At 35.8% G+C, this 144,179-nt stretch overlaps 8 protein-coding genes across 8 annotated transcripts; 4 read left to right on the top strand and 4 right to left on the bottom strand.

Moving 5' to 3' along the window:
* Positions 1-10,335: 10,335 nt before the first annotated feature.
* LOC144445712 (uncharacterized) lies at positions 10,336-22,781 on the bottom strand. Its single transcript, XM_078135355.1, has 13 exons — positions 22,733-22,781; positions 21,072-21,262; positions 18,849-19,358; positions 18,476-18,562; positions 17,115-17,345; positions 16,629-16,718; positions 15,925-16,006; positions 14,663-14,810; positions 13,936-13,985; positions 13,338-13,472; positions 12,900-13,014; positions 12,249-12,315; positions 10,336-11,228 (listed from the first exon to the last, which is right to left on the bottom strand). Exons 2-13 carry the CDS (start codon positions 21,244-21,246, stop codon positions 11,137-11,139), a joined length of 1,782 nt encoding a protein of 593 aa, XP_077991481.1. The 5' UTR covers positions 21,247-21,262; positions 22,733-22,781; the 3' UTR covers positions 10,336-11,136.
* Positions 22,782-23,046: 265 nt separating this feature from the next.
* Positions 23,047-33,369, top strand: LOC144445872 (peroxisomal biogenesis factor 3-like). The gene is made up of 13 exons (XM_078135513.1): positions 23,047-23,135; positions 24,398-24,529; positions 25,419-25,550; positions 26,560-26,641; positions 27,359-27,402; positions 27,705-27,826; positions 28,083-28,155; positions 28,441-28,495; positions 29,123-29,217; positions 30,121-30,229; positions 30,946-31,053; positions 31,640-31,736; positions 32,628-33,369. Exons 2-13 carry the CDS (start codon positions 24,457-24,459, stop codon positions 32,718-32,720), a joined length of 1,083 nt encoding a protein of 360 aa, XP_077991639.1. The 5' UTR covers positions 23,047-23,135; positions 24,398-24,456; the 3' UTR covers positions 32,721-33,369.
* Positions 33,370-36,805: 3,436 nt separating this feature from the next.
* LOC144446060 (uncharacterized) lies at positions 36,806-38,289 on the bottom strand. Its single transcript, XM_078135752.1, has 3 exons — positions 38,179-38,289; positions 37,881-37,994; positions 36,806-37,304 (listed from the first exon to the last, which is right to left on the bottom strand). Exons 1-3 carry the CDS (start codon positions 38,287-38,289, stop codon positions 37,278-37,280), a joined length of 252 nt encoding a protein of 83 aa, XP_077991878.1. The 3' UTR covers positions 36,806-37,277.
* Positions 38,290-38,670: 381 nt separating this feature from the next.
* LOC144445480 (uncharacterized) lies at positions 38,671-51,456 on the top strand. The gene is made up of 14 exons (XM_078135044.1): positions 38,671-38,807; positions 39,213-39,309; positions 39,922-40,016; positions 40,539-40,672; positions 40,904-41,002; positions 41,842-41,994; positions 42,449-42,607; positions 43,707-43,820; positions 44,811-45,044; positions 46,711-46,869; positions 47,447-47,548; positions 47,874-48,387; positions 49,346-49,635; positions 50,644-51,456. The coding sequence occupies exons 1-14, from the start codon at positions 38,747-38,749 to the stop codon at positions 50,743-50,745; spliced, it is 2,313 nt and encodes a 770-aa protein (XP_077991170.1). The 5' UTR covers positions 38,671-38,746; the 3' UTR covers positions 50,746-51,456.
* A 1,985-nt stretch (positions 51,457-53,441) lies between these two features.
* Positions 53,442-57,608, bottom strand: LOC144445728 (hematopoietic prostaglandin D synthase-like). The gene is made up of 5 exons (XM_078135371.1): positions 57,452-57,608; positions 55,864-55,956; positions 54,797-54,915; positions 54,229-54,339; positions 53,442-53,864 (listed from the first exon to the last, which is right to left on the bottom strand). Exons 1-5 carry the CDS (start codon positions 57,600-57,602, stop codon positions 53,697-53,699), a joined length of 642 nt encoding a protein of 213 aa, XP_077991497.1. The 5' UTR covers positions 57,603-57,608; the 3' UTR covers positions 53,442-53,696.
* Positions 57,609-60,540: 2,932 nt separating this feature from the next.
* LOC144445745 (uncharacterized) lies at positions 60,541-65,074 on the top strand. The gene is made up of 2 exons (XM_078135388.1): positions 60,541-61,130; positions 63,503-65,074. The coding sequence occupies exons 1-2, from the start codon at positions 60,846-60,848 to the stop codon at positions 63,812-63,814; spliced, it is 597 nt and encodes a 198-aa protein (XP_077991514.1). The 5' UTR covers positions 60,541-60,845; the 3' UTR covers positions 63,815-65,074.
* Positions 65,075-67,046: 1,972 nt separating this feature from the next.
* LOC144445268 (adenosine 3'-phospho 5'-phosphosulfate transporter 2-like) lies at positions 67,047-76,236 on the bottom strand. Its single transcript, XM_078134811.1, has 9 exons — positions 75,943-76,236; positions 73,818-73,939; positions 72,159-72,313; positions 71,147-71,254; positions 70,498-70,595; positions 69,372-69,464; positions 68,813-68,924; positions 67,857-67,926; positions 67,047-67,588 (listed from the first exon to the last, which is right to left on the bottom strand). Exons 1-9 carry the CDS (start codon positions 76,234-76,236, stop codon positions 67,426-67,428), a joined length of 1,215 nt encoding a protein of 404 aa, XP_077990937.1. The 3' UTR covers positions 67,047-67,425.
* Positions 76,237-76,788: 552 nt separating this feature from the next.
* Positions 76,789-91,879, top strand: LOC144445624 (THO complex subunit 1-like). Its single transcript, XM_078135243.1, has 17 exons — positions 76,789-76,836; positions 78,638-78,711; positions 79,505-79,565; positions 79,982-80,167; positions 80,977-81,025; positions 81,682-81,854; positions 82,368-82,535; positions 83,447-83,575; positions 84,618-84,718; positions 85,581-85,698; positions 86,550-86,620; positions 87,017-87,055; positions 87,481-87,615; positions 88,628-88,711; positions 89,799-89,958; positions 90,312-90,390; positions 91,123-91,879. The coding sequence occupies exons 1-17, from the start codon at positions 76,789-76,791 to the stop codon at positions 91,413-91,415; spliced, it is 1,968 nt and encodes a 655-aa protein (XP_077991369.1). The 3' UTR covers positions 91,416-91,879.
* The last annotated feature ends 52,300 nt before the right edge of the window (positions 91,880-144,179 follow it).

Below are 144,179 nucleotides of genomic sequence, written 5' to 3' on the forward strand. Positions count from 1 at the left end.
GTGTCAAAAAATAACTATGGCCGTCTTTTAATCCCTCAGAATCACTAATATGTAAAATGTCTGCGTATATATATATATAAATATATTGCTTGAATTGAATTCCATAGAATGGAACTCTAAAACGTTGTTTGATCGAGACGACCTTTTGGAACAACTGAACCGTCCTACCGTCCTATCGAAATGGCAAATACAGTTATTCTGAAGAGAATTACCTAAGGATATTAAATTTGGAATTAGAGTTTGTTCTTTGTGATTGGTTACTATATACATACAGCAAGCCTTGTCAAGTTGTTCACTGACTCTGTATGATGCAGTTAAACTTGCACAGAGACCATAAGAAACTGAACATTCTACACGTTAAGATCATAGCAATGTCTTAATACATGTAGTCTGAATGAAATGAAGTCATAGGAAAATACTGCAACAGTCACCACCGACAACAAATAAAGGCTAGCAAGATACCACCACATATAAGTGCCCCATGTATATTGAGGTGAGGGGTTTGCACGTGGTACTTGGTGAGGTGGTTGTCACCTGACCGTACCCTAGTTTCACCCTTAAAATCCCTCTCTGCCGTTGATGGCGTTTAATCTTTATTCTATATTATAATAAAACCACTCGTGATCAGACATGTCAGCATGTGTCTTTGTATCATTTTCTGATGAAAATTTTATTTCAAACATCATAAAGACAAAACAAGACCAAATGTAACGACATAAGCGAGGTTCTCCCGCGCGATGCATCTTGGAACCGGAAAACCGACCATTACTGATTACTCAGGTCAAATCGTACCCACCTTTTGACTAAGTTATCAATGGAATGGCCGCTTGTAGTCATAAAGCTTAGGAGATCTCCAGGTCCGTAATTGTTAAATTCTTCGGGAATAATATTTTCCGAGTCTGAGGAAAGGGACTCACCATCCAACGGAAAGATAGCACTTAGATATGGAATCATGAATTGGACAGTCGTCGCTGAACCGCCATACACTTCCATAAGGCCTGAATACCTGGAAATGAAGATAAAAGAAAAAAGAACATGCATTATGAGCCTTGCGCCAAGTGCGCCACCAACGATGAGATTGCAATTTATATAATATAATCACAAATTACTGTGTTCTCTTGAGTAAAAGTTTAAATTTCCAAAGCACGTTCTACGTTCAAAAGTAGAGGGGGCGATCAGGATAAAAAACGTAAACATGTACCACGAAGGTCAATTCAGGCAAAATAACGAAGATAAAATAGCAATGAACGATTAGGCGATCACCTTTTAATCAGATTGCGTCATGTTGGTAGGTGACGTCAACATGAACCGTAAAAAAAAAACTTACCTGAATAAATTGTTGTTACAAATTGTTATTGCGGGAAAATCAGGTTTCTCTGTTGGATGGGTATACTTTATATTAACGTTGATGGGCATATCTAAGAATGAATTGATCAATCGTGAAATCTGATAAAGTAGTCCTCCCAGTGCACCCAGTACTATAAGTAACCATAACAATCTGAAATGAAAAATGAAATGAATTAGCAAATACAGAAACAATAACATTTTTATATTCACACAGTATGCCCTGGTCACAAGAATAGCTAGGATAAGACTGGGGTCGGATTTAAGGTGGGGGACATACAAAAAATGCGGGTCAGGGGAGGGGTCATGACAATTGTGATGGTCTGAAAGAGGGGGGGGGCGAAATTTTCTCTGGCTCTGTCTGTCTCTGACTCTGTGTGTGTGTGTGTGTGTGTGTGTGTGTGTGTGTCTCTCTCTCTCTCTCTCTCTCTCTCTCGGGCACACTCACTTTCTGTCTCTGTCTGTCTCTATCTGTCTATCTCTCTCTCTCTCTCAAACAAACAAACAAACAAACAAACCCGTGTTATTTTACCACTTTCACATATTTATTGGCTAAATATTGTATTCTGAAAAATATCTTGAGTCACAAGTGTCTGTGTACGTCCGACGTCATTTATATTCAAAGTAGAGATTGCGTTTAATTTGTAGTAAACTGAACAAAGTAGTTACAAATGCCTTTCAATGTGTCATGGATAATTACTGGTATGCGCTGTTCATCCCTTCCCCAGTAGGAGAGTTAGTTAGATTTTCGATAGAATTTGTTCTTTTGATTTATACTGTAGAGATAATCATAACGCGTATAGGACTAGATATACCACTATTCAGGTAGTATACTTCATTGCCATGTTCGATTCGACAAAGTACTACCAAACCAGAGTGACTACAGACTTTTAATTAGGCAGCACAATTTAATGGTTTTTCTCGTCTCTCACACAACAGTTTTTGTTATAAATTAGATTACATTAAAAAAAGTGCAAAATACAGACACTGATGGCGGGCTAGCATATAAACAATACACTATATCTTACAGTGAACACCGACCAACATCACTGTCGGGTGAAAACAATGAAGTTTCAAGCACAAAGCTATTTGCTTGTGTTTACCATGAGATATAACTATAAACGTGTTTTAAGACTGTGTGTTAACAGTACCAGTTTGTTTTTTGCGTGTGTAATTCGTAACAAAAAGCGGTGTGTGATATGTAAATAAAAAGCATCATACCGCCTACTTGAAACTCTATAGTCTTTCAAATTAGTAGTAAAAGTTATTGTTGTTGTATTCGTTTAGAATTCCAGTGTCACTTTTATCATTTTAGAACCCTGATGAAGACTATCTGCGAATAGTTGCTGTTGTTGTTGTTGTTGTTGTTGCTGTTGTTGTTGTCGTCGTCGTCGTCGTCGTCGTTGTTGTTGTTGTTGTTGTTGTTGTTGTTATGTTATTGAAGAGTTTATTTATTTGAACCAGCTATCTCCGCCATTGGCAAATTCCCTTCATTATACTTTATTCAAGACTTTATTCAAGAATTTCCACTTCTCTCGGTCGCCTGTTTATTTATCAAACTCAATCATCTCGAAAATGACGGACAATGACTTTTCATTGATGTGTGTGTGTGGGTGTGTGTGTGTGTGTGTGTGTGTGTGCGTGTGTGTGTGTGTGTGTGTGTGTACTCGATTACCATGTTACAATGACTAAGTACATAGCACTACGATCTCGACAATGACAATGTCTTTTCTATTGTCCGAACAAAATATGTCATGTACAAGTGTACTCGATCACACCGTTCTACTTAGAGAAAATAACATTACACAAATGTAGTAAATTTGTCTCAGAAATGACGGCTTACAGATGTTTGAATTTCTAAATGTGTCTATCGACAACAATGTGCAGACAATACCATCATAGTACCCCTATCATTACCTACTTTACTGTGAGAGTTCACGTGCGTGACGCAATTAAATAAGCATATCGGACAAAGACGGACTTGGTTTCTTGTACACCTTTTAGTACACAGGCTCACAGACGTAGACAAACTCATTTACGTGTGTACACGATTGCAATGTTATATTGACAAAGTAAATACTAGTAGTTCAACGTCAACCATCTCGAAAATGACAATACATTTTCCATTATCTAAAATAAGGGTTACATGTTGTTGTTGTTGTTGTTGTTGTTGTTGCTGTTGTTGATGATGATGATGATGGTGTTGTTGTTGTTGTTGTTGTTGTTGTTGTTGTTGTTGTTGTTGTTGTTGTTGTTTTGCGTACTTTTGCGTACTCGATCAGGCCTACAAAAAAATTGTTTCGTGTCGGTTACCCGACCCCACCTAGTTTTTCACGCCGACCCTAAATTGTTTCTTACGTATTCGAGAAAAAAAAATAACATCGCGAGAACTGTGTGAAGTCTCGCAAGAAATAGTGGATGCGGAAACTAACATTAACTTGAAAAAGATGATATAAAATGGTTCTTCCAATCTGTAATGGCTGTACATCTGATGAGAAGAAACCAATAACACCGAGACCATATGGAAAACAACGGAAAACGTAACTACCTGAAGTAGACACACATACCTACCCCACCTATTCTAAAATTGAGCATAATCAAAAAATTGATCGGAACCACACAATTTTTTTTGTTAGGCCTCATGAATCACAACATTCTACTGATAAATGTAGTACTGTAACAACACCCATTTTGTTGATGCTTGAATTTCTAAATGACAGGAATTAAAAAAAGGTAAATAGTCTAACTATATTTCTGTGTTAGAATTTGATCAATTTGATATATAAAGACTTTGGTAAGCTAATAAGCATATGACATGCAGGCTCTATGGGATGTTTTGCCATGCCTAAAGTAAAGTTTACGCGTTCGATACTAATAGCCTAAAGAAACTAAACACGATAATCATATTTGTTCAATTTGAGTTTGTTCAAACATGTCCGCTAAAATCTTCTCAGTAATGAGATTAAAACATCAACAATTTTTAGTAATTCTTAATCTTTTAATTGTTAACTAAATTATGATGACGTCGATATTTAACTTGCTAATTATATATGCCGAGTCTTATGACTTTGTCATAATGTAAAATATTAACAATTGTTGTCATGGAGTCAACCTTGGAGGAGAATCCATCCTTAGTCAGGACAACGAGAAGGAAGATAGTAGATTCGATCTGTAGCAGTTTTTTCTCTGACAATCGCATTAATTTTGCTGTAGATGAGCTTACCTCGGATAAACCCCCAATGAAAATTGGGAGGCCATTATTTGTTAAACACAAACAATAAGCCCAGCATACGTAAAATAAATAAATTGTATTATATGTACATAAAGCTTACAATGGATCTATTGTTTCCTTCTCCAGAGTCTAAGCAGTTCGCTATAACCCGAGCAGAAACCAGCTCTCATTTAAATATCATATGTATGCATGCATGTATGTATGTATGTATGTACATGTATGTATGTATGTATGTATGTATCATGTATGTATGTATGTATGTATGTATGTACGTATGTATCATGTATGTATGTATGTATGTATGTATGTATGTATGTATGTATGTATGTATGTATGTATGTATGTATGTATGTATGTATGTACGTGGTGTGTGTACGTGTGTGTGTGTGTGTGTGTGTCCCAGTCATGGTTCATTGTTTTGACACATCAATAGCTGTCACATTCTCTTCGTATTCAAATTCAAATTCAATATTTGACAAAGAAAGCCATAAAAATTCCCAGTAATCGATTCTGTTATTATATTAAAACATTTCTTATTTTATTAAAAAATATCCTACAATCAACAAAGTCAATACGATTTCATAGATCAATCTTGCACTAAATTATCAAATGCTTTCAATATTCCGACGACTGACAGCCATCTTTGTCCGAAATGACGTCATAACCTCAAACACTATTGGAAGTCTCTGATATTTTGATTGCACTGTACTGTGATTTATGAAATTAATATTTGTCGAGGATTATACACAGTGAACGAACTTATTTCTCCAAGATATTAAACGATGAACTCTGTCACTCATATTACGTGCTTGTGTGATATACAGTAAAACCCCTTCTCGTTTCATTCTTCGAGATTTTGGTATGAGGTGGATGATATTTGTCCTCTTTATGAAGAACTCGGAGAAAAGTCTATACAGCAAAGCCACTATCTGATTTTTAAAAATTGAGCTTTATGGACAATCAAAATCCTACTGTCATCAGAAACTGTGCAAGATAATTTGTTTTATGTTTTTTGCAGAAAGAGCATTCTTTCTACAAGACGAGGAATAAGTCCAGAATTATCCTATTGTTAACTTTTACATTATACTTTTTGGATTCCTTAAATCATGTTTTATACTATGTATGTGTTGTACCTTTGACCCTTGACCTTTGACGTTATTTTGACCTTTTTTTAGATTGTACAGTGGGCCAGTGGCCAGAAGTACTTATTAATTAATAAACATAAAGCAATGAAATAGAGTGATCACTGATAAATAAATATCAGATTCATAGCATGCAATACTATATGTATATATTTTGTAGGTTTATCGTAGCCGTTAGATTCAATGCAGTGACTGCGCTATTTTAGTTTAATACAATATATTACATTAAGTCATGATTCATACTGTTAATAGGTTGGTGTCAAGTGTTTACACATGATATGAGGCAAACGTCAAACGAAAATTAAAAGCTTATACCATGTAGAAGACAAACAACAACTGATCTGAGTCTCAAACCACTTAAATCACTCGATGCCTGATTTCGCTGTATAACAACAGTATATGGTAAAACAAAAAAGAGCTTCGTAAGCCCAGAGCCTTGTCGCTGGTTGTCTAGTCTCACGATCACAGATGTTACATCACAACTGAATAAGAAAACCTAAGACAAAGACCTGATGAATGTGCGAGAATGTTACTCTCAGAAGAACGGTGATATAACAGACTCGGTAACTGCAAACAATGGATTTCAATGGTCGTGAATCTGAGCGGTTTTTATAGGCTCGATGTGCGTTCTAAAAACTTTGTTACGCAAATGTCGCTTGTGGTAATCCATCCCAGAGGAGATTTAATTCAATGGGTACCCTTGGCGGTGTACTTAATATACAGTTAGAAACACCAACTTACTTCAAGTAGTCAATGTCGTTGCAGTGGAGAAATACATAAGGTGAAATAAGGGACATTAATACGACATGTTTAAATTGGTTTCTTACTGGTCTGTGGTTGTATACCATTTTCTGACAGTTTTGTTTCATGCATAACAGGTTGAATCCCAAGGTGGTTGTTTAGTCAACACCTTCTACACCATAACCGTCAAGAAGGGGGTGACACAGATCACATTTCACGGACATGGTGAATGTATATATGCCAGGGCGAACGGCTTGCTTCTTCGTGTTATTGCGTTTGTTTTTATTCGTTAGTTAATGCGTGTTTGTTTATGTTGCCTTTTTTCAACTTGAAACAAAGGTGCTGTCAGAGCCACTACAAGTCCAACTTCATAGCGATGACTTCTAATATATCATTTCTATACTGTGATATAAATTTGATCAATGTTGCAACAGATACATAAAAAATTATTCAATATAATTGTTGTCAAGAGCAATTTTTACTCATTTGACTAATTACTCAATCGTTAATCAAACAAGGGTAACTAGTGCGTTGATACCACACGGTCTTACTGTATTTAAATAGTATAAAACATATCGGTGTCGAGAAGAGGAAATGTTTTTGTAATAAACTATTCCTCTACGGAACAGAAGTATAATACCATCCCTCCATGATATGCGTAAGTGCATAATGTTTTCGGATTAACTTTTCAGCTTTAGTCCTCCATGTTTCTTCTCAAAAAAAAGTATTAAATAAATGAGGAAATTCTTTGCCATCGAATCGTTTCCAACTCGATTTTTTTTGCGTTGCGTTCCTATAGAAAAACACGTGGCAGTTAGGTAACCTGTTTTTTGAATGGCCACAGCCGTCAATTACAAAGTTGTAGATTTGGTTTCTACACTCATTAAAATGGCCATGTTCAATAGGTTTTCTTATAGCCAACGGCAACTTGAAAGTTTGCATGACAATTGTCTTGGATTTTGCTTTCGTTCATTACCAGCCGTGATGACCGTTAGCTCATCAAAGCCTACAGTGAAAGTTCGCACGCTAAGTTGACAATATACACGTATTGACTTTGAACTGGAGACGTGAATACTGTGTAATTACAAGAACGTAAATGGAACACTGTCCTGGGTGTTTGCAATCTAGTAAATGACAAATATTTGGAGGACCCAGTGTTTTACATCCTCTATTGTTGAGACAATAAGTCCTGCATTGTTAACATCAAGTCAGTGGAACAACGTCGTATGTCCACGAATAATACGTCATGATGCAAACACGGAGAGCTGGGGCATATATGCGACGATTTACATATGTTTTTGACAAGCTTAATGTTCGATACTATAAATGCTGAAAATGATTTATTCTCAAAGTTTGTCTTTAGGTGTTATCAGCTGGTTTCACTCATTGTACACATAAGGTGTAAAAAAATTCCCAGCCACAATTTGCGCCCTCGTGTAAATACTTAACATCAACTTTCTACTAAATAACACCATGTATTAGGAGGGGGGAACCCTCCTTGATTACGTAATTGACGTATCACCCGCGTGGATGATATTTCCATGATTACATTCACCATTCATATAAACCTTTATTGACAATAAAAATACTCAAACACATATATCTAAATCGCACATATACCTCCAGTTCCCATTGGTTACAAATGCATGTATGTATGTTGACGAATGTTACGGAATATACGTCATCAGGCGTGAACCAACTGAAAGTCCAATGACAATGACGTCAGATGTCGCTAACCCTTTTGTAAAGAACAGTTAGTAATTCCATTTGACAATATGCCCCATGACTTGTTTGGAATAGAACGCTTTTCTTAAGTTTTGTCAGGATAAGAAAAAGAGCAGAGAATGCAAACCATACATACATTTAAAAGCTTCCTTCCGGCTATCGATTTGTTAATGAGCTACAAACAGGTTTATGATCTGAAATATCGGCGTCATTGTCCCGTCCGATAATACGAAAAACGCGATAGGTTACTTACCGTCTAATTTTGAGAGATTTGCCGTCTCCGATAAACCTTACACCAGTAAGACCAGCAGTCTGCGTGAAGGCCAGCATCATTTCTGGCCAGGACACTTCCTTATTTTCACCATCCGAGTCGTTTTTAGACGAATCATTCCGATCTCGTACATCCAGTTCTTCACTCGATATCCCATTTTCCAACCCGGAAAAATCAGTCAAAGGAAAAACTTTCGTGTTTTCATAGGTACTCATTTTGCCGACTTGTGTTCACTAATTCTTTACTGTAGTCCGTCCTGATCAACAAGGCGTAATGTCGTAATGAATGGGTTGGAGCTTTCCTGCCATACGGACCACGTGACAGACATCGCCAAGGTAGCTACTAAACAATGGACTTATATAAGTGGTCACGTGATAGAAAAGTAAAGTAAAGAGAATGACAACACGGTTAGGGTGACTAGGAACTTTCTAAATGCATAGGTGACCTAAATTGATTGTTAACCCCGTCTTTGCTAAATGTGCAGCTTGGTGGGCAGGAGTCAAAGAATGGAAATATCACCTTGTCGCACAAAAGGTGACCCGTGGCACGTAAAAAAAAGTCGAGCTGAAATGTTTTGTCATTTACTGTATTTCAGAAAGGCTCGAACACAGTGTGTAGCTATACAATGAAATTAAATATAATACAAAACTTATATATAATCTTAATGCGGTAAAACATCTTATAAGCTATCAAATCATACAATGGAAACGATACCAGAACTTTGAAAAGTTGATACCGGCACAATCTCACTTATAAAGAGTCTGACACCAGCTGCAGAATCACTCATTTGACATTGATACAAGGTGAAGCTTATTTAAACTAGATGTGTTTTGACTCTGATGAAAATATTTGCAGAAAACGTTGATTTCAAATGCTAATGCAATATTTCTGGTACTGTTAGCGCATCTGATGGTGTAATTAAGAGCGGGTCCATTTTTCTAGTTAGTATATGAATCAGTGTAAGGAAAATTATGTTATCGAATCATTCATATATTAATTATGTATAAATAACAGATTTGAAGTTCTGCTAAGAGAGAAAGTGATGCTTCATTACACAGAATACAACACATAATATTATAACGTGCACCAAAAGTTACCCCGAAATACTATTATTTTGACCTCCGATCTTGATCGTCAAAGTATTAAATGGAAGGGTACGATATCTTACACGTTGGTAGACATTTTGAACAAAATCTGTGTATTCTAGTACTGGACAAACTGTATAAATTATGGATCTCCATAACAAATATGGCTGCTACAATATGGCTGCCACCCTTGTGCCAAGTTTGGATGGAACTGGCTGATGTATGTCAGAGATATGCCTATACATGCACAGAAGCACGGACGGATCTTATTCCTATAACCAGGCAATAACCTAATCTACTTCCTATACGACGCATTACGATGACTACCATCATCTCTACTGACATGTATATGGAAAGTCATTATTCTAACTCAGAAATCTGTGATACCCTACTGTATTCATATAAACATGATGACGTTATCGTATCCCAACATGATTTTAGTTTCAGACTGGAAAAGGGGAGTTCGGTTAATGAGCAAGTGCCTAAGGAACTAACCAGTTGCAGCTGCCTGTCAATTTGTGATGGATTACTACTGACATATGCATCGTTTACCTTTCGCCCAGTTGGGGTAGCACAGATTTCTGTGTTAGAATAAGGACCTTCCCTATAGTGGAGATGATAGTAGTAATCGTAATGCATCGTATAGGAACTAGACTAGACATAACCAGGCCCCCATACATCCAAGTCCCTCTCAAACCACCAACTATTTTGTCTGTTGGTGCTAACAAATCAAAAAGTACTAAAATCAAGTTGAAAATTTTCTTTATTTCTTTGAAAATAATACGATTATGCGACCCCTGAAACTATGTCTCTGTGTTTGTACTTACAATCAATGTACATATACTAAGTAAACTGGTAAGCAGAAAAATGAGTACTAAGTGAAATAACGTTGTCTTGATACAGCTCTGTTAACATATTTAGTACATAACAAAATGAATCGAGAACAGTTACATGTTGATGACACAAAGAAATCCTGATCATTTTCTCCAGATGAAAAACATGATTGCAAAAATCTATACACCTTTCTCACCATAAAAGCAGACATAACATGTAATGAAAATTTAATCTCAATATTGGTGTTTGTGTATTTAGATCGAGATGTTATCATCTACCCTCCTCACATTAGGTAGAATACCATCAGATACTTATATCCAAATGTCCATAACAGGTCAGTACTATATATCATATATACTGGGATATGTTTTTGATTCATGTATGCCAGTCATAGGTGTCCACTCCCCTGACATGCTGAAACAAATACCTCCATGTACTAAATACTTCATACTTGAGGTTGGTTATGGAAAGGCGTTAGAAAATGGCAGAATCCTGTATTTTAGAGAATATGGTAGAGTCCTGTAGAAGATGACAGAGTCTTGTATTCTAGAGAACACGGCTGAGTCCTGTATTCCAGAGAACATGACAGAGTCCTGTATACTAGAGAACACGGCTGAGGCCTGTATTCCAGAGAACATGGCAAAGTCCTGTATTCTAGAGAACATGGCAGAGTCCATTATTCTATGGAAAATGGCAGAGTCCTGTATAATTCTATGTAATGTTCTTTAGACGAGTCATCTGTTTTAAGTGAAATGTTGTCAATTATTCAAATGCAAGATGAAAACTTCTTTCTTGTTGTTTTCTGACGACTTCGTTTTGTTTTGCAACTTCATCCACTTTCCGCTGTAGCATGGCTGTAATTGTAAAATTAATCAAAATATTAATATCTTTATTTGACATGTTTAATTACCACTTTATCAATTGCTAACATGCATACTTGTGCCAATAGTGCTAAAGGTGAAACATGTAAAAGAATTTAGGGCTCAAAATAAATTCGCTTTACTAGTTCCACACAAGTGATTTGAAGCACTGGGCAAGTGATTTTAGAAATGACTTGTCCCAATGGACAAGTAGAATTTCTCATGGTTTTTGATTTTAAAACCTCAGCTCACTCATTCTCATATACATAAAACTTTCCTGTACCTATGGAAACTTCCATTGATATTTCAACATTTGAATGGGGGCATACAAATGATTAGTCTGTTTAGATTTCCTGGGTTTACTCAAACTGGAAGTAATATTATGGCAACTTGTTTGGTTACAAAAACTTATTAAAAGGGATATCAAATAAAAAATCCCAATAAAATTTACAAAAATCCATGAATACTTTCTGATTTGGACAAGTGTTTTTTTAATTTCTACTTGTCCAGTGGGCAAGAAAATATTTCTCGTTATTTCAAGCCATGTTTTTAAGAAACCATAGGAGAAAGAACCTAAAGGTTTTAACCCTACAAGACTAGTCATCCACATCTGAGACAGAGCTATACCCCAATTACATATATAACTCACAAAGAAATGTAGTAAAGTGTTCCTGGGCTGAGGTGTGAATAGATTAAAAGATTTAAATTGTTGTTCTGCACATTCCTGTAATTACTTGTCGCAACTAGCTGTGTTAGGTAAACGAAAGAACCATTATGTCCGTCTTTCAGTCCACTTTGTCACCAACAACCCATTATCAGAGGATTTAAAAAGTTTTGTGAGAATAAGCATTCATAAACTCTTGCTTCAAAGTGGAAATTTCTACTGATGCATTCAAAGCATTTTATGGAAGTGAATCCCAAACATTTGCTTATGTCTCAATGGTATCGTCAGGCGGATACCACAGTGGGTACAATACAATTTTTTTTTTCTTCATAAATCACTTCACTACTTACCTGTGTTTTGATCAACCCATTGAAGTGAGTCCATGTGTGCATTCAATATTTTGGCAACTTGCTGGATCTAAGGTAATAAGAACAAAAATGTGTTCAAAGCTACTGTTTACACATCCCTTTACTTTAACATTTAAACTGCAACATTTATCATTCGAGGCCCACCATTTGTTTCTGAATGGCTAAAGTCCTTGAGCAAGATTTGAACCATGACTGCGCCTCAGTCAACCCAGCTGTATAATTAGGGACCTGGTAGGATAGAGGTTGCAATGTTAATGCTTTAATCCTATGCACTTATAGAGGCTGCAATGGAATGTATGCTCCCTAGGGAATTGAAGTATAAAGGTCGTTGTGCCACTATTGATCTGTACCAGGGATAATAATTGTAAAGCATTTTGAGCACAGAGTAGAAAAGCACTATATAAAAACCAACATTATTATTATCATTATTATTAGAACACTGTGGGATCTCTAGACATTTTCTTTGATATTTCTCCAACTTCGCAATTAAGAAAACAATATGTATGATTCTTCCATGGTAATAAACAAGTCAACCCTGTAACCATAATATCTGCCAAACTATACATTGTTCCATCTTCAAATATGCAAATGATGCTACGGTAACACAATTTCATTTGCGGTTGTTGTACTTACAGGATCGTCAGCATCTTGTGATGACACATTCATATTATTCACATGTTCTATGATTTCTTTCAAATCTTGTGACATCCTTTTTAATTGTGAATCTATGTTTTCTGCCATTTGATAGCTAAATAGAAAAAAAGAAAACAGATATTGAAAAAAAATGTCAATCAATCAATTTGGTAAAACACACATTTTAAGCCCCCTAACACAAACAATATGAAGAGATTTTCATCAGGCCATATGTATTTAGATTGTGCTATATGCTGTTCTCCAAATTTGCTGTCATTTTCACTGAAGAGTTTCACACAAGGGCGCACCAAGATAAAGCAAAATTTGTTCTTGTGGTTCACCGAGAAAATACCTTTAAATTGGATGAAAAGTACAAAAGAAAATAAAACAATGATTTCTCTGGGACAAAAAGTTGCTGACAACTGTTCAAGTACTCACGTGTGTTCTCTTTCAAGATCTGCATGTTGGGCATAGACTGAGCTTTGTTGTGATTTGACCGAGTCTTCTAATGGTTTCAACATATCTTCTAACTCCCTTTGCTGACTGAGAATAAAGTCTAATTCGTGTTCTAACCTGTAAGACATGATTAATGAAAAATTATTGACTTTCTGAGAATTACAAAGATCTGTTATCAGAACCAACCAAACCCATCAATTGCTTCCTGTCCTTCATAATTTTGACTGACATATTATCAAACACGCCCATAGTTTTGACTGACATGTTTTCAAACCACACCCTTAGTTTTGACTGACGTGTTATCAAACACACCCATAATTTTGACTGACATGTTATCAAACCACACCCATAATTTTGACTGACATGTTATCAAACCACACCCAGTTTTGACTGACATGTTATCAAACCACACAAATAGTTTTGACATGTTATCAAACCACACCCATAGTTTTGACTGACATGTTATCAAACCACACCCATAGTTTTGACTGATGTTATCAAACCACACCCATGGTTTTGATTGACACATTATCAGAGCCATACCCATAGTTTTGATTGACATCCATGATTTCATACTCACCTCTGTTGATCAACTTTGACCTTTTCAACATCAGTATGTAAAGTTTTGATCTACAAATGGAACAGAAAATTATCCTTTAGTGTAATTCAAGTCACAGATTATTGTCTGCCATTTGTCACTCAATATATGTATATGTGCATGTATGTACATTCAAGTTATGTTCTTTAATAAGTACATGTTTTTTTGTGAATGTACATTGTGTGTGTGTGTTTGTGTATGCATGTATGTATGTATGTATGTATGTATGTATGTATGTATGTATGCATGTATGTATGTATGTACCTGTCTATATATCTATGTATGCATGTATGTGTGTGTTTGTGTGTGTGTGTGTGTGTGTGTGTGTGTGTGTGTGTGTGTGTGTGTGTGTGTGCGTGCAGGCGTGTGTGTGCATGTGAGTGTTAACACTCTTGTCATCACTTGTCCTGCTTATATCATTACGTTCTGTAAAATCATGGAGAATTTTACATTAGACTAGGACTAAATGGCTTAAAAGGCAATGTCAGGTTCTTACATTAGTGTTATCTTAAACTTAACAGTGGGGGGGGGGGGGAATAAAAATTAGACAAGATTATGCTTTCATTTTGCACCAACACTTTCTATAGCTCTGATAGCTTTGACGTAGACTTTAATACATAAATTTACCCAATATGCTCCATTCATTACTGTATTGAATTCTGAAAACTTAGCAAAGACGTGTATACACAAGCATTTCCTATTTCGTTACCTTTTCACCATTTTCAATAAGTAATCTATCCCATGCATTGACTTGTGTGGCTTGACTTAAAAATACTTTTTCTTGGTCTTCCAACTCTACAGTCCACTTGTTGATGGCTTCCTCTAGTTGTCTGTATGTCATTGTAGGACCAGTTGTCCTGAGGGTACAAACAAAAGTATATGTATATGTATATGTCAGACAGACAGTCTGAATGGATAAAACTGCACAAAGAGAAATCTAAGTTCCCTCAAAATCACATGTTAAACACAATATGCAGACCTATTTTATTGGCTGAGAATAGGCCTTTCCAAAATTTTCCACGGAGATACCCCAATTTGAGCGAGGGCGCTGTATTCTCAATTTCCTGTTTGTCGTCCAGAATGGCCTATACATGTACCATCAACCTTGGCAACAAAATGGTTGGAGTTGTTCAAAGGAGGTATACCGTAGTCATCTACTGTGGCCCTCACTTCCTTGTTTTCAAAGTGCACTCCTAGTGGCCAAAGTATAAAATCTTTTGTCTTTTTCATAAAGGGTATATTGTATTGTTGACTAAAGTATATTTCATATCTAACAAGCACATTGCATAAGTACTGTCAAAACTGCAAAAAATATTATTACTGATGCTTGACAAAGAGTTAAGACAGTTTTAAAAAGAATCAATTTAAGGCCTCGAAGTCAATTTTTTTTAATGTGAGATCTGTTTTTGTTTAGGGTTATATTCAAAACTGTTAAATTTCAAGATGCAAGACCCTTGACACAATAAAACATTTGTAACTCTTTAGGTAGAGTATTTTTAAAAAGTACTTCTGTGGAATTGGAGCTTTTAGCTTACTACTGAAGACGGACACAAACTAAAAATATTGTTGTCTGATGTGATAGATTACAGGAGTGAGTGATACTCAGAGCAGTGCCTCAGTTGTGCGGATATAAATCACCCTGTAATCTATAATTCAGATAGCATGAACATTGAAAGTCCCTATTTAGCAGATAAACAGGGGGTGTCGTTCAAATTGTGGTACAAGCATAAAACTTGGCGCAAATGTTCTTACTGAGGTATGTTTTAAACTCATCCAATTGGACATGTAAAAATTCAAATCTACCACAAAAAGTATATTTTTAAATTGATCAGAGTGATCAGAACCCCCCCCCCCCCACCCCCGTAATAACATCCATTCAATAGCTTATATCAAAATGCCGCATTAGATTTAGTTTGTGTCTATCTTAGTTAGTTAGCTGAAAGCTCTGTTTCCACTGTTGTAGCTTCCTACCCTGTTGTTGTCGTAGTTGTAGTTGTTGTGGAAGTAGCTGTAGCTGGTGTTGCAGTGGTGGATTTCAACCCTAACCCCAGACCTGAAACAATACAATGAACAAAAAAATGAGTATGACAGTAGGAATGACAAAGCCCTGTAGTCTACATAATATTTTATTTGCACTAATGGTTTGAACAAATATGTACACAATTGAGTTAGTTGTCATGAGCAGTAAGAAAGTAAACTTTTGCTCAAGTTTTAAACCTGACTGTCACTTCCCCTGGCTTTTCTTTTAATTACTTCAACATACTTTATTGGCATTTTTATACTCTATAAATTTAACCAGAATAATCCCTGCTCTGTCGCTCTGGGAAAGCTGTGCATTATAACAGTGAACTTTGACAAGAAAAAATATTCCTTATTGAACAATACACAGGCACAGATATCTTCTTTTATAACACTGGCCACCTTCAACATGTTGACGATTTTGCCAATTATAACATGTCTATAAACACACTGTCACCTCACATATGCTATTGTAGATTTTGTCATCTTAACTCTAAACCCAGCTACTTTCTTTTCTAGAAAATTCTACCACTGTTCCAAAAGACAAGATGTAATACAGTTTGAACTGTGTACTGGTACTGAAATATAGACACATGTTTCTGTAACACTATATATATAATCTGGTACTCTCCTCACACAATTGGATCGTATCATACCTAATGACAGTCCCGATGAAGCTGTTGATGTGGTAGCTGTTGAAGCCGATGTCTTCAGTCCTAGACTTAGACCTAAACCAGCACTGGAAGCTGTGGAAAACAAAAAAATGAAATGGCAATATTTAAATTACTTGTATTTTTCTCACCGTGTGTGTGTGTGTGTGTGTGTGTGTGTGTGTGTTTGTGTGTGCGTTTGTGTGTGCATACGTGCGTGCGTGCATGTGTGTGTGTGTGTGTGTGTGTGTGTGTGTGTGTGTGTGTGTGTGCACATGCATGTGTCTGTTCATCTGCCTGTCTCTTGTCCTTTGCCCACCTTTTTTTAAGATCATTCTCCCTTTCCCTCCATCAGTTTCATTCCTGAACTGACTGAGGTTATATTTTCATCCACCTGCCTCCCTCTCTGATTCTCTGTACCTCAACTTTTGTAACTTTTCCAGACTTTGTTGCACAATAAAGAATGAAAAAATTATGTTTTTTTTCACTTACTTGTGGCTGCTGTTCCTCCTAATGAGAGTCCTCCTGCACCAGTAGTTGTGGTTGTGCCACCTAGGGACAGTCCTCCCGCTGCTGTGTTTGCTGTACCTAAGCCAAACCTTGCAGTACTGGCTGTAGAAGCTGGAGCAGTGGCACCTAAAGAAAGACCTGTACCCCCTAATGAGGTAGTACCAGTAGGAGCTGTAGTTGTTGCTCCCAATGAGAGCCCTCCAGACAGTCCAGCTGAAACAGAGAGTTGTAAGTTAGGTACCTTGGAAATACATGTAGTATTACTGGTTATCAGAAAAACAAAAGATTTCATGGTCTGGCCACTAGGAGTGCTGTTTGCAAGCTATCTCAAGACCAGAATGAGGTCAATAGTAGTTTTGGATACCAAAGGCAGTAAACATAAAGTTACTATTCATTTACCACGTTGTTCAAGCTGTCCATTTTATTAGCAGCTACTAGCATAATCACCACACTGTAAGGCTCTTTTAAGAACACACAGTTCTATCACACATTAATTCGATCACTGGCCATGACAAAAAGTTTAGCCCTCACTTTGCCAAATCTGGGGCGCCCCCTTGTGGTGATTACCAGAGAAATGGCTAGAACTTTGTTAACTGGGGCGCGTTCGGTAGACAAAGCGCCTGCGAACGTTTCAAAACATTTTGTTCCCGAACGACTAATTGTCATAGTTTTTCGCGGGCGACCTGGGACGAAGGAAGGTGGAAGAGTGAGGTGACTCGTCAAAAGCCAAGATGGCGACCACGAATTCTCACTTCATCGGCGAACTTGAGTTTTTGTGTAGGATTACTTAGTGCACATTAGTTTTGATTCAGCACTGCAAAAAAGTTCATGGAATTGGTAATTTACAATTGGCAACGGTATTTAGAAATACGAATACCCGTCGGGATAATGGTACGGTCGATTTGACGTACATTGGGCGATGCAAGATAAACTTGGGGTCAGGTCACAGGTCAAAGATCACTTCGTTAGTGTAAAAATAGTGTATGCATAAATAACAGACCTTTTTTAGGCATTCTAGCATCCTGACAGTACTGCAAAGGTGTGATTTAAGTATGCGCATTGTCTTTTCAGTGATGAGTGCTGAATGTACACAAAATGCGACAATCTTCTGTTTGAATGTGCCGCCATCTTTTGTTTTTCACGCGCAACATGCAAGATACAGTTCGGCGCAGGGCCAGGGCGCCCTGGCCAAACAATAACAAAACGTTTTGACAACCGAACGTGCCCCTGGAGTATGCCATGGCATAGTACATGTATTTTGGAAGTTTTAGTGAATCCTTTAATTTGTTTGCCTCTAAAAAATGAAGAAGTACAGATGAGTAAAAAGTATATTGTTTACTTACAAGTGCCTAGTTTGGATGCAAGACCAGATGTGGATGTGGTTGTTGCCTGGGGTGCAACCAATGATGACAATCCAAACCCAGTACTACCTGTGAATAGACGGAAAGATAACATTATATTTGCTCAGTACGAAGACAGTCTTTATTCCATATACACTAACTTCCTGGAACTTTCATTGCTGAACTTCAAACTTCTCCAATAAATTGACAATTTACCTACATATGCAATGTTTCAGCAATGCTGTTTTTATTGCTAGATTCAAGGTATTCACTTTAATATATTTTTTAATCTATACAAGATTTTCCCTCACTTTATTTTAATATACCATGGAGATATGTCAACTATAGAGGGATACAATGTATCCGAAATATTTACCTGTACTAGCTAGGGATGATGCTGTTGTTTTCGCGGCTGTTGGTGCTGCCATAGTACTCCCAAGAGTCTTTCCCAGTGCAAGTCCCCCTGCAGTAGGTGCTGTGGTTGTACTCCCCAACATCCCTCCAAGTGGAAGTCCCCCTGCTGTTGGTGCTGTTGCAGTACCCCCCAAAGTTCCTCCCAATGCAAGTCCCCCTGCAGTAGGTGCTGCTGTTGTACCCCCAAACATCCCTCCAGGTGCAAGTCCCCCTGCAGTAGGTGCTGCTGTTGTACCCCCCAAAGTCCCTCCAAGTGCAAGTCCCCCTGTTGTTGGTGCAGCAGCAGTACTTCCCAAAGTCCCTCCCAATGTACCTCCTGAGAAGAGACCACTTGCTGCTGTAGTAGGGTTGATTGCAGCAGTTGATGAAGCAGCCAACGTTGTATTCGCCACAGGTGCAGCCCCTGATGTTGCTGTTGTTCCAAATCCAAAGCCACCACTTGTTGAACTCGGAGCACCAAACGAAAAGCCACCTGGGCATACAAAAATAATATGTAAATAAAATGACTCAATGTGTATGACTATGAATCTCTTTTGTCAGAGCCTAACAGTACTTTTCTCTGATAAACAGGATTAACTTTCACAAATTACTTGCTGCTTTCAAAAACTAAATAAGCAAAATAAATTTCAATAATATTATGGTTTGCTACCTTAACTATTTCAAAAATCACAACAAAAAGATCAACTCTGATTCACTTTTAATTTATTTATTTATTTATTTATTTATTTATTTATTTAATGGAAGACCAATGAAAGCGAGTCCCATTTACAGACTCCTATCATTTTTAACAAGGACTAGGTGGATTGCTTTCTGGTCTGTGCTGGTTACATGTGACAGTCTGTCTACTAATAATTTAGTTGCTGATAAGATAAGATAATTAGAAATATCGGATAAACATTGGACTTTAAATTAATACTACACCAGTTGCAACAGGAATGCTTTTTTGAAAGCTGTTTTGCCAGTTATAACTGACTTACTAATAATTTTGTACACCCTGGACAGTATTAAATTAGTCTTGCTGCTAGACCCATCATGCTTTTCTGCTCACTGTGAAGGCAACCAACATTACTACTAGCCCTCAAGCTCGATTGCACCTTTCAGAAGAAAGCCTGAGGTTTAGTAGTCTAGTCCCTATATCATTTGTATCATTACAATTTACCTTAGTTAGAGACAGTGTGCCCTCGAGTGATAGCTAAATTTTGTTGTTGTGAGTCAAAATGATAAAAACTGGCATTTCTTGTGAGTCACCACATAGTAAGAGATAGGGGAACACCAAATTTTGGTGTGTCACTAGAAATTGTGTGTGTCAGTGGCATGTCAAATTGGCTTAGAGGGCACACTGGTCACCACATAGTAAGAGATAGGTGAACACAAAATTTTGGTGTGTCACTAGAAATTGTGTGTGTGAGTGGCATGTCAAATTGGCTTAGAGGGCACACTGGTTAGAGACCATGTTGGCATCCAGACTAGAGGTTTAACAGCTGGACTAGTATATAAATCACCTGTGGGTAAATGATTTTATGTAGCTGTATACATAGTATGGAACAATGAATCCTAGCTATAAAATCAACGGCCCAACCCGATCATGATTTCAACTGAAAATTATACTACTTGTGGATAAAGTCACTATCATGTACACTGTCCAATCATTGTTGTGGCAATTTTCACTGAATATATTGTTGGTTGTCAGATTGAGAAAATAATACTCCAGTTACACATAGTTAGTGCAGCTTTAAAATGCAAAACAATCATCACATGACAACAACCATAGACAGTGGAAAAATTCTTCGCAACTGTCTATGCTAAAAGTTAACAACTACAACTGCCGACATCAGACCATGGACGAACTGAACCTGTTGCAAACAGTGAAAGTAAGCGACTGAATTGGATTAATAACACTTGGCACAGCATGTTGGAAGTACAGAGAAGTATACAGTATTAGTTTTGATAAGAACAATTGTATGGCCTCTTTACAATATAGTTCATGTTGACAAACAAATTTTTACTTCCCTGGCATTTCATGTACATATAAAGAGGCCATATGTTCTTATCAAATCATGAAATGTAGTACAAGTCTCTGCTGTTCCAACATGCTGGGTCAAGTGTTATTAATCCAATTAATTTATTTACTTTCCTTGTTTGTATAAGGTTCTGTTTGTCTACGGTTTAGTGTCGGTAGTTGTACCTTGAGGATTACTTGGCTGTGCAAACAAACCAGCACCGGCTGGAGCTGCACCAGTTGTCCCACTTGTTGCAGTAGTTGACCCAGCAAATGAAAACAAACCACTTCCACCACCTGGTGCTGTACCAGATGTACTTGCTGGTTGACCAGCAGTACCAGCTGCACCAAACTGAAACATCTTGTTTGTACGTAAGCTTTCAGTAGAAAGATAAAACAATATTAATTAATGTTAGTAATCATTATCATTAAGGTGACTACACTGTATGCATGAGGATTTTGTAATTATTTTAGATTTTAAATTTACAAAACATTTTTATCATGGCTTCCTATTTGAAAATTCACTGTGAAAAAACATTGACTAAGTCTTTCACTCAATACCTTGCAAAAAGCTATTTAAAAATGTGTAAAACATGTGTCATCGTATACAATTTCAATAACAAAGATTTTACACAGTTATTACTCTTTTGCACTGTATTAAGTTACAAGTGACTTTGCATATGTTGCCCCACATTGATTTGCAAGTAGGAAGCCATGACAAAATTTTCAAAATAACCACCAAAATAAACAGTTTACCCAATTCTCAAGCATATGGCCACTTTTTAATAAAGAGAATGATTTTCCCATGCATATGTAAAAGAAATTGATAAATATGTCACTAAATATAAATTATCAAATTTTGTACACTTTTTGTATATAATAAATGTATATGTAAATATATATATATATATATATATATATATATATATATATATATATATATATATATATATATATATATATATATATATATATATATATATATATATATATATATATATATATATATATATATATATATATATATATATATATATATATATATATATATATATATATATATATAGGAAGTCAGTGGTAAGATTTGTCCGTAGTACAGTGCTCGATACGTCTGCACGCAGAGCGGAGTATATGTTGAGGGTAGAAGAAAATCAAGTCGGGTTTTTCGTCTCTACAAGCCTGTTTCGTGAGTAAATCACTCGTCAGGAGATGTTGATATATATATATATATATATATATATATATATATATATATATATATATATATATATATATATATATATATATATATATATATATATATATACATTTCGTAAATTTAGCTTATTTTGGCATAAATGTGAAAGCTGGATTTTCATTTACATAATTTATACTTTACACTTTATTTCCTTCATAAAGTCTACTACCCATTGTCATTTCCTTACCAATTCCATTTCATAACAAAACAATAATGTTTCTCTTTGGGTTCCTACTGAAACTTACATATTATACTACAAAATCGTGATATTTTCTGTAGCAATTACACAGGTAACATCATTACTACTGGAAATGAACATGGATCTAAAATACCTTTTTTTCTCTTAATTCGTGTATATAAATAAATCAACGAATCACAGGACGGGCAATACTATTAATGGCATGGTGGATGCATACTCGAGTTTGACACCATAACAGTTCTTGCACTGCTGACTGATGACGACACAACGTCTTTGTAGTTTGCAAGATGTTGCAATATTACATGTAAAATGGCATGCTGGATATTTGATGGCAGAGATAGAAAGTTACAGCCTAGTTAACAGAATTAACTGAAAATAACTAATAATATATCTCACATCAAAGCAACTTACCACTCAAATGGATATTAAATCGTGATGCTCAACTCACGTTGCGCCAATATTAGTACTAGGAGAACAGTAATACCGAACAAACGTCCACAAAACAAAGGTCAAAGGTGATCACAAAAATAAAAAGTGTTATTCATTCTACATTTAAAGATCTTTTTTAAGAATTTCCTGATTCCGATGTACACTTCAGATGGTTCAACACCCATTTGGTGAGATAAAAATGCTTCGTAAGGTCTTAAATTTGTAATACAAATAAATACATATTGTGCATTGGTGAATAGAAACAACAAACAAACTTGAGTTCAAAGGTCGACAAACTTTCACACGAAGGTAAACAGACGGGAACAAAGTCAACGAGGAGACTACATGCTTGCTCAACTGCATTGACGTAGTTTCTGCATATTCTGTAAGTCTGACTTATTTCCAAGTTTATTGTCGCCATCTCTTCGTGAGATTTTCATTGCTTAGAACCATTTGTAGGTGCTAGAACAGAGATTAATGAAACATGAACACTTACCTGTGGTGACTGATAACGTTATCTAGTAGTAGTAACGACTACTACTACTACTAATACGTTATCATGTGTGTACCGTGTACAGTAATGTGTGTGGTAACATGCAAAACCTCAGCAATTGTAATAATTGCAGAAGTTACAAAGATATATAGTACCAGTATGGTGGAATACATATATATATATATATATATATATATATATATATATATATATATATATATATATATATATATATATATATATATATATATATATATATATATATATATATATATATATATATATATATATATATAGTTTTGGTAGTAGTAGTACTGGAACTCTTTCTTGGTTGTAACTCGGAGTTTCACGCATAGTGCGATCGTCAGACAACTCAAATAATAGTTGTCTGACGATCGCACTATGCGTGAAACTCCGAGTTACAACCAAGAAAGTGTTCCAGTACTACCAAAACTATTACACTCTGCCACTGCGGTATAGAGCACTGTCTTAGCAGATTGATACTCACCGAGTTATATATATATATATATATATATATATATATATATATATATAAATGTGGTATTATATTTCACTTTACATACTTTATATATACGTATGAATATGAGTGTCTCACTGGAGAGAACAGTGTTCGATGCAAATATTAGTAGCAGAGCATTATAGACTTAACATCGTTACTCACAGTTACAAATGTGTAACTCTGAGTAACGACTCATTCCATCCTAATTCTTTTGAATTAAGTCTATATATATATACACACACACATACATACATACATACATACATACATACATACATACATACATACATACATACATACATACATACATACATACATATATAATATAAATGTGGTATTATATTTCACTTTACATACTTTACATTTTCTGTTTATCTGTTTATTCCTATTACCCTATTAGAATTCTAACAATTACTGTATATGACTCAGTATGTTTTATCAGTTTAAATAATGTAAAAAATATTATATCATTCAAAAATATGAAACAAAGCTAATACCAGGAATAGTAAGTGAAAGACCCATAATTGAATTTCAACAGTTATATATACACAATGTAGTATACTTTGTTTTTAGATCATTTTGGTATTGTGTTTAGTTGTCTGTCATTACATCAACTAATATATTCTGTTGGTAGATTTTGTTTTGGAAGATGGTGTAAGAATCATACAAACTATTTGATACCAAACCATCAAGATGTTTGAATGGCTGAAAAGATTTTGGCATCGTCACCGAACAAAGTTGTTAGTCACTGGAGCAGTAGTGGGAGGTAAAGTAGTACTAGTAACAGATCCTGTAGAAACAAATAATATTGAGGTGTTAGAAAATAAATTCCTAAATTGTACATCTTGTGATCTGGGAATTATTTTACAATTTTACATAACATTTATGTATAACAGTAAGCATAAAGTCTGCCATTTTACCTCCTGTACTGTACTGTTTTTAGCATACATGTACTTCTAACCACTACATTCGTTTATGTGAATTCAAAACAGATCACTCCAGCATTCGTGATCAAACAAATATGACATTAATGTTATGACAAAAACTCACCATAGCATGACATGAGAGTGCAACTGTGGCAGTATGCGCTCATGAAAGCGCAGTAGAAAACACTAGAGGTGAATTCAAAACAGATCACTCCAGCACTCGTGATCAAACATATGTTATGACAAAACCCCATCATAGCATGACACGAGAGTGCAACTGCGGCAGTATGTGCTCGTGAAAGCACAGTAGAAAACACTGCAAGCAAGAGTGCAAATACGCTGGCACCCCAAGTGACATGAGGTTCTGTTATTATCATGTTTAACCAAAACAACAAATTTCCATAAAAATGACACTATGCGACCACATGCTTTTGTGTGGAATGAACAATCATGTCCTCATTTGCATATAATTTGCATGCAGGTATGCAATAATGTTTTCAATATTGCACTGCAGTGCATATACCACTGGTATGTGTGTGTGTATGTGTGTATATGTGTGTGTGTATGTGTGTGAGTGTGTGTGTGTGTGTGCATGTGTGTGTGTGTGTGTGTGTGTGTGTGTGTGTGTGTGTGTGTGTGTGTGTGTGTGTGTGTGTGTGTGTGTGTGTGTGTGTGCGTGCACCAGTGCAAGTAATCATTGATGCATAATAATTTCCAATATACCTCTAGGTGCTGTACTACTTGGTAAATATGCAAGTTGGAAATTGAATGAACTGAGAGACAAAGAAGCCATTGAATACTTGGCTTTGACAAGAAGACAACACCATTTTGATAGCAATCAAAGAACATGTAATATGACTGGTAAGTTACTCATAGTAACTAATCGAGAATATTCTACAAACCGATAACTTAAAGAAAAGAATGTTATCTCTCTCAAAATTGTTTTTACGAATCCATATCCAAAATAACTTTTTCTGTAATCATCTTTGTAGAAACGTGAGTGCAGCAGTTTCACTTACAATGTACATGTAGGTTATTGTATAGACTGTACATGTAAGATATGTTGTGGTGTTACACCCTCATTGGCCAATCGCCATGTGAAAGGTGTTGACTGATGTGTGAGGGCGCACAATCACAGTGCACCATACAGACTAATTCTTGTAGGGAGAAAAACAAATTTCACTCCTTTATTATCAGGGTAACATACATGAACAAGTGCTTTTCAAGTGAATTTAATAGTCAAATACCTGTACACGTTCCATCTTTTAACTACCTACTGCTTTATAGCAAAAATGACGAATATACTTTGTTTTCTTGCTGAAATGGTCAATATATACATTTTTTGTAAACGTTGATATTTATATCTCATGTTAAGTGCAATGAAGTTCTGAGATAAAATTTCAAATTCAACAGAAGCCACCCACACAGTCATCAACATCATGTCTTTGTTAATCAATCACAAAATTCTAACCAATAACACAGTCCCTCATAAAGTTAGTGTTTATTGAGGAAGTTATGTAATGTCTAAATATGGTATATTTGTCAGTTCAGGATGCTACTTATAGTTATACATTGCTTACATCATTCTAACAGTTGGGGGTTTACTTCATTTGCATGAACATCTTTTGGTTCATGATTTCTCATTGAGCTAGACAGGATGAAGAGAGGTTAAGAGATTTGGAGCCATGGATAACTTCTAGACTAAATTATTACAGTTGAGTCCATCGTTCTTTACAGTTGACAAAATGTAATTTCTAGAGTTACAACGTATAGAGAAGAGTTAATGTTCTCGTGACACGTTGAGGGCGCTCTTGTAGAGAAGAGTTTGGTTTTTAGTTTTCAGTCATACAAAGAATTATTTTGTTTACAGTAATGTCAATGATTCCCAGTGTCAGGGAGAAGTTGATGGAGTTGTTGAATTCAGAAGCTCTTACTGCTCAACTGAAAACAAAGTAAGTTACAATTTAACCTACAGAGGGCAGGTAACTACCTCTGACTGGTCAGTTTTAGGAGAGTTTCTCATTTTGTAAGATTTTTATTGGTAATTGTTTACATACATAATTGTCAGCAGTGTACCCTGTAAGTGTAATGGCAGCCACATTTTGTTGTTGTGAGTCAAAATGAGAAAAACTGGAATTTCTTGTGAGTCACTGGCATAAGAGATAGGGGAACACCACATTTTGGTGTGTCACTAGGTGTTGTGTACATCAGTGGTGCATCAAATTCGCTTAGAGGGCATGCTGATTGTCAGTTTATCTAATATACATTAGCCAAATGAATCTCTTTTTGGCCCTGAAAGGGTAATGCCACCCAAGGAATGAAAGGTATTTTCTTGGGTTCTGGAGAGTCATTTCATGATTTCATATAACGTAACTGTGATTATTTATCTCAAGGGAATAACCTCTTAGAAGTCATGAATATTCAGTGTGCATCTAATAAATATTCATGTTTGCTAAGAGCAGTGATGTTCCACTGAAAAGAACAGTAGAGGTGACAAGAATTTCAGTTTGATGTTTCGTGGCAACAAAGCAACATTTATGTGATGTGAAATCATTATATGACTCTCCAGAACCCAAAGTTGATGAAAATCCCTTGTATTTCCTGGAGTTAGGGTCCCTTTAAAGTGTTTTCTAAGTAACTTAACAGAATGCTGTACAATTTTATTGCAGACCAAACAATAAACTGGACATTTGGGATCAGTTGAAAATTGTCAGTAAGTACTACCCACTGTTTTTGACTGTTACTTAGCAACACAAATTTATATCATGTATACCAAAATGTTTATCAGCGTGGTAGATCAAATTAGTTCTGTCACTGATAGCTACTACAGCTCAGATAGTTTGGGTAATTAGTATTCATAAGCAAGAGCCTGTAATGGCAAGAGTCTAGGAAACCAAGATTAAAAAGCGTTCCCAGATCTTTGTTTTACCATTTGAAATCTTTGTAACATATATCTCATTGACACAATGCTGTATTTTAACCATATTTTTGTCAACTTTCCACTATTTGCCGTAGGTTTCACCAGGACCATAGTTGCTGTGTACAGTAGCTGTATGTTGGTTGTTATGCTAAGAATCCAACTCAATATTATTGGTGGTTATATGTATTTAGATAGCCTACAAGCTCACAGTAGTAATGTAAGTTTAGATGATTCATCTTTTTTCCCCCAACTTGTAAATTTTGTGTACAAAGAAATACCATGACCACCCCCTTCAATAGGAGGTCATCTGACCAATCAGCATAACAACATCATTACACTAATGTTGTTTGAGTGATTCCAATGAAAGCTACGTAGTCACTTCAAAATTAGATTCCAAAAAGTTATTAACATATTATTATCACACTTATGCTAATCTATGATTTCTGTCATTTCTCTATCGACATCAAATACAGGCTGATAAACAGAGAGCTCCTCAAGAAGTACAACAGCGTTACCTAGCAACTATTCAACACTTGCTGGAAAAAGGTAATTCACTGGCACCAATCTCATTTTAAGTACTAGTAGCAGTGATCACTTTCTTTTTATTTTGGGGAAAAAACTAACAAATCTAACAAATAAAAAACAAAAGGAGACCACCATGAAATGCCTTTGACAACAAATCATGACCAGGGTTAAAGCAAAGCACTGAACCATCCTTTGAAACTTTGATTTGATATACAATCAATCAATCAATCAATCAATCAATCAAAAAATGTGTGTAGTGCTAAAATCTAATCTATCATAATGTTTATGTTATTTTGCATATTTCAGGTTTACAAGATTTGATCAGATGTGTGAGAACTTCAGTTGAAGCAGTCTTAAACTGGTATGTATACTGTATATCAAATTTACCGTTCTCAGGCCTATTTTACCATATCTTTTACATCAATGTCTTGTGATAACATATCTACTGTTGGTGTTATGTCGGTTGATATTAGTGATCATGACCTTATCTATTGTGACGTCCACAAAGGTCATGTACCTAAGAACCACCTCCTAAAATTATCCACACAAGAAAGTGGAAAAAGTTTGATAATGTATTTTTTTAAACAAGAACTCAGATACTTTCCATGGTGTGTATTAGAAGTTTTTGACCAAATAGATGACTCCTGGGAATGTTTTCAGAACATTATATGTAGTATTTTTGATAAGCATGCCCCGAAAATAACTGAAGTGGTAATGCTATGCCTTGGGTCACTGATGAAATCAGAACACTGATTTTATCAGAGGAACTACTTCCACAAAAAAGGCAGGTAGAAAAAAATAATTACTACTCAGGGAAAAATATGAATACTATAGATATCAAGTCAATATATCTATAAGAAATACCATGATAATTTTTGCTTTCATAATTACATAGTTGTATGTATATAACCCTTTCTTTTAAATATTCTTCATGGGCAGTACAAATTGTGTTTGATGTATAACTCCACCAACCATTGATCTATTCTAGTGTATCTTTAAAGCAATGTATTACACTACAAGAAGTAGAAGCAACTATTGGTAGAATTCGTAGTTTGGTAGAAAGTGAGAAAGCATCAGAATTTGGTAAGTACAAGGTGATGAAAATGAGGTTTAGGTATTGGAAATAGTAGAACAATCATAATAATGTAGATATTCGAACTCTAATCATGTCAGTAAGGAAAGAGTTATATAAACATTTCATCACAGTATATATAGAAATCATTAACATTAAAACAGAGGGTTATATTTATTTTATTCACAAATCGTGTCCAACTGGCCTAGCCCAATAACAGGATAAGTATTTAGGGTTAATGCTGGAGGAAACTGGAATATCTAGGAAAACCTTTTGGCAGAGTAGAACATAATAACGCTTCATTTCAGCTTGGCAAACTCTAACTCCAGCCACAGTGGTAAGAGGCAAGTCATGTAACGAATCAGCCACTACCAACCCCCAAAAATGCATTAGAAATCTGTTGGTAGTAATCCATCTAGTACAGAATCTAAAGCCATTTGGTATTAAGTTATGTAAATTATATCTAGTGTGAAGTCTATAAATGTAACTTATGTTAACAACTGTCGTTGTGGTATTCAAATTAAATGAAAATCACATGTTGAGTCATCACTAGCTGTAAACAGTTTCAAGGGTTGTGAGACAAACAAATAGTCAAACAAATAGGCCTTTCCAAAATTTGACATGATGGCGCTCTACTTCCTGTCTGTGTGTACCTTGGGGGTATACATGGCATAGGTAACATAGAGCACTGCTTCCTTCCTTGATGTCTGAACAATATGAAAAACATGCCTGATTTACACTTCTACAGAATACCAAGGGACAAAGCTCTTAAGAATAGGTACTATGAGGTGATTATACCCTCCAATATGAGCGAGGGCGCTGTATTTTCAATTTCCTGTTTGCAGTCTGGAATGGCCTATTGTTTCAGATTTCTTAAAGTCACAATTAACGATAATGAACTTCTCTTGCCATAGATGATATGCACAGTCTTTGTAAGTACATGCTGCCAACTGAAGATACTGACATGGAAGGAAACCCAATGTTAAGACAGTTATATCTAGAAACAAAGGATATGTTAGAAAGGTAACTTACACATTCTAAGACTTCCTCCCACTTTTCAAACTTTTTTATGTCAACTTTGACAGATTGTATGTTCTCAGTGTCATGCAGAATACAAATCTTCATTCTCTACAAAGTACATGTATCAGCATACAGCATATAATAGCTAGTCAGTAACAATAAAGAAATGCAACAATGATTTAAACCATGATCTCAATGCTTCTTACAAAAAGCTACCCCCCACACCGCCACCACCACCCCCTCCCCTCCTCCTCCAGGGATGCCATGATTATGCTTGGAAATGCAATCAACTTAGGGACAATCACAAAATATCACACAAGCTCGGCAAAACCCCCTCCCCCTACCCCGAAATGAACTTTCACACATGCGACATTGGCACATTTATATGTGATGTACAACCATGGTGACAATTGTAGTGGTAACGCCACTACAATTGATAATACTGGTATATAAAAACATGATCACCACATCAAAATACTAACTGGAAACCTAACGCTGTATATCACATTGACAATAAATTTATCAATATCTCAATATTGAATACAGAACCGGTTATCATTGAAGATGTGAAAGAGTTCAAACATTTTTTTAGAAATGTGATTTCTTTTATTCGAGTACAATAAAAATGAAATAATTGTTTAAAAGGCAGGAGTCACCGTGAGTCCCTTTGAGTTCATAAGTTATTATTTTCTTGATATGTTTCCCTTTTTGTCTTTCAGTCAAGATTGCCATAAAGTACTAAGTTTATGTCTGGATACAGGATTCAGTCGACTGAGTGATAGCATTGCAGAATTCTATAAACCAGCGGACAGTAGTAACGGTATCAAGTAAGTTCTGATATCACTAGTAGAAGCACAAATGTAGAACAGTAGACTGAGTGTACAGTAAACAGTTATCAGTATTCTAACTAGGGAGTTAGTGTTATGGTTATTTCCTCCTGCATTAACACTGATCCCATAAGGGATGGCCCTCACTGGACTTCTTGGGAGACTTAAAGAACTTTCCAGTATAAATAAAGATTGTTATTTTGTTGTGATGTTTTGTAATGAAGGTTTTTGGTTGAATTTGACTTCTTTCTAGTCTTGTAGTGAGAGTCAGACCTTGAATCTGTACTTTGTGGGTTTGCTGGATAAAGCTCAAAGGTAATGAGTAGCTCTGTTTGGGTGCTAGCGCCCTCAGTGGCAACCAACCAGTTTGAGGTATGGCCTAGGTTGTCTTGTAGTAAGACCTTGGATCTGTATTTTGGGGGTTGCTGAATAAAGGCTAAAGCTCAAAGGTAATGAGTACCTCTGTCTAGGTAGCGCCCTCAGTGGCAATCTTCAGTCACTTTTAGAAGAAGCAGAATAGCCTGAGGGGGATCTATCAGCTAGACTAACTTCTTATCACTTATACATATTATATTGTTTGTTTCAGCTTTCATCATGTAACACTACCATTAGCAAAGGTGATTCCAGTCATGAATGGTCAAATACACTCAATATGCAGTGATGCCCCTAATCACTTTATACAGGTAATTAATATTCCGAAATCTATGCTCATGGGATATGTTGATTGATGTAGCCACAGTCCCTCTATATAAAGGACTGTGATGTAGCACATTTAATGCAACTGTAGTCTTGGTTACCCAGCCTCTTACCACTGGAGGTTCTGCCTACAAGACCACCCCAAACGAGAGTCTTGGGAAAATGAGATTTCAACTCGCCCGCGCAGGAAGTAGCCTCTGAAGCAATGCATCATGGGGAGTACTTCAGTCCAATATTCCAGGCTGAATGATTTGGGTACCTTCACTACAGATTATCACTTCTCCAGTGACTAATATATATTAATTACCACAGACAGACCTCGTAAGCCCATTTTTATGCCTGGAAGAAATGTACTCTGTGACTCCCACCGCAGGGTAGTTGGAACATGGTTTTCCCAGACTCTCGTTTGGGGAGGTTGACGATACCTAATATTCATAATTCCATATCATGTTTTCAACCTTCAAAAGACTTTTAAGATGTACAGGTGTAACAATTGTATCAAAAGTAATTCTTATACAATCTTAGACTGTAATTACGTCATGTCACTCCGCCTTACCAGCCTGAAAGAGGTAATCCAATGTGTGAGGGCGCCACATCAGGGCATACTGAACAGACTAGTCAATGTGTGAGGACACCCCATCACATCAGGGCGTACCTAACAGACTAGTCAATGTGTGAGGGCACCACATCAGGACATACCTAAAAGACTACAGTCAGTGTGTGAGGGCGCCACATCAGGGCATACCTAACAGACTACGCTATAATACCAACTGTGATTATGATGTGTTATTGCTTGTCTATGCTTGATCTCAGTAGTCACCAAATTTCAATACCCTGCATACAACTAATTTGTGATCGTCAAATTTTCATGATTTCAGGATTTGCTGTTGATGCAACGAGTCAAGGACTTTGCAGCCAATGTATATGAAGCTTTCAGCCAGGAAGAGGCAAATCCTGTTATGGCACCATAAACCAACAGACTTTCACTCTCCCATATACTATACCTATCCATAGATACAGTACCTTAGGAGACTTAAATATAGTAGTTGATGGCAAGCCGATAATGTACACTTAAAGCATCACCAAATAACTGAACTTTAGTCTAGAGTATCAGTGTTCGTAGATGTCACCTAAGATAACAAAAAATCTGCATAGACGTTGCAAGTTAAAAATCAATATGCATGAGTGTGGCAGCAGCTGCATCATACACTAAAACTTTGTGCTTGGATTCAAACGTTTTGTTGGTTTGTTACATCTGTCAGCTACATATGTTGTACTTTAGAGCAGGTGTTCACAATTCTGTGGAATATCTCATTTGTGATGTCATTACGGAGATCCATATTATTGGTGTACAAATGTTGCTGAATTGCCCCTTCACCCATACACAGCTAAATTCTCACACCTCTGCAGCAGTGACAGGGCTGGTACAGGGATCTTACAAGCAGTCTGTACCAGCCCTGCCATCAACAAGACTGCTACAGGGGTGTTGGTAATATCTCTGCTGCAGTGATGTTACCAGCAGCCTGTACCGGCCTTGTCATTAGCAGGGGTGTTGGTAATATCTCTGATGCAGGGATGTTACCAGCAGCCTGTACCGGCCTGGTCATTAGCAGGACTGCTGCAAGGGGGTGTTGGTAATATCTCTGCCACAGGATTGTCACACATGTGCCTGTTGCAGAGGTGTCAACATCCTGTACCAGCCCTGTCTGCTACAGGGCCAGTAGCACGAATGTTGAAAAAGATCTCCTGTGTGTCACAGAAAAGTCTTGATTTTGTCTGTGTGTGTATGTACTATACATAGGTCTTACATTGGATTGATTTTTGTCATGCCTGCAGCCAGTCACACCTCGACATGTACATATGGATTCCTAGTTTTACCTTTTGTGAGTTGAGAAAGACCTTACATATCAATATAGGGTAGGTTGAACCTGAATTATAATATAGTTATGTATTTAGTGGTGCTGTACGTATACAGCAAGAAAATGGAAAACAGATATTTTGAAAAATGATTATCTGCCATTCATGGATAAAATTTCTTTTAAAAGTTAAAAAAAAAAAAAAATTGTCATCATTTTAAATGTTAATGATTTTTTTGTGTGTTTTCGTTGCTAATATTTCTTCTGTAATATGTTGTTTTAATGTTAGAGTATGTTTGTGTAGGGTGACTATTAGGCAAAAATTTTAACCATCTGCTGTCAAAACACCCCATCCAACTACACTTAAACATCACTCAAGTAAATCTTACAAAACAACAGTAGAAAAGTTGTATTAAAGCATTTATTAAAGGAAGCATGTGCTTTAGTACTTCACAATGAAAAATTAAAAAAAAAAAACCACAAAAATATAGGTTAAAATAGTATTGAATTTAAACTTTTGTTCTAAGCACAAACTTCAAAATTGTACCTGTAATTTTCAACTGCACACTTCAGTCTTTGTCAACAGAATGACCCACTATTCAGAACATGTGACATGGCAGACATGTGAACCTAATAAGGGGTCAAAGGTGCCTGGAAGTTTGTATCGCCCTCTATCTCTGTTCAGTGTAGAGAGCTTCCTTCACTCCCTGTTCTGAGTAGTGGGCCAGTCTCTTGACCAAGATTGAAATGTGCAGTTGAGCATTTCAGGTGAACTTTTCAAGTTTGTGATTGGAACGAAAGTTCAATTGGATACTGTTCATTAACAAAGAGATGAATTTCCATTTGAAGATAGGTGAGAATATATTAAAAAAGAACTTGATCACAAAGACAATAAAAACTGGGTCCCTTACATATAGTCAATAGTTGTATGCAAACACAAGTAAACTTCAAAGCTATCCATATACACCAGTCAAATTGAGAATTGAAATGGGCTAAACCCATGAATATCAACATTCCGTTGACCTTTAACCCCACAAACACATTACCAAAACATTTGGTAATCGAGGAGCTGCACTGGATTTCTCTGTGTGATATACAACTCTGGTAATCAAGCCTTCAGTTTACAAAGATAGACACAAACTAAATCTATCGTTCGATGTGGTAGATTACACAAGTGGGTGATAGCAGTTCCTCTGTTGTGTGATTCTAATCACCCTCAAGTGTAAACATTGGAAGTCCCAAAACAGTACATTGCAAGTTTATGGAACTCTGTCAATAAAACTCTGTGATGCCACCCTACTAAGACTATTTAAACCATCTTGTCCTTTCAATAGCTTATCACTGTTGTATCAACATGTTGCAACAATAGTTTTAGTTTGTGTCTATCCTAGAAAACCGAAGCCTCAGTTACCAGAGTAATATATGTAACTTGTCAAATACATTAAAATTAATTATGTAAACATCTCAATCAAGAAATTACACTTTGAGAAACATTTCAGTCTTTTTCCTTTTTTATACAAAAGTTTTGTAGAAAATATTTGCTTTTTTTTGTAGTTCTCTATTTTTTTCATATTCTGTCATTGAAAACTTTTCAGTCTATTGAAGAATTGTCACTGTAAAAATTAATAATCTATAACAATTATTATATTGCAATATTCTTGAAATTGAAGAGAAGATTAATTAATCAGTGTTGTTTATTTGTCTTTTGTAATATGTATTTGGAGTAGGGTCAGTACACATTATGTATAGCTTAATTGGCCATTCCAGACTGCAAATAGGACATTGTGAATACAGCGCCCTCACTCACATTGGGGGTGTCATCAACACATAGTACTGTTTTGTTAGAGCTTTGTTTCTTGGTATTCTGTAGAGGTGTAAATTGGGGATGTTTTTCCTATTGGTCAGACATCAAGGAAAACAGCAGGTCCATTTTTAAAAAAAGGAAAAGGGTAACAAAATAAAAAATCATCATCATGTTTCTCCATCTTTCCTTTTCCTCCTCTCCATCTTCTTTTTATTGGATTCCTGGTAACAAGCCCTTTCCCAGCTTCTCTTCACAATTGGCATGTTCTCAACTTGAATAACTTCCATCATGAAAGAAATGTTCTGTTCATGAACATGTGTCGTCATCGCCATCACCATGACTAGAGAATGTCGACAATCAAGACACTTGCTTAGTCTTGCCAGAGAGGGTGCTGTTTCACAAAATATTAGAGGCAGGCGAAAATAAAAATATTGTTTTATTTTGATGTCAGGGCTGAAAATTTGGGTCAGTCGGGTAATGAGAAACAGAAAAAAAAGGTCACATTTGATATTGTTTTGTTGATACTTTTGTTGATACAACATCATTTAAATAATTTTATGTTTAGTAACTGAAGCCTTACAGATAGGATATTAGTCTGTAAGGTACGCCGTGATGGGGCGCCCTCACACATCGACCAACCCCTCCCACAGGAGGCCGGTGAGGGTGGAATGTCACGATGTATCTTACAGTCTAGTATGATATTGGATCAGTATTACATGTCTCTATTTTACTTTCTTTGAAATAAATGGATAATGTGCGACATAAAAGAAGCTATATTGGTCACATTGTAGTCTGTGTCCCACTACATCAAGGAATGTGGGTAAATATAGCTGTTAGACTCTCTCACAGTCCCCGGAGCTTCACATTATTAAATTTAAAGCTAAACGAGTTATTTTGTATGTACCGATATCATCTACATAATCGTACTCGAATATCCTTGTACCGTGCGCCCTCATCGACGTCACAGAGATAAACATTCATTGACGTGTGACTGTGACACTTCGTATTTTCATGAAGCCAAGAACTGTGAGAGAGTCTATGTAGCTGTACATGTATATAATATGGTACAATAAATTCAATCAGTGCCCTCAACATGATTATAATTTCAACTTGTTACTTCTAATTAACATGTACAGTTTCTAATTATTGGTATTTTAAGTGAACATAATGTTGAAAAAGAACACAACTAGTGTAGTTATAAAGTTGAGTAATAAAATATCAAATGAGAATCATCAGATAAGACTTCCAAACCCTTTCAATACTGAGTTTTGTCTTCACATCTATCTTGTTTTTATTACGGTTAAGAAGTAAATAAAATGTCACATGCTTGCCTAAAAATTAAAATAAATTGTACATGAATGCCAAGTTCTATGTACAAGAAGTGTAAATGTCATCATATATACAGGAAGAGTCTTCTGAAATCCAAATAATTATAAAGAGGTAATAAACCTCTGCAATAATCTTCAGAGAACTTCTTTCAAACAAAAGTTTCAGAACTCATTGACTAGTACAAAGCTGGTTAATTCACCTACTGTTCAGTTCAGTTCAGTTCAGGGATAAGCTTATAAGGTACCCAAGATGGATAATAGAAATCCCTTTAGTTCAAGAATAATACTAAGGCAGAGCGTCATACAGATTTTCGAAAACGTACTGTAGTACATAGTGTAAGTAGATGAGATGAAAGTGTCATTCCTGTGTCCCTAGCTGTTAGTGATCAACCAGTAGAACAGGATATGGGTGTTTGTTTCGGTGCCAAACTGCAGATGGGATTCAAGTGTCACTACACTTTCTACAAGTCAGTCAGTATAATTTTAACAGGCTGTGGCTATCTATTGAGTGGATGTCCAATGTAGATATACGAAACAACGTCAACTTGAAAAACTCTTCAAGACATTCTGTTGGGAAAAACAGACATAATATTAAAAGAATGTACTTTTACCACTTACAAGGTGTTCATTTACAGCTAAAACAGGCAATGTTCACCGAGAGATACATTTACAATCAAACTTGATCATTTTACAAGTTCAGGTTGTTATTTTACTTGACGTATTAACAACACTTTTACTGTTGAAGACAGTGTGGTTGTTATTAAGAGCTGAATGGAACATAAACAAGGTCATTCCTGTTTCCATAATTAAATCCTTTCTGAGTACGTGCCACACCAATTGTAACCCAGAGACTTGTCTTGGTGTTACTTTCTCCAAGAAGCTCTCTTCAATTCAACCAGTCAAGACAGATCCAAATTAGAACTCAGAAGCACAGGAATGTGTTTTGAATTTGAAATTATCATCAACATCTCTGCCAAATCTCCGTGGATCTCACAACATATGTAATCCTATGATGTAATCACAGCCACGTGACTTAATTTACGACGGTGACAATTTATGTCATGACTCAATATGAGATCCACTTAGATTTTAGCAGCAGCAGATCAGATTGACAAGGCTTGGACATAGACACTCTGTACTTACTTCCAGGACGGAGTCAACATGACGTGTTGTTACTGATTTTTCCTTGTTTTCTTGAGCTTTCTCATTTGCTTGATCAGCAAGTTTTTGTAGAAACAGTGTGTATTCCAGGAACATCTTAGATAAAAATAAAGAAATTTTTCTCATTAGAGTCAGCCCATTTCTGCAAATAATAGTTATGTAGCTCTGGATGTATATGCTACGAGGTTCGACACGTCTTCCATCTCCGTGTCAAACCTCGTAGCATATACATTCAGAGCTAAAAATATTTATTAGTAAAATTGCTAAAAAGAAAACATACCAGCAGTTCCATGTTCTTACTCATTCGAGCCCCATTTCCATCTTCACGAGACCATTTTTGAAACGACTTACGGATGTTTGACCTAGCAAACTTCCTCTTCAGAGTTTTCATAATGATTACAAATGTCTATCACGTGTGGATTTAGAGCCAGTAAGAAAAATCAAGACGCCGAATATACTTGTTGTTTACGCAGTTTGAATTTCCTGCGTCTGAGAATAACCTATGACCCCGAAGGCAAAGGATGATGGGATACATATCAAGTTTCAGATATTTGTGAAATGTCGTTCGATGATTAATATCGATATTTACCACCTAGAATTGTTAGTTTTCTTTGAAAGACATTTTAATATTTGTCAAATATATTTAAAGTCATCTTTTTATATCATATATGATATTAAGAGCAGAAAAATATATCTGCAATGCTTGAAAATACAGTCTACGAATGCGAGCCTCATTATTGTTAAATACATCGCATGTTGCAATTCACGTGTAGGAAGAAGGCATTAGACGTATAGAACTTGGATATTTCCCTTTTAATCAGCTCGTTAACAACAAGAACGTGGTCAACATGGCGAAATTTAGAAAGAAGACGGACCAAATAAACAAAGGGAATCACAGTTTTAACCCAGGTTAGTAGTTTAATCAGTCATTTCGGGTCACAAGTGACAAATATACCACCTTCGACGCAGTCCTCATGGACGTACGCATCTGTTACTGATACTATTGTATTGAAATACGTACACCCATGCTGGACATTCAGTCTCTTTCCCTGTGTAGAATATATTCCGATTGACGAGAATATAGAACAGTTGACCTACTGTATAATATGTACACATATAGCACACAAGCTAGAGAGTCCTTCCTACCTCCATGAATAGGGTTAGTTTTTTCCCCTCCCCCTTCGATTGCTAATAGTAATAACATTAGTAAAACAACTGTACTGTGATGGTACATGTATATACATATGTTAGAATATTATACTATCCAGTGAAGAGCAGCTACTTCATTAATGATACTGTTTTCTGTCATTGCAGATAGAGCTAGAGCAGCCAAAGGAAAAGGTGGTGTCAATATGAGAGATAAAAGTACTATTAATCGTCTAAAAATGTACAGAGGTGGCAAACCAGTCAGGTAAGTTTAGTATGTGATAGACTGACAAATTGCCAAAATAAATACAAATATCATGATTATAAATATTTGGGTCACCATGTAACGTAATTCCTAATTTACCACGTACAAGCCATTTAGAACAAAAAATATGGAATATATACTCTGCCAGTCTGGTCGTTCTATGTCATAGAATTATGTTATTCTCCGATATTTTTCTTCATTCAGCTGGAAAATATTCGTGGCCTAAGGGGTTATCACTACTCATCTATCAACTGACAAAGACCCCTTAGGTCACTCATATTTTCCTTGGCTGAATGAAGAAAAATATTGGGAAGTAACATCTAATAGACTATAGTATTGTGCAGTGTACTGTATGTTCATACTTCTGATTTACCTTAGCCTTTTTTAGGCGCTTACAGTATACCCAAGAATGTGACCTGCAATATTTATTTCATGCGACCATTCACTAGTCAGTATTGTCTTGTAACAAGACCTCAGTCAGATCTTCGCCTAGAAGGTTGCCAAACAAGCCAAGGGTGACAGTACATCTGGTGAGCAGCTCCCTAGACAGTATTAATATTGTGTGGATTGTATGTAATTAAGACAGTCTTGTATTACTATTGTGTCTTTCAGGAATAGAGATGGTAGAATAGTGAAAGCCGCAGCATTTCAGGGATGGGTTCCATGTGGTACAGTGTCAAGAGTTGAACCTAACAGACGATGGTTTGGTAAGTGGTATAGTGGTAACTGCTTTTGTTCCCAATAAACTTATTTTTGCTGTTACATAAAGTATTATGAGTTGAACCTAACGGACGATGGTTTGGTAAGTGTTATAATGGTAACTGTTTGTGTTCCCTATTAACTTATTTTAGCTGTTATAGTGTTTAACTGTTAGATAAAGTACCGTTTATGAGTTGAACCTAAGTGTTATAGTGGTAACTGTGTGTGTTTCCTGTAAAGCTTATTTTAGCTGTTAGATACAGCTTTACCCCACTCGGCACACATACTTCAACTGCCCCCCTCATTATAAGGTTATGTTAGTATCTGTTCAATCAACACAGTTTGTTAGGTTTTGCAATGATAGTGTGTAACTGTTAGCATTACTTGAGGTATAGAGGTAAAGTCATTAGAATTGAACCTAACAGACAATAAGATGGTCTGTATGATTTACATCAAGATAACTACATCTTTGTATTTACTGAATACTTTCATTTATCATCCCAAATTCATTTCCAATGTTTGTATTTCAGGGAATACTAGAGTGGTAGGTCAATCATCTCTACAGACATTTCAAGAAGAAATGGGTAAAGTGATGAAAGATCCATACCAGGTAGTGATGAGACAAACCAAACTACCAATCACATTGCTGCAGGAAAAAGCCAAGGTATATTAATTATAATCCATTGAGCTCAGTTAGATTTACTATAATCCATTGAGCTAAGTTAGATTTACTATAATCCACTGTGGTAAGATAGATTAACTATAAGCTATTGAAACTCAGAGTAGATTGATGATAGTCCAGTGATCCAAAGTAGATTAACTATTGTTCAATGAGCTAAGGTAGATATACGAAATCCCTGTATGGTTTTACTGCAACTTATGTGTCCATTTTCAGCATGCTAGAGTTCATCTTCTGGATACTGAAAGTTTTGAAACTACATTTGGCAAGAAGAAACAGAGGAAACGACCAAATTTAAAAGTCGCTGATATGGAGGTACGTGTACATATTAGCCCAAGGATTATTCTGATGATACCTTGCGATTTCAAACCCCTCATGCTGGCTACAAGTCCAATTATTTCAAACCACTAATGCTGGCTTCAAGTCCAATTATTTCAAACCACTAATGCTGGCTACAAGTCAAATTATTTCAAACCACTACTGCTGGCTACAAGTTCAATTATTTCAAACCACTACTGCTGGCTACAAGTCCAATTATTTCAAACCACTAATGCTGGCTTCAAGTCTAATTATTTCAAACCACTAATGCTGGCTACAAGTCCAATTATTTCAAACCACTAATGCTGGCTTCAAGTCCATTTATTTCAAACCACTAATGCTGGCTTCAAGTCCAATTATTTCAAACCACTAATGCTGGCTTCAAGTCTAATTATTTCAAACCACTAATGCTGGCTACAAGTCCAATTATTTCAAACCACTAATGCTGGCTTCAAGTCCAATTATTTCAAACCACTAATGCTGGCTACAAGTCCAATTATTTCAAACCACTAATGCTGGCTACAAGTCCAATTATTTCAAACCACTAATGCTGGCTACAAGTCCAATTATTTCAAACCACTAATGCTGGCTACAAGTCCAATTATTTCAAACCACTAATGCTGGCTTCAAGTCCAATTATTTCAAACCACTAATGCTGGCTACAAGTCCAATTATTTCAAACCACTAATGCTGGCTACAAGTCCAATTATTTCAAACCACTAATGCTGGCATTTTCATAAACTTTAAAATTAATTATTATGGTAATAAATCATACATAACAACAAATATTGAAATTTCGTAAACTGACGAACCACTAATGGTTTATATATTTATAGAGCCTTGTAAAGACAGCAGAAGAATCTGGTGATAAATATGATGAAGAAAAAGACAGAGATTTAGAGAGAGAAGATGAAGGAATCCGAGATGAAGCTAAGGAACCCATCTTTAATAAAGGAACATCTTCAAGGATATGGGGAGAACTGTACAAGGTAATTTTTTTTCTTGTGATTGTTCTTATTAAACTTTGAAGCCTTAACAATTAAAGAAAAATGCTTGCTACATATTTATTTTGAATAGCTTTTGATAAATACATATGTCACTGGTAGTGCAAAGGAAATTTTCATTTTTCTGTACACTTTAAAATTTCACCAGTTTTGAATGTCTGTGATATGTAAAAGTATTTTCAACTGGTAATTTTTTGTGATGTAAAGTATTCATTGCTGCTCCGAAAAACAGGGTAAAAAGAGAAAGAGAACGAAAAGGACAGGACTGTTTGGATTTTTAGAAAGTACAAGAAATAGTTGACTCTATCATTTCCACGTGATGAAAACTCATCTCTTGTACATGATCTTGTATACCCACTGTCCTGTTCACTGATTGGTTCTTTCTTTCATGATCACATGATTGTCACATGTTTCAATTGAACCAATGATTGTGTTTCAGGTGATTGATTCCTCAGATGTTGTAATCCAAGTGTTGGATGCCAGAGATCCCCAAGGTACAAGATGCAGACATATTGAACAGTTCATGACTAGAGAAAAGAAATACAAACATCTTATATTTGTACTGAATAAAGTAGATTTGGTACCCACATGGGTTACAGTAAGTATTATGTGCATTTTTTTACCCAAAGTTCTGTGCATTTGTTTGAAGGTGCTGATAATACCAGTCATAATGTTCTAATGTGAAGTCTTTCCAATGCATTAGGGATGAGATCAATAGTTCAGCGTAGGATAAAAACAAAAATTCTTTTAGTTGGGTGGGGGTGGGGGGTTTTAACCATTTTAGTTCTCATCCTAAAAATAGAATTTTAAGTGAAATCTATTTTGTACCCCTAAATACAAATATTTCTTTTTAAAAATGTCAAATTGAGAAATGGAAGAAATTTTGCTATAGTAAATGCATTGCACTAAAGTACATTAAAGTGGCCATATGGACAAAGATAGGGTATTGATTTTGGATTTTTAATTTATAAAATATTTTTATCATGACTTCCTACTTGAAAGATCAATGTGAAACGACATAGACCAAGTCATTGTTTATAACTCAATAAATTGCAACATATTAATAAATGTGTAAAATGTTTGTTATTGAATGTACAATAAAAAACTTTTTAGACGTTTCTTAGCTTTTTGCAATGTATTGAGTTACAAACAAGGACTTGGTCTATGTTGTCTTACAAATTAAGTTTGAGAATTTACAAAATTTTACAAAATCAGTTAAATAGTACATAGAGCTGTCAATGCTTTGTACAGAAATGGAACTTCAGTAAAAAGTGTGTAATTAAAATTGTACCAACCTTACTGAAAATGGCCAGGTTAATATTAATTGTATGATTCAACAAAAAAAATATGTTTGTCGTTTAAAAAAATGCTTTCAATAGAGAAAACCATAACAGTTGAGATGTAAAATGAAATTACTACTATAGGAAATAGATAAAATTATATATCCTAAACTTGGGTTCTTCAGAGTTGTTTGGATGATTTCACATCACATAATTTTGTTCATAGTCTGTAATCCAACATTAGTAGATAAAAAAAAATCTCTAATACTCTCCAAAATAACATTTTTTTTAGGTACTCTATGAGGTCTCTGAGTGTGTAATATATCATCTAGTATAATGAGTATAACTAATGTCTATAACTAAGAAAATTATCACATGATTTTGAAATTAATTTCCCCTCACTTTCTGTTTCAACAGCAAAGATGGGTGGCTATACTATCACAAGAGTTCCCTACCTTAGCAGTACATGCTAGTGTTACAAATCCATTTGGTAAAGGTGCCCTGATACAGCTACTTAGACAGTTTGCAAAGGTAGGTATTTTTAAATGCACAAATTATTCTTACTACCAAACCATAGTGGCTATATATTTTACACAAATTATTCTAACGGCCAAACCAGAGTGGCTATATATTTTCAATTAGGAATAGTAGCATCGTTGACACTATTCACACAGCAGCTAGACAATAACAGCATTTTCAGCACTAATCACCCAGCGGCTGGATGTAGGATATGAGAGATTGAACGGAATATATCGTAAGTGCCTTAAACAGGCTAAGCTGCTGGGCAAATATCAAAATATTACAGGTTTTAGAGTTCTCTTCAATGACATGAAATTTGCACAATGTGTACAATGTGTCAGCCAGTGTTCTCGGAGAGTTTGTTTCCAAAGCTATGTTTTATTGATGTAGTTACTAATGGATATACAATGTTATGTCTGGTGGTGCAAATATTTTTCTTTTCAAGAAGGTGTGAAGGAACAGCAATCTAAAGAGTTTGCTCTTATGGAAGTTTACATCTGATGTTATTAGTTTTGTAAAGGAACTGTCTTGTTTTGACTTTTACTAGGTACTATGTCTCTCAAGGTCATGAGTGTGATGACCGTATCCCATAATTCATAGCATGATTAGACCCCTTCGCTGATACAAGTGTATTAGGCATTCACCCAACTATTCACAGTCACTCAGGTCACTTTCACACAAAAGAAGACACTTGTGTTTTAAAAAGCATTTATTCAATAGTGAAAAAGTCCTAGAGACTGGAGCAGGTGTCCCCGGTGTTCTCAATCTGGTGAAAATAGAACAATAGCTGTATGAGCTTAGGCATTCACCTGACTATTTGCAATCATTTGCGTTACTATTTCACACAAACAAACACACTAAGTCTTGTTTGTTTTTTTAAAAAAGTCATTTTATTTATGAATGAAAAAAGTCTTGAGACTTAAGAAAGTGTCCTGGTGTTCTCAATCTGGTAAAGCTAGAATAATAATTAATATGAAATTTGTCTTTTCCTTTCCTTTCCAGTTACATCAAGACAAGCGACAGATAAGCGTTGGTTTTATTGGCTATCCGAATGTTGGTAAGAGTTCTATTATTAACACATTGAGGAAGAAACGAGTATGTAAAGTTGCACCGATCGCCGGGGAAACCAAAGTCTGGCAGTACATCACTTTAATGAGGAGGATATTTCTTATAGACTGTCCTGGTGTAGTCTATCCAACTGGTGAAACTGAAACTGAACTAGTTTTAAAAGGAGTGGTGAGTACTGTAAAGCCATAACAGCGTCGCCATGGGCACAAAAATGGCCGACTTTAGGTTCAAGTTCTGTTCCTGTAGTATTTATGCTCTACATGTATAACGCCAAAATACAAATGATGTCAAATTTGTTCATGAATTTGCAATCTTTAGACATTCAAAGACATCTTGTACAAAAAAAAGGAGTTGCATAATTTGTGGGGAAAGAAAAATAGAGTGAATACAAGATCTCTGTGATGATGCTGTGTATGGCAGTTTGAATTCCCCACATTTAGGTTGATCACCCACCGTACCCTTTTTACATACCCTGTTGTGTGTTTGGTATGTCTGAAGTGTTTCTATCTCAGTCGTTTGAAACTTCAAAGGCTCTGTTTGGATCAGAATTAAGATGTAAGTGAAAAGAATTGTTTGGCAGAGATATGTAAAATGTTGGTGCAGAACAAATTAGTTCTGTCCATGGTTGTCACACACAAGAGCTATATAACGTTGATACGGAACTAATTTAATTCTGTCCATGGTTGTCACACACAAGAGCTATATAACGTTGATACGGAACTAATTTAATTCTGTCCATGGTTGTCACACACAAGAGCTATATAACGTTGATACGGAACTAATTTAATTCTGTGCATGGTTGTCACACACAAGAGCTATAAAACGTTGGTACGAAACAAATTTAATTCTGTACATGGTTGTCACACACAAGAGCTATAAAACATTGGTACGGAACAAATTTAATTCCATGCATGGTTGTCACACACAAGAGCTAAATAAAACGTTGGTACGGAACAAATTTAGTTCTGTCTAAGGTTGTCACACACAAGAGCTATAAAACGTTGGTACGGAACAAATTTAATTCTGTGCATGGTTGTCATACACAAGAGCTATGTAAAAAGTTGGTACGGAACAAATTTAATTCTGTTCATATTTGTCACACAATAAGCCAAAAATGTTTGTCATCTTGGTAGATCAAATAACGTACACAGGTTATAACGTGGTTCAAAAATGTTTAAACATTCAGCTTTGAATTACTTTTTGTAATCCTTGCTACTCCACTGATAAGAGATAACACTATTGCAAGAACCTTGGATTGAAACCCTGACCTATAACTTAGAAATTAAGAAAACCTAGTGTAGGGTTACAGGATTAAAATGTAGATTTAAAAAACAGTTGTCTTACAGAGATATAGAAACAGTTGCCATAGAAACAGTTGCCAAACAGAAGAAAACCCATAATTCTTGTGGCTCCAGTGATCAGATTGTACTAACCGTGCAGATTGTACTAATCGCATCAGTGCAATACAGCTGTATCTGCTATTTATTGTATAGCAGATATTACCTTATTGCACGGATTCGTAGTGTGAGAACCTGGATTGAATTATGGGCCTTTAAGTTACATAGATTGTCACTGAAAGATACAATTTCCAGTACTATTTTCTTCTAGTAAGCAATCAATAATAAATTCATATTTTTTTATTTCAAAATCAAGGAAGTCAGAAATTTCTGAGCATTTCAGAGATTAAATTAAGTATGTTCATATTTCAATTTATAATTCTATTATTCTCATGGGAGTTTTTGATATTTCAAATAAAATGCATTTTACTATTCCTTATATATCAGGGTTTGACCTTCACCAAATCTTAAATCATCCTTGATTTTTTGCATCATAGGTTAGAGTTGAAAACATCAAAAACCCTGAGGATTATATTGGTGCTGTTCTTGAGAGAGTCAAACCTGAATATATTCAGAGAACTTACAGGATTGCAGAGTGGACAGACCCAGAAGATTTCTTAGACAAGATGGCACGTAGAACTGGAAAGTTACTCAAGGTAATTCAAGTAGAAGATAAAGGGGATTATGCACGAGCCATTCAGAACAAAAAATATGGAATGCTGTATATACTCTACATCATGAGAATACACATCTAATGCATGTCTACACCACTGGTTCTACTGTGATCAAAATATGAGTCAAAACGTTCAAAATTGCCATTACTTTGCCCGATTTTTCTTTGATATCACTGGCACTGGTATAATTATGTTATTCTCCACTATATTTCTTCATTCAGCTGGAAAATACTCTTGACCTAAGGGTTGTCAGTATGAGTCTAGCAACTCATAGTGACAAGGCCCCTTAGGTCACTCGTATTTTCCTTGGCTGAATGAAGAAACATAGTAGGGAATAACATCTAAGTATTGACCTTCCTAGTGCCAGTAATGTGTTGGTTGTATTTCTGAATGACAGATTTGTGTACTTTTATTTATTTATTTATTTATTTATTTATTTATTTATAAAATGACATCTTTTGTACAATTTTTGTCTTGATAATTGTGTTTCTCCATATTTGATTGTTATTTGACATGAAGTACATCAAATAACTGATTCATTGAAATTTTATTTGTGTAGGGGGCAGAACCTGATGTCAGCACAGTAGCCAAGATGGTCCTCAATGATTGGCAGAGAGGAAAAATACCCTTCTTTGTAAAACCACCAAATATGGACATTCAGGTAATCTCATTTGCATAAGTGACCAAATATAGGAATATAATTATTTTGTTGTAACTGCCCATGTGATTGACAGATAGGAAAAGTTCCTCTTTTTGATGCCACCAAAGGAGGACATCCAAATACTGTCATTTGCATAATTGTGAAAATTGGTATATTTGGTATCTTCATTTCCATATTTGGTATGATCTTCATTTTCAAATATTGGAAAAAAGATGAGTAGTTTTCAATCTATATATGGTGAGTGCAAGCAATAACGAGTATGTATTATAATACAAATAACGATGTTAGAACTTTAGGATAATGTCAGTGTTATTTAATTTTGTAGGATGAGAAAAAGAAGATTGTTAAGAACTCAGACAAAGAAATTGTAACAGAAAAATCAGAAAAAGATGAGCAAATGCAAACAGAGGAAAATAATGAAGAGAAAAGTGTAAAAGACACAGAGAAAGTTGGTGTTGTACAGGATCTTAGAAAAATCCATGTCGAGCCGGAATTCATTGAAGATGATATCGAAGATCTGGTACCCATAGAAACAACAGAAGAAGACCTTGAAAATGAGGAGGAAGAGGAGGAGGAAGATGATGAAGTAGTGATGGAGTGTCATAGCAACCAATTGAAAGGAAAGAAGACAAAAAAGAAATCGGATTTAATTGTAGAAGGAGACAATTTATCTCAAGGTGTCAACACCTTTTTAGGTGGAAAGCGAACCAACAAACAGAGACTTGCTGGACTTGAAATAAAAGCGTGGAGTAGGACTAATAGTGAAAAAGAGAGAAAAGAGAAGACAAAAACCGAAGTTAAGAAACAGCAACCAAGAAGTAAAAAGATTAAATCCAAAGGTAGTTAGATGTTTTTCCCCAATGTTTTCTTCATTCAGCCGAGGAAAATAGAGTGATCTAAGGTAACCTTAGGTTTTGAGTATTTGAACGAAGAAAAATATTAGAGAATAACATAATTATACCAGTGCCAATAATATGAAAGAAAAATCAGGATAAGTAATGGCAATTTTGAATGTTTTGACTCATATTTCGAACACGGCAAAACCAGTGATGTAGACACACGTTGTCATGACATAGACACATGTTGTTGTGACATAGAATGACCGGAGTATATATTCATTATTTTTGCTGTACGCATGGTATAATCATGGTTATACTTCCATGGTATAATGTATGATATTCAGGAATTCGGCATTGGCGTGTATTGCAGTTGCACACACTTGCAGTGCTATGATTTCATTTTGTCAGTACATGATAACAATGGTGGCTGTAACTGAACTATTTGTGTTGTTGTACTCACGAAGGCATGTATGGTCATCCAATGAGACGTCCAAATGGACTCAACAAAATTTAAATCAAAAGGTTTCAAAAATTCTTACTTCATTTTGTCCAATTAAGGAAGCATCATCAAGGTCAGCAAAAACAGCCACAATTTCTCAGTACCTGAAATAGAATATTACTGCGTAGACAGTTCATAAAAATAAGAAGCAATTTCTTGATCAACACCATAACTTCCACTCCACATGTTTCACGTGCATTATGAGAATGTGTCGACCTTTTTGTTATATTTTTACTCTCTAGCATGAGGTGAAAAGCTATTGCAGGTACCGAGAATTAGTTCACTGTCTCTGTCACTTTCTCTATCTCTTTATCAGTATTTCACCATCTATCTCTTTCTCTTGCTCCCTCCTATCTCTCCAAAATAAATTCTCCATCCACTACATTTCCTCTGTTGCACCCCCCCCCCCTTTCCTTTTTCTTGTAATGCTCATCATTTAAATTCTTGCCATTATATCAGATACACCAGATGATATAGAGGTAGAATATGCAAATAGCAGTGAAGCAACAAATAGTCAACCAATCAGAGAAGGTGACAGTGACCATGACAACAGTGGTGATACTGCAGAGCATCAACCACAGGATGGAGATTTGGTAGATGATGGTGAATTTGAAGTGAAAGAAACAGAACATGTTACCATGGTAGAAATGACGCCAACATCCAAGAGGAAAGAAAAGAATTTCTCCAAAAAAAGGAAAAGATACTTTGAAGAGGATGAATATGAAGAGGAACCTCAACCCTCCAAAAAGGTGAGAAATTGTTTATACATGTAGTAATCATAGTAATTCATAAAAAAAGCTCCCCGTAAACGAACACTCACCCAGGATATTTACCTGTAAACCATGGTGAAAATGGTAGTGGTCACACCCCTACAATCAACTTAATGTAAATATGGTAAACACATTAATATACTAGCCAGAAACCCAGTACTCTATGTCATGTTAGCTATACATTGTAAACAACTTATCAACATTTCAGTAGTAAATACAGAACATTAAACAGTATTTATGTTGACATGTAAGTAGCCAAATCATGAAAGTGCCGAAAAGTCTGTAATTTCTACCTTTAGTACACTTGTATTGATTACTGATATAAATTTATAGGAAAAGTGCAGATTTCCTGCAAGGGTTTATGGGAACATCTCTGGTGGTGACATCACATTTACTTCGATGATGACAATGGAGTTGCTACAATTACACTAAGTGTGGTGTCTCTGATAGCAATTAATCCACATGTGATAGCACGTTCAATTACCTCATTCATTTTTTTTTTTTTGGGGGGGAGACGTAATTTCACATTATCGCTGCCGTTTTAGCATTGTTTACCTTGCAATGTTTAGTTTACCTTTTAACCACGTATAGAGTATTGTAAAGAGCACTGAGATGCAGTGTAGTGTGCTTTTTAAGAAACTAAATTATTATTATTATTATTATTCAGTGTTTTACACTATCTTGATTACAGAGAGATTATATCTACATAACCAGGGCAGTGCTATCACAGACTTGTGTGATCTACCACACGCAACAACAATAGATTTTTTGTTTATCTTTCTTTGCAAATAGCTTGATTTCTTTTGTGTTACCATAATAAAATTCCTTTTTTATTTCACCATTCAGGAACTCGGGAAAGAACATCTTACTTTGCCAATAGCATAATTTCTATTGTATTAATTCCTTATCACCATTCAGGAACTACATCTTACTTTGCCAATAACATGATTTCTATAGTATTAATTCCTTTTCTATTACATCACTCAGGAACTCAGGAAAGAACACAAAAAGAAGATGAAACAGAAGAGTGGACAGCGGTATTACGACAAAGTAAACGTAAAAAACAAAAATTACAAGAAAAACGTCTAGTCCAATCAAAAGTCTTATCGATATATGTAACATTTGAAGTGAAAGAATTGTTGTGGATTTACACTAAAGTGAGGATTGGGTATTTATTTTTTGATTTTTTAATTTATAAAACAATTTTATCATGGCTTCCTACTTGAAAAATCAATGTGAAACAACATATGATAAGTCCTTGTTTGTAATTTAATTTTGTGCAGAAGATTGGTAGATATTTTAAATCTTTGTTACTGTACGCATTTATTTTTATAGCTTTTTGCAAATGTATTGAGTTACAAACACAGATTTGGTCAATGGTGTTTCACATTTATTTTTCAAATAGGAAGCCTTGGTGAAATAGTTTCATAAATTAAATATCCAAAATAAATACCCAATATTCATCCATATGGCCACTTTAAGAATTGTATTAAAAAGAGATGAAAAAATATCTGAGGCAATTGTAGACTTCAGTCAAAACAATACTGAATTCACAGTGGACATTGATATCCAAACCTATTATTTTATTCACCCTTCTAAATATTGAACATATATAAAAATTGTACTGCATCAAACTATCACAGCTGCATCCAAAGACACAACCAATCAAAGTATATCATTCAGAGAGAGAAACAACCTATCAGACTAAAGATATCTTTCCACAGAGAGAGAAACAGCCAATCAAATTAAAGATATCATTCAGAGAGAGAAACAACCTATCAGACTAAAGATATCTTTCCGAGAGAGAGAGAGAGAGAGAGAGAGAGAGAGAGAGAGAGAGAGAGAGAGAGAGAGAGAGAGAGAGAGAGAGAGAGAGAGAGAGAGAGAGAGAGAGAGAGAGAGAGAGAGAGAGAGAGAGAGAGAGAGAGAGAGAGAGAGAGAGAGAGAGAGAGAGAGAGAGAGAGAGAGAGAGAAGTAGCCTATCAGATTTAAGATGTCATTCAGAGAAGGTATTCTTACATCTTGTAGTAATGCATTTGTATGTAATACACAAATCAATGCAGATCCGTATTCAGTTATGTTCAGTATTATGACTCGTGTTTTATTATTCAAATATTAATACTAAAATATGTAGTGCCACACCTCTTTCATTATATACCTGTACAAAAGAGAACAACAAAAATGAAATCCATCTGTTCTAATCATATAAGTGTAATTCAGATACAACCAATGATAGCTGTAACGTTACAACAAGAATAAGCTTTGGTTTGAAGGTATCATTAAGATTTCTGAATTTTCTGAATCAAAAAATAAATAAAATTCTCATAGTGATACCATTCACTGCAGTATGTGATTTCTTGTCTTGGCATGTATGTTGGTAATAGCGCATGGAATGTGTATGTGTCTGTTATGTAACTGCAATCCCTGTTTTGGTGTGATTGCTTGTGTATAAATATTATTTATTATTATTGTGTGTATGCAATGTATTGAGTTACAAACACAGACTTGGTCAATGTTGTTTCACATTTATTTTCCAAGTAGGAAGCCATGATAACATTGTTTTGTAAATTAAAAATCCAAAATAAATACCCAATACTCATCCATATGGCCACTTTAAGAATTGTAAAAGAGATGAAAAATATCTGAAGCAATTGTAGACTTCAGTCAAAACAATACTGACTTCACAGTGGACATTGATATCCAAACCTATTAGTTTATTCACCCTTCAAAATATTGAACGTATATAAAAATTGTACTGCATCAAACTATCACAGCTGCATCCACATTTATTTTTCAAATTAAATTCAATATTTTTTGACAAAGTCAAAAACCGCTGGACGGATTCCCTTGGTATTGGTGGGGCCATTACTTTTGGTGTGTAGATGAAACGTTTTTTTTTTTTTCAAATGAAAATGATCACATTGGAGATGTACGTTTTGGGTCCAAAAATGTGACTTTTGGTAAAAACTTAAACACCAAGACAACGGTTCCTGGGTGTCCTGTGCTCCTCCGAGTTATACTGAATGGGTACGATACGACTATCACCCGAGCTATGTATTTCAATTTTCAAAACAAACCCGTAACAATCGAGTCTAGTTTTGTTTATCCGTCTGTCTACGATATGAGTCGATGTATCTGATACGCAGTGATGAACCAATACATATTGAAAGTTATTTTTAATCGAAAGACTTGGCCATTTTCAGATGCCAACATGAGCAATGCGTCAGACAATCAAACGCGAAAGACACCACAACTAACTAATTTAAAGAAAACACTTTACATGGAAATAGTAACGTGTTGATTCCATCGTGGTTTAGAAAGTGACCATGCTACTCGCAGGCATTTGTTTCCCAAGTTATGTCTCAGAATATTTCTATCAGAATACAATAAAATGTCGATAATATCGTTAATATTGACGTATTTAGCCAACTATATATGAAAGGGGTAAAATTACACTTGTTTCTGTGATCGTGCAGGTTCACTCACCGCGAAAGCAGACATCTACTGATCCGACTAATGGTAGTACACGGACGTGTACTAGTACCATTAGTCGGATCAGTAGATGTTTACTCTCACGGCAAATTGATTTGGCCAAATAGTGAGTTTGTTCTAGCAAGCTACTAATTAATGCAAAGCTGATAAACTCAGATAAGACATTGATATCAGGTAGGAAATAGAAAAAAAACAGTGAGAGGAAACAGTATTTAAAACTTTATTTGAAATATACAAAAAATAATATTAGAAATCCGGAAAATCGCGAGTACAAAATTGATTATGTGTCCTTTACCCTATGATTAGACAAGAAAGACTGTTGTTTGGCAGGGCTATAGTAAGGTTATCATAAAAGAAAATAAGGACTCGAGTGATAAGGCCTTAAGGTAACACTAATGTGAGAATCTTAGATTGGATCTTTTCATATAATAATAATTACTTCATTCGTCATGTAAAACATGAAAGTTCCTTTGCACGGACAGGTTATACATAGCCACATAGATTATCATTACTCAAGTAAGAAAATATAATGTCCATCAAGGCTTATTTCAGTAGTCTGAGTGAGGGCGCTTCTTTATCCACTCTGCAATCTTCGGTAGTGCTTCCACACGTTCTTTCAGAGCTTTGAGTTTAGGGAAGTCATCCAAAACGTTATCGGCAGAGAACTTTCTCATTAAGTCAATACGGTCAACGAAAGTCAGGTCAGCCATTGTTAACTGTTGAATGAAATAGAATACATTAAGACAAGAAATTGCTTTACCATATGCCTGATGAGTATCTCAATGAAGGTATTGCAAGTCTAGAAATAAAGTTGTTACCAGGAGCACTACACTACACTACACTACACTGCACTGCATTGCTCTACACTGCACTACACTACACTACACTGGCACCATTATGTTTACGTCTTGTAATATTTGTAATATTTACTTTAAAGGAAGGTATGTATGTATGTATGTATGTATGTATGTATGTATGTATGTATGTATGTATGTATGTATGTATGTATGTATGTATGTATATGTATGTATGTGTGTGTATGTGTATGTGTGTGTGTGTGTGTGTCACACAGTCACTTACCGATTCCCCAACAAAATAACCATCACCTCCATTATTAGCTTCGAGTTGATTTTGTATAAGTTTCAATCCATTGGGAAGAGTTTTAGTCTTAAAGTTATCAAACCAAGCTGCCTAGTAATAAAACAACACAACGCTATATCTTAAACAAAGTTAGGACTGTCACATATATATCTTGAAACAATAGTTACTGCATTGTTTAAACAAAAGGGTATACAGGAATGAAGCTCATAACGTTCTTTGTTTCCCAGAATGCTTCACTCCAGTGTAAAGCAGGTTTCTTGTATACCCGATTTGATGTATTTAGTATAGATAGCACGTTATAAGGTTGATGGAAATGGATTTTCTATGTCCGCTAGGCATAAAGAAATGCAGGAAGGGTAAAAACCAACTTCGTCTATGCTCCCCTTTAACAAAAATACTGACCAGTATTTGAAAAAACTTGACAATCATAATATATTCGATTCACCTAATAAAGCAATAAATCACCTGATAGAAAGGGAATACATTATGTTCTAAAAGCATTGTACACAACATTCTACCAGTGTGTCATCGATCATGGAATATTTACCTTTCGATCTTCATCTTTTTCATACCAATTATTAAATACCAAAGGTGAGTAGAGATCATCCACCGCTGTGACAATCATATCAACTTTGGCCTTTTGAAGATTATTTTGACCTGCAAAGCCTGGTGATGATGAAAATATATTTCATTATTCACCGTTTGAAATTACATAAATATCTAGTTCAACCTTGACATGAGGATGAAGTTTACGTCCATTGTCGTAAAACAATAAGCCTTTTTACGGCACCGTCCGATACTCTTTACGATACCTTTCGAGACTAGTACTCGTTGCGTCAGCGACACGGGAAGTGCTCTGATTTGTGATGTAATATAACGTCTATGATGGGCAGAGATCAAAACTATCGATAGTTGAATGATGATATTGAAATTACAGCTAAAACAGGCAGCGTTCCCCAGTAGACTATTATGTAACATATATACATTTACGATCCAAATCGATATTTACGATCCAAGTCGATCATTTTTACCTGGACAGAGAACAACACTTTTACTGCCGAACACAACATCATGACTAACGTATAACTATGACAATCACGTTATCACGTTAAATCACGTTAAATCAGGTTAAATCACTTTTACTGCTGAACACAACATCATGGCTCTTTGTGGGATGCTTCAAAAGCTGAAAAAGTTAACCAAATTCTCTTCAATCCCAATCCAGCAAAAATAGCGCCAATGGCATTGTAGCACAACTGTAAAGTTTGTGATGATTTAAAAAAAAAGTTAATCCACATGCCAATCCATCCTTGTTGTTGTTGTTGTTGTTGTTGTTGTTGTTGTTGTTGTTGTTGTTGTTACCAATGCAATATTGATCACCATCTTAGTGTTATGTAGGTATGTGCAGTGTCTTAGTTATTACTGGGTAACTATACAACAATTGCAGGAGTTTATATAGAAACGCCTGTGATCAGAATGTCGCTTTATCAGTGGTGGACAATGAAAATTGTCTTTGAGGGTGCCGAAGAACGTCTACTACTAATATCACTACCAAACTGATAAACACTGATACAAAAATGTCTCCCACACAAACTTTACATTAATCTGACTTACCAAATTCATTGGCTAGATATCTACTTATAGCATACGTCTGTGCTATCACCTCATCATCTACCTTCAGTATTGGCATTTGACCGAACAGAAACTCTACAGAAGAAAAACAAAAGAAATGGCACAACTGTCATATTCTGTAGCCCAATTATGTACATCACTTTAATTCTTGACCTGCACAATAAAGTCTGAATGATTGCCATTTTTGTCTTAAAGATTTAGAATGTGAATTGGTAAGTTGAACTTTTGGGGTCTTGTATGTCTTCGACAAAGCCTTGTTCAATACAGATGGGATTATACTTGTTATTGCTTTTACAGCTAAAACGGTGTTGGCTTCTTGATGTTTCACTCATCCAACATGACATTTAATACACACCCCAGATAACCTCTAAATGCAAAATAAACTATAGGTGTCGTGCACAGTGTAGTCCAGTCAGTCTAGCGGAAATTTAGGCCGAACCAGGACATAATAGCAACAGAATTAATTTTTAGCGTATCTTGCTCTAAGAGATACTGAAAACAGCCAGTTTATTCGTTACTGGTTAGTTTGCCTCCACGGTTTCCCTACTTCTGTTATTCTTTCCCATTCCATGTAGTTAAACATCTTTGCTTATCCCGCCACTTTCTTGAATCCCCGTTTTGACCCCACTGGAAACAAGTCTTTGACTTTGTGGGTTATCCAAGTAATTCAACAATTTGTACTAGTTTTTATTTTTATATCTGTTCTGTCGATATTGTTGTTTTACTGAAATAAACTAAACTAATAAATTGCAAGTTATATTTCGCAGTGTTGGAATTAGCAGATTCGGTCATAGACCTGCAGGTGTGACCTATTTTCAAGTAGTATGTATGTGAGCTGTACAATTATAAAGTTAACTTGCCGTAGTTGAGCCCGATAACGATGAGTTCAGGAAGCTTACCAATCACGGGTTAAACTTTTAAGATGTCCATGAAAGAGTTGTAAAAATCAAGACTAATGATTGTTGGCATTTGTGAACATGAAAGGACCTACAGGCTACACCTAAAGTGTACCGTATTACAGTAGCTTACGCAAGGTCACCGGTAACGCCTAAAACTTACAAAGTTGAACTAGTACCTGAGCTACAGTGAACGTTTGACATGCTTAGATATTCCCAGTATGTCGTACAGAAGGATGCGGGGCGATATGATAGAAGTATGGAAGTATCTTCATGGTAAATACTCTGCGAACCAGCATTTTCCAATGCGAAACACATAGTGCCACGAGAGGCCACCCACTGAAACTTCGGAAGTCTTTGTGTCAGAAGTCAACTCGCGCCAACTTTTTTCCAAACCGGATCATCAATGCATGGAATAAACTGCCAACAAAAATTGTTACAGCGAATACTATCAACTCTTTCAAAAACACTCTAGACAGTCACTGGGCTGAATACAAATACATCATTAACATAAACTTGGATAGTGTTTGATTTATATACATGTTACTATTCGTGGAACTTTGGACTATGGACTGTTGAACATTTGATTTTTTTTACCTTTGATCGGCTCATAGGCTTTTAGCCTTCAAAGCTGTACATAATATGAATGAATATGAATAGTACGCGTATACTACCTTTATGTTCCCGATCAGCTTCTTTAAGACTTGGCCAATCATCAAATTTCACTCGTACATCTTCGTAATCAACTCCGGCTGCCGCAAATGTTAGTCGGCAAAGCTCAGCACGGCCACGAAATTCAAAATAAACGAGTGCGTATTTAGGCATGATATGTTTCCTGTTAACTTGTAAGCACAGATCTGAACACCGTTGTGAAGTGCCCCTCAATAAGGTCAGCGTGACGTGTCCAATACAGTGGTCAGGGACAATAGACTCTATCAAATGGAGCGGCCCCTTTCGAATGTAAATATATGACGATATAATATAACCCTCTTCCCGTTTCCCGTTCGGAATTAAATAATTGCAAACACGGACTGCATAATCCAATGTGGTTTCACATTATCTTTTAAAGGGCAAAACGTCGTAACGTTGTAGCCAGATCAAAGATTTTTTGTAGACTTTGGGGTGTAGAGAGCCTAGACTCTCTCACAGTCCTCGGAGCTTCGCATAAATTGCTAAAACTTGGGTTATTTTGCATATGTACTGATATCTACTGCATAATTATACTCGAATATCCCTGTACTGTGCGCCCTCATCGATCACATACAGTGGCTAACCATTCGTTGACATGTTAGTGCGATGCTCCGTGTTTAGCCCTCGGGCTTAGCCATATTCCGCGAATACAATCATGCAGTGCAGTACATATTGGTACATACAAATTAAAACAACCCAAGCTTTAGCTATTTATGTTAAGCCCCACGGACTATGAGAGAGTCTATAGCGAGCCGTTTTACATCACTTACATTACGCGCGATTGTCGAGAAATACGAAGTGAAATTTTATATACAACTTGCATAATCAAATAAATTGATATCTAGGTCCGCACCCAAAAATCAGCTTCATCAATGGTTATCACGATTTCAACCCGTTTTTGTACTGCTTATGATGATATCCACAACTTATTAACATGTACAATGTCTAATTATTGGTATTTTAAAAATTTTCGGTGAATATATTGTAGTTGTCTGATCAAAAAATGATACTCTACTTACAACGAGTACAGTTTTAACATGATGACAGATTCAAAATCAAGCTTTCGTTCAAGATTAAAACTTGTCACTACACTATCTACACATAATATTGTCCACTTGTTAACAAATAAAATGTTGTTGTTTTTTAATTAAGTAATTGAGCCATTTTAGTGAATATAACTTTGGTTTTTTGATCAAAAAAGTGCAAGTTGCAGCTCGTGTAGGTTTAAAGGAAGTCGTTTTCTAACACTGGTTAATAGTATACATGGTACATCTGATAGCACAGTAGAGATTTTCTCGACATTTGATACGTGACCGCGGCATGTACTATTAGAAAGTGCGCCCTCACATTTCGATGTGCACACCGTTGAACAAAACACACAGCTAAAGGGGTTATAACTTATATTAGATGTAGGCTTGCGTTTACGAATTAGAAATATTCATAAATATCTTTTTATAATACCTCTTTATCTCTAGTTATCCTCACCGGAGACAGCCAGTCTCATCTGAAGTATGCACTAGATATAGTTTGAGTACACAGAGTAGTAATGTCAATCAATCAATCAATCAATCAATCAATCAATCAATCAATCAATCAATCAATCAATCAATCAATCAATCAATTAATCAATCAATTAATCACGAACGAACGACAGAGTGAGAGTGAGAGAGAGAGAGAGAGAGAGAGAGAGAAAGAGAGAGAGAGAGAGAGAGAGAGAGAGAGAGAGAGAGAGAGAGAGAGAGAGAGAGAGAGAGAGAGAGAGAGAGAGAGAGAGAGAGAGAGAGAGAGAGAGAGAGGGGGGAGAGAAGCGGATTTCCATATAACAAACTAATAACAAACTAATGTAGTTTAAGTACTTTCAAAACCAATATAAGAAACCAGCACCCCACAATGTCCATCTAAACGCCAAGTACCACTTACGTCAGAACATTCCAGTTATTATCCCTGGTGGAAGTCAAGACTACAAGGTACAAGGTAGTGTGTGCCCAGGTTTTTTGGTTTGTAATTTCAACTTGAATTCGTCGTGTCATCAAAATTGAATCGTTTATGTACCCATACACAAACAGAGTTCTGCCAATTCAAAGAACCCAACTGGTATATACATACGTTTTGATGTACAGCCAAAATTAGCCCTACTTAATATACAATCTATCTTCATGACCCTTCATAATCTAAAGTCGTACCGATGAACGCATTTGCTCAGACCTCCAGAGATTTCACTAAATTAAATCTTACCACGCATGCGCCCATCATTCCATTTAAGTCATATCTCATCCGTCATATCACCTATCAGTCTGAGAGCTTATTAACACACCGTGACATCAATCGATAACCATGGAGGTATAAGGGCAGATAACTAAACCCAATTCATGCTATTAAAAAATTCCTTCACTTAACCTTTACCCGGCCTCTCATCTGATTCCTCAAGCCTACATAGGCCACAGGGGCGTGTAATATTTCATAGATTGTTGTTTTCCAGGTCTACAGACTAAATATAACAACCTTTTGATTAATATATATTCCTACATGTAAAGGGAAGAGACTAATATTTCTTAGTAGTATAGAGATTGATACATTTGTAGCAGCAAGATTCGTACGATATTTTCCTAAGAAATCGACATTCTAAGCAATAAGAAAACAACAATCTATGAAATATTACACGCCCCTGTGACATAGGCATGGTACAGTCACGGTACAAAGTATAAAGTTCGTGAAGTTGTTGTGTTGACGGATGGTCACTCACTGGGAAAACCCATTATTTTGGTGTGGGTGTCTTGACCAAATGTACATTGCTGACACATATAACTTATCTTTGTTTATGTCAAGGAATTATGCACATATGCTTGCTTGTGGGTGATATTATAAAAGTCATACAATTTCTTGTACCTTTAATGACCTCTTTCAGAAAATATATTTGACAGAATAATTTGGCTGAGAGTTTTCAGGAGTACCATGCTGGAAACAGCATTCCGTTACCCCCGCTCACGAATGGTGCAGTCTACGAAAAGGTAAACCTAAACGTGCATTCATATTTGTTGACGTATAGCTAGTCAAAGGGGACGGTACATACGTGATTATTTATTTTCAGGAAACACATATCGTTGGAGGAACTATAAAATGGTTGGTGTAATCATTACATGCTATCGGATATAATGAGATTTCTGGAAAGGTGACGTGAACTATTTAAGTTTATCATCTGGGACACCACTACATTGACCGTCAACAGTACTAGTGAGTCCAGAAAAGCTAACATTTAAGACTTTTTATGTTGATCTTGTAATCTCAGCAAACCCTTTCCACGTCGCTGTTCCCACGATACGGACGCTTCGTATTCCTTGACGATTTCTATACAAAACCCTGTGATCACAATCCCAAACTATGCCACGGGGAGAAGAAGTCCGACTAACAAGCTTTGCTTCAATAGTAGCTGATAAAACAGAACCGTCAACCGAATCGACGAGCTATGGGGCAGACACCCTAGACCGGTGTGCGACCAAGGAACCCCCGACAGCCGAACCACAACTCCCCGACGAGAAACCTGGCATTGTATCGTACGATGACAACTTGAACGAAAACGGGGAGACCACTTTGAAGACGAAGAAAACGTGGAAAGAGCAAGAAGCCGAAATGGAAGCAAAGTTAAGCTGGATCAGAGAACAAATAGTAAGTTATAAAGTTATGTATCTAGGACACTATTAAATGGTCTGCAAATAAACCGCTTGACTGGCACGTCATTGACACGTCTGGTCCGCGGCTTGACGGTTACCCCGGAGCTAATTTGGAGTGAAAAACTTAACACAATAGTATATGAGTACAACAAGTTCTCAAAAAACAGATTTACAGGGATGTAAAAATAAATAATGTTTAATAGTGTACTTTTATATTCTCTTGTAGTACATATGACAGCTATCAAGAAGAACGTTTCAGTTATTTTAAAAACTTTACTTTTTTCCTCTTGCCAAGTTTTAAGTTGAAAGAACTATAATATGATTATTTTTCAATAAATTAATCGTAGTTACTTGAGAATTCTCAATTATTTACAATTGAGTACTGATCGATTCTAGTGACTCAATGAAGCTTTTAAAGAGAAATAAAACAATTGACTACGCCATCAAACGACAGTTCTGCCTGTAGTAAGTAATGATTGTGTTTGAGTCAGTGAATACACTCAAATCCAAGTAGATTTTCTTTTACGGCACCGTGCATGTCGTCGTCAACTACGGCCTCTTTTACGGCATCGTCCATATATGCATAGTCAAAAGTTATTTCGATGTGTCAAGGAAGAAATATCTGATTCATCAGCTCAGGTTTGTGAGGGTGTGTGTAGAGTAGTAACATTCTAAAAAAAGGTCTATTTAAATAGTATTCAGTTTGATCTTACTAAAATCCCCAGTAATCTCTTCAGGTCGTATCTGTGTATGGATGACTACAAAAAATATCATTATTGTTTGGCTTATCTCCTGATGTTTTATGTTGGCCATCATTTAAATTTCGCATGACCTTGTCACCTAACCATACATGCGATATCCGTTGTATTTCAATGGACGTACTCTCATTATATATGTATCTGTGGTAAAACATGAAAAGACACTCGTTTGTATGTGTTTGTTGTCAGTTTGTGTGCACACAAAGGTTTTACTGCGATGAAAGCAATGATTGTGGTGTATATGTTGTATTAGATAAAATGATAACATCGAAGTAGTGTCATCGAAGGCATTAATTTGAATGGAAAATTGCTAAATGCTAATTTACATGACATGTAATGTGTAGTTCACACTCTTATACACTGGGACACAAATACACACAGGGTAATGTTACCACCAAGCTTACAAGAATTGACAGACAGACAGACAGACAGACAGACAGACAGACAGACAGACAGACAGACAGACAGACAGACAGACAGACAGGCAGACAGGCAGGCAGGCAGGCAGGCAGGCAGGCAGGTAGACAGACAGACAGACAGACAGACAGACAGACAGACAGACAGACAGACAGACAGACAGACAGACAGACAGACTGGTAGACAGACTGGTAGACAGACAAATGGATATATGGAGACACGATTTTAATAAGTGGATATACGTAGATATATATACAGAGATGCGGTAGATGAGTAAATGGTAGATCGATGAGGATGGGAGAATATGGATCAACAGGCTTACAGACAGACAGACAGACAGACAGACAGACAGACAGACAGACAGACAGACAGACAGACAGACAGACAGACAGACAGACAGACACCACGAAGAGCGACCAGACAGAAACAGAGATAGACAGACCTACAAACGACTACTCGATGTGACAAGAGAGTGTTTGTATATATGCCATGATGCATGTCACCATCGAGTGTTGATCCTTTGACCTCACTATTGTGGTCAGGTGTGTATGACAATCAAGTGGTGTTAACAAATGTTGTCATGATATGCTCTGGATCGACGTCTTTTCTTTTCAGACACATTTTCTTGATTGAATTTACTGACTCGTACACCATATGAATACATGTCTCCTACCACGTAGTCCAGTTACATCTCATCACACGAATTTTAAAACTGTATACACTCAACTTCAAATCATAATATCGTCCAGTACATACTCTCATATAATGTGTGTTTTCACTAGTAAGGCTACATCAATTAAATACTTTGTTTGCCGTCTTTGAATTTCCCCAAAACCTACGAGGCATGCGCAGACGGGGGGGGGGGGGCAGAAAAAAAATGCAATGTTAGCCTGCCATGTAAAAATTCATTTTCTGTTTACCTAAATCTACTACACTGGTGGAATGCGAATGTCAGAGTCCAAAGTTTGATGGTCTTAAACAGCTATTTAGATATATGTGTAGTTATTTTGAAAGTATTTCAACGGTCTTTCCATTTACAATATACGGCCTTCCGTGGAAATTTCGAGCAAAAACTATCGACAAACCGAGCCGCACGTACGCGGACGGCAAACAAAGAATTTAACTGACGGTGTCTAATAAGACAAAAGAAACATCTAAATGGCAATACCTTTCTCTTTTTTTTTCCTTTCAGAAAATTTTAAAACTACAAGACAAATCCCTCATGCGCCAATTTTTGGATCTACGTTCTGTGATCAATAAAATCAAACTGAATCGTGTTGGTTCAGTGACCGATGTTTCTGCTTTGGATTCTAGCTCAAGTGTAAATGGAATCTTGCAGATCAGTGATAATTCACTAGAGAGTGCGGCTTCTCCATCTAGTGTTAGCCTACACGATGACGACCTTCCATCTTACAGACCTCGTACTGTTTCTCTTTCAGAAAAAGGAAAATTCAGCGATGCTCCTAGAGGGCTTGTTACAAAAACCAAGGAATTGTTTTTGTAGAGACATTGTTTGGAATTTCATAACGGTACCAATGCCTTTCGTGCTAGGAAACAGAAACTTGTGAAAAAAACGAAAGATTTTATCAGTACTAACACTAGAGGGTAGGCAACGGATCCTATGCAACGTCGCGGCGTGGAAGACAAATCATTAACGGTGATGCTACGTTTTATTTCTGCAGGATAGGGCATGAAACCGTAACTTTTACATAATAAGCGATACATTTACATATTACAAATAGTATGTGTTTTATTTTGTGATGTCAAAATGCAGATTCTAGACAATTTTTTCATCAAATATCAGTAGCAGATAAAACAAAGCACAACATACAGTACACGGATTTCATTTTTGTCAGGAAACTTAGATTTCGTTTTTTAACAATTTGCTTTGATTCTTCCGTCTCCATTTTTTATCAGTTTATTTATCCTAAATACATATAACAGTTGGTAAAAGGAGAGTCAGAAAATAGCTAGCTTACAGCTAGTCATCTCATCTGGACTGTCATCTAGACTGTAACGTCCTGACGTTCCGTCCTCACCGGCCGGCCGATGTGTGAGGGCGCCCCATCACGGCGTACCTCAGAGACTAACAATTTTACAACGCTGTACATAAACGCTCAAATTCAAATCATAATAATATTGTCTACATATACTGTCATATACAATGTGTGTGTTTTCACTAGTAAGGCTTCCCTCGCATATATATATACAGGAATATTAAGATTTACTGTCGAGTTAATCATCCTAGAGAAACCAATAGGGAACTTGCAATCCAGAGCATGGTCAGACGCAAAGGACTATGGGATTATCTGTGGTTATCGTAATACCTAATCTGGAGCTACCGATAAAATAAACCTCCCACAGTGGTCAGGGTGATTATGAATTGATTATTTATGGTTAAAAACAAAGTAACATTATTGTTTACAATACTATTTGAGTAGGATTTATTATCACATTTCCCATGATGCAACATTCAACATGGCAGGTTTGCAAGTTCCCTATTGCAAAGTCATGCTTTATTCTATTTGTTTGATATTCCATTGTTTCAATTCATTCTCAATCCATCAATTTACTTGCCAGTCACCTAGTGTATTAACTAGTGACTACTAGTATATGGATGAAGATTTGGTATTTATTTTGGATTTTTTAATGTATAAAACAATTTTATCTTGGCTTTCTACTTGAAAAATCAATGTGAAACAACACATACCAAGTCCTTGTTTTGTAACTCAATACATAGCAAAGACTGTAAAATGTGTGTTATTGTACATACACTTTTTTTTTTTTACACATTTTTTTTTTTTTTTTATAGCTTTTTGCAATGTAATGACTAACAAACACAGTCTTGGCATATGTTGTTTCACATTGATTTTTCAAGTAGGAAGCCATGATAAAACTGTTTTATAAAATCAAAAATCAAAAAAAAAAAAAAAAAAAAATCCCAAATCCTCATCCATATGGCCACTGTAAGTAGACCAATCTGCTTAAAATCCGATGTAGATGTCGGCTAATCATTCATTGCTATTTTACTAGTACCTTCATTATTTTGCCTGAATTGACCTTTGTGGTACATGTTTACATTTTTATCCTGATCGCAGAGGAAGCGATCAGGGTAAAAAATGTAAACATGTACTACGAAGGTCAATTCAGGCAAACTAACGAAGGTAAAATAGCAATGAACGATTAGCCAACATCTACCTCGGATTTTAATCAGATTGTAAGTAGATATGCATTGACTCAAAATGAAATTTGACATTTTCAGTGGATAGAGTTGATGAATCTGACACACAACATACTTTGTACAAAACCACATCACGTACAATTTATTGAAAGAGACATTATGCCATTAAATATTTAGTAATAAATAATTCATTTATGTATCGGAGTGCTTGACTGAGGTAGGTTGTCATTCTGTCCTTCTCATTAGAAGCTGCACTAGTTGCAACTGGAAGGTTTTTTTTTAAAACTGTTTCGTTAGATACAATGAATAAATTATAATATCATACACCCTGTACAGTATTGAGTGACCTGTGGGTAAAACATATTTATGTAGTAGTAAACATAGTACTGTATGAAGGTACTGTATGGTCGGCAAAAATCAGCATCCCAGTGAATCACTGTTTCCACTCATTATTATACTATTTATAGATAAGGTAGACCTCTAATGGACATGTACAAATGTGTGTGTGTGTGTGTGTGTGTGTGTGTGTGTGTAAACTACTGTGTGTACTAGTGTGTGTACTAGTATGTGTGTGTACTAGTGTGTGTGTATACTAGTGGGTACTAATGTGTGTGTATACAAGTGTGTGTACTAATGTGTGTGTACTAGTGTGTGTACTAGTATGTGTGTGCACTAGTGTGTGTACTAGTATGTGTGTGTGTGTACTAGTGTGTGTACTAGTATGTGTGTGCGTACTAGTGTGTGTACTAGTATGTGTACTAATGTGTGTACTAGTGTGTGTGTGTGTGTACTAGTGTGTGTGTGTGTGTGTGTGTGTGTGTGTGTGTGTGTGTGTGTGTGTGTGTGCGTGTGTATGTGTGTGGGTTTCTACTAATGTATTTTAACAATTTTCAATGAATAGATTGTGATTGTTAGATCAAAAAAATAGTGCCCCAGCTCCAGTTACCAAAATTTTCATTAACAATTCAAGTTTTATAGTCTAGAAGGAGTGGATAGGAGTCTTAGAGGATTGATAAATTCAACAAAGTTTAAAAATGGTAGAGAAAATATAAATAACAAAATATACAAAAAAAATATGATAATGTTGTATAAGTTAGTACAAATTGTACATACAGTACAAGTATTGTCAGGGAAACGTTTTGAGTCAGGTCATTTCAAACTTTTCACAACAAACAGCTGCTGAAGATTACAAAAAAAAACCCAACCTTTAACATTTCTAAATGAAAAAATCTGAAATAAGTACAGAGTGTAGTATATATATGACAGGGCGCCCTCACACATCGAGTCAACATCCCCCCGGCTCCAGAGCAACACAGTGTATCTTACAATCTTAAATCTAGACTTGTATACATGCATAGCTCTAACTTGGTATGAAAATCTTCCTCTCACATGGTGCAAGAAAACAATCCATATTTGATCTTTAGAGTTGTAATTTAATTATGATAATCTCACCACACAAACATAAGACAGCCATAGTTTAATGGTGCGCTGTTACACTTCAGAAGTATTCACCTAGTTACACTTGTTATATCCAGGAAATATGAAGTTCTCTTTTCAACACTATGGTTCTGCTAATATTTTCTTGAAGTGCCATGGTTATAATATACACTGATAATGTCCTGAACACCATTGTTTGCACAGTACTGTTGTCCTGGAAACACCATGGCTGCACTAACGTTGTCCTGGAAACATCATGGTTACCCTACTGTTGTCTTGGAAACACAATGGTTACACTGATGTTGTTCTTGAAATACCATGGTTACTCTACTCTTGTCTTTGAAACACCATGGTTACCATGGACTCATGGCAGTACCTTGGTTACACTGATATCCTTGAAACACAGTAGTTACAATATTGTTGTCCTGGAAACACCATAGCAACACTGATTTTTGTCTTGGCAACACCATGGTTACATTACTGTTGTTCTGGAAACACTATACTGATATCGTCTGAGAGACATGCTTCTGACTTCTGACCTGAATTTTGATGATACCCTTTCTAACACACTCGGCTATCAGGCTATCGAAGTATATTTTATTTTTACTGTATACATTTAGCATAATGCCCAGCACTATGATCAGACCAGACCACACATAACTGTTGAAAGAAAACAATATATAACAATTAGAATATAATATAATACAATTTGAAATAAAGAACACCTAACATAGCAATCATGGGTTAAGTAATGAAAATTTCTACTCACAGAGTCAAAAAATTTTCGTGGAAGCAAATTATAAATTTTCGCTGATGTCTCGTCAGCATCATTAAGGGGCTATTGTCAAGTGTCTTAGAAGAAATTGAAATCCTGAGTTGTCAAGACAACAAACAATAGAGTAGGCAAGTAAATGGATAATATACTCACTTTATTGTAAACGGCTTGGTGAAGAACATGAACGATAGCACCATGGTAACAGCTTTGCGACAAGTGGTAACTAGGCAACAAAAAACAACAAATGTATATATTGTAATGTTTATGATCAGTCCTCAAATAATTTTATTTTGACTAAACTTTTTTTTGTTTTTAGAGGTTCTAAAATCTTGGTCACATGGGAAGAGAGAGAAATACGAGATAGGCTCATGAAAAGTTACCATATTTATACAATCAGGCAAGTTTGATGCAATGTATTTGTGTGAGCACATTCAAAGGTCAGCCATATTGGAAGATAACCTTGATGTGTGCACTCATGAAAATTCCCCCTTGCACATTTGAACTGTCTGTGTACATTAACTCTAGTGGATTGTGGGTATATGTAGTAGTGATGATTTGTGAAAAGGTAATGATACAAAGCCCACCATCTTGCAACTCTGTAGTTCTTTACTTTTGTTGATCAGAGGTACACCCACACCCACACCCACACCCACACACACACACACACACACACACACACACACACACACACACACATAGAGGCCTCAGTACCATTTTCAGGATCGAGAGTTGGACACAAATTGTTGTATAGTACTGGGGACCAACACACACACACACACACACACACACATGCATGTACGCACATACACACACACACACACTCATGCATGTACGTACACACACACACACACACACACACACACACACACACACACACACACACACACACACACACACACACACACACACACACACACACAGCGAGTAAATGCAAATGTGTTCAAGTGATGCATACCATAAGCTGATCACAAACTAACTTTTTACAATTTTTTAAACTGTTATCTCGCCTTGCTTGGAATATGGTAAACCAAGCAAGCTACATATACTTAGAGCCATGCTACATGTCAGTACCTACTTGTTTGTACATCAAATCTTAGCTAAATCCTTACCTGTGACAGCTACAAGAGCACCAAAACTTTTCACAAGTGCCAAGACAAATGAAATCCCAAGGTATCCAGTCACAGAAAATATAAAGGCATAGCCATATGTTTGTCTTGGTTGCTATGGGGATGACATAAAAGAGATAGTTTTAGTTATTATATATATTGAGCAGCCCTTCACAATGATCTCTTGCTAACGTATAGTCAAATGGATAAATTCTATCAAAAATTTATCTGAATCTACTGCTGAGGAAGGGATGAAAGAATGTAAATGACAAGAAGATTTCAACATGTAGATAGTAATGCTCCAATAGAATAAACTACTGCTGTTGGTGTTAGAGGCTTGGCAAAGCAAGACTGGTGGAATTTGTTTTACTGATTTGATTTGATTTTGATTTATTTTGTTTAATTTAATTTAATTTAATATAATTTTTAATTTAATTTTTATTTTAATTTATTTTATCTATTTTATCTTATTTTATTTTATTTCATTTTATCTTATTTATTAATTAATGTACTTATGTTTTAAGAATGATTACAGCACAAGATTTTTTTTTATATATCTTACCTTCGCAAAAAATGTGTATGCATCTATAAGACCGCCATGTACAATTAAACCACACAAAATGTATATAAATCCAATGGCATAGGAATAGAACACCTGAAAACAAATAACAACTCTTGTTTAAAAACAAACATTGGTTTCACACACCACCAAAATAGATAAATTATCATATGAAGAAAAAATAGGGAACTTGCAATCAAGACTGAGCATGCTCAGATACAACGGACTATGGGATTATCTGTGGTTATCGTAATACCTAATCTGGAGCTACCGATGAAATACACCTCCCACAATGGTCAGGGTGATTATGAATTGATTATTTATGGTTAAAAACAAAGTAACATTATTGTTTACAATACTATTTGAGTAGTATTTATTATCACATTTCCCATGATGCAACATTCAACATGGCGGGTTTGCACATTCCCTATTAGAGTATTTTTATCTGAGATTATGCCTATAATTCAAGAAGGATATCAAGATACATCTGTTCACTTGAGCTTTCTCTAACTTTTTACTTTGATCTACTATTGTTCCTGTTCAGTGCCATAGAACATTACGTCATATTGGATTTTGGTGCTATACAAATTCCTCTGATTGATTGATTAGTTATAATATCAAAGAAAAACCATTATATATTGATATATTAACTGATCCCTTTCCTTCAGTCATCACCAGTACTATCATACATGTTTTAGTAGATGTTGGGATGGAGAGGTAGACATACAGGCAAGAAGAATTAGATAGACTGACAGACAGACATCTACACAGAAAGCCAAACTGTCAGACACACATGTAACCAAGCCATTCAACAGGATAGCTAAAAATATTTTTTTTTTGTTGAGGGCAGTAAGTAAGTAAAATACACAGAGGTTCCCATGTCATGATTTTACCTGCGTTCCCAAACAAAATTACTATAGACTTTATGAGGAAATGCTGTACCCCCGGCGTTCTCCCTTTCTGTGACTGTGATTCCCCAACTTAGCAAAAACACTGTGAATAGTATAACAGACTTATAGACAGACCGATTGATGGACAAAGACTGACAAACAGACAGTCAGCCATCCAGCAAGCATTAATTGTTGTATATTCATACTTATTTATAGTAAAAAGGAGTAAAAATACTTACAACTTCTGTGTTTGTTGCATGATAGTGTTTCATCGTCTTCTCTTGTACATTTCCAATAACAGCATCAGCACAGAGTGCCATTAAAATTAATATCACACCTGAAATACATCGTAACATAAAGAAATATCAAATATCAATTTTTTGCTTATCATATTTAAGGTGGCCATATGTATAGATGAGGATTTGGTGTTTACTGCATTTTCATTAGCTACATTTGTGAAAGTACAGGTGCAGAGAACACTGCAAGCACTCAAGCAAATTCCCTTGCACTCGCACGTCATGGGGTTCTGTCAAATCATTCATTTGTGTGGTTCATTCCTTCCGCAGAAATAAGGAATAATTTCAAAGTAAAATATTTTCCTGTAAATGATTCTCATTGTAGTTCCAATTCTGTAATATTACTACGATGCTCATTTCACTTGTGTAAATATCATACAAACAAACAAACACAAAAGAGTATGGATGTAAACTTTATTAACAATACTGTCTGTTTGCTCTAGCTAAGACAACATTGATTTGAAAGAGACAGATGTCGCTGTGTGTAAGTATTGATACAGCTAATACAGTATATGTTATGTACATAACAGTATTCTGGCAAACACTCTTTGTGTCAGCTCTCAAAGTATTGATATTAGAGGAATTATTTTACCTGTTTGATCAAATTTTGGCGAGACTTCTACATCAGCTAGAGTAAATAGTATTAGTCCTACACTCATACACATAACAGCTGTTACATCTATAACACTGTAACGTTTCCCTGTGAATAAAATATAAACAACATATACTGCAGCTGGTCAAAGATCACAATATGAATATTATAAAACATACAGGCATAAAAGAAAAAAATATTTTACTAGCAATATAACAATAGCAGAATATAACAGAAATAACTCAAAATATTTTGCCATACAAATTAAGTGTTTAACTGCAGCACCAGAAAGTAAAACTGACGGAAAAATTAGCATATATAGTAGTAACCATGGAAAGAATGAAGCTATGTTTATAGGTGTTACTGGCAGTCATCTGTGTGTGGGCTTCCTGACTGTTTTCAAAGGCCTAATATGCGTATAGGGCAATATCCATGTAGCATGAAAGTCTCATTGGGGATTTGCTTTGACTATAGAAAGAATATGTGTGTGAGATTGTGATGTATTAAAGTACTTATTGCCTTGCCTTATTTGGGCACTAGTGGACGTTAAAGTACTTATTGCCTTACCTTATTTGGGCACTAGTGGACATAAAGGACTTATTGCCTTGCCTTATTTGGGCACTAGTGGACATAAAGTGCTTATTGCCTTGCCTTATTTGGGCACTAGTGGACATTAAAGTACTTACTGCCTTGCCTTATTTGGGCACTAGTGGACATAAAGGACTTATTATCTTACCTTATTTGGGCACTAGTGGAACATTAAAGTACTTATTATCTTACCTTATTTGGGCACTAGTGGACATAAAGGACTTATTGCCTTGCCTTATTTGGGCACTAGTGGACATAAAGTGCTTATTGCCTTGCCTTATTTGGGCACTAGTGGACATTAAAGTACTTACTGCCTTGCCTTATTTGGGCACTAGTGGACATTAAAGTACTTATTGCCTTGCCTTATTTGGGCACTAGTGGACATCATATTAGTGGATTGATTTCCATCACATTTATACTTTACCTTGTATAAGGACACCGCCAATCATTACTGGTATAAGTTTACAACATTTAAAGACAACCTGAGTTGGGTAATTAAGATAGCCAACTGACGTGTTGGATAATCCCATCGTAGCTACCGTCAGAAAAGCAAGGAATACATAAGTCTTCAAAGGTATTCTGAAAAAAACCACATAATGCTGAATAAGTAACCACAAAGGCTCGGTACCTGCAATAGCTTTTTACCTCATGCTAGAGGGTCAAAATAGAACAAGAAGGTCGACTTATTTTCACAAACGCCTATAGTAATATCAGATTTGATAATATAACTCTATAATGTGTGCTGTTTAATTATACTTAGTACTTAGTGAAATCACTCTAAAACTATGACAACCATGAGTACATGGACAACTAAACAATTTAATTGGTGGTTTACCCTACTTGACCTGAACAGTGATGATGACCTGGACAAGTGGCCTTTGAACAGGTCACATGACCTTTATATGTACTGATTACAATACAAGTACTGTACAGTAGGCGTGATGTCATTGTGGGATTGTTAACCAATCTAAAGCCTTTACTGTGATATCACAACTGATTGGCGAAATAATAACAATCTTTATTTATACTGGATAGTTCTTTAAGTATAGATAATTATAAACATTTGTCTCCCAAACAGTCCAGTGAGGGTCATCCCTCGTGGGCTCAGTAATGCAGGTGGAAACCAGAGTAACCGGGGAAAAATCTGCGTTGTACAGTAGAGTCAAACTAACAGACACTCTTCGTACTTACAGCGTGGTAAATTTTACTCAAACATTGAATAGGTTTGAACCCTGACTTCAGTGGTAACAGGCTAGGCAAGTGGTTTAACCACTCGGCCACCTACAACTATAGAAATGATTTCAGAATATAAATCCGATCACAAAATAAAAGAAAACCAGTTGTGATCACAAACCTGCCTTAACAGATACAATGTCTTTTTTTTTTTTTTTTTAAAAGGTGGCAAATTGTTGAAACCATTCAAATCAAAATCTGGTGTACTGCTGGGTATTAAAACTAATTGTTTGATTTGATCTTGTTGTCTCTGTGTTTCTTTCAATTGTCGTCCTCTGTGTTACAGGTTTGCATATGTAGAGCCGTAAATGAAAACATAAACACTTCTAATACAAGAGATGATCTTACAAAAGTAAAAGTAATTAGACTGAACTAAACAAACGAAACAGCTATTAATGTTTAGGCCTAATAAAAAAAATTGTGTGGTTCCGATTACGCTCAATTTTAGAATAGGTGGGGTAGGTAGATTTTTTATTTTATTATATATTTGTTTTCATGTGTGCATGTCTAGTTCATGTTTTCCATTGTTTTTCATATGGTCTCTATGTTGTTTATTTCTTCCTATCAGATGTACAGCCATTACAGATTGGAAGAACAGTTTTATATTGTCTTTTAGGTCGATGTCAGTTTCTGCATCCACTGTTTGTCGTGAGACTTCACAATTTTTGCGATTTTATTATTTTTTCTCTCGAGTGCATAAAAAAAAGTTTAGGGTCGGCAGTGAAAAACTAGGTGGGGTCGGGTAACCGGAACCAAACAATTATTTTTGAGGCCTTATACTGTGATTGTATCTCCAATAAATAGAGAATAGCTTAGAAAGTAAACTGGTGATAAGTTGTTTTTTACTTACTTGCGTTGTTTTTCAGCATGTGTTTGTATTTCTAACATACCAAATAGAGAATAGAAAGCAAACTGCACAAGAGTCAGATACCATCCATATGGTTTCATTCCCTCTAACTTGAATATCAACTCCTAATTTTGATGAAACGAGAAACATTGACTTAGTCATTTTTTTTTTCTGAGGAGAAAATTTAGTATCAATGTCATTTAAGTGTATATGTACTGATTGTATAAAATTCATTGTACTATGCACAAGCCATTGAGTTGAACAAAAAAATATGGAATATATACCCTGCTCATTCTACATCATGACAACGCACGTCTATGTCACGACATTTACACCATATCAACTTAAATATTTACAAAAAATACTGTTAAAAATGTATGGATGTCACCACAATCAACATTGTTGATATTGTATTGCTGTATGCAAACTAAAGCAAACATGGCTGCTAGCACAAGTTTCAATACCACCACTGAAAGTTTTTTTATTTTTTTAATTTTTTTTTTAACTTGAGATAAAAGAGCACTGATTATATTGCAGTGTGAGAGACATTAACATAAAGTGTACAGTTAACACTTTCGTCGCCTTTGTCCAGTCTTAAAAGCACCTTTCAGTGTGAACCATTCCGGAAGTTTATTTCAAGAATTATATGTTCAAACATGATCCTGTTTTTTTTTAATTACTCAGCTGAGTTGTAAGTGATCAAACCACTTGATTAGCCAACCAGGCTTTCTTGTTTAGTCTGTCTGGCAGACTATTGTTCACATTTACATTGTGTATACAAAATTTAAAAAAATAAAATGCATTTGTTCAAAAAGACAATACAGGAGTTATGCCCTGTTTTTCTATGACAACTTAAAACATGTCTGTCACTTATTCTATGGTGCTTGACATACCATCTGATCAATAATTATATTCCAAATTTTTTACCCATGCTGATATAATTACACTTTTTTCTTCAATATTTTTCTTTGAGCAGCTGCACAATATTCTGAACTGTAAGATACGCGCGCTGTGTTCCCCTCATTGGCCTACTTTTTGAAAGAGGTTGGCCGATGTGTGAGGGCGCCCCATCATGGTGTACTTACAGACTGTGACTTAAAGGGCTTTATCAATACTCATCTTTGACTCGTGATGACAAGACCCCCTATGTCACTTATATTTTCCATGGCAGAATGAATGAAGAAAATGTTGGTGAATATATCTATTAACATGACATTCTGAAATCAAAACTGTTTTAAACAAATTGTATTACAAATATAATGTAGTCTGAAAGGCTGAGTCCTTGGTCTGTTTATCTAACTCACTGGTTAGTGCAGTATGTAAGTGGAAGTAATGCCTGGATCTTTCAAACTAATTATAATACTATATATGCAATTAAAAATCTCGCTACCTTTTGAAACATTAAAAGAATGTAGTGGCATGCACTGACAGGTTTTAATACTAATAGATTTCATTTTAATATCTAAAGCCGGATGAATCTGTTAACATTGTAATTTTTAAATTTCTATCATTGGATTAAAGTGACATGGTCTGTCACTCCTGAGTGGTTTTCATTATTTTTGTTTTGAAATAAAACCTTACTTATATTTTACCATTCACTATCACTTGTCTTAAAACCAGCAGCCACTAGTAAAATCCATATTGCTGCGATACAATTACTGTAGTTTAGAATACAAGAATAAAATGTCATTTTATTCATACATGTACAATATGAGAATAGTCATATAGCAGTTAGTTCTGCTAGTGGCTGCTGTGACACTGACAGTGTGAAATATAAGTAACCTTTTTTTCTCTCATGGTAGGAATGATAACACTAATGCAAGACCATGGGTTGAAGCATGGACCTTAATTAAAGGGTGGTATTTTTTGTTGAAAATTAAAAAAAAATAAAAACAATTACATTTTCGCTTTGATTACATGTACTTTCCAAAATCATGAAACCTGAAAAACATATTTCCATCTCAAATAGATGTAAATTACATAATAGATCAATTTAAAAAAAAATAGGGCTGGGGTTACAATTATGGGGAAAGGGTAGGAATATCAAATGTGTGTGATATATTTGTGTTTATGAAAAAAATTGTTGTGAAAATGACCATTCTATATAAAAAAGGGAGAGATATATTACCTGCATATATCCATATATGATATAGAAAAAGAAAACTCCGACCACGCAGAAGAGAAAACGTAACATTCTTGGCCAGTGGTGAAGTTGCACACCGAGCACTGTTATTTCAAGTTCTTTTTGTTTCTGCATTCCCTGTTCTCTCTGGATACGGACAATGTGATGTCTCAAAGCGATGTTTGTGTCATGTGTTTTGTCTGGAGGTGGTTGGTCTTGCTTGTCCTCTCCGACATATTGAAGTCTGTCGTTTGTTTCGTTGCTGGCTAAAGGATTCTGCGCTGGCCGGTTCTGGTACATGGTGGAGTACAATTTTTTCGTTCACGTTTTCGGGACTTGGTGGTATGGCGAGAAATGTCGGTCGAGTATCCAAATATATTACTCGAAAATACCGAGCACTGAATTTCTTATAGGAATGTGATATAAATAATTGTACTTTACTGACATAAACGTCGAAGCACGGTGTTTACTGATTTGTAAAACTTGAAATTCATTTTTTAACTTCAAAAGTTCAAGGCGACGTTCACGTACGTACCGATGCCACGCATACGTACTCAGTGTCACTTTCACCTTCCCACTTCCGTACTCTATCAAGAATCATGCGTGCATCGCGTAGGTCCACACAGAGGAGTACAACATTGGCGTGTGTTGAGAATCATAAACCACACGATCGACAGTCGTATTAATTAAAAATACGGCTCAACATATGGTAGTGAACAATACTTCGCTGGTTTCACCGGCCGGTGAGCTGTGTTTATCATTTGCTAATGTGAGGAGTTGTTATTTCGTCAGAAAAAAAGAGCCCGTTATTTGTGATGTCATCATATTTTGTGTTGTTGTCGCATATTCAAAATGGCTGCGTCCATGTTTGATTTCGATTTAGCAAGACAAAGGTTTTCGGTGAGTAAATCTTGCTTTATTAAGAGTACACGAGAATACATCGGTGACGAAATGAAATATGGTAGCACAGTCCATAAGGGTACACACTATTTAGCCATTTTCGTCCCTCTAAACGTCGATAACGCTCTTTCAAATAATAACACACATGTGCAGATGCAGCTGCAGTAGTCCTGCTTGATTGCGATTCACTTCGTCCCATTTTCAACTCGTCCCATTTCAACTCGCCCCAATTTCAACTCGCCCCATTTTCAACTCGCCCCATTTTTAACTCGTCCCATTTTCAACTCGCCCCAACAACACTAGGAAACGTTTATAAATCTAAACGATACATGGACTCGAAGTACGGAGACCGAAACATTTACATGATTTTACCTACGTAGGCAGTCGAAGCGTAGCAAATGTAACATTTCGTAGCAGAAAGTGGTGTGGGTTTTGGCTAAGTGTTTGGTAGATCTAGAACTTATACTAGCACAACAACTTTAAATTTCCTCAGTCATGGAATATCACTGTTCACATTAGGACTTAATGTTTACAACCCAAATAAGAAATAATAATGATAATAACCAGGGAGAATATTAGTGACTGACACGCTTACGACTTCCGCGCGTACGGGTTTTGGAGACGTGTCTCCTCTCCCTAGTTAACGCAACTAAGTACTGTAGTATGTGTTTACAGCGCAAGTGGTAGGTACTTCATTAGTGGAATACGAGATACCACAGACCCTCCAAACTGAGTACTACTAGCTTCGATTTCATATATGCACAGGTAAATTATATTGCAAGAGTTGGGGCGAGTTGAAAATGGGGCGAGTTGAAATTGGGGCGAGTTGAAAATTGGACGAGTTGAGTGGGACGAGTTGAAATGGGACGAGTTGAAATTGGGACGAGTTGATCCGTCACCGTCCTGCTTGCATACGGAGGAATTCGGGACTCGATTCTGACAATTGTCCCTCCCCCTCAAGTCAGTAATACAGACGCGTGCACCGTCATGTAAGCAGGACTACAGCTGCAGCTACTCCGTCGATGCACACTGTGGTTGATGCTAGTATTTGTCATGCTAGTCCCGTTTGCAGACGGAATCTTGATTCGATTTTGCCAATGTCCATCTCCTTCTTCCCTCTGGTGAAGAGAATGGACTGTCCGACTGTATCAGGATAACGTCACAACTTATACCATGACTGCAAGCAGGACTATGCATACAGTTTGTGACTACGACTGTACTAATATAGTACTAGCAATGTGAGTCAGTATCAGTCAGCGCGGCGCGCCCACGATCTGATTTTACCTGTCAGTCTCACAAGGTCTGTTGGACAGCGAAGCAATATCACAGATATGCTATACAAACACGAATTTTGAAACCAAGTCTCTGACAAAAGGGAACACGAGAGCGTGTTCTTTATGAACTCCAGACTTAATGCAAAGTTTGAAACCGATGTACCGATATACATGATGTACATTAGTCCTGCTTGCATACGGAGTAAGTCGTCCCTTCCTTGAGGGTCATGTCAGTAATCTAGACCCGTGCACCGTCTGCAAGCAGGAATAACATTACATGTACTAGTAGTAGTATAAAGTGTTGTTTATAAGAATAGGGAAATGATAGTTGAACTTGTTTATGTCTGTAGGTTATTGATATTTTTGTATCAGTAACATACCAACATAAACTCCAGGGTCTCTTGCAGACTACTAGGCTCAGTAGACTGATAGTCATAGTCTGCAAGAGACCATGAAGGTAGCTCTGGAAATATGCAGTCCAAGGACTCTGAATTGACACGTCTTAATTCATCTTTCCTCTTTTGCAGCATTCTGTTAAAGAATCATTGCTGTCTAATGCATTTGATGGTATAGAGGCAAGTTTTCAGGATACAGCCGGCAGGTACATGTAAATAAATCTTGTGTATTTGTAGTTTTATATTTACATTTCTATTGTACTATGCACAACATGCGTCTGAGTCACAAACAATCCATGTCTACATCATCCATGATTGGTTCTGTTGACCGTGTTGTGTTTGAGTCAAAACATTCAAAATTGCCATTTATTTCCCCCGATTTTTCTTTGATATTATTGGAACTGATATAATTCTGTTATTCTCCAATATTTTTCTTCATGCCACCAGATATATATTTCTAAATTGATTTTAGTATACACTTTGTAAATCATGATTTCAGTTTTTAATATTTCCAGTTATTTACCTGTAATAACCTGTCTTTCATTAGTGTAGTGAATCACAGCTACTTAGTACATGAAGTGAACCTAATTAGTCAAATAATGAATGTATTTTGTCAATAGATTTGGATGTATTAATTAATCAAGCAAACAAAATCCTTTGTTATTTACATTGAGAGAGAGAGAGAGAGAGAGAGAGAGAGAGAGAGAGAGAGAGAGAGAGAGAGAGAGAGAGAGAGAGAGAGAGAGAGAGAGAGAGAGAGAGATGAACATGGAAGGATCTTGTGCTTTTCACAATTAACAAAATACACAATTTGTTACTGATACGTGTACCATCTCCATTCCATATGAGTGTTAAGTGGAGACTAATATGATAACACTAACAAAGTTGTTTAGGAATGTGGAAATGAAAATGTATTTCTTCAAAAAATATGAAAGGACAGATAAATTTTATTCAATTCCAAATACTGTATGTAACTTACTTGATTTTTTTTACTTGTAGCGAGGGTGAAAAGAAGAGTACCTTTGATCAATCATTCCGAGATGTTGTCAGAGATCTTGTTGTAAGTACGATATTCTGATAATGTTACCGTAATTGGTAATGTCATTTTTGAATTCAGTTCGTTTAATACTCAAATGTAGTGAAATTTAAACTTACTAACGAATACAAAAATACTGAAATAACTTGTGTAGAGTTCCACAGTTGAAGAAAGTAAACATTTTGAAATTGAATTTCAATGGCCAACTTGCAACCCTGAGTATACTTTGAATCACTCAAGTCATGTAAAGAAGCTCTTCTGTGCTTGACATGTATTCATTTCTCAGTCACTTTCGGGCTTTCTAGCAAAGGTTTACGGGATAACCTCTGCTGATGACATCACATGTTTCTTTGTCCTGATAAACGTGTTTCACATGACAAAGAAATAGAATGTATGTGGTGATGTCACCTAAATCAATCTGTGTTTTCATTTTTCAACAGTTACAAGAGCAAGGTTCAGATGCATACATTGCTGTTGTTGAACTTGCCATAGAGGGCGCCAAACAAGGCATCTGCACAGCCTCCACGCCATTTGTACTTCTGACTGATATCTCTGAGGTTGTCACTTTAGATGTCTGTGAACATATATTTAGTTTTGTGGAAAGCAAGGTTTCTACATGGTTACTGGTGAGTTCAAATTCTATATAAAAAAAAAGTTTCAGTCTCACGTTTTGTTTTTGTACTAAACTAAATCATGACATAAAATTGTGTTACATTCTGACATTTTTCAACCAACTTTGTTTAAAATGTTCCCCCTAGATTGTCCAAAGAAATAGTCCACCATTGTAAACTTTTCACATTTTATTTGTTGGTATATAGATCATGGTTGGGGGTGGGGTGGGGGGGGGGGGGGGTGTGGCTGAATATTGAACAGAATACTTTTCAAAAAACAAAGCTTGTAAAAACAAAAGCATTTGCCTTTTGCATTTAAGAGGGCACTGTTTCTTAATACCCCATTTGTGGAAAGTGAGGAATTTTCTCAAATTGAGGGATGACTGTCAAAGGATTTTAATTGCATAAGTAAAGAATCATTACTGGGACAAGCCATTAGCCAAGCAAGTGGACTTGTTATCAAAGAGTACCAATATTTACACATGTGATGATGGGCTCTTACATAACACAAGTAAACAGCTGTAAAACATTTTATTACCCACCGGCACTACTTTTGGCATTTCAGTCAATTGAGGCAAACCTTATCTCCGTCTTATATCAGTTGTTATCAATTTATTAGGCTATTATAAGTAACGCTACAAACAGCTTTAGAGATGCAAACAACTTTTATGACACCCGTTTTCGCCAGGCAAGCCCGCGGGTTTGTTGCACTTGGACCGCTAATGGTTTGTGACTGTCATGGAAGGCAGCAGCATCTGCTCTGTATCAAATATATCTCAAATCAAAAACTTGATGTGTTTGTTGTCTTTATTTTTTCATTACAGCCAGCCTTTTATAATGCAGGGAAGAATTATTTACTTCGGATGTGTAATGGTTAGTATGTTATGATATTGTAACATTCGTGACATTTCACTTGGATGGTTTGGTCAATATAATGCAAACAGAAATAGTCAACAGTTTGAAACGTAGTCAGCTGTGTCAGCCTGTGATAAAAATGAAAAATGCGAAATTTTGAGGTGATGGATTTTGGGGTAGCATTAGGACCAAATATTAACTGTTATAAATGTAGCATGTACAGGTTGGTGCCTAGTCATTTTCACAGTTTGCCATCGTATTGAATAAACTTGGATAACATTGATATTCCTGGTGACAAAGAGATACATTTTTATCCATTTCGCTTCACTATCATACATGTACTTCCTTATGCCACTAGGTGGCGCTATTCATTGTGAAAGGTCTTAATATCATTTGGTGTATTCAGCATAAAGACCGTTCGTGATCATTTGGATGGACTGTCCACAGCACTGGCTCTGACACCGCACTAGCTCTGGTCCACCTACTATGAGAGTTAGAATAATTAAAGATCAGTGCCATGGACAATACTAGCTAAAAGGTCACAAACAGTTTTTTATCCTGAAGTCAGATATCTGTCGTATTGTCCTCACTACAAAGTAACACTAGGTGGCGCTATTCATACAAAATAGTCTTTCAACCTGAATCTTATTGCTGTTTCTCATAATGTTCTCTAGATCTACTTCGTAGATTATCACAACCTCAGAGAACCGTCTTTTGTGGACGCATACAGCTTTTCCTGGCCAGGCTGTTTCCACTCAACGAGAAATCTGGTGTGAACTTAATGAGCCAGTTTAACTTGGAAAATGTTACAGTGTACAACATGAAAGATGTTGAGGGTTCACTAAAGGTAAGAAAAGAAGTTATACATTGATTCATAAAGTCAGTATTTTAACTCAATCTGATTAAAATCTGATGCGGTGAAAACAGTTAGAGGGCTTTATTTACCTTTACATTTGTATTTCCATCGCTTTGTGTCTTGTCTTTGTTTTTAGCAGACCCAAAAATCAATTTGATTGGTTATATTGCACCACACACTGTATACACATGTACCCACAAGTGATTCAATATTATTCAGGGTGTATGATATTATGAGTAAGTCATCCAACTAAACAGCTTTTTCAAAAACCAAAACATTCTAATTGCAGCTAGTGCAGTTTTAATATATACGTAAAGACCCTCGATAAATCACAATAGATCACACAACTGAGTGTGTACATACATACATACATACATACATACATACATACATACATACATACATACATACATACACACACATACACACAGAGTATATTTTAGATAAACTTAGGATTATGATTATACATTTTTGAAGTTATGATTTTTTTTGTCATTTGTACAGCATGAAGATAAAGAAGAGAGTGGCGAGTTTGAAGAAGGAGAGATGGGTGATTCTATGAGTGGAACACCTATAGATTACAACTTGTACAGAAAGTTTTGGTCTCTTCAAGAATACTTTAGGTATCCAGTACAGTGTTATAGTAAAGAACCCTGGAAACTTTTCCACAAGGTTGGTAGATTTAGTTGTAAAAATAAAAATAGTGTTCATGTTTATAGAACACATTCCCTCATAGTGTTTAAATCAAAGTGCTTTAAAAATCGTTACCCCAGCATGGACCTATAGTCTAGCATACTTGAAAAGTTATGAAAGGTCTCTGTAACGAAGGCAATCTTGTGCCCAAACAGAGGTTCTTGTCTCTGTAATGAAGCATTCTTGTGCCTGAACAGAGGTTTTGGTATTCCATGGTTTTGTCAGTATTTCCAAGTGCTGTCCGAAATCTTGTGGCAAGCGTGACGGACCTATAGTGGCACAACATGCCTTTATATTTCCCTTAACTCCCAAGGAGTTTACATTCCATTGCAGCCTCTGTAAACACACATAGGATTAAAACAGTCACTTTGCAATTCCTGTTGTACTAGGTCCCAATGATACAGCTAGGTTGATTTGGTACAACAGTCGTGGTTCTAATCTTACCCAACTAGACAAATTTAGTCATTCAGAAACAAGTAACAGTGATTTCAAGGCTCAAACCCAGCAACTTGTATATTCCAAGCTGTCTACTCAAACAATTTGACCATCATGACCCTTGACCCCCATGACACTTGACCCCGATGGATTTTGTACAATGCTTGTACCCACAATTTGTGTTACAGACTGTAGTGTGTGGTCACACTGATGTTGCTTTGTGTTGTGTTGTGTGATGTAGTGTGATGCAGTGTGATGCTGTGTGATGTAGTGTGATGCAGTGCAATGTGTGATGTAGTGTGATGTAGTGTGTAGTGTGATGTAGTGTCATGCAGTGTCATGTAGTGCAATGTCGTGTGATGCAGTGTGATGTACTGTGATGCAGTGCGATGTCATGTGATGTAGTGGAAACAATGTGACCTGATGTGGTATGATATAACATCTTTATTTTACAGAATGCTGATGAAGTATTAAGTGCCTTTAGTAGTTTGAAGTTAGATGATGTGAGTGCCAGTAAGAAGAAACTAGAACAGATCAAACAAGGTGGACATACTTACTTTGCTAAGTACCTAACAAGTGAAAAGGTAAGAAACTAGAACAGATCAAACAAGGTGGACATACGTATTTAGCTAAGTACCTAACAAGTGAAAAGGTAAGAACACGCCATTTAGTACCATTCACTTTTAAGTCTTTATGTCAGTGAAACTGAAACTGTTAATATATAGTTTGAAACTTTTTGTAATCAAAATGAAACCGAAACAGAAGGGGGGGGGGGGGGGGGGGGGTACTTGATTTGAATGATATTTATTACTTGGCTGGAGAATGGACAAATGTACTATTGGGTACAATAATTACAAAAACTAGGTTCCAAAGCTCTACATATCAATGCTTCAAAGTGATGAATTTGACCTCAAGGTCATGGTAAGTGTAGCTCACCACCACCAATGTTGAAAGCAAAATCTGTGAATCACCTAAAGTGGGTGTGGGTTTCAATATCACAGTACATATATATACCAACCCTTACTAGGAGACTACCCTCCCCTCATTTTAATATAGATGATACACCCTGTAGGTGTCACTTGGCCTCTTCCTGAAAAGATGGTATGGCCTGCCATTACCAGACATCAGTCAAATGTAAGGGTTATTTAGCACTTAGTCAGACACATAAAATATTCAAAACTATTTCAGATAACCTGTAATAGATATCCTAAAGTGAGACAGAATTATGAATTTATTGTCTGTGTTCATGAAGATGTCAAAACATCTTGATTCTCCTAGAGGTGGGAGTCAGGAGGCCAGCTTTCATGCTGAGTGTGTAAATAAAAATACTTTGCTCAGCTTGGTATACAATAACAACTTTTACTACCTGCACTTATTTATGAGGAAAGTCTGCTGTGATGGGCTGAAAAGTAGAATTACAGTTTTTAAATTCAAAATGGAAGCAAGACCTTGTTGTTTTATCATTTCAAAGTTATAGACTTTTCTCTTCAAGTTCTTCCCACTCCCATCCCCCGCCCCCGCCCCCACCCCCATCCCCACATGTAGTATACAGTCTGTGTAGTTGGACTGATCTCTCTTACATTTCTGGTTATATAAACATACTGTATCTTTACTCTCTCTGTACAGCTGTTTGATCTACAACTAAGTGACAGTAATTTCAGAAGATATGTCCTTCTTCAGTTTCTTATTTTGTTCCAGTACCTCAATGCCACAGTCAAGTTTAAATCGTAAGTTATGAATGTTACTTACTTACATAGTATCTCAATGCCACAGTCAAGTTTAAATCGTAAGTTATGAATGTTACTTACTTACATAGTACCTCAATGCCACAGTCAAGTTTAAATCGTAAGTTATTAATGTTACTTACTTACATAGTATCTCAATGCCACAGTCAAGTTTAAATCGTAAGTTTTGAAATTCACTTTGATGAAACTATATCGTCTGCCTTTGCCAAGAAACTTCAACCAAATCTTTTCAGTCACCTGTGACCAGTTTGTCATGAATACATTTATAGTTGTCAAACTTAAATGTTTCCTGCAGTTCTCAATGACATACTACAATTTATGCTAGCTCTTCTAAAGTTACACAGTCAGTAACTAGAACCTTTGTTCAACCTTAGTATGCAGAATATACTAACAATAGTAGCATATTGCATTCATTTTAGGGTGATATACAGAACACAGATTATTACAGTGTATTTTCCTACTGTCGTTCTGAGTATGACTATGATGACTATATTTATGGAGAGTTGTGACAATGATTTCATTGCTGTTTTATCACAGGGTATTTTGGTTTTTACCTTTCAAAAATATTACATTCTTAGACTTGTAGATGTTGTCAGAATATCTTTCCTGAAACAAAATACCAAATTACACATATGTAGACTGACACACAGACATACAGACAGATCAACTGACAGACAGACAGACAGACACACACACACACACACACACACACACACACACACACACACACACACACACACAGTGTACCTATATTATAGTTCCACAAAAATACAACTACATTACAATATTCCTGTGTTAGAATTACCTCAGAAACCCCCTGATAATGAACACCCTATATTCACAGTGTCGATCAAGTCCTGACTGATGAACAAGCTTTATGGATAAAAGACACAAGTGATAAAGTATACAGTCTGATGAAGGAAACACCACCACATGGAAAAGAATTTGCTAAACACATTGAGGTAAGAAATAACCACATGGAGAAGAATTTGTCAAACATACCGAAACTGGGAACACTGTCGTAAGGGGACTGGTCTGGTTAATGATATGCTGTGAAACATTTATTGGCAATGACCAGAGGTGAACAAATCATTTTGTGAACTGGTGGTCCCCGGACCAGTGTCTTAAAAAATCCAGTGGTCCTGCTGAAGGTCCCACTAATGTGAAACATTACATCTTGCCTATGAATCTGTATATTCAGATGACTTTTTAACATAGTTATTAACAGTAAGGTACTGATCCAACGGACCAGACAAGGTAAAATTTGTGTGGTCCACCCAAAAAAATTGCTAGTCTCGGACCCAGGACCAGTGGATTCGTTCACCCATGAATGACATATGTTGAACTGTGTACATTTGTGTGATTCTCAATGAAATCTGTACATTATGAAATGAAGGAATGCTTTCCCATCAATATTCCAGTGCATGTATCATTGTATTTGTACTTTTTATCATATTCTGGTCTATTATCAGAAGATTACAATGTTATAGTTTAAGCCAACCAGAGTTCAGTTACATGCAGATGTGTACTGCTAGGTGCACACATTGCACTCTTTGCAATTTTAAGCATGGCTTAATGTCAGTGGCTGAATACTAAGATCAATTATCTGCCACACACAAGATTATTTTCCTGGGGTTTTCATGGCAATAAGTTTGATTGCTGCAAAATGGAATGGCGCCATCTCTGTCAAGTAGTGAACAGAAATATACTATGTTTGCAAGTCTTAAGATTGATTGCTTTGGGAGACTACTCTAAAGACCGACTAATATTACAGAATTATTAAAATACCAGATTTATTTTTTCATCGATGTAGCATATACTTAGCAGAGAAGAGAATTGGAATTCATGGAAAAATAATGGTTGTCAAGAATTTATAAGAGAAAGGTAAGGAGTTTTTCATCTAATCTGTTCATACATCTCCCCTCCACTGTCTATGGTTCATATTCTTGAGGTCGCTACTGTTCTGGAGGGAGCCCTCTATCTGTGTCTTTTTTACTTGAGGGTAACCCTGTATTTCAAGGTGCATTTTGGGAAGGGGTAGAGTTGGATTGACAGTACTTTCATTACAAAAGTTTATCAAAAGGTATGTATACGTATTTGAGTATAGCGAAAGTTAGTCAGAACTTTTGAAAACCCTTTGAGTTGTGTTTTGCTGAAACTATCCAATTCTCATTTGACCATAGACACTTCGACTGAATTCCTTTTAACTAATTAATTGTAATATGTATACTTGGTTCATGATTTAAATCACCTGATAATTTGTAATGTGTGTACTTCCAGGCAACCAGATACAAAAGGTACATTGGACAGAAAGCCAAGGTGAGAGAGTATGATGTAACTGTCTGTCTATGTCTCTGTCTATGTCTGTGTCTGTGTGCATGTCTGTCTGTCTGTCTGCCTGTCTGTCTCTGTTTGTCTGTGTCTGTCTGTCTGTCTGTCTGTCTCTGTCTGTGGCTGTGTCTGTGTCTGTCTGTCTGTCTGTGTTTGTCTGTGTCTGTGTATATGTCTGTCTGTCTGTCTGTCTGTCTGTGTGTGTCTATGCCTGTGTCTGTGCATGTGCATACATATGCATGCATGTGTTTGTGTGTGTGTGAGAGGGAGAGGGGATATATGTGAATGCTAGTATATATTTGTGTGTACATAGTTTTCATCAACCATAGACCCAGGAAACATAGTATTGGTGAAGAAATCAGCTGATCCAAATGAAATCAATTTGATACAGTACAATTTTTTTTCTTCCATAGACCCAGAAAACGTAGCATTGGTGAAGAAATGAAGTCAGCTGGACCAAATAAAAAGATTGATCTAGGATGTCCAGAATTGACAGTATTGTGGAACATTAATCCAGATAACTTTGGGTCCTGCAAGGATGAAAGACGGTATGCAAATCTAACATTCTACAAACTTTCCTTTCATGTTAAAAATTAAACCAAAAGTTCATCACTGACAATAGTTCAGTGTCCATCTATGACTGTGTTCACCAGTCTTGTACTTCAAGGGTGAAAAACCACAGAAATGTTTCTGTATTTTTTATGAGGAGATTGCTTTCATACACTAGTACATTGTATATATCTTACATGCATATATTAAGTCACCAGCAAGGAGAGACCAGAGAGAGCGGCTCTAAAGGTTCAGTTTGTCTGTCCATGTTTCTGTCTGTTCATTCTGATTCAGCATTAGAGTCTCTCACAGCCTTGGGAGCATCACTAACAGAAAGTAGCTGTTTTGTATGTACCAATTATATCTACCGTATACCTGTACACTATCTAATATATCCTTGTACTGTGCACCCTCATCAACTACATAGAACTAATCACATGTTGTTACGACATTCCAAAGCCTCGCAATAACACGGCAAGTCGTGGTAACATGTGTGTCTCAATGTATGGGTAATCCTATGTAGTCAATGAGGGCACACAGTACAAGGATATTAGATTAAGTGCAAGTATGCGGTAGATATTGATTCATACAAAACAACCGTTTTCTACTAGGGATGCTCCCAAGGCTACGAGAGAGTCTAGTTCAGGTTCGTAGAAAATTTCAAAGAATGTGTAAATATGTGTAACCAACAGTTATCTCGTGGAAATAATCAAATTCTGTGAATATATGAGTCCCGTGTAAATATTTTCAACTCTTTTATGATTAAAAAGCTTTCATAGCCTTTGCACCAAGAGAGTCCACATTTGGATCATTAATTATTCTGTATGTTGTCATTGACAGATTGAAAGGTTTTTTCATTGTGGGCTCTCTCTTCATGAATATTTTGTGTACCCCTTCCCCCTTACCCCCAAAACAATTAATATTCCAATCTAGGCATGAGATATGACATATGTAACTCTTGTAGTACAAATCTTCCTAACCAAGACATTATTTTGTTGTCGTTATTTACAGACAGTTTATACCCACCATGGAAGACTTCTTTGAAGAATCCATAGATCAAGCTGACCCAGAAGCCATGGTTGAAGATGAATACAAGTGAGAAAAAAGTTTTTGTCGTCCTTAATTTGAGAGGAAAAAAATGATTGAAATAACCAGATATGATACAGCATTTATTATTTTGTAGATTTCTGACTGTGTTTTAGTGATTGCTTGTTACATATGTATAATCTAAATGTATTGAATGAACAGTACTGGTGGTATGACGTTTGTTTTGTGTTTTCATTGACATGGGTATCTGGCTGAATTTTTCCAGATTAAACTGGTTTAAACCAGTTCTGACTGGATTGATCTAGATCAATACAGTTGAGATGTCAGATATACTGATCAAGTTGAATAGTTTTAGCAGAGAAATTCAATGATATGACTTTAAAGGGGCACAAGCTGAGTTTATAAATTTTTACTCAAGTGAAAATACTTTAATAGAACCTTGAGTAAACTATTCTAGTAAAATATTAATGTCAATTGCATGCCTACTTTTTACAATACAGTTTGTCTTCTGGCATTATTAGAACTGTTGAGTCCATAGTAGGGAGTTCCTGTATATTTTTCATACGTACGATAAATTATGTCATTGGATCATTTATGTTATATCCTACTACCAGGTTTAAGTTCAGTCAATAGGGAACTTGCAATCCAGACTGAGCATGCTCAGATGCAAAGGACTATGGGATTATCTGTAGTTATCGTAATACCTAATCTGGAGCTACCGATAAAAAAACCTCCCACAATAGTCAGGGTAAACTATGAATTGACCATTCTCAGTTGCAAACAATGTAACAGTAATGTTTACAATACTAATTTATTAGTATTTATTATCACATTTCCCATGATGCAACATTCAACATGGTGGGTTTGCAAGTTCCCTAAGTGGTGGCTAAGTACACAACAGTCAGTAGAATAGTGTGAGTACCTTTAATATGCAGAAAAAATTACATCTCAAAAACATATAAGCTATGCTTGTGCCCCTTTAAAATATGGACTACAATTGAATTACCCAGTTTGAACTGTCGTACTGACCAGGCGTCTAAAACATGTGTCTCCAGTACAGTAACTGTTCGTTAGGAAATGGTAGACTCAACTAGACTGGTTTTTTCCATTTTTTTTCCCATTTTTTTTGTTTCAGATTAGTCAATAACAGTAACTATGCATGGAGGGCTTTACGTCTGATGGCCAGGAAGAGTCCCCATTTCTTTCAACCAAGTAACCAGCCGTGTAAAAGTATTCCAGTGTATCTTGAGAACATGATAACAAAGCTAGCCAAGGAAATGCCTGTAAGTAGTAGAGCTGTGTGAACATGTGATACCACCAAACCAGAAAGACTTTCAGGTTTCAATTTGGCGGCACGATGTTTTTCACGTCTCACAGAATTTTGTTGTTACAAATTACACAAATAAAACACAAGCACTTAGTATGCACACACTTGAAATGTTACATTTGATCTCACTGTGAACACAAATAAACTGTTCTGTGTTTGAGTCTTCCTTGTGTCATTCGACAGTGAAGTTGGTTGTGTTCAGTGACAGTGAGATATGCCGATTTTGTGAGTTTCTGAACTGTTGGGTTTCCATGATTGAGAAAAGTTGTAAACTCCTACGATAATGTTCTCACTTTTCTCTTTGAATTGTTATAACCACAGCAAGCACCAGCTGAGGAAATTAAAACACAAGATGAGAATGCAGAGAATGATGAACTTTTGAAAAACACAGACAGTCAAAGTAAGTGACCTTTGACCTCATTATTGTCACCTTTGACCTCATGTAGTGTCCATTACAAATATTTCTCGGTTAAAACTCAACTTGGAATAATTTCACATATAAGACCAACAAACTGTGAATTCAACCATAATTGACAATGATGCAATCTTGTCAATTGTCTTATCACTAAGTCATCAAGGTCATCTCCATGGTGACAAGTGACCCTTACTGATGTACTCATGTTTTATTCTTCCAAATTCCTGTTCAGTGATGTTGCTGTTTACAATGTGTACATTAACTATTGACTCCAAACCATATCAACAGTACATGGTATCCGTATGACATTTCTTTTAGGGGCAAGATCAGTAGCTCAGTGTAGGGAAAAAAAACAATTCTTTTATGGGTGGGTGGGGGGGGGGGGAGGGGGAGCCATTAACAATTTCATTTTTAAAGGATTCTATTTTCTACCCCTAAATACAAATATTTCTTTTAAAGATGTCATTAAATTGAGAAATGGAAGAATTTTCACCATAGTATAAAATGCATGCCACTCTTACAATGTCAATAAAAGAGCTATTTTTCCTCAATTATGTAATGTTAATTTATATAGACAACTGTTAGATAGTTGTAAAAATAAAATAAAATGTAACAATGCTAGTAATAATTTTGTCCATCCAGAGAGTTTGGTTATATTCATTCCATTGTATTCTGTCATTATTGAATAATGTAAGTAAACCCCACTCTATGTTTCAGGCCCTGATGAGTCCACTGTAGTTACTATTGACCAATTAGACGCTGTGGCTAACAAACTTGGAGATAACTGGAAAACTTTAGCCACGGAACTAAACCTATCAAATGAGGAAATAACTTCTATACAGACAGAAAACCCAGAGGTCAAAGTTCAAGCCAAAGAGGCCCTACTCAAATGGCAGATTAAGGAAGGCAATGGTGCTGTCAAAAATGTATTAGTGAATGCACTGCAGGAAAGTGGACTGACTGATATTGTAGAGTCTGTGTTTAACGAGTCTGAATCTGGAGAAACATAGAACCATACTCCAATCAGTGATAGAGAGACTGATAGAACAGACCTGTCTGATGTCTCTATGTTGTAGAACAGACCTGTCTGATGTATCTACATAAAGAATACCCCTGTGTGAGAAATCACACTTTCAGGAGAGTTGAACATACCAACCATGTAAACAGCGCCCTCTAGAGACAATATGCCATTCAATACTCAACACTTTCAGGACTGGTGGCACTATCCTAGTATCAAACACATCAAAGACAATATAGTATTCCTTAATACAATCCTGTGTCTCTTTGAAAACACCACTATACACCGGTACTTGCCATTAAGGACGTAAATGCGAAAAGCAAGAAATATTGAAAACTTGTATAAAACTGTGGTGATGGAACGTATATTACATTGGCTTTTTTTTTTTTTTTTTTACAGTAGTTGACTTTTGAGAACAAAATTTGTGTAGAGCTTACCTTGAACAGCGCCCTCTATAGATAACACTAACATCATAAGATCACTCATGAACAAAATATTTTGCCATTTTACAACAAACACTGCTGTATCCTTTGTTTTACAATGTACTTCTTCAGTCATCATGTTTTCATCGTTATTAGTAAAATAAAGCATGGTACAGCTGTACATTAATCATAGCAAGATTGTCTTGTGTTCTAATACAAACAAATACACCTGTATTTCAATTGACTATATCATAACCACAACTAACACTCAAATGATTGTACCTGGTTCTGACTAGTCTAGAAACTAGCCGTTGGGTTTGAATCTGAAGATCTCTCTCACCCCGTCTAGGTCAATGAGAAATCATAAACCAAAATTTGATGATGTATTCAAATGAGTAACCCCCCCCACCCCTCCAACTGTTAGAATGAGGTAAACACTGTATAATAAATAGTCCTGATATGCAAATATATCATATGTTACGTAACTGTCCCCGATAAATACTGACTTATCATTGGTCAGAATTCTGTGATTGGTTAACAAAGACATTATGTTAATGACTATGGATGGCTTTGTTTGAATTTAAAATTTCATATCAGGACCTCATTGAGCTGGATGTTGGGGTAAAGAGATCTTCAGATTCACACTCCATGACTAATCTTGAGACTAGGTTCTGGTGTTAAACACTGAGACACACACACACACACAGACATTCACACACACACACACACACACACACACACACACACACACACACACACACACACACACACGCGCGCGCGCGCGCGCGCGCGCGCACTTGAGAACTGGACTACCTTTAGTACCCTTATCTAATATTTGGATCCATTCTCAACATCATTAACACCCCAACACACACACACACAGTCACTCATCACCAACACCACTTTCATTCAGTTCCAAATTTACATACACAATACAATTCTCACCAAAAGATTTTAGCACACCATTCCTTTTAAAAATCAGTAGTTGACATAGCAAAGATTATATATATATATTCACCTTGTCACTGGCAAGAAATTCAAACCACAACGAAATATTTCAACATATCCATCAAATCTTTATTTTCAATTGATGTAAGTTAATCCAAAATTCTTTCAATTGCAAAATATAGCATTTTACATGTATATAAATGTTCAGTTGATAAAGTTGGTCAATTTCATCAAAATCATGAATGAAAACTTCCTTTATTAAAAACAGTTACAGTTGACAATTTGTATATAAGCTTCAAGTGAACAAAACTCTTCACAATGTTTCAAATTTAAACGTGAATGGGCTCAAGTAAAAGAAACTCTACAACAAATACACACATACTACACTAAAATCTATTATACAGTAAAACTGTATCAGTTCTAAGGTCTAAATATTATGTATGTACCAGAGATTACTTGCACTGGTACATGCACATACTAGTGGTATTTTCACTGCAGTGCAATACTGAAAACATTATTGCATACATGCATGCAAATGATATGCAAATGAGTACACAACATGACTTAATACGTTTCACTTGAAAAAATGACAAATGTCATATCAAAAGTAAAGTATGAATAAAAAACTTCCATCATTGTTGAAAATGTTTCTAGTTTACAATATATATATAATATTCAGAACATTTTCAGTGAATGAAATAACTAAATATACTTCAATATATGAGATGAATGGGCTCAGGTAAACAAAGTTACAAAAACTCTTTGTATACAAGAATATAGACTTTCAAAAATATATTACAGTTACAGTTGACAACTTGTATATAAGCTTCAAGTGAACAAAACTCTTCACAATGTTTCAAATTTAAATGTGAATGGGCTCAAGTAAAAGAAACTCTACAACAAATACACACATACTACACTAAAATCTATTATACAGTAAAACTATATCATATCTAAGGTCTAAGTATTATATATATGTACCAGAGATTACTTGCACTGGTACATGCACATACTAGTGGTATTTTCACTGCAGTGCAATACTGAAAACATTATGCATACCTGTATGCAAATGAGGGTACAGCATGACTTGAATACATGTTTCCCTTGAAAAAATGACAAATGTCATATCAAAAGTAAAGTATGAATAAAAAACTTCCATCATTGTTGAAAATGTTTCTAGTTTACAATATATATATAATATTCAGAACATTTTCAGTGAATGAAATAACTAAATATACTTCAATATATGACACGAATGGGCTCAGGTAAACAAAGTTACAAAAAATCTTTGTATACACGAATATAGACTTTCAAAAATATATTGGTCTGTGTAATATTTACATAACAAATACTTCTCTGAGTATTTACAATACAGCAGAGTTCAGTACAACATGGTATAGTACAAAATATCAAATAGAGTACAATACATTGGCAGTGATGGAGTGACATCTGATAATGTCAGTATTCTCAGCACGCTAGAAAATACATTGTGTGTAGGTTTAGTACAGTACAGTAAAGTGCAATGTGTTGTATTCATGTATCTCAAATTCAGAAATGACAGTCCATGCTGAGATCTATCTTAACCTAAGTTGTAACAGTTCAGTGAGAAGGGTTGTATCTCAGATTCAGAAATGACAGTCCATGCTGAGATCTATCTTAACCTAAGTTGTAACAGTTCAGTGAGAAGGGTTGTATCTCAGATTCAGAAATGACAGTCCATGCTGAGATCTATCTTAACCTAAGTTGTAACAGTTCAGTGAGAAGGGTTGTATCTCAGATTCATAAATGACAGTCCATGCTGAGATCTATCTTAACCTAAGTTGTAACAGTTCAGTGAGAAGGGTTGTATCTCAGATTCAGAAATGACAGTCCATGCTGAGATCTATCTTAACCTAAGTTGTAACAGTTCAGTGAGAAGGGTTGTATCTCAGATTCAGAAATGACAGTCCATGCTGAGATCTATCTTAATCTAAGTTGTAACAGTTCAGTGAGATGGGTTGTATCCCAGATTCATAAATGACAGTCCATGCTGAGATCTATCTTAACCTAAGTTGTAACAGTTCAGTGAGAAGGGTTGTATCTCAGATTCATAAATGACAGTCCATGCTGAGATCTATCTTAACCTAAGTTGTAACAGTTCAGTGAGAAGGGTTTATCTCAGATTTAGAAATGACAGTCCATGCTGAGATCTATCTTAACCTAAGTTGTAACAGTTCAGTGAGAAGGGTTGTATCTCAGATTCATAAATGATAGTCCATGCTGAGATCTATCTTAACCTAAGTTGTAACAGTTCAGTGAGAAGGGTAGTATCTCAGATTCAGAAATGACAGTCCATGCTGAGATCTATCTTAACCTAAGTTGTAACAGTTCAGTGAGAAGGGTGGTATCTCAGATAGATTTATAAATGACAGTCCATGCTGAGATCTATCTTAACCTAAGTTGTAACAGTTCAGTGAGAAGGGTTCTATCTCAGATTCATAAATGACAGTCCATGCTGAGGTCTATCTTGATCTAAGTTGTAACAGTTCAGTGAGAAGGGTGGTATCTCAGATAGATTTATAAATGACAGTCCATGCTGAGATCTATCTTAATCTAAGTTGTAACAGTTCAGTGAGAAAGGTTGTATCTCAGATTCAGAAATGACAGTCCATGCTGAGATCTATCTTAATCTAAGTTGTAACAGTTCAGTGAGAAAGGTTGTATCTCAGATTCAGAAATGACAGTCCATGCTGAGATCTATCTTAATCTAAGTTGTAACAGTTCAGTGAGAAAGGTTGTATCTCAGATTCAGAAATGACAGTCCATGCTGAGATATATCTTGATATCTTAACCTAAGTTGTAACAGTTCAGTGACATGGGTTGTATTACAATCCCCATCATCACTGATATCATTCTGATGTCCAGCCTAAAATGTAACAGTTCAATGAGAAAGTTAAATTCACAGTCTACAGATATTAAACCTATACATGTAACTTACATGTAAGTTGTAACAGTTCTATGATAGTGGTTGTATCACACTGGTTAACAGTTCTGTGACAGTGGTTGTATCACACTGGTTAACAGTTCTGTGACAGTGGTTGTATCACACTGGTTAACAGTTCTGTGATAGTGATTGTATTACACTGGTTAACAGTTCTGTGACAGTGGTTGTATTAACACTGGTTAACAGTTCTGTGACAGTGGTTGTATCACATTGGTTAACAGTTCTGTGACAGTGGTTGTATTAACACTGGTTAACAGTTCTGTGACAGTGATTGTATTACACTGGTTAACAGTTCTGTGACAGTGGTTGTATTAACACTGGTTAACAGTTCTGTGACAGTGGTTGTATCACATTGGTTAACAGTTCTGTGACAGTGGTTGTATTAACACTGGTTAACAGTTCTGTGACAGTGGTTGTATCACACTGGTTAACAGTTCTGTGACAGTGGTTGTATTAACACTGGTTAACAGTTCTGTGACAATGGTTGTATCACACTGGTTAACAGTTCAGTGACAGTGGTTGTATCACATTGGTTAACAGTTCTGTGATAGTGATTGTATTACACTGGTTAACAGTTCTATGATAGTGGTTGTATTACACTAGTTAACAGTTCTATGACAGTGGTTGTATTACACTGGTTAACAGTTCTGTGATAGTGGTTGTATCACACTGATTAACAGTTCTATGATAGTGGTTGTATCAACACTGGTTAACAGTTCAGTGACAGTGGTTGTATCAACACTGGTTAACAGTTCTGTGACAGTGGTTATATCACACTGGTTAACAGTTCTGTGACAGTGGTTGTATCACATTGGTTAACAGTTTTATGACAGTGGTTGTATTACACTGGTTAACAGTTCTGTGACAGTGGTTGTATCACACTGGTTAACAGTTTTATGATAGTGGTTGTATCACACTGGTTAACAGTTCTGTGACAGTGGTTGTATTAACACTGGTTAACAGTTCAGTGACAGTGGTTGTATCACATTGGTTAACAGTTCTGTGACAGTTTTTGTATCACACTGGTTAACAGTTTTATGATAGTGGTTGTATTACACTTGTTTAACAGTTCTGTGACAGTGGTTGTATTATACTGGTTAACAGTTCTATGACTGTGGTTGTATCAACACTGGTTATCATTACATACATAAATAGTGACCTTTGACCTGACATAATTAAAGTTGAATGCCAATTTATGGAAACTCATTTCATGGTTTCACATCGCATAATTTTCACTCTATTGCCAAGAAACGTGAAATAGCATTTTTTCATCTTCAGTGGAACACCACTGGTCTTAGCAGACATGAATATTAATTACACACACACTGAATATTCATGACTATTTATGTGAAGTAAATAAACCCTCAAGAGTCAATGAATATTCAGTGTACATCTAATAAATATCCATCTTTTACAAAAAAAACCATGATGCAATGGTGTCCCACTGAAAGAACATTAGAGGCAAAAAATTTGGTGTTTCTTAGCACCAAGTGAAATTATTTTGTGATGTAAAATCATGAAATGACTCTCCAGAACCCAAAGTTTATAAAAATACCTTCATCTCCTAGATTGGTGATTTCCCCTTTAATGAAAGGATATTTTACATAATGACGTTCAAAGCATGAAATAAACCTATTAAGTTGACATCATAACAAATTGACATGTATACTAAATACAGACTTTATCTTATACTTTTACTTATTACATGTAAACTGTGTAAAGAACAATTAAAATTATTAATATCATGTACAACAACAAGCTAATCAACAATGTTTGAAAAATTAATATTCATTTATGCTAATTACATCAAAATGTACTAGACTGGTATTCATTTTTAACTCTGGCCAAACATATTATACTATAAACTGATAAAATTATTGTTAAGGTCAAAGGTCAACTATTAGAATGTAATGTGTCAGGTTTAACATTCACTGTGTTTGGTACTGATGTCCTCTACACTGAATATTGAGTACCTGTTCAGTTCAGTTTAAGGACATAACTACCAATATTGTTTTAACTATGTCAATATTAGGTGATACATCTTACACTATAAACTAATAACATTAATTAAAGGTCAACTATTAGAATGTAATGTATCAGGTTTAATATTTGCTGTGTTTGGCATTGTTCTATACACTGAACTGAACTTTATGTTTGTATCTAATCTTGTCATCATACAAATCAAGGTATGGAGTCACATTGTATTCATAAGACCAATCTGTTGGTTTCTGTTGACTAGCAATGATATCCTGAATCTTAGTAACTTTCTCATCAATGATATCATCACTCTTAGTATAGAATGTGATTGACTTCAGTGTACACTGATTTGTCTCTATTGATCTGATTACAGATGGAAATAAACATTGGACTGCACCTAGTATGTAAGGATGTACAGATGAATGGAACGAGTACTTGTACTTAGAATTCCTACTACACAGTGTTAAATACTGAATAATCTTATTCTGTTGCAATGCTTCTTTGATAGGATCCCACATCTCACTATTATACTTATAGAAATCAACACTGAGAGACTTCACACATCTGTTATGTTTTATAAATTTACATACACTATGAACTGCTGTACTTGGCAATCTTCCAATCCCTATCTCAGTCAATGTAGTGTTGGTAGATAACACATCCAATATGTCATTGTCAGTGTCAAATACACTATTACTGGTCAGTGTAAAGGATTTCAAACTATCACTTGGACACTTTAAAGATTCAGTAAGTCTTGGTATTAAACTCTTGATTAGACTTTCAGTCAAATCATATAGATATAATTCAAATGTTTCAGTAGTTTGACATTTCTGTATAAATTCACACAACATTTCTACATTATTTCCAGATAGTGTACAGTCTCTAAATTGTAGGTTCACTTTGTTAGGACCACTCTGTATTAAACTATCAGAAACAATTTCAGACATTTGACATGTATGATGTGAATATTGCGTTACATTAAATGTGAAACTTTGTATTGACTTGTTCTTACAAAGAGTGTTCTCTAGGTCCTGTATTTTATTCCTTAATGCTTCATGATCATCATCATGGCCCCTTCTACAGTCTATATAGAATGAAAAACTACAAAGAGTAGGGCATTCTACCAACATTATGATCTTATCAAATACATTTACTATGGTTTTCTGTAAGTAAATTAAACTTAACATTACTGATGAGAGTGTGATATTGCCTTGCTTTAATTCATCTGATAACATTGTAAGGCGAGGTAGAGTGGTATCATACAAAACTAATGTATCTATAACTCTAGTGGTTCTATGTTTATTCTGAAGTTTCAAGAAATGTAAAATACAATCAAAACTACAGTCTTTTGAAGTTATTCTGATCAATGGGTAATTAACTTTTTGTAGAATTCTATTGTCTGAATTATGTTTAACATATACCAACATTTTTGATATTGATTGAACGTCAATAGATGACAAACAATCTTCTCCCCATTGACATTCATACAAACAAAGTAAACATATACCCCAAATAGATGATGATGCATCTTTCGCTCTCCTAAAGATAGATTTGAAGTTACTTATCTTTTTAATGTTATTGCTAAATGCCTGAAAGAGATAACAAGCTCCTTTTTTCCCTACAAGCCCAGCAAGAAATTGTAGTACGGTCAAGTTCTTCTTTTTGCTTCTTAGGAGTTTCTCAAGATATTTGACATCACCATCTTCTAATACATAAGCAAGATGCATAGCTGAGAAAAATTCAAGCCATGTCTTGTGATAGAAGAAGTAGAGTTTTTCTGTCTTTGTTCTTGATGGTCCATCATCTCTTACTAGCAAACCTAACTCTAATGAAATATCTGATGAAATATCTGCCTTGGTGAACATAGATTCACCTTTCATGTACAGATTCCATGCATCGGCAGCTAGCTTATCTCTTGCATTAATGACATCCTGTGGTAATTTACCATCTTGTAATGCTATATTATTCTTAACACAGTATCTTTTAAGAATACAATCTAGTATCTCAGAGTAAAGGCCTGTTAATTTTGTGGGAAATGTGAATGCATTTTTATCCTGATTATCTTCCCACAGAATACACAGGAATGATACATGCAATGGGTTGACCAAGAGATCCTTTGTAAAAACCTCTTTGTTAACTTTCTTTTGTCTCTTTATTTCCTTAATGAGCCTTTCACTAATACTCTTGTCTTCAAATGTTTGAAAGTATTTATTCACATAGTCTGTCATTCGCTTATCTGTGAATCCCTCAACAGTGAAATGTAAATCACAGTTACCTAGATACCTGTCACATTTGTGTGGTCTAGTAGTAACAATAGTTGTACACCAAAAGAATCTTTTACCAAAAATGAGGGCTGGGATGTCAGTTTGTTGTAATCTGGTTTCATCAATTTCGTCAAGACCATCAAGCAGGAACAAGACTGATTTCTCATTTCTTAAAATGAATGTTTCAAGAGAATCTTTTGAAAGATGTCGATCTGTAGGTACTAGCTGATTAAATACTTCATCTATAATGTTATCTTTTGTGACATGTCTCATTTCTAGATAGAAAACTAGTTTATATTTGTCAAGTCTACCTTGAGCCCAATCATATGCTAGTTTTCCACATAAAGTTGATTTACCTATAGCTGGTGCACCTTCTATAGTGATACGATTTGTACTATTTGGTCCTTCAGTAACATTTTCAAAGATTTTGTGGATATCTTCAAATGCTTGTCCAACTTGCAACTTGCCTCTTTTAGCATGCTTTACTTTTAGCTGTGTGTAAACTTTTTCCAGGTTCAGGTTACACCTTTCATTCCATGGAATTGGTTTGTGGTTCCTGAAGTGTTTTATGTATGTTTTCTGCAGCAATGGAATTAACACCGTCTCAACCGCCGACAACTTGTCTGAAAAAATAAAGTATGAAAAATTCCCTATTACTTTTTTTTGTTTCATCAGTGATTCACAATACTAGACAAGTGATTGATAAATCAAATTTGATAAAAGTAGCCTGGGATGTATATTGTAATTAAAGTTTTAGAAAAACATAGGCAATTGCTTGAAAATTATGATTCAGCAATTCAAGGTGAAACATGGTGATCTAATCTAGTGTACTCATTAAAATAGACAAGTAATTATATAATGGGCATTCATTTGATTTCATTCATTCAATAAAACAATGTTACAGGGCTTTTTTACTTGAGTATATTATGAAACAATATTGACAAAGACCTTGTTAACTGTGTAAACTGTGAAAACAAACTTCCTAAAGAATGGGTAAAGGTTTGTTGTTGTATGCAAGGAAGTGATTTGTAAACAAATTAGGTAAATACAAGTAATCACTTTGTCATATCATGTCTGTACTTGCAATCTGTAGCATCCCTGTATATTGACACATCACCATGCATAAATAGTTTGATGAGTTTACTTTTGATTACAAGTGATTATTTGTGTTTATAACTGAACAAAGCTTTTACAATTTTTTTTTCATTTAATGAATTACAAAAAAGAACTTGGACTATGTTGTTTCACACTCTTATTCAAGTTGAGAAACACAGTAAAGTCGTCGTTTTATCAATTGAAAATATCCATTTCTGATCCAATTGGGCACTTAAAGATAATACATTATGTCCTTATCTGTACCTGTATCTGTATCTGTATCTGTATCTGTATCTGTATCTGTATCTGTACCTGTATCTGTATTGTAGATGTACAAGCACTAATACTGGTTGTCACATACATATTTTGTACAAAGACCAATATTCTCATTATAACTATTCACTTAGTAAATTTACTTTAAGTCTTGTTAAGAAGTTACAAGCTGTCTTACCTTCACTTTGGTGGCTTGGACTGGATGGTATTTGTCCAGTGATACCCGATATATGTTGAGGTCCAGTTGGCTGGAAATTATTCTGTGTTGAACACTCAGAAACTTGTGGTCTGTCAGCTGTGTTAATTGGTATCTCTCCTACATGAACATAGATAACATAGAAATGTAATTTTGAAAACATGGAAATTATATATTATTTTATCTGTTGTTTTCTTTGTGTTTGTATGTTTTTTATATTTAATGGGACATCTTGGTGGCCTGAATTAAAGAAATAATAATAATAATAATAATAATAATAATAATAATAATAATAATAATAAATAATAAAGTAATGAATCAAACAGCATCGGTACACCAAAATAGCTTAAGTTTAATTATTTTTGTAATACATACCTCTCACGAGACAATCCTGTACCATTGATTGCTGTGGAATGGGTGAACGTCCTTGCAATACATTAGGTTGATCCCCAGTAGTTGATGGACGATGCGAATAGCTCTGTTTTTGTTGTTGTTGTTGTTGTTGTTGTTGTTGTTGTTGTTGACGTACTAAGAAGTGTGGGGTAATCGCTTGTGATGTACTATGTCCATGTGAACCACTTGAAAAATGACCTGCATCTTGACCTTGGTGAGAACCATGACTCTCAATGTGTGGTATCTGACCAACTGAACTGTGTACTGTATCACATGGTTGGCGTATGACTGTTTTTTGTGGTGTGTGATGGGATGATGTGTGAACTGCACTGTTGGATGGACTGCTAAAAGGTGGCACCTGGTACAACTGATTCCCAGATTGCTTTGGATTACCTGAAGATGGCACTTTGTAGGAATGACTGTACTGTGGTGGTAGTTGGTGCTGGGGGACTGATGTATGGTGGTGGTGAGCTGCTGGTTGATGTACCTGTACATGAGGAAGAAACCCTGAAAATAATGTTTGGTTATCATGAACCAATGGTATTTGATGTGAGATAATTGATGTAGTTTGGCAAACTGCAGGTCGATGTCCTTGTACATCTTGAAGTGAATGTGCTGAAGGGGATGATTGGTAAGAATACCCTATACTTTGTGATAGTTCTTGGTTTGATGGCACAGTGACTGTATCATGCCAAATATTAGGCCCATAGCTTCTAGATGGCACTGGGTAAGACTGGTTCCCATGTAGAGATGTGTGACTGCCTGATGTTGGCACTGTATGAAAATCAGTATGAGATGGGTGACTTGAAACTGGCACCCAATAGGAGTGATTCTCAGATTGTGTTTGCTGTGATTGCAATTGATGCCTGAACATTGATGTCTGTTGGCAAGCTGCTGGTCTTTGTAAATGTTGGCCATGGGATGGATGATGTGTATATGATAATTGGCAAGTAGGACTATTGGTTGGTATGGGGTATTGGATGACTGATGTAGTTTGACAAACTGCTGGTCTTAGTGGACTTTGAAATGAATGCCCTGAAGGTGGTGCTTCGTAAGAATAATCCTGACTTCGCTGTATTGGTAATTCCTGGTTTGATGGTATTGTATTGTATGCAATATTAGATGAAGGGCCTATAACTGAAGTTTGGTAAGAATGACTTTCCTGTAGAGGTGTGTGTCTAAATGATGTTGGAACTGTATGATGGACATCATGGTCTATAGGTGGCCCAGTTTGTGGTGTTTGACTAACTGAAGTCTGTACTGTATGTCCATGTTCAGTATTATATGGATACACTGTAGATGGCTCTTGGTGAAAATGAATATGTTGTGTTGGCATTGGTTGTTTATCCTGACTCATTGATGTATGGTCAGTAGTCACAGGAACTTGCAGAGTCTGAAGTGAATATTTCTGTGATGGCACTGGATGAACTTGATTCTGAGGTGTTTGTATTTGATGAACTGAAGTCTGTATAGTATTATCTCCATGTACACCATGATATGGATGGACTGAAGTTGAGGGTGTTTGAATGTAGTTTACTTGTCTATAAGTGTCAATAGATTGGTCATGTGGAGTTCCTGGTTCTTGAAATTGACCTAATAAAATAGGACACAAAGACTTATGGTAAATGATACAACTTTTATTTGGATAGTTGATTCATTGGTGTATACCTTTATAATAGTATTGAAATTGGTGATGATCTCACATGTCCGATATTTTACATATCATACATGTCATCAAACTATGACTGCATATGCTCTCACTATATTAATATATCATGTGGTAGGATCACATCACATCACATCACATCACATGTTCTATACTATGATTCTCTTCTGTAACTGTGATCATATCATCACTTTGGAAATGTTGAATATTCGAGTACAATCAGGCATGTCGTCATATATAAATGCAATGCTGGTTTGTAAGAACTGGAGCTGTCAGAGTACATGACGGGGAAATGTTCATAAAATTACCTTGATTAGATCTTGTCTCTTTCTGTAAATATTTCTGTACAAGATGCTGTCGTCCAACTTTACACAACAGTGTCTCTAACAGCGTTGTATTGGATTCACTAATAAGCGCCATATTATACAGCTTTGTGAATAAATTACCAGGAATTTTCATCCTGTCTAAAGCACCCCATGGCACTTTTTCATCACAGAGGATTTTCATTTCTTCAAATTCAGCTATAAGATAACAATTGAGAGGGTTGTGATTCTTCAGATACTTGTGAATCAGTCAGTGTCTGTTAACAATACATAAGTCCCTAAGCAGCGATGATTTATCTTATATACTTAAATCTTCTTTGACTGCCGTTTATAAACAGAATTCAAAGAATTCAATGTGGTACTGATTGGTCATGTGATGTTACTCTTCTGTGATTGATCATAAGTTATTGTACAATTTACATCCATACAGTGATTCAATCATCAAGACCCTAAAGACACTGTCTGATATATTAACAACACCCATAATCATATGCTCGTTTCTTCACCTTTATTGATATACTCACCATCTGTGATTTCTTGTGACAGCACTACAAGAAGTTCCGGGAATGAATCAAACTTCAGTCGTTTATGTTCAGGTTCCCTTTCATTGTCAGCATCACCACTTACTCCTTGGCCTGCCATCTTGGACATCAAAATCTACTACTGAAGTCAAGGTTCTGTGAACATAGATAGAGAAGGAAAACACATTGAAAAATGTATAAATGAATACTCAAAGCTACTTTCAAAACTATTAACATCGTACTAACTAACAATCTGCCACCTGTAAATTGGTTGATTGATGGTAGTTAATTTGATGGTCCAAAGAATTTTGTCTCATTTGTAAATTAAAGTTTGCTACAAAGCACAAAATAATTTCAGTGTTTTCGATTTTGTTAAAACTACTAGATTTGAACAAGAAGGCCTATTTTACAAAGTCAGAATGATGTAGAAAGAAGGGTGTCATTATCGGAACAACAAAAATCAAAAAACAAACGACACTGAATGAATGAATGAATGAATGAATGAATGAATGAATGAATGAATGAATGAAATGGAGGTAAATAAAGAAATACAGCTGCATTCATTACATCAGATTATAATCAGATTGAAAGAGATGCTACGACTCAAAACATCACTCATAATGATTTGAAGTTACATGTATGTTAAAATATATACATATAAACGTTTTGTTAAATACTAAAATCTGCTATATTGATGACAGGTCAATTTCTCTATAGTTAGTGTAACCCTCTTTGCCCGCTCAAATGGTACATGCGAGAAAACATTCTCTCGGGGATGTCCGAATAAACCGACCAATTTTATCAGTTATAGATGGTCAAACATGGCGACTGGAGCGATAAACATAATCTGAAAGTTTATATTTCTGTGATGTGTACTTAAATTAGCAAAATAACGTCCTTGCATATGAAGCTTAGAGTTGAAATATAATTTCAGAGTAGTTGTGCAAGTTTTATGGCATCTATCGGGAGATGTCATATTTGAATAGGTTTACACTGTCAGCCAGCACTTCATTGGATTCGTCAGGCAAACTATCCCGACCTTGTGTCTGCGTAAGCCGGTAGTGACCCCGGTGGAATTGACCGGGTCGCTCAATCAAGTTCACCCAGTGTCCAAACAAAAGTATGTACTAAATTCCAACACTGGTGGCGCTCTTCTAGTGTGGTTACACTGTCGTTCAACTTGGCATTCTGCTCTGTCGCTCCTCGTCCCGACAGCTTAGTTGGGACGCGTTCCAACTGTTATACTATATGTACAGTTCTCAGGAACTCATGATCAATGCAAGTAGTTCACTTAAACTCTCCACAAACAGTCAATACTGGATTGTACTGGGTAACATAGAATCTAAACACAATGTTTGTTATGATATCTTCACCAGGCTTGCAAATGCAATCACATTCACAGAGCTTGGACTTCAGATGAATACACGGTAACAAACATACCAGGATCACGTCAATGTAAATCAAATATGAGATTCCATATATTATGGTCCACGACGATTTATCATAGTAAGATCGACGTACTAAATGAACTTAGTCTGTACGCTTATAAATGGTTCATGTTGATGTGTGATCTGCCGGTGACTAAAAACACAATGTTCACACAATCAGAAACAGATCGTAGCTGCGTTCGTTCGTCTTCCAGTTAAACATCGGACGACAAAAAACACAAAAACAGCAGAAAAAACCCTCAAAATCACAGCAAACGCTACATTGCAACTAAAACAGATCGATGCTTCGGCTGGTCTTGACTCTCAAATCAAGTTCAAACTTACTCTGGAAAGTAGGCCATCCTTCCAAGTCGCTTTGAATGTCAGGGTTCTGGTGACATCAAAGTCGTGCTATGCCGTAATTATTTCAAATTACTGCAGCATGCAGCTTCCGTTCAGGAATCTCTCTCCCTAATTTATATTATAGCTCGCGTGTTTCTATCAGATTACACCGGAAGTAATAGTGGATCAATACACCTAACTGAAAGTTTCCAATAGGAACCCGGAAACTGTTGTCACAATAAATTATCAACTAAATTCTCTGTCAAATCACTGCACAGATAGTAACATATCAATACCTAAGAATATTGAGGCTTTCAGAACAGTATAAATCCATATACCTGTAGGAACTACATTAAACAGCAGCAAGTAAGTAGAAGTCCTGCAAGCCTGGCCCATGGACAGCGCCCTCTATGACAGAAATAAAACACAATGACAATAGAAGCTTGGCTTGACAAACCATAGACCCTCCACCAACACAAGTGGAGGGTCTATGGACAAATTTACTGTCAAGTGTCTGCTATGATCATGATAAACAGTATTTAGGCTGGGATCAGAATTTACGGGAGGGGTGTCTGGGGAGATATTAGGGTCCATGAAAAAAATTGAGGGTTCAAAGGGGGCCATGAAAGTTTTGATGGACCAGGTCTGAAAGGGGGGACGAAATGTTTGCACATCATTTGAACCAAATTAAACCTCAGGAGCGGTCGTTTACATACCGAGTAAATCAAAAAATTTCTCGCAGCTTCGCTGCAATTACTTCTACAACATTTATTCAATGCTGAGTTTGGTGATAGCCACGCGAATGCATTTGTGTACGTGTATGCTTTCCTCTCTGTTGCTGTCTGTAACTGTGTCTGTCTCTCTAGATCTCTCGTCTCTGTCTGTCTGTCTGTCTGTCTGTCTTTATGTCTCTCTCTCTCTCTCTCTCTCTCTCTCTCTCTCTCTCTCTCTCTCTCTCTCTCTCTCTCTCTCTCTCTCTCTCTCTCTCTCTCTCTCTCTCTCTCTCTCTCTCTCTCTCTCTCTCTCTCTCTCTCTCTCTCTCTCTCTCTCTCTCTCTCTCTCTCTCTCTCTCGCTTCCCCCAAATAATTTCTCCCAAAGCCTCCCTGCAGTAAATTCTGACCCAGCCTAACTACATTATATAGAAAACAAAACTATGACCAGTGTTTTTGGGCACATTAGCATAACATTTGATTATATTATAAGGTATTGTACTTACACATTGGAAGAGGTTACTGGATTCGATTCACTGCCCTCCAAAATATTTTTATATCACCTAGACAAAAAGATAAGACAAAAATCATAGAAAATATTGTTATACGATCTTCCGGTAAAATTGCAGGAATTGGTTTACTCAAAATGATGTATTAGGAGTACATGGTCAGTAGGCTTTTAAAAATATGACCGACATACTTTGGTTGACAAATAGATATGTTGGTAGTATAAATAACTACTCGGCTGTTTGTTTTTAGCTGGTAGGGTTCACAAAGTCATTCTCGTTAGTGTATGATACTATTTGCACAGGTGTCATATCTGCTACTAAATATTTCATGTCTGAAGAATGCTTAGGAGAACATAACAAATCATATCACGTGACATGTAATGGTATTGCATCAAAATATCACCAATATGGCGTGGAGACTTCCCAATGAAGTTGATACTGACGACTTCATTTCCAAACCCTGGAGAGTATAGGCTTGATGCCGATTGGCAAAATCTCTTGACAGCATTTCATTTGTTAATATATGAAATTGTATACCAGATGTTTATAGTTATGGACAATTTATAACTTTGAGTGGACCGTTGCCATCATACATCTTATAACACCGTATTTGTTATAATAATTGATTCCCTGAGAGGCTAGGGATCTCGAAATGTACCCAATCAGTACTTAATACCCCTTTCCATCGTATACCTTGCAATAACAGTGGAGGTCGCGGAATGGGAATGCTATCTATCTATCTATCTATCTATCTATCTATCTATCTATCTATCTATCTATCTATCTATCTATCTATCTATCTATCTATCTATCTATCTATCTATCTATCTAATTAATTAATTAATTAATTAATTGATTGATTGATTGATTGATTGGTTGATTGATTTCCATTGTATTTTAGTTTGTTACTTTTTCTTATTTGATACGTAACCTTTTGGTTTTCTTTTTGACTTCTGGCAATTAAATATTATAAAGAAAAAATTTAACTCGTTGCAGGTAAAGTGTATAAAGCAAATAAACTATTTAAAGCACGTCAAAGAGATACTAGTATTGGTGTTTTTCAAAGTGCAGGACAAATGACGTCGAAATCAGACTTTGGTCTATTGTGTGTGCAAAGATCAGTACGATATTACAAGAAATATGTCACAGTCATGTTGCATTACGTTAAAATACAATGTATCACCAATCTGTGGTCAAGTCATCCAGGAAGGTATTTACCTCGTTAAAACTTTTGAAACGATATTATCTCTTGATGACAGCGCTTAAAATCTTTAACTTTTGGCAGATTACATCATGAACGTGTACACTTATTGGTTGTACGTGAATGATTGAGCATTGAGGTCGAATACAAAACACTACACAAATCAGCAAATGTCATTCGTGTCATCAATTCTGTAGTCAACTCCTCGTCTCTGAGTGATTGCGTCAATCAGTTTGTTGAGTACGAGTATCAAAATTTATTTTCCCATTGACTCTACACTACAGTGATCAATACACTCACTGTTGTAGTTTCCGGACAGACTCTGTTTTCGGACAGATATCGGCTCGTCCCGCAATCCTGGCTGTTTTCTTCGAAACTGCCATATTGTCATGCTCAATAATTCGTACGAAAGATCACGCGATACTAAAGCTTTGACTAAACACTCATTTTATGGTATCGGCTTTCAGAGCACTAAATATTGGCGATCACAAATTTACCATAGTTTCCAATGTTTTCGCCACTATACAGCAAAGTACGCGGAAATGTTACAAAATCATTTCAATATCATTTCGCTCTTATCTAAATCTACAAATATCTCATTAATATTTTTCCCCCTGTGCTCAGTTCAAATTAGATGACATTTTCCACGAAATCTGGGTGTTTTTAAACAAAAATATGGTACGTCTCTGGAGCAAAGAAATGTCTCAGATATCGGATAGTGTTCACGTTTGCGTGCCCAGGACACTAGTACTATAGTAAGACATGCCAAGCGGTGCCATGAACTCCCATCGGATCCCGGGTCGAATTCGGTAGTAGGATAGTGGTCATGATAAGGGTGACCTTTTTTTTGTTTCTCATCTCCAGTGGAATAGTCAGTCGGGGCGGGCGGGCGAAATGAAAAAAAGGGGGGGGGGGGGGGGGCAAGGAAAACAATCTGTATTTTTTCAGTTCTATTCTCTGTCCCTTCTGTCCTGTCAGTCTCTCTACAACTTCTTTTCTCTTCTCTTTATTGAATTCCTTGTTACAGGTCTCTTTCCTTCATTTTAGCAAGGTTGACAAGTCACTCCGTAGAATAACTTTGTAAGAAGATGAATACTTATCATCTTGATGGGTGTATGATTTTATCAGGTCTGGAGTACTAATACATTCGTCCTATTAATCAAAGTGGCATTGACATCGCTCACAATTTTTTCAACCTTCCAATTTGAACTTTAGTATGTAACTTTTTTAGGAATGCAGTATGACTTTTACCAATATTTCTTGTAATATCGTACTGATCTTTGCACACACAATAGACCAAAGTCTGATTTCGACGTCATTTGTCCTGCACTTTGAAAAACACCAATACTAGTATCTCTTTGACGTGCTTTAAATAGTTTATTTGCTTTATACACTTTACCTGCAACGAGTTAAATTTTTTCTTTATAATATTTAATTGCCAGAAGTCAAAAAGAAAACCAAAAGGTTACGTATCAAATAAGAAAAAGTAACAAACTAAAATACAATGGAAATCAATCAACCAATCAATCAATCAATCAATCAATTAACTAATTAATTAATTAATTAATTAGATAGATAGATAGATAGATAGATAGATAGATAGATAGATAGATAGATAGATAGATAGATAGATAGCATAATTTTGAAAATGATAGAAATATTCTGAGCTATTATTACATTGCAGCAAAATGTGCCGCACGACGGCATTAATTTCGAGCCCTGTCCCTCATGAAACCTCAACGACTTCAGCCATGAAATTTAAGACACATGCTGCTCCGACGTAACAAAGGGGGTGGGGGTGGGGGTAGACGGCATTGTTCTGCCAAAGTTTCCAACAAGTGGGGACAAAGGCCCCTTGGTTGCATAAAGTGGGGTCATTTGACAGGGAGTGGGGTCAATTATTATTGAAATATTCATATATATTACCCCAGACCACTATAGAGAAACTGTGGTCTTAGGTATTCCATTACGTATAGACAATTACCTAACAACATAAAAAAATTCCATTCACAATAACAGTTCCCAGTAAGCTGTTTTTTTGAAAATTGTGTACTACACATTACACCTTAGAAAAAGAAGGCAATTAAGATTATGTCATTTTAAGTCATTTCTACTGAATATATTATATATTGTTTAGAAAGATTGGACAGCCAGGTAGTCACAATCTTTAATCTGAATATCAATGAATAGCATGCAGTGCTTAAATTTATAATTCCCTTTTTTCAGACAAGGACAAAGAACAATTTCAAAATAAGTCACAGGAACATATGATTGAATAAAAACTTTGAGAAATCCTAATCTTGTAACCACTTGTTTCATTTGTAGAACTGTTAGTACACTGCTGTGTTTTAATATCATTTCCTCTTCAAATTCATGACGAAGTTAAGAAAAACCAACATTTTGAAGAAAAAAATCCCTGACTTTAAAAAGTACCAAATGTGAACGAAAAACTTACAAATAGTACAGTCAAACAAACTTTGAAATAATTTATTTTTTATTAATTACGTTACTATTTGTGTATCATGATTTGGTCCTGTTATATCAAATGACAGCATTAGTTACATACTGTAAACTTGACACTAGAAGCCGACATTATAAGGTGTCCTTGAAACTCAGAAATCGTGAACTAAAACTATCCACAACGTCAAAGTTAGGATGCTTTGTAAATACCACTGTAATTATTTTCTGATTTGCACAACAAGTTCATTCTTCATGTCTGACCGGGCGCACATGCATCGACCGTCTGCCATGCCAGTGATGCAACAAATGAAAATCACAACCTGTCCCATAAATTTGGTTTACTAAAGCTTCTGAGCTGTGGCAGATAGATGTTCCGATTTCCGGTAGCAAGTTCAGTGTTTCGCACATGTCAGTGAGTAGGTCAGAGGTCGCGACAGTGACGGTAGACAAAACATGTGACGAGAGAGACGTCAATTTCGACGTCCCATCTACTCCCTCTAATGTTTCAATTTGTACATTAAGTGTATCAAAGTTGATCTTTTTGTGGCATGTTTTATGTTAACATTAGAACTGTGCGTTGTCACTGTATCTTATATTAGTGTCAAAAAAACTTTCCCTTATGGAGTCAGTATACTTCTTGTGGGATTGACGTCAGGGCCTGGCCCTGGACTTAGATCATTTTGGTGTCTGCCGTAAAATTAATGTATGTAATGTTCGTTCGAACCTTACAGTCTTGCTGTGTTGAACTCGGGGGTCGATTCAGTCGGAAATAAAAAAAGTTTTTTTTTCTGATGTCGGAGCTGCAAATTAGGGTCGGTCGGGAGATGAGAAACAGAAAAATAAAAAAGGCCGCCCTAATTCCTTTGCAAAAACAATCAACTTTAGTGTAACGAGTCGAGACAGGTGACAAAATGGCTGACATTGTTTCGTTTGGCCAGGAGAAGGTGCTAGGTGTTGTTGTCAATTGTACATTGTAAGCGTCATTAAACGTATGAGCACCTCTCTAATTGTACATGCCTTAAAACACTCACCGCAGGTAACTTCTGTAGCTTGTCCTTTGTAGATCTTTGTGGCGTCAGTGTGTCATGTACTCATATTTCCCACACGTTTTCACATCAAAACTAAAAGTAACGTTACTTCTTCAACAAAAGACAACTCGACCTTACATGACCTTTGTCTCACGTGAATGTCCAAACTGGGCGGGGTCATAGATCCATACATGTGAAACTACCCAACAGTGTCAAACCCAGTTGTAAACGGCAGTGGTAAACACAAAAGAATTGAACAACATAGAAAACCCAAAATAACGTCGAAAATTCTTTTCGATTAAACAAACCGTCAAATATCCTAACATAGAAGCAAAATAATTAAGTCATCGGAACATTATTCCTTTCCAACCTAGTGTGACGTACGTCATCTAGTAGTCTAACTTACAATACAAAGTCAGTGACCTGGACGCCATCTTGAATTGGTAGAATCTGGTTCTCCACACATCACTAATTACAATACTATTGACATTCACGTTGATGAAATGCAAAGTACATACCCAACAAAAACGTGTGTTCTAGAAGACTTGTTTATTCCATTGTATTTATTGGTAACTCAATCGTGTCTTGTTGTTGGAAATATTATGCTATTAAAAGTTGGTCCAGTGACTGTAAAGTTATTGGTAGAAGTCGACATAGCCGTTTGCTGAGGAATAATATTCAGGGTCTGAAATTCTCGAGAGGGTGTATGTGTGTGTGTGGGGGGGGGGAGGGGCAGCACCCCCTCCCATACCCTCAAACTCCCTGTGATGACAAGACAGTTATATTAACGACAGGGGTTAATGCAGTATTTGTTACTACTCTCATTTCATGAGGATCATTATAGAAGGAGAAACGGTTTTCAGAATGGATGGGGCTGGCTGGGGAAGGTTTAAATAACAAATTATCAAAATCTGTAGTTCTGAGATTTTCTTTCTTGCGATCTACAAATTATGTTAATTTCCCTTCATGAGTGATAAGGAACCCCATCTCATATAAGATTCATACAAATAGTTGCATTTAGAATACAATCTTTAATAAATTTCATCCTTGAAAGACAAAGTTTTAAAATTAAAAAGATCCAGAACAAATGTAAACATGGAAGACATTAAAGAAACCCAAAATTATGGAATATTTAGAAGTGATAGTTGACTGGTGGCGCTATTCTAGTATCAAACACATCAAAGACAATACAGTGTTCCTTAATACAATCCTGTGTCTCTTCAAAGTCAAATAAATCCTTCAGAAACCTCACTGTACACCAGTACTTGCCGTTAAAGACATGTGAAAAGCAAGAAATATTGAAAACTTGTATAAAACTGTGGCGACGGAACATATATTGCATTGATTTTTTTTTTATAGTAGTTGACTTTTGAAAACAAAACCAAAATTTGATGATGTATTCAAATGAGTAACACCCCCCCCCCCCCTCAAATGGTTAGAATGAGGTAAACACTGTATAAGTATTGTTCTGATAGTATACGCAAACGTTCCATATTTGGACATCATGTAATAAACTTTTACTTCAGAATTCTGTGATTGATTAACAACAAAGGTATGATGTTAATGACTATGGATGGCTTTGTTTGAATTTAAAATTTCGTCTCAGGATCTCATTGAGCTGGTTGTTGGGGTAAAGAGAGATCTTCAGATTCACACTCAATGGCTAATCTTTAGACTAGGTTCTGATGTTTAAACACAGAAACATACACAGACTCTTCCTCCCCCACCACACACACACACACGCTTGAGAACTGGGCTACCATTGGTACACACTTGTCTAATATTTGGATCCTTTCCCAACACAATCATCATTAACACCCCCCCCCCCCCTTACACACACACACGATCATCACCAACACCACTTTCATTCAGTTCCAAATTTACTCATACAATGAAATTTAGCACACCATTCCTTTTAAAAATCAGTAGTTGACACAGCAAAGATTATATATATATATACATACATATATATATATATATATATATATATATATATATATATATATATATATATATAACTCGGTGAGTATCAATCTGCTAAGACAGTGCTCTATACCGCAGTGACAGAGCGTAATAGTTTTGGTAGTACTGGAACTCTTTCTTGGTTGTAACTCGGAGTTTCACGCACTATGCGTGACACTCCGAGTTACAACCAAGAAAGAGTTCCAGTACTACCAAAACTATATATATATATATATATATATATATATATATATATATATATATATATATATATATATATATATATATATATATATATATATATATATATATATATATTCACCTTGGCATTGGCAAGAAATTCAAACCACACAAATGTTTCAACATAACCATCAAATCTTTATTTTCAATTAATGTAAGTTAATCCAAAGTTCTTTCAATTGAAAAATAAAGCATTTTACATGTGTATATATGTTCAGTTGATAAAGTTGGTAAATTTCATTAAAATCATGTATGAAAAGTTCCTTTATTAAAAACAGTTACAGATGACAAGTTGTATATAAGCTTCAAGTGAACAAAACTCTCCACAATATTTCAAATTTAAACGTGAATGGGCTCAAGTAAAAGAAACTCTACAACAAATACACACATACTACACTAAAATCTAATATACAGTAAAACTGTATCAGTTCTAAGGTCTAAATATTATGTATGTACCAGAGATTACTTGCACTGGTACATGCACATACTAGTGGTATTTTCACTGCAGTGCAATACTGAAAACATTATTGCATACATGCATGCAAATGATATGCAAATGAGTACACAACATGACTTAATACGTTTCACTTGAAAAAATGACAAATGTCATATCAAAAGTAAAGTATGAATAAAAAACTTCCATCATTGTTGAAAATGTTTCTAGTTTACAATATATATATAATATTCAGAACATTTTCAGTGAATGAAATAACTAAATATACTTCAATATATGAGATGAATGGGCTCAGGTAAACAAAGTTACAAAAACTCTTTGTATACAAGAATATAGACTTTCAAAAATATATTACAGTTACAGTTGACAACTTGTATATAAGCTTCAAGTGAACAAAACTCTTCACAATGTTTCAAATTTAAATGTGAATGGGCTCAAGTAAAAGAAACTCTACAACAAATACACACATACTACACTAAAATCTATTATACAGTAAAACTATATCATATCTAAGGTCTAAGTATTATATATATGTACCAGAGATTACTTGCACTGGTACATGCACATACTAGTGGTATTTTCACTGCAGTGCAATACTGAAAACATTATGCATACCTGTATGCAAATGAGGGTACAGCATGACTTGAATACATGTTTCCCTTGAAAAAATGACAAATGTCATATCAAAAGTAAAGTATGAATAAAAAACTTCCATCATTGTTGAAAATGTTTCTAGTTTACAATATATATATAATATTCAGAACATTTTCAGTGAATGAAATAACTAAATATACTTCAATATATGACACGAATGGGCTCAGGTAAACAAAGTTACAAAAAATCTTTGTATACACGAATATAGACTTTCAAAAATATATTGGTCTGTGTAATATTTACATAACAAATACTTCTCTGAGTATTTACAATACAGCAGAGTTCAGTACAACATGGTATAGTACAAAATATCAAATAGAGTACAATACATTGGCAGTGATGGAGTGACATCTGATAATGTCAGTATTCTCAGCACGCTAGAAAATACATTGTGTGTAGGTTTAGTACAGTACAGTAAAGTGCAATGTGTTGTATTCATGTATCTCAAATTCAGAAATGACAGTCCATGCTGAGATCTATCTTAACCTAAGTTGTAACAGTTCAGTGAGAAGGGTTGTATCTCAGATTCAGAAATGACAGTCCATGCTGAGATCTATCTTAACCTAAGTTGTAACAGTTCAGTGAGAAGGGTTGTATCTCAGATTCAGAAATGACAGTCCATGCTGAGATCTATCTTAACCTAAGTTGTAACAGTTCAGTGAGAAGGGTTGTATCTCAGATTCAGAAATGACAGTCCATGCTGAGATCTATCTTAACCTAAGTTGTAACAGTTCAGTGAGAAGGGTTGTATCTCAGATTCAGAAATGACAGTCCATGCTGAGATCTATCTTAACCTAAGTTGTAACAGTTCAGTGAGAAGGGTTGTATCTCAGATTCAGAAATGACAGTCCATGCTGAGATCTATCTTAATCTAAGTTGTAACAGTTCAGTGAGATGGGTTGTATCCCAGATTCATAAATGACAGTCCATGCTGAGATCTATCTTAACCTAAGTTGTAACAGTTCAGTGAGAAGGGTTGTATCTCAGATTCATAAATGACAGTCCATGCTGAGATCTATCTTAACCTAAGTTGTAACAGTTCAGTGAGAAGGGTTTATCTCAGATTTAGAAATGACAGTCCATGCTGAGATCTATCTTAACCTAAGTTGTAACAGTTCAGTGAGAAGGGTTGTATCTCAGATTCATAAATGATAGTCCATGCTGAGATCTATCTTAATCTAAGTTGTAACAGTTCAGTGAGAAGGGTGGTATCTCAGATAGATTTATAAATGACAGTCCATGCTGAGATCTATCTTAATCTAAGTTGTAACAGTTCAGTGAGAAAGGTTGTATCTCAGATTCAGAAATGACAGTCCATGCTGAGATCTATCTTAATCTAAGTTGTAACAGTTCAGTGAGAAAGGTTGTATCTCAGATTCAGAAATGACAGTCCATGCTGAGATCTATCTTAATCTAAGTTGTAACAGTTCAGTGAGAAAGGTTGTATCTCAGATTCAGAAATGACAGTCCATGCTGAGATATATCTTGATATCTTAACCTAAGTTGTAACAGTTCAGTGACATGGGTTGTATTACAATCCCCATCATCACTGATATCATTCTGATGTCCAGCCTAAAATGTAACAGTTCAATGAGAAAGTTAAATTCACAGTCTACAGATATTAAACCTATACATGTAACTTACATGTAAGTTGTAACAGTTCTATGATAGTGGTTGTATCACACTGGTTAACAGTTCTGTGACAGTGGTTGTATCACACTGGTTAACAGTTCTGTGACAGTGGTTGTATCACACTGGTTAACAGTTCTGTGATAGTGATTGTATTACACTGGTTAACAGTTCTGTGACAGTGGTTGTATTAACACTGGTTAACAGTTCTGTGACAGTGGTTGTATCACATTGGTTAACAGTTCTGTGACAGTGGTTGTATTAACACTGGTTAACAGTTCTGTGACAGTGATTGTATTACACTGGTTAACAGTTCTGTGACAGTGGTTGTATTAACACTGGTTAACAGTTCTGTGACAGTGGTTGTATCACATTGGTTAACAGTTCTGTGACAGTGGTTGTATTAACACTGGTTAACAGTTCTGTGACAGTGGTTGTATCACACTGGTTAACAGTTCTGTGACAGTGGTTGTATTAACACTGGTTAACAGTTCTGTGACAATGGTTGTATCACACAGGTTAACAGTTCAGTGACAGTGGTTGTATCACATTGGTTAACAGTTCTGTGATAGTGATTGTATTACACTGGTTAACAGTTCTATGATAGTGGTTGTATTACACTAGTTAACAGTTCTATGACAGTGGTTGTATTACACTGGTTAACAGTTCTGTGATAGTGGTTGTATCACACTGATTAACAGTTCTATGATAGTGGTTGTATCAACACTGGTTAACAGTTCAGTGACAGTGGTTGTATCAACACTGGTTAACAGTTCTGTGACAGTGGTTGTATCACACTGGTTAACAGTTCTGTGACAGTGGTTGTATCACATTGGTTAACAGTTTTATGACAGTGGTTGTATTACACTGGTTAACAGTTCTGTGACAGTGGTTGTATCACACTGGTTAACAGTTTTATGATAGTGGTTGTATCACACTGGTTAACAGTTCTGTGACAGTGGTTGTATTAACACTGGTTAACAGTTCAGTGACAGTGGTTGTATCACATTGGTTAACAGTTCTGTGACAGTTTTTGTATCACACTGGTTAACAGTTTTATGATAGTGGTTGTATTACACTTGTTTAACAGTTCTGTGACAGTGGTTGTATTATACTGGTTAACAGTTCTATGACTGTGGTTGTATCAACACTGGTTATCATTACATACATAAATAGTGACCTTTGACCTGACATAATTAAAGTTGAATGCCAATTTATGGAAACTCATTTCATGGTTTCACATCGCATAATTTTCACTCTATTGCCAAGAAACGTGAAATAGCATTTTTTCATCTTCAGTGGAACACCACTGGTCTTAGCAGACATGAATATTAATTACACACACACTGAATATTCATGACTATTTATGTGAAGTAAATAAACCCTCAAGAGTCAATGAATATTCAGTGTACATCTAATAAATATCCATCTTTTACAAAAAAAAACATGATGCAATGGTGTCCCACTGAAAGAACATTAGAGGCAAAAAATTTGGTGTTTTTTAGCACCAAGTGAAATTATTTTGTGATGTAAAATCATGAAATGACTCTCCAGAACCCAAAGTTTATAAAAATACCTTCATCTCCTAGATTGGTGATTTCCCCTTTAATGAAAGGATATTTTACATAATGACGTTCAAAGCATGAAATAAACCTATTAAGTTGACATCATAACAAATTGACATGTATACTAAATACAGACTTTATCTTATACTTTTACTTATTACATGTAAACTGTGTAAAGAACAATTAAAATTATTAATATCATGTACAACAACAAGCTAATCAACAATGTTTGAAAAATTAATATTCATTTATGCTAATTACATCAAAATGTACTAGACTGGTATTCATTTTTAACTCTGGCCATTTATTATTTTTATAGTATTATACTATAAACTGATAAAATTATTGTTAAGGTCAAAGGTCAACTATTAGAATGTAATGTGTCAGGTTTAACATTCACTGTGTTTGGTAGTGATGTCCTTTACACTGAATGTTGAGTACCTGTTCAGTTCAGTGTAAAGGACATGACTACCAATATTGTTTTAACTATGTCAATATTAGGTGATACATCTTACACTATAAACTAATAACATTAATTAAAGGTCAACTATTAGAATGTAATGTATCAGGTTTAATATTTGCTGTGTTTGGCATTGTTCTATACACTGAACTGAACTTTATGTTTGTATCTAATCTTGTCATCATACAAATCAAGGTATGGAGTCACATTGTATTCATAAGACCAATCTGTTGGTTTCTGTTGACTAGCAATGATATCCTGAATCTTAGTAACTTTCTCATCAATGATATCATCACTCTTAGTATAGAATGTGATTGACTTCAGTGTACACTGATTTGTCTCTACTGATCTGATAACAGATGGAAATAAACATTGGACTGCACCTAGTATCCAAGGATGTACAGATGAATGGTACAAGTACTTGTACTTCCTACTAGACAGTGTGAAATACTGAATAATCTTATTCTGTTCCAATGCTTCTTTGATAGGATCCCACATCTCACTATTATACTCAATGAATTCAACACTGAGAGACTTCACACATCTGTTATGTTTTATAAATTTACATACACTATGAACTGCTGTACTTGGCAATCTTCCAATCCCTATCTCAGTCAATGTAGTGTTGGTAGATAACACATCCAATATGTCATTGTCAGTGTCAAATACACTATTACTGGTCAGTGTAAAGGATTTCAAACTATCACTTGGACACTTTAAAGATTCAGTAAGTTTTGGTATTAAACTCTTGATTAGACTTTCAGAGAAACCATCTACATATAATTCAAATGTTTCAGTAGTTTGACATTTCTCAATAAATTCACACAACATTTCTACATTATTTCCAGATAGTGTACAGTCTCTAAATTGTAGCTTCACTTTGTTAGGACCACTCTGTATTAAACTATCAGAAACAATTTCAGACATTTGACATGTATGATGTGAATATTGCGTTACATTAAATGTGAAACTTTGTATTGACTTGTTCTTACAAAGAGTGTTCTCTAGGTCCTGTATTTTATTCCTTAATGCTTCTTCTTCATCATCATGGCCCCTTTTACAGATTATACAGAGTGAAAAACTACAAAAAGTAGGACATTCTACCAACATCATGATCTTATCAAATACATTTACTATGGTTTTCTGTATGTAATATAAACTTAACATTACTGATGAGAGTATGATATTGCCTTGCTTTAATTCATCTGATAACATTGTAAGGTGAGGTAGAGTGGTATAGTGTAAAACTAATGTATCTATAACTCTAGTGGTTCTATGTTTATTCTGAAGTTTCAAGAAATGTGAAATACAATCAAAACTACAGTCTTTTGAAGTTATTCTGATCAGTGGGTAATTAACTGTTTGTGCAACTCTACTGTGAGAATCATGTCTTATATATACCAACACTGTTGGTATTGTTTGAAGGGCAATAGATGACAAACACTCTTCTTCCCAATGACATTCATACAAACAAAGTAAACAGATACCCCAATAGTATGATGATGCATCTTTCCCTCCCCTAAAGGTAGATTTGGAGTTACATGTCTTTTCAATGTTATTGCTAAATGCCTGAAAGAGATAACAAGCTCCTTTTTTCCCGACAAGCCCAGCAAGAAATTGTATTACGGTCAAGTTCTTCTTTTTGCTGCTTAGAAGTTTCTCAAGATATTTGACATCACCATCTTCTAATACACAAGCAAGATGCATAGCTGAGAAATACTCAAGCCATGTCTTGTGATAGAAGAAGTAGAGTTTTTCTGTCTTTGTTCTTGATGGTCCATCATCTCTTACCAGCAAACCTAACTCTAATGACATATCTGATGAAATATCTGCCTTGGTGAACATAGATTCACCTTTCATGTACAGATTCCATGCATCGGCAGCTAGCTTATCTCTTGCATTAATGACATCCTGTGGTAAGTTACCATCTTGTAATGCTATATTATTCTTAACACAGTATCTTTTAAGAATACAATCTAGTATCTCAGAGTAAAGGCCTGTTAATTTTGTGGGAAATGTGAATGCATTTTTATCCTGATTATCTTCCCACAGAATACACAAGAATGATACATGCAATGGATTGACCAAGAGGTCCTTTGTAAAAACCTCTTTGTTAACTTTCTTTTGTCTATTTATTTCCTCAATGAGCCTTTCACTAATGCTTTTGTCTTCAAATGTTTGAAAGTATTTATTCACATAGTCTGTCATCCGCTTATCTGTGAATCCCTCGACAGTGAAATGTAAATCACAGTTACCTAGATACGTGTCACATTTGTGTGGTCTAGTAGTAACAATAGTTGTACACCAAACAAGTCTTTCACCCGAAATGAGGTCTGGGATTTCAGTTTGTTGTAATTCAGTTTCATTAATTTCGTCAAGACCATCAAGCAGAAACAAGATTGACTTCTCATTTTCGGAAATGAAGTCTTCAAGTGTTTTCTTGGAGACCTTTCTATCTTTGGGTATTAGCTGATTAAATACCTCATCTATAATGTTATCTTTTGTGACATGCCTCATTTCTAGATAGAAAACTAGTTTATATTTGTCAAGTCTACCTTGAGCCCATTCATATGCTATCTTTCCACATAAAGTTGATTTACCTATAGCTGGTGCACCTTCTATACTGATACGATTTGTACTATCTGGTCCTTCTAGATCTGTAACATTTTCAAAGATTTTGTGGATATTTTCAAACACTTGACCAACTTGTAACTTGCCTCTTTTAGCACGTTTTACTTTTAGCTGTGTGTAAACTTCTTCCAAGTTCAGGTTACACCTTTCATTCCATGGAATTGGTTTGTGGTTCCTGAAGTGTTTTATGTATGTTTTCTGCAGCAATGGAATTAACACAGTCTCAACTGCCGACAACTTGTCTGAAAAAATAAAGTATGAAAAATTCCCCATTATTTTGTTTTGTTTCATCAGTGATTCACAATATTAGACTAGTGATTGATAAATCAAATTTGATAAAACTAGACTGGGATGTATGTTGTAATTAAAGTTTTAGAAAATATCGCCAATGGCATTGTAGCACAACTGTACAGTTTTAAAAAATGCTAACATGCGAACAATAAGTGTTCATTTGGTGAATGACTATCCAGTTGCCTATCCAACCATGTTGCTATCTTTACGATATATGTGATCATTTGGCTGTTGCTATGGATGTGGTCTTGTTGCTAGGCATATTTACATACATTTTTTGAATGTTTATTCAATTGTCTATTAATCTCCATTGTTATCTTCACAATATATGTGATCATTTGGCTGTTGCTATGGGCGTGGTCTTGTTGCTAGGCACACTTGCATACATTTTTTGAATGTTTATTCATTTGTCTTCTATTGCTGTTGTTATCTTTGCAATATATGTGATTATTTGGCTGTTGCTATGGGCGTGGTCTTGTTGCTAGTCATATTTACATACATCTTTTTGAATGTTTATTCAATTGTCTATTAATCCCCTTTGTTATCTTTGCAATATATGTGATCATTTGGCTGTTGCTATGGGCGTGGTCTTGTTGCTAGGCACATTTGCATACATTTTTTGAATGTTTATTCATTTGTCTTTCTATTCCTGTTGTAATCTTTGCAATATACATGATTATTTGGCTGTTGATATGGGCGTGGTCTTGTTGCTAGGCAAATTTACATACATTTTTTGAACGTTTATTCAATTGTCTATTAATCCCTGTTATCTTTGTGAAATACACGACTGTTTGGCTGTTGCTATGGGTGTGGGCATGGTTGCTACGGTATTTGCATACATTTTTTGAATGTTTATTCATTTGCCTACCATATGATGTTGTTATTTGACCAAAATATACTGCCATTTGGTTGTTGCTAAGGGCGTGGTCATGGTTGCTAGGGCCAATTTTGTCAAAATGTTTTGAAGAATAACATGCAGAAACATCTCACCAAGTTTCAGACTCGGTGACCAAGTACTTTTTGAGATATAAGTTTTTGACCAAAAATGAACATTTTTACACCTAATTTGCATATCAACTCATGGAATCATGGTATGCTTAATATTTCTTTGTCCATACATCCCTAGATACATTCCCATTAAATTTCAGCCCAATCTGCTCAGTAGTTTTGGAATTATAGATTTTTAACCAAAAAGACACATTTTTAGCCCTAATTTGCATATCACTGATGGAATCATCCCGTCATGGACAAATCTTACTTTACATCCCCTTAAGAATGTTCCCACCAAATTTCACACCAATCTGCCCAGTAGTTTCTGAGTTTAAGTTTTTTGACCAAAAATCACATTTTTTGACCCAAATCACACACATCTGTGATGCGATCATTTTGATTTGAACAATTTCCCAACTAGACACCCAAGGTAATGGACCCACCAAATATCATGGCAATCGGTTCAGCAGTTTTTGAATTTAAGTTGTTTACACACACATACACACACACACACACACACAGACAGACAGACAGACAGACAGACAGACAGACAGACAGACGCCGGGCGATCCCTATAGCACTACTGAACCTCAGTTCAGTTGTGCTAAAAAACATAGGCAGTTGCTTGTGAAACATGATCTAATCTAGTGCTCATTACGATGGATGAGTAATAAAAAACCCAAAAGAATGGGTAAAGGTTTGTTGTTTTATACAAGGAAGTGATTTGTAAACAAATTAGATAAATGTAGTAATCACTTTGTCATATAATGTCTGTACTTACAATCGGTACCTTCCTGTATATTGACACATCACCATGCATAATAAGTAGTTCGATGAGTTGACTTGCGATTACAAGTGATTAGTTGTGTTTATAAATGAACAAACATATTGCAATTTTATTTTTTGCATTAAATGAACTACAAAAAAGAAATTAGACTATGGTGACAGGATGACCCCCCCCCCCTCTAAAACCGAAAAAGGCTGACTCCCCCTATCACCTAATCTAAAACATAGTGACACCCCCCCCCCCCTATATTATATTTACATGATCATATAACCATTTCGATTCAAGCTCAGGGTCATAGTCAGAATTCAAGGTCACCGCAATATTTTAACCCATTTAAGTTGCAAAATTAACAGGGGTTATAGAAACACTAACAGTTCTTTTCACTAGCTACCACCAAGACATAATGTGTAAACCTGCAAATCGGCCTAAAATAGCAAAATAGATAGTCTTTCAGAAAATTTGTAGCAAAAGCATATTTTAATTTGGCTCTGCTTCCTAACAAAATTCTGAACCACTATCCTATCAGGTCCCTAATTACACAGCTGGGTTGCACAGTAATGGTTCTAACTTTTCCTGTGGACTTCAGCCATTCAGAAACAAATGGTGTTATGTTCAAACTTACAACTTTCATATTCCAAGCCAGTCAATCTTACCATTTTACCATCTATGATTGAAAGGACTTTTCCAAATGGGTAGGATCATACACCTTGATAACTTTAATTTAATTTAGTAATGTCAGTCCCAGACTTCAAAAAATTACAACTGATGATGTAGAATGAACTTTTTTACCTTGATTAGATCGAAGTCCTGTATCTCTCTTTAAAAATTCCTGTACAAGTTGTTTACGTCCAACTTTACCCAACAATTCCTCTAGTAGTGTTGTATCAGATTCACTAATAAGGCCCCTGTCAGACAGAGTTTTGAATAATTCATACGGAGCTTTGATTTTCTCTGAAGTAGCCCTTGGCACTCTCTTCTCACAGTAACTTTTCATCTTTGCAAGTTCATCTGAGAAAAAATATTATTATGGAAAATGTCACACTTCATATAATTGTTGTCAAGAAACATACAATGTATGTAAAGTCTCCAGTGTTAGCTACAGTGCTAACTATTTTTCATTTCCTCTCCTTTCCTTCCTTTCCTTGTCCTCCTACCCCTCCCTTCACTTCCCTTCCTTCCATACCTTCACCTTCCTTTCCTTTCCTTTTCCTTCCGTCCCTTTCCTCCCTTCCCTTCCTTTTCATCCTTTCCTTTCCTTACTTTCCTTTACTTTCTTTTCCTTCCATTCCTTTCATTCCTTAATTTTTCTTCTTGCAAATTCAATATGTAATGATGCTGTTTGATGTGAAATGTGCATTTTATGTTACTCGACTTAACTAAACCATACTTTGATCAATTTACCAACCTTACCCCTTTAATGCCCTACACCTATATTTAGGGTGTAATTACAGAAATCAAGTCATTAAAGGTCAAAGTTCATATTGGATTAGCATGACAGAATCGAATTGAATGACCAAGTAAATAAATTCATTGTCATCATCAAAAGTATGAGCAACAAGACACAAATATGTAAATTAAAATGAAACTATCACGTCAATGCAAAACAGAAGATACTCCCATTTGTGTATTTTTAATAACAAAATAAGCCAGAAATGTTAAAAATGAAAACACTATCTCTAACAACCTGTTCCCTGTCCTCCATCCTCTTCACATACATTTGCTGTTATTTATGTTTCCTGAATAATTATACACTCACCTTCTGTGATTTCATTCGACAAGTCCACCAGACGTTCCGTGAATTGATCAAACTTCGCCTTTTCTTGTCCAGGTTCCCCTTCATTTCCAGCACTACCATGTGCTCCTTTGCCTGCCATCTTGGACATCAATGTATCTGTATCTGTATCTCTATCTGTATCTGTATTGTAGATGTACAAGCACCAATACTGGTTGTCACATACATATTTTGTACAAAGACTATTGTTCTCATTATAACTATTCACTTAGTACATTTACTTAATTAAGTCTTGTGAAGAAGTTACAAGCTGTCTTACCTTCACTTTGGTGGCTTGGACTGGATGGTATTTGTCCAGTAATATCAGATATATGTTGAGGTCCAGTTGGCTGGAAATTAGTCTGTGTTGAACTCTTAGAACCTTCTGGTCTGTCAGATGTGTTATTTGGTATCTCTCCTACATGAACATAGATAACATAGAAATGTAATTTTGAAAACATGGAAATTAAAGTAATGAATCAAACAGCATCGGTACACCAAAATAACTTATTTTTGCAATACATACCTCTCACAAGATAATCCTGTACCATTGATTGCTGTGGAATGGGTGAACGTCCTTGCAGTACATTAGGTTGATATCCAGTAGTTGATGGATGATGAGAATAGCTTTGTTGTTGTTGTTGTTGTTGTTGTTGTTGTTGTTGACGTACTAAGAAGTGTGGGGTAATCACTTGTGATGTACTATGTCCATGTGAACCACTTGAAAAATGACCTGCATCTTGACCTTGGTGAGAACCATGACTCTCAATGTGTGGTATCTGACCAACTGAACTCTGTACTGTATCACATGGTTGGCGTATGACTGTTTTTTGGTGAGACTGATATTCTTGTCGTGGTGTGTGATGGGATGATGTGTGAACTGCACTGCTGGATGGACTGCTAAAAGGTGGCACCTGGTACAACTGATTCCCAAATTGCTTTGGATTACCTGAAGATGGCACTTTGTATGAATGACTGTACTGTGGTGGTAGTTGGTGCTGGGGGACTGATGTATGGTGGTGGTGAGCTGCTGGTTGATGTCTCTGTGCATGTGGAAGATACCCTGAAAATAATGTTTGGTTATCATGAACCGATGGTATTTGATGTGAGATAATTGATGTAGTTTGGCAAACTACAGGTCGATGTCCTTGTACATCTTGAAATGAATGTGCTGAAGGGGATGATTGGTAAGAATACCCTATACTTTGTGATAGTTCTTGGTTTGATGGCACAGTGACTGTATCATGCCAAATATTAGGCCCATAGCTTCTAGATGGCACTGGGTAAGACTGGCTCCCATGTAGAGATGTGTGACTGCCTGATATTGGCACTGTATGAAAATCAGTATGAGATGGGTGGCTTGAAACTGGCACCCAATAGGAGTGATTCTCAGATTGTGTTTGCTGTGATTGCAATTGATGCCTGAACATTGATGTCTGTTGGCAAGCTGCTGGTCTTTGTAAATGTTGGCCATGGAATGGATACTGTGTATATGATAATTGGTAAGTAGGACTATTGGTTGGTATGGGGTATTGGATGACTGATGTAGTTTGACAAACTGCTGGTCTTAGTGGACTTTGAAATGAATGCCCTGAAGGTGATGCTTGGTAAGTATAATCCTGACTTCGCTGTATTGGTAATTCCTGGTTTGATGGTATTGTATTGTATGCAATATTAGATGAAGGGCCTATAACTGGAGTTTGATAAGAATGACTTTCCTGTAGAGGTGTGTGACTAAATGATGTTGGAACTGTATGATGGACATCATGAGAGTGATGGTCTATAGGTGGCCCAGTTTGTGGTGTTTGACTAACTGAAGTCTGTACTGTATGTCCATGTTCAGTATTATATGGATACACTGTAGATGGCTCTTGGTGAAAATGAATATGTTGTGTTGGCATTGGTTGTTTATCCTGACTCATTGATGTATGGTCGGTAGTTACAGGAACTTGCAGAGTGTGAAGTGTATATTCCTGAGATGGCACTGGATGAACTTGATTCTGAGGTGTTTGTATTTGTTGAACTGAAGTCTGTATAGTATTATCACCATGTACACCATGATATGGATGGACTGAAGTTGAGGGTGTTTGAATGAAGTTTCCTTGTCTATAAGTGCCAGTAGATTGAGCACTTGTAACTCCTGGTTCTTCAAATTGACCTGAAAAGTAGGACACAAAGACTTATGGTAAATGATACAACTTTTATTTGGATAGTTGATTCATTGCTTTATACCTTAATAATAGTATTCTCATTGCATTGAAATTGGAGATGATCTCACATGTCTGATAAAGTTACATCATTTATGTCATAAAACTATGACTGCATATGCTCTCACTATATTAATATATCCTGTGGTAGGATCACATCACATATTCTATAATACTACAGTTCTGTTCTGTAACTGTCATCACTGTGGAAAGGTCAATATTCAAGTACAATCAGACATGTCGTCATATATAAATGTTTTGGTTTGTAAGATCTGGAGCTGTCAGAGTACATGATGGGGAAATGTTCATAAATTTACCTTGATTAGATCTTGTCTCTTTCTGTAGATATTTCTGTACAAGATGCTGTCGTCCAACTCCACACAACAGTGTCTCTAACAGCGTTGTATTAGATTCACTAATATGCATCATATCATACAGCTTTGTGAATAAATTACCAGGAATTTTCATCCTGTCTAAAGCCCCCCTTGGCACTTTTTCTTCGCAGAGGATTTTCATTTCTTCAAATTCAGCTGTAAGATAATATTTGAGAGACAATTAAACATAGAGCGTTGTGATTCTCCAGAGAATTGTGAACCAGTCAGTCTCTGTTAACATAACAAATTTCCTAGCAGTGACGATTTACCTTATTTATGTACATAAATCTTCATTGACTGCCATTTATAAACAAGAATTCAGTATGGCACCGGTTGGTTATGTGATAGATCATAAAAGTTATTTAAGCAATAAACCCACCCCTGGGAATGGTATACCACTCGGTTTTGACCAGTGACTGAAATATATGCACGAGCGATAGCAAGTGCATATATTGAGTTCACTGGTCAAAACCGAGTGGGATACCATTCCCAGGGGTGGGTTTATCGCTATTATATTATACCAGTATATTGAAAATATCGGAAACATGATAAGACGCAATGTTTTCTGGTTTCATTTGCGCCCCCATCCCTGCACGAACTGCAACGTTTGTAGACGAACAGTGAACATCAAAATTTGGATGCGTGTTAACTGTGCATTATTGCTCATTTTAGACGCGCTAGTTTGATGTCTAGACCAATCAGATCGCTCGATTTGCACCATCAATATACTGGTATAATATAATCTACAATTTACATCCATACAGTGATTTAATCAATAAGACCCTAAAGACACTGTCTGATTTATTACAAATAACACACATTATCATAATGCTTGTTTCTTCACCTTTATTGAATACTCACCATCTGTGATTTCTCGTGACAGTGCTACGAGGAGTTCCGTGAATGGATCAAACTTCAGCCGTTTATGTTCAGGTTCCCTTCCATTGTCAGCATCACCACTTACTCCTTGGCCTGCCATCTTGGACATCAAAGTCTACTACTGAAGTCAAGGTTCTGTGAACATAGATAGAGAAGGGAGACACATTGAAAAACGTATAAATGAGTACTCAAAGCTACTTCCAAAACTATTAACTTCGTGCTAACTATCTGCCACCTGTAAATTGGTTGACTGACGGTAGTTAATTTGATGGTCCAAAGAATTTTGTCTCATTTGTAAATTAAAGTTTGCTACAAAGCACAAAATAATTTAAGTGTTTTCAATTTTGTTAAAACTACTAGATTTGAACAAGAAGGCCTATTATATACAAAGTCAGATGTAGGAAGAAGGGTGTCATTATTGGAACAACAAAAATTGAAAACAAACGACACTGACTGACTGACTGACTGAATGAATGAATGAATGAATGAATGAATGAAATGGAGGTAAATAAAGAAATACAGCTGCATTCATTACATCAGATTATGATCAGATTGAAAGAGATGCTACGACTCAAAACATCACTTATATAAGCAACAGACTATTAAAGCAACTGATTTGACGTTACACGTATGTTAAAATATATACATATAAATGTTTTGTTAAATAATAAAATCTGCTATATTGAGGACAAATCAATTTCTTTATGGTTAGTGTAACCCTCTTTGCCCGCTCAAAAGTTACATGCAAGAAAACATTCTGTCAGGGATACCCAAATAACCCTACCTATTTTGTCTGTTACAGGTGGTTAAACAGGGAGCGATAAACATAATCTGAAAGATTATACATGTATTTCTGTTATCGGAGAGTCTAATACCACTAGCTGATCCTCACTGGAACGGCTAGTGCCACCACCCGTGCTATTTCTCATCGCTAAACATTTGCCAACAAATAATTATAAATCACACAGAACTCCTCCAATGCTTTCATAGATACCTTTTAAATGCAAACTAATTATATCAATTCTCGTGCAGTGCACAACCACTCAGAAATGTACCAATGTCATGCACACACACAATAATGCTGACACTTGTGACACCGGTCCACCACTACGGAGACCTTTTTGAGAGGTTGTGCACTGCATGAGAAATTAAATAATAGCCTTCCATATGGTGTTTTAAGGTAAAATGGAAGCATTTGCAGAGTTTTGTGTGATTTATTTGTTGGGCAGTGTTCAGCAACGAGAAATATCGTGGCCCGGGGTATAGTGGGTGATGGCACTAGCTGTTTCAGAGATAAATGCTAGTGCCACTGCGGTGGTAGTAGTCTCTCCAGTGAGGGCTGGCTGCTGATACCGGGGTGGTACTAGACTCGGCCTTCTGTTAATGTTATATGTACTAAAATAGAGTTGAAATATAATTTCAGAGTAGCTGTGCAATTTTTATGGCATATATCGGGAGATGTCCTATTTGAATAAGTGCACACTGTCAGCCGGCACTTGACTGGATTCGCAAGGCAAACTATCCTAGCGGGTCGCTCAATCAAGTCCACCCAGTGTCCAACCGAAAGTGTCTACTAAATTCCAACACTGGTGGCGCTCTTCTAGTGTAGTTACACTGACTGTCGTTCAACTTGCCACTCTGCTCTGTCAATCCTAGTCCCTACAGTTCAAGAGTTGGGACGCGTTCCGATTGTTATACAGTTCTCAGGAACTCAATGCAAGTAGTTCACTTAAACTCTCCACAACGAATCAATACTGGATTGTACTGGGTAACATAGAATCTAAACACAATGTTATGATGTGATCTTCACCAGGCTTGCAAATGCAATCACATTCACAGAGCTTGGACTTCAGATGAATACACGGTAACAAATTAAACATACCAGGATCACGTCAATGTAAATCAAATATGAGATTCCATATATTATGGTCCACGACGATTTATCATAGTAAGATGGACTTACTAAATGAACTTAGTCTGTACGCTTATAAGTTATAAATGGTTCATGCTGACGTGTGATCTGCCGGCGGTGACTAACACAATGTTCACGCAATCAGAAACAGATCGTAGCTGCGTTCGTTTGTCTTCCAGTTAAACATCGGACGACAAAAACACAAAAACATAACAGCAGAAAACCCCCTCAAAATCACAGCAAACGCTACAATTTATTGCAGCTAAAACAGATCGATGCTTAGGCTGGTCTTGACCCGGGGTCTTGACTCTCAAATCAAGTTCAAACTTACTCTGGAAAGCAGGCAATCCTTCCAAGTCGTTCTGAATGTCAGGGTTCTGGTGATCTTATACCGTAATTGTTTCAAATTACTGCAGCACGCAGTTTCTGTTCAGGAATATCTCTCCCTTTAGATTACCTCGTGTGTTTCTATCAGATCACACCGGAAGTAACAGTGGATCAATACACCTAACTAAAACTTTCCAACAGGAACCTGAAAGCTGTTGTCACAATAAAATATCAACTTCATTCTCTGTCAAATCACTGCACAGACAGTAACAAATAAATGCCTAAGAATATTGAGGCTTTCAGAACAGTATAAACCCATATACCTGTAGGAACTACATTAAACAGCACTAAATAAGTGTTAGAAGTCCTGCAAGCCCCGACTCATGTACAGCGCCCTCTATGACAGAAATAAAACACTATGACAAGCGTCTGCTATGATCATGATAAACAGTACTTACGCTGGGATCAGAATTTACGGGGGGGGGGGGTGTCTGGGGAGAAATTTTGGGCCCAAGAAAAAAAATTGAGGGTTCGAAGGGGGGCATGAAAGATTTTATGGTCTGAAGGGGGGGGGGGGTTCTCTCTCTCTCTCTCTCTCTCTCTCTCTCTCTCTCTCTCTCTCTCTCTCTCTCTCTCTCTCTCTCTCTCTCTCTCTCTCTCTCTCTCTCTCTCTCTCTCTCTCTCTCTCCCTCCCTCTCCCCCCCTCTCTCTCTCTCTCTCTCTCTCTCTCTCTCTCTCTCTCTCTCTCTCTCTCTCTCTCTCTCTCTCTCTCTCTCTCTCTCTCTCTCTCTCTCTCTCTCTCTCTCTCTCTCTCTCAAAATAATTTCTCCCAAGGCCTCCCTGCAGTAAATTCTGACCCCAGCCTAACTATATTGTATAGAAAACAAAACTATATGACCAGTGTTTTGGGGCACATGTACATTAGCATAACATTTGATTATATTATAAGTTATTGTACTTACACATTGGAAGAGGTTACTGGATACGATTCACTGCCCTCCAAAATATTTTATATCACCTACATAAAAAGATAAGACCAAAATCAGAGAAAATATTGCTATACGATCTTCTGGTAAAACTGCAGCAATTGGTGTACTCAACACGGTGCATTAGGAATGATCAGTTGGTTTTTAAAAAATATGACCTACATATTTCAGTTGACAAGTAGACATGTCGGTAGCATCAATTACTCGTTTGTTTTTTTCAGCAGGCCGGGTTCATAAATTCCTTCTCTTATTCTATATGCACAGGTGTCATATCTGCTCCTAAATATGTCATGTCATGTCTGAAGAATGTTTAGGAGAACATAACAAATCATATCACGTGACATGTAATGGTATTGCATCAAAATATCATGGCGTGGACACTTCCCAATGAAGTTGATATTAACGACTTCATTATTAACTAAATATTTCCCAACCCAGGAGAGTATAGGCTTAATGCCCATTGGCAAAATCTCTTGACAGCATTTCATTTGTTAATCTATAAATTTGTTTATACCAGATGTTTATAGTTATGGACAATTTGGTTGCTTTGAGTGGACCGATACCATCATACATGTACATCTTATAACATACTATTTGATATAATAATTGATTCCATGAGAGGCTAGGGATCTCGAAATGTACCCAATCTGTACTCAACCCCTTTCCATCGCATACCTTGCAATAACGGTGGCGGTCGCGGAAAATCAGGCTTCAAACATTAACATCCCCCAAAATAACATGCCAAAATATGGATTTTTAGATACAAATCAAAATAATATGTACATCAATTATCTACATCGTCAAAAAGAAGAAAACTTTCAAACTTTTCAATCACAACCGTACAAATGATTGAAATATTAAAGATAAACATTCAAAAAAAGATGAGGGCAATTTATTGACTATGAAAGCCGTGTTTTCTTGATGAATCAGAACATCGGAAAGGAAATGGAAAGTAAAACTATGCACCACTTAGATACCCCGATAATTTCCATGGGCTACTTGTAGTTGAAATGGACATTTTAGTACTTTTTATATTTGACGGTTAAAGTACTAGTTATATACCCCCTTTTTGACAACAAATCAGAAGTTATTTATTTATTTGTTTGTTTTTTGTTTATTTATTTATTTATTTATTCATTTATTTATTTATTTCCATTGTATTTTAATTTATTTTTTCTTATTTGATACGTAACCTTTGGGTTTTCTTTTTGACTTCTGACAATTAAATATAATTATATAGAAATATTTTAACTCGTTACAGGCAAAGTGTACAACGCCAATAAACTATTTAAATCACGTCAAAGAGATACTAGTATTGGTGTTTTTCAAAGTGCAGGACAATTGACGTCGAAATCAAACTTTGGTCTATTGTGTGTGCAAAGATCAGTACGATATTTACCTTGTCAAAAAAACTTTGAAACGATAGTATATCTCTTGATGACAGCGATTAAAATCTTTAACTTTTGGCATCATTTTTTACATCATGCATGTACACTTATTGGCTTACGTGAATGATTGATCATTGGAGTGGAATACAAAACACTACCTGTCCTGTCAAGACCGCACGTCACACCCATACTTAACTTGTACATGTTTACACAACACTACCTGTCCTGACAAGATCGCATATCACACACCTACTTATATATATTAATTTGACTTCTTGTATAACAACAGCGTTAATAATTCTCGACAGATGTGATAGATTCATCGTAGACCACGCAAGCGAAGTTTTATCCACGTTAACGTTAGTTTTAACAACGTAATTTCTACTATGGATACAATTATTTTGTGTTTAAAAAACAAACGATAGAATAGATGTTTAGGCCTTATAAAAAAACTGTGTGATTCCAATTACGCCTAATTTTAGAATAGGTGGGGATGGGTCGATTTTTTATTTTTATCTTATTATATATTTTTTTATGTGTGAGTGTCTAGTTCAGGTTTTCCATTGTTTTTCAAAATGTCTCAGTGTTGTTTACTTCTTCCTATCAGATGTACAACCATTACAGATTTGGAGAACAGTTTTATATTGTCTTTTTAAGTTGATGTCAGTCTCCGCATCCACTATTTCTCGTGAGACTTCACAATGTTTGCGATTTTATTGTTTGTTTCTCGAATACATGAACAAAAAGTTTAGGGTCAGCAGAGAAAAGCCATGTTGCGTCTGGTAACCGGAACCAAACAATTATTTTGTTAGACCTTGATAACAAACAGAAATATATTTCCAATAGACGGTAACTTCATCGAAATAATCCTCATTATGTCTCAGAGCACCGAACAATTGTGTATTGGTCTGAGATTATAGACAATTGAAGCTAAAAAGAACTTTTAGGGTGGTTTCGTTCAAGAGACAATGATAGATATACGATTTAAATATAGGGCTGTCTTAATTCACCAACTTTACGCCCGTGATGTATCCCGAGAGATCTGGTCAAACTGACTATGGATGAATGGCTGATAATGTTGAACTGACATAAACATAAGATAGTTCTTAGTAAATATATGATGTCTATCAACCGTGTGCGTCTCATAAGAGAAAAAAAAGTGTACTGAAATGGCGTCTAAAATGAACTTTGGTCTTATAGTTTTGCCAATGGCTAGGCGCTAGTTGGTGTTGCTGTAAGACCGTACATTGTATAATGTAAGCTTCACAAAACGTATGAGCAGCTTTCAGTTTCTCTAATCGAATTTGAACTTGCCTTAAAACACTAACCTTAGGAATCAACTTCTCTAGCCTCTCATTTGTAGATCTTTGTGGCGTCAGTGTGATCATGTACTCATATTTCCCGCACGTTTTCACATCAAAACTAAAAATAACGTTCCTTCTTCAACAAAAGACAAGTCGACCTTACATGACCTTTGGCTCACGTGAATGTCTAAACTGAGATCAATAAATATGTAACTACCAGGCACTGACCAATTGCAACCCATTGTACCACAGTGGTGTAAAAACAAATTAACCAACATACAAGGAAACCCACAATAACATCAAAAGACGAGAATAGTTCTACCTGATTAAATAACTAGTAAATGTTAAAAATCCTAACATAGAAACACAATGACGTCATCTAGTAGTCTAACTTACAACACCAACTAATAACCTGGACACCATCTTGACTTGGTAGAATCTGGTCTTTATACTATTGACTTTCGATATTCACGTTGGTAACCATAATATCGAATTTGATTATCTTATATATCATTATCTTTGTTAAATTATGATCATGGAAAAACTTGAATAATAAAAATTTTGAAATGAAAAGCTAAAGGAATTTACCTATTTCCGTTTACCATGTATACGTATAGGTACATCCATACTACGAATTTTTGTCATAAATAATTGACAAATAAGCGGGTGATTTTGTTGACAATTGTCATGAGAATTGTTGACTTTTCATGATCAATCGTATGAAAACTACTCGTAACTTAAATCCAGCAGGCACACTTATTGATAATACATGTGATGGTTTGAAAAAAAACTAACTGTCGTTTTGAAGATCGATCGGACTTATTAGTTGTCACCATGTAACCAACTAGTTTCCCACTTCAGAAAACAGTGCGTTATGCAGATACTCACTGTGCGATGTTGTTTACTAAAAACAAACTTTTTGCCGAAATAATCCAACACATTATGGTTAAATTGAAGAATGATTCCTTAACTACGAAACATTATTGCTTACCAATCTAGTGTGACGTCATCTAATAGTCTAACTTTCAACGCCAACTAATAACCTGGATGCCATCTTGACTTGGTAGAATCTAGTCATCCACACAACATTAATTACTATTACAATGCTATCTACATTAAAGTTGATAACCACAATACAGAGTTTGATTATAATTATTTCTATGTTAGGGGAAGTGCAAGATATTAGAAATAAAGAAGACATTCTCGACTTCAACATTCATTCTAGAAGTACGGTTAACAAGTTGGTGATACCTGTAAGCTCTCAAATCGATATGTTTAGCTTGTCGAAATTGTAACCATGGCAACTTGAATAATATCACTTTTGAATAGGAAAACTATACAATTTACAGTAACTTGTTTACAGTTGACCACGTTTAGGTACATTTATACTACGAAATTATGTCAATAAGTAACTTTATAATAATTAGTACAAATAAGAGGGTGGCTTTGTTGCCAAGTATCACGAAAATTATTGACTGATCATGATCAATCGTATGGAAACTTCTCGTAACTTAAATCCAGCAGGCACACGGATTTGTAGTACGTGTGATGGTTTGAAAAAAAAACTAACTGTCGTTTTGAAGATCTACCGGAGTTATTATTTATCAGTGCGGTACCAATAGGGAGACTTATTAGTAGTACATGTGATGGTTTAATGAAAACTACCCGGTGTTTTGTAGATCGACCGGAATTATTAGTTAACACCATGGTACAACAGGGAAATTTAGGAAACCTTCAGTATTTACAGGGGAGGGCCGGAGAAAAATCACGTGAAAACGTGACAACCCCCTCCCCCATTCTCCATTTGTAAATATTTACCCTCCCATTTGTTACATTTTGTAAAACATGACCCTCCTCATGACAGTTGCATACACTGAACGTTAATGGATCTTCCCATTATATGTATACATACAGATTAACTGATTTTGACTTTTGCAATATTTGTACAGACAAACAGTAAAAGACAGTCATGGATACTGTTAGTGATACGGAGAGATGGTATACTCAATAAAATGAACGGTTTTATTAAACAATTTTCTTATATGTATTTGTACTTTGGCATGTAAAGTACTCGTAAAAATAAATGTTGAGTGCTCACCTAACTTTTACATCTCAAAACACACAAAAAAATTGAAGTCATTGAGTCTTCAATTTGGTCACAAAACTAATGTACTGTAAATGTGCGCCTCCCCCAGACATTATGATACAAAATACTCTCCCCCAAGAAGAGGTTTGTAAGATATGACCCTTCCCCCCACCATGGACTCCTGAGGTCCTCCCCCTGTAAATACTGAAGGCTCCCTTATTAGGATTACATATGATGGTTGAACATTAGAATGAAATCTTGTCATTTAAAGATGACACTTCATCAGAACCCAAGTTAACTTGTGCACGTATATGACCGGACTTATTAATTCGCACCAGACATGACTTATGATGGCTTCATCCTAGATATAGCTATCCCAGGATTCATAGCAAAATATTATGGATATTGAAAAAGGTTAGTAGGTTCGGTTTACAGCTCTCCAAAATACTTTATATCACCTAGATGAAATAGATAACCAACCAATACTATGTAATGGATTTCATGAAAGTCAGAGAAAATATTGCTATACAATTTTCTGGTAAAACTGCAGGAATTGGTGTACTCAATACGATGCATTAGTAGTACGTGGTCAGTCGGTTTAAAAAAAAAATATGGCCGACATACTTCAGTTGACAAGTACATATGTCGGTAGTATCAATAACTACTTGGTTGTTTCTTTTAGCTTGTTGTGTCCAAAAAGTTAAAAATTAACACTATGCACCATTTAGATTTCCTGATTGTTATCATGGGCTACTTGTAGTTGAAATAGGTATTTTAGTACTTCTTTTTAATTTGACGGTCGCAGTAGTCCCATTTTGACTACAAACTAGATCCAGTCAGAAGTTTAGAGTTCGTTATTATTTTTTAATTATTTATTCATGTATTTATTTCCACTGTATTTTATTTTAATTTTTTTTCTTATTTGATACGCAACCTTTTGGTTTTCTAATAAATAATGCTTACTATAAAATATATTTATTCAGGGTAGCTCAAATAAGTGTTACAATATTAAAGTAAATGAAACACCTTTTTCCATTGAGGCCCACAAGCATAATCATACAAAATGGTAAAAGTAGGTAAAATGACATTCAATATATTACGCGAAAAGATAGACGAAAGGAAATGATACCAAATGTACGTACAATCACAAATGGAAAGTGCAACAAACTGACAGACAAAGAAATATGTTAATATTCTCAGGTGTTTTAAGTTGTCTGACAGGGAGTTCCAAATGTTGACACCCCTGTGAGTGTACTTACGTAGGGCATAATTATTTCTAGCCGGGGCGATGACGACACCGTTTGCTTTTGCTGAGTCGGGTGTTGTAGTTATGAACTGCTCGACTTTCCTGTCATGAATTTTTAATTACTGTGTTTGATCACTGATCACTTCGATATTGTGGGGGGGGGGGAGTGGTTTAGTGGTAATCGTTTTCTGGCCTCGAATTTCGCCAACATTGTAAATTGAAGTTGCTCTTCTGTAATGTGTCCTATGACGTGTAATTTTCTTGACTACGCATACAACCACATATTATAGTCGATTGTGAGCTATGAGCATCTGCCTCTCCCAGCTCTGGTTTTCGAGTGAGGCCGTGAAGCAATATATATTGTCTCGTATGCAGTTTATCCTCACTACAAGAATTGCTGACCATAAAGATTTGATATTCCGATAACCTTTCAGCATTGTGTATAAACACGTTCACGTCTGCTGCTAACAAGAATATACTTCCCCGGTATGTATATATATATATATATATATATATATATATATATATATATATATATATATATATATATATATATATATTATTACTTAGCAGTTTTGTATCCAGAACAGTTACAAACTAGAGGAAAATATTTCTCACTCACTCTAGACCAGTACAATATTACAAGAAGTATGCCACTGTCATGGTACTTACATCAAAATATCACCGGTCGTAGCCATATCATCCAGTAACTAGTTTACCTTTTCCAAACGTTTGAAAAGACATCTCCTTATGACAGTGTTTCAAATCTTTAACTTTTTAATTATTTTGGCGGACAACATCATGCACGTACACTTATTGTTGTACGTGAATTATTGACCATTGGAGTGGAATACAAAACACGTGTACTACCGTTAAAAGTTCTCGACAGAAGTGATTGGTTGACCGTAGTTTTAACCATGCAAGCGAAGTCTTATCCACATTAGTTCTAACAATGTACTCTCTATTAAGGAATACTACTATTTCGTGTTTAAAAAAACACCAAGAGGAATAGACGCTTATTACTAAGTTACCATCTACTGTAGATAGACTTCTATTCATCGAAATAATCCGCATTACATTCTCAGACCACCAAATACTTGTGTGTTGGTCTGAGATTATGGAAAAGTGAAGTTAAAAAAGAGCGATTCCTTAACTTCCAGAGATCGTGTCAATTGACGATGGGTGAATGGCTGATAATAAATTCTGAATTGACATAAATATGAGAATATTGTCAACCCATAGTAAATATGTATATCAACCATCAGAGTCTTATAAGAGAAAAAAACAAAGTATACTGAAAAATAATGGCGTCTAAACTGGACTTTGGTCTTACAGATTTGCTAATGGCTAGTTCCTGGTGTTGCTGTAAGAACGTACATTGTACAATGTAAGCGTCACAAAACGTATGAGAAGCCTTCAGTTTCTCTAATCGTACGTGCCTTAAAACACTAACCTTAGGAATCAACTTCTCTAGCCCCTCTTTTGTAGATCTGTGTGGCATCAGTGTGTCATGTACTCATATTTCCCGCACGTTTTCACATCAAAACTAAAAATAACGTTACTTCTTCAACAAAAGACAAGTCGACCTTACATGACCTTTGACTCACGTGAATTTCAAAACTGACATCAATAAATATGTAACTACCATGTTATGACCAATTACAACCCATTGTACGACAGTGTGTAAAAACAAATTGAACAATGTACAAGGAAACCCAAAGTAACATCAAAAGACAAGAATAGTTCTACCTGATTAAATTAGATGTTAAAAACCTAACATAGAAACACAAACATTTAAATCATCGAAACTTATTCCACCCAAACCCAGTGTGACGTCATTTAGTAGTCTAACTTACAACACCAACAAATAACCTGGACACCATCTTGACTTGGTAGAATCTGGTCTTTATACTATTGACTTTCGATATTCACGTTGGTAACCATAATATCGAATTTGTTTTATCTTATATATTAACATCTTAGTTAAATTTCAATCATGGAAAACTTGAATAATATAAATTTTGAAATGGACAGCTAAGGAATTTATTTGTATTCCGTTTACCATGTATACGTATAGGTTCATTCATACTACGAATTTTTGTCATAAATAATTTACAAATAAGCGGGTGACTTTGTTGACAATTATCACGAGAATTGTTGACTTTTCATGATCAATCGTATGAAAAGTTCTTGTAACTTAAATCCAGCAGGCACACTTAGTGGTAGTACGTGTGATGGTTGGGGAAAAAAACTACATGTCGTTTTGAAGATCTACTAGAGTTATTATTTGTCACCATGGTACTAACATGGATACTTACATTGTTTTGGTAGTATGTGTAAAGGTAGGACGTTGGAATGACATGCTACAAACGACATGTCGTTTTAAGACCAAACACCATCCCCTCCAAAGTCAATAGTAACTTATGCACGTACACGACCGGGCTTATAATATCGTTCTCACCGGACAGGACGTATGATTACCTCACTGTGGATATAGCTATTCCAGGATTATCAGCAAAGTTTTATCGATATATAATTTTTATCGACAATCCACTCTTGAATGTAACTATTTTCTTATTTTAAGAAAGCGATGCTTTATGCCGGAAATGTTTACTGGCAATAAACCTTAACGGTTTTTAATTTTAATTTCGAAATAATCAAACTTAAAAACACATTATGGTAAATTTAAAAATAGAAGTTAAAATAAGTGATTCCTAAACTATCAAATTAGTTTGGTTTTCTTCAAGGGACAATGGTAGAACTACCATTAAAATATAGGACTGGCTTAATTCACCAACTTTACGCCCATAAATTGTTCAGAGACGGCGTCTGGTCAAGTTGGCTATGAGTGGATGCTGGGTAATATTGCTGAATTGACATAAACATGAGAATATTGTCAACTCATAGTAAATGTATGATGTCTATCAACCACCAGAGTCTCATAAGAGAGAAAAAAGTATACTGAAATGGCGTCTTAAGTGGACTTTGGTCTTATACTTTTGCTAATGGCGAGGTTCTGGTGTTACTGTAAGACCGTACATTGTACAATAGCGTCATAAAACGTATGAGAAGCCTTCAGTTACTCTAATCGTACATGCCTTAAAACACTAACCTTAGGAATCAACGTCTCTAGCCACTCCTTCGTAGATGTTTTTTCTGGCGTCTGTGTGTCATGTACTCATATTTGCTGCACATTTTCCTATCAACATCTTCTTCAACAAAAGACAAGTCGACCTTACATGACCTCTGGCTCACGTGAATGTCCAAACTGGGGTCATATATACATAAATGTGTAACTACCCAACAATGTCAAACGGGTTGGTTGTGAACGGATTGAAACGAATTGAATAAGACACAAGAAAACCAAAAATAACATCAAAAGACACGAAAACCCTTTCTCGATTGAACAAAATATCAACAATGCTAACATAGAAGCAAAAAAATGTAAATTATCGAAATGTTATTCCTTCCAGCCTAGTGTGACGTCATCTAGTAATCTAACTTACAACACCAACTAATAACCTGGACGTCATCTTGACTTGGTATAATCTGGTCCTCTACACAACATTAATTACAATACTATTGGTATTCACGTTGCTAACGGCAACGTACATACCCAACAAAATTGTGCCTTCAAGAAGACTTGTTTATTCCATTTTATTTTATTTTTTAAAATTGGTAACTAAACCGTTTCTTGTTCTTGGAAATATTATGCTAAAGTTGGTCCAGTGACTGTAAAGTTATTGGTAGAAGTGGAAATAACCGTTTTTTGAGGAATCATATTCAGGGTCTGAAATTCTCGAGAGGGTGTGTGTGTGTGGGGGGGGGGTGGGGGTGGCAGCACCCTCTCCCATACCCTCCCTGCGATGAAAAGACCGTTAAAGACAGTGGTTACTGCAGTATTTGTTACTACTCTCATTTCATGAGGATCATTATTGAAGGAGAAACGACTTAAATAATAAATTATCAAAATTTGCAGTTCTCAGATTTTCTTTCCTGTGATCTATAAATTATGTTAATTTCCCTTTATCAGTGATAAGGAACTCCATCTCATATAAGATTCATACAAATAGTTGAATTTAGAATACAATCTTTAATAAATTTCATCAAAGAAAGAACAAGTTTTAAAATTAAAAGATCCAGAACAAATATAAACATGGAAGACATTAAAGAACCCCAAAATTATGGAATATTTAGAAGTGATAGTTGACTGGTGGCGCTATTCTAGTATCAAACACATCAAAGACAATACAGTGTTCCTTAATACAATCCTGTGTCTCTTCAAAGTCAAATAAATCCTTCAGAAACCCCACAGTACACCAGTACTTGCCGTTTAAGACATGTGGAAAACAAGAAATATTGAAAACTTTCATAAAACTGTGGCGACGGAACATATATTGCATTGATTTTTTTTTATAGTTGATCAAAATTTATAGTGTAGAGCTTACTTTGAACAGCGCCCTCTATATTTAAAGCTACCATCATATGATCACCCATGAACACACAATTTTTGCCATTTTACAACAAACACAGCTGTATCCTTTGTTTTACAATGTACTTCTTCATCCATCATGTTTTCATTGTTATTAGAGAAATAAAGCATGGTACAGCTGTACATTAATCATAGCAAGATTGTCTTGTGTTCTAATACAAACAAATACACCTGTATTTCAGTTGACTATATCATAACCACAACTAATACTCAAATGATTGTACCTGGTTCTGACTAGTCTAGAAACTAGCCGTTGGCCATGGGTTTGAATCTTAAGATCTCTCTCCCCCTGTCTAGCTCAATGAGAAATCATAAACCAAAATTTGATGATGTATTCAAATGAGTAACCCCCCCCCCCTCCCCCCACCCCTCAAACTGTTAGAATGATGTAAACAATGTATAATAAATAGTCCCGATATGCAAATATATCATATGTTACGTAACTGTCCCCGATAAACACTGACTTATCATTGGTCAGAATTCTGTGATTGGTTAACAAAGACATTATGTTAATGACTATGGATGGCTTTGTTTGAATATGACATTTCATCTCAGGACCTCAGTGAGCTAGAAGTTGGGGTAAAGAGATCTTCTGATTCACACTCAATGACTAATCTTGAGACTAGGTTCTGGTGTTAAACACAGAGACACACACACACACACACACACACAGACATTCACACACACACACACACGCACGCGTGCACACTTGAGAACTGGACTACCTTTAGTACCCTTATCTAATATTTGGATCCATTCTCAACATCATTAACCCCCCCCCCCACACACACACACAGTCACTCATCACCAACACCACTTTCATTCAGTTCCAAATTTACATACACAATGCAATTCTCACCAAAAGATTTTAGCACACCATTCCTTTTAAAAATCAGTAGTTGACATAGCAAAGATTATATATATATATTCACCTTGTCACTGGCAAGAAATTCAAACCACAACGAAATATTTCAACATATCCATCAAATCTTTATTTTCAATTAATGTAAGTTAATCCAAAGTTCTTTCAATTGCAAAATATAATATTCTACATGTGTATAAATGTTCAGTTGATAAAGTTGGTAAATTTCATCAAAATCATGTCTGAAAACTTCCTTTATTAAAAACAGTTACAGTTCACAAGTTGTATATAAGCTTCAAGTGAACAAAACTCTTCACTATGTTTCAAATTTAAACGTGAATGGGCTCAAGTAAAAGAAACTCTACAACAAATACACACATACTACACTAAAATCTAATATACAGTAAAACTATATCAGTTCCAAGGTCTAAGTATTATATATATACCAGAGATTACTTGCACCGATACATGCACATACTAGTGGTATTTTCACTGCAGTGCAATACAAAAACATTATTGC

This window comes from Glandiceps talaboti, chromosome 14 (assembly GCF_964340395.1).
Source record: "Glandiceps talaboti chromosome 14, keGlaTala1.1, whole genome shotgun sequence".
NCBI classification, from domain to species: domain Eukaryota; kingdom Metazoa; phylum Hemichordata; class Enteropneusta; family Spengelidae; genus Glandiceps; species Glandiceps talaboti.

What these genes read in the sequence shown, in the direction of transcription:
- LOC144445712 (XM_078135355.1), bottom strand. Translation starts at nt 21,246, where the DNA reads ATGTTTCAGTTTGGTGCAGCTGGTACTGCTGGTCAACCAGCAAGTACA. An exon ending in TTATTGAAAATGGTGAAAAG is followed by an intron (nt 13,986 to 14,662) that starts GTAACGAAATAG and finishes TTCCATTTGTAG; the next exon opens with ATCAAAACTTTACATACTGA. An exon ending in GTCAAAGTTGATCAACAGAG is followed by an intron (nt 13,473 to 13,935) that starts GTGAGTATGAAA and finishes CATGTCTTACAG; the next exon opens with GTTAGAACACGAATTAGACT.
- LOC144445872 (XM_078135513.1), top strand. Translation starts at nt 24,457, where the DNA reads ATGTTTGAATGGCTGAAAAGATTTTGGCATCGTCACCGAACAAAGTTG. An exon ending in ACTGCTCAACTGAAAACAAA is followed by an intron (nt 26,642 to 27,358) that starts GTAAGTTACAAT and finishes ATTTTATTGCAG; the next exon opens with ACCAAACAATAAACTGGACA. An exon ending in CCCCTAATCACTTTATACAG is followed by an intron (nt 31,737 to 32,627) that starts GTAATTAATATT and finishes TCATGATTTCAG; the next exon opens with GATTTGCTGTTGATGCAACG.
- LOC144446060 (XM_078135752.1), bottom strand. Translation starts at nt 38,289, where the DNA reads ATGAAAACTCTGAAGAGGAAGTTTGCTAGGTCAAACATCCGTAAGTCG. An exon ending in GTAAGAACATGGAACTGCTG is followed by an intron (nt 37,995 to 38,178) that starts GTATGTTTTCTT and finishes TTTTTATCTAAG; the next exon opens with ATGTTCCTGGAATACACACT. An exon ending in ATGTTGACTCCGTCCTGGAA is followed by an intron (nt 37,305 to 37,880) that starts GTAAGTACAGAG and finishes TTTTCCCAACAG; the next exon opens with AATGTCTTGAAGAGTTTTTC.
- LOC144445480 (XM_078135044.1), top strand. Translation starts at nt 38,747, where the DNA reads ATGGCGAAATTTAGAAAGAAGACGGACCAAATAAACAAAGGGAATCAC. An exon ending in TACTTAGACAGTTTGCAAAG is followed by an intron (nt 43,821 to 44,810) that starts GTAGGTATTTTT and finishes TTTCCTTTCCAG; the next exon opens with TTACATCAAGACAAGCGACA. An exon ending in GAACTGGAAAGTTACTCAAG is followed by an intron (nt 46,870 to 47,446) that starts GTAATTCAAGTA and finishes TTATTTGTGTAG; the next exon opens with GGGGCAGAACCTGATGTCAG.
- LOC144445728 (XM_078135371.1), bottom strand. Translation starts at nt 57,602, where the DNA reads ATGCCTAAATACGCACTCGTTTATTTTGAATTTCGTGGCCGTGCTGAG. An exon ending in ATATCTAGCCAATGAATTTG is followed by an intron (nt 54,916 to 55,863) that starts GTAAGTCAGATT and finishes CATCATCACCAG; the next exon opens with GCTTTGCAGGTCAAAATAAT. An exon ending in AAAAAGATGAAGATCGAAAG is followed by an intron (nt 54,340 to 54,796) that starts GTAAATATTCCA and finishes TTTTATTACTAG; the next exon opens with GCAGCTTGGTTTGATAACTT.
- LOC144445745 (XM_078135388.1), top strand. Translation starts at nt 60,846, where the DNA reads ATGCCACGGGGAGAAGAAGTCCGACTAACAAGCTTTGCTTCAATAGTA. An exon ending in GCTGGATCAGAGAACAAATA is followed by an intron (nt 61,131 to 63,502) that starts GTAAGTTATAAA and finishes TTTTCCTTTCAG; the next exon opens with AAAATTTTAAAACTACAAGA.
- LOC144445268 (XM_078134811.1), bottom strand. Translation starts at nt 76,236, where the DNA reads ATGTACCAGAACCGGCCAGCGCAGAATCCTTTAGCCAGCAACGAAACA. An exon ending in ATGCAACAAACACAGAAGTT is followed by an intron (nt 69,465 to 70,497) that starts GTAAGTATTTTT and finishes ATTTGTTTTCAG; the next exon opens with GTGTTCTATTCCTATGCCAT. An exon ending in TGCTCTTGTAGCTGTCACAG is followed by an intron (nt 67,927 to 68,812) that starts GTAAGGATTTAG and finishes TTTGTTGCCTAG; the next exon opens with TTACCACTTGTCGCAAAGCT.
- LOC144445624 (XM_078135243.1), top strand. Translation starts at nt 76,789, where the DNA reads ATGGCTGCGTCCATGTTTGATTTCGATTTAGCAAGACAAAGGTTTTCG. An exon ending in CAAGAATTTATAAGAGAAAG is followed by an intron (nt 86,621 to 87,016) that starts GTAAGGAGTTTT and finishes GTGTACTTCCAG; the next exon opens with GCAACCAGATACAAAAGGTA. An exon ending in ATGGTTGAAGATGAATACAA is followed by an intron (nt 88,712 to 89,798) that starts GTGAGAAAAAAG and finishes TTTTTGTTTCAG; the next exon opens with ATTAGTCAATAACAGTAACT.